Consider the following 144,179-nt stretch of genomic DNA (forward strand, 5'->3'; position numbering starts at 1 on the left):
CCGGTCCTCAGCGCTGTAACGCCTACTTTTAGTAGCGATGGGCTTGCAGCCAGGTACCAGATTTTTAAAAAGGGATGGTGTCGTGATCTTCAGGGTGGATAGATTGCACGCGGGGCGCTTTGGGCAATTTGGAGGCTGCGGCTGGTTCCCTACTGCCAGTGAAGGGAGTGGCCCACCGTACTGTAGGATCACACTCCTCATGTGGGCCATAAAGTTTAGTCCGAGGAGAATTGGCGCGCAAAGGTGAGGTAGCACAAGGAGCCTGTATTGCTCGTAAACTGTGCCCTGTACCTCAAGAGTTACCATACATCGTCCTTGGATCGGTACAGACCGGGACTGTGATGCCATGGAAATTGTCTGCTTGGCAGGGAGAACCCGGAGTCCACACCTTTTAGCAGTTTCAGGGTGTATGAAACTTTCGGTGCTCCCACTGTCAAACAGACAATTCACAGTTCTGCCACTAACCTTTACCTCCATCATGGAATGTTCCAGTCTGTAATGCCTGGTCTGATCCAGAGAGATCGACGCCACCGTTGGCCCCTGGGCGTCACTGCATGCTGCCGATGTGGATGCTGAGGACCCCTGCTGGTCGCTCCTAGTCGTCGTGGACCATGATGGCCGCCCCCATGAATCGCATGTGGCCGAGGGCTCCAAGCGCAGCGACTCCTGGTGGTCTTCCTCCTCCTCTGTCTGCCACGATGGCGCCGTCCTGAGATCGCACGTGGTCGGACCTCGTGGGTACTGCAGCGCCGAAAGAGATGGTCTCCGTTCTGGAGGGTTACATGCTGCACTGCCGTTTTTAGGTTTGGACCTGCAGACTTTGCCGTAGTGGCCTTTTTTACCGCACTGGCTGCAGATTGCCGTTCTTGCCGGACACTGTTGCCGTGGATGCTTGGCCCCACCGCAAAAATAGCATCGCTGGCCACCTGGAGCTGCCGCCGTCGTCGAATCGATCTGGGAGCGCGGGTTCGCGGGGCGAGGAGGGAGCAGAGCTTGCTCCAACCACGTTGACTGCACGTGGTCCTCGGGGTACAGCGCCAAGCTCTTCGACGCCGCCTCCAACCTCACGGCCATCCCCATTGCCTGGGTCAAGTTGAGTTTCCCCTTTTCTAATAATTTAAGTCTGATGTACGAGGACCCTACCCCTGCTACGAACGCGTCTCGGGCGAGGTCTTGCATGTACTGCTCGGCGGAGACATCCTTACAGTCACAACCCCTGGCAAGCTGCAGGAGTTCATTGGCGTAGTCTTCTATGGTCTCGCCCGACTGCCGACGTCGTGTAGCGAGGAGATAACGAGCGTGAATCTCGTTGGGTGGCGTAATGTACCTATTCTTTAGGAGCTCGACGGCACCCTGGTAAGTGGAAGCTGCACGAATGGCTAGGTAAATCGTGTCGCTTACCCTTGCGTGGAGGACCTGGAGTCTATCACTGTCTGTAGTGATAGCTACCGAGGCTGCCAGGTAGTCCTCGAAGCACTTCCACCAATGTTCGAACGTGTTAGCTGCACCGACCGCACGTGGGTCCAGTGTCAGACGATCCGGTTTTAGGATCTGTTCCATATTCTCAGTTAATGTATTAAATTGATGCACCTCAATGAGCACCCGGAAACAAGGCTTTAGAACTGAAGGCTTTAATACATTAACAATGAAACTACTAACACAAATTCACCCGTTCAGACTGAAGGGGTCCTGCCGGAGCAGGGGGTCTTATACCCTGCCACCGGAGGCGGGACCCCACTGGAGTGTGCCACGATAACACTTAGGACAGGTAAACACCCTAACCCAACAACATAGTACAACCCCCATAACAACAACACCCTAGCCCAACAGTAACACAATAACAACCCCAGTGGTGAACCAACGATGGTTCACCACACCTTCATATTATACTGCTGCTTCATCCCATTGGATCTGCCAAAATGGATCACTACACACTTATCCGGGTTGAAGTCCATCTGCCACTTCTCCGCCCAGTCTTGCATTCTATCTATGTCTCGCTGCAACTTCTGACATCCCTCCAAACTATCCACAACACCACCTACCTTGGTGTCGTCAGCAAACTTACCAACCCATCCCTCCACTTCCTCATCCAGGTCATTTATGAAAATGACAAACAGCAAGGGTCCCAGAACAGATCCCTGGGGCACTCCACTGGTCACTGACCTCCATGCAGAGAAAGACCCCTCCACAGCCACTCTCTGCCTTCTGCAGGCAAGCCAGTTCTGGATCCACAAGGCAACAGCCCCTTGGATCCCATGCCCTCTCACTTTCTCAAGAAGTCTTGCATGGGGGACCTTATCGAACGCCTTGCTGAAGTCCATATAGACCACATCCACCGCTCTTCCTTCGTCAATGTGTTTGGTCACATTTTCAAAGAACTCAACCAGGCTCGTAAGGCACGACCTGCCCTTGACAAAGCCGTGCTGACTACTTTTGATCATACTAAACTTCTCTAGATGATCATAAATCCTGTCTCTCAGGATCCTCTCCATCAACTTACCAACCACTGAGGTTAGACTCACCGGTCGGTAATTTCCCGGGCTGTCCCTGTTCCCTTTCTTGAATATAGGGACCACATCTGCAATTCTCCAGTCCTCCGGAACCTCTCCCGTCTCCATCGACGATGCAAAGATCATCGCCAAAGGCAGCAGGCAAGCCCATTAGCAGCGAAAGTCTTTAGGGGGAACCTTATGTTGTGTCAGAGAGGAAGGGGCGTTTGAATTCTTTTGATTCCATGTTACAAGCGCAGACAGTACAAATACGAGCTTAAATAATGACTGTTCGTGTAAAAAGTGGATATTAAGCATTTTTGGCAACCGATAGAGGCCTTAAACATAATAAGGTGTTATAATAAGATAAATAGTAATTGATTATTTCCACTTGTTGGCAAGATGATAATACGTTTTTTAAAAATCACAAAAATAATGGGGAGGTTAGAAAAGCTATTCACAGAGAAGTGGTTTTAAAGCACCTTGGCCGGTGTTACTGTGTTAAAGGCGCTGTATGAATGCAGTTGTTGATGATCGATTTTGTTGTGCCCCGCCCCCCCCCCCCCCCAAATGTTAAAGCAGAGTGCACAGATTATTTTTTTAAAAAGAGAATTAGAATATGAAATACGAATATTAAACTTCCTCGGAGGGGGCAGAACAGTGGGATGGACAGAAGAAAAACACTGGTGCAGAACTGATGGGCACAGTGAGAGGTCTCACAACACCAGGTTAAAGTCCAACAGGTTTATTTGGAATCACAAGCTTTCGGAGCTGCTCCACCATTAGCTAGTGGAGGGACTCACCTGATGAAGGAGCAGCGCTCCGAAAGCTTGCGATTCTAAATAAACTGTTGGACTTTAACCTGGTGTTGTGAGGCTTCTTACTGTGCCCACCCTTGTCCAACGCCGGCATCTCCACATCAGAACTGATGGGTTCACTTGTTAAACTTGGAAGGAGAAGGGGTCACAGGTTTACTCGGTGCCACCAAATAAGAGAATTACATTTTATTAAAGGAACGCCACTAATCAACCCCAGATCATACACTAAATTGAACAGTTTGAATGATTTCCTGCATCTACCACACAGTGCAGTGTCCCTGCAGTAGCCAGCGGCTGGGAAGGCTGGTGCCATGTAGATGACAGGCTGCCGCTTTGTACTTGCTGTAACTCGCTGCCGGAGTGCCGGCTCTAACTTGACTGGAGAGGCGGAGTCTGGCTCAGTGAATGAATCTCTCCCAGCCCGCCTCGCACACAGAAAGCTACGAGGAAAGTTACAGGCAAGCCTGCCCCGTCCCGTCCCGTCCCACAGCCTTTTGTTTTCCCCAGCAATCAATAATAATGTGGCTAACTCTTTGTGCTTTAAGGGTCGTGACCCTCTTGATGCCGGTTTCTTCTTCGGCGCAACTGACTGGGTCGCGGGGAAAGGGTGAGTGAAAGTTTGGCTGGACTTCATTTAAAGGGGAATCCCTCCGACTGTAAACTGGGCACAAACTGTGGGCTGGGGAAAGCGGCTGGGTCTGAAAGACATGCACTGAGCGTATTTTTAAAACCAAAATGCTGTGATACCTGACTTCTTCCCGAATACAAGTAAAGTTGGAAAAATCCAAATGGGTCCCTTAATTCCTTTGCATGCGGTCTGCCTCCCTCCCCCCTCTACTTCCTGGAGAATGGTTGCTTTGCTCCAATAAGATCAGTGTGGAGCAGGTATGGTACATATTGTACTGAAATCTGATTCTCTGCTTCACAGACAAGGACTGTACTTTATTAACTAGGATGCAGTCCTTTATTTTCTGCCTGTTTACAGCACGTTAGTTTTGCAGAGTTTAATTTCTCTGCGTGCTGATTACTTTCAACACTAACCAATGTTAAATATGAAGGCAGCCTCGCCTTTGCTACATTAAAAAAAATACATTTCCTACCGAATTGAAATTTCGTCAGTCAGATTTAGAAATTCTATTCAAACAGCTTTTGTTCGGATGGTCCCTCTTTGAAGTTTGTTGAATAAACCTGTTCATAGGTGTACTGCAGAATGTTACCAGCAGTGCATACAATGCAGCTTTGTCATTAATTATGAATGGACAGCCTTTATTATTCTGCTTCCATTGCCAAGTGTGGGAATGGTAAAGCTTTCTGCATTTCTATTCTCAAATGGAGTTTGCCAGTGCTGCCAGCAACATTTCGAACCAGTTTTAAGAAATAACTGATTTAGTGTGCATGTTTTAGTTATTTTTTAAAATAAAGTTTAAAGTTTATTTATTAGCGTCATAAGTAGGCTTCGGTTAGCACTGCAATAAAGTTACTGCGAAAACCCCCTAGTTGCTACACTCTGGCGCCTGTTTGGGTACACTGAGGAAGAATTTAGCATGGCCAATGCATCTAACCAGCACATCTTTCGGACTGTGGGAAGAAACCGGAGCATCCGGAGGAAACCCACACAGACACAGGGAGAAGGTGCAGATTCCGCACAGACAGTGACCTAAGCCAGGAATCGAACTCAGATCTCTGGCGCTGTGAGGCAGCAGTGCTAATCACTATGCCACCGTGCTGCCCTGTGGCGTGGTAGATTCAGTAGATTTTGTTCTTGAGAAAAAGATGGCTGCTATAGTGCAATCCTTGTATAGGATTGCTTTAACTAAGTGATCGCATGTATGGGTAAAATTGTAAACATCTTTTTAAAATTGTAAACACATCTCACGGGCGGCACGGTAGCACAGTGGTTAGCACTGCTGCCTCACAGGGTCCTGGGTTCGATTCCCGGCTTGGGCCACTGTCTGTGTGGAGTTTGCACGTTCTCCCCGTGTTTGCGTGGGTTTCCTCTGGGTGCTCCGGTTTCCTCCCACAGTCTAAAGATGTGCGGGTTAGGTTGATTGGCCATGCTAAATTGACCGTAGTATCGGGTGGATTAGCAGGGTAAATATTTGGGGTTATGGGGATAGGGTGGGATTGTTGTCGGTGCAGACTCGATGGGCTGAATGGTCTCCTTCTGTACTGTAGGGATTCTATGATCTTAAGTACAGTTAAATATTGCACTTTTCTGACTCAAGATCTCCAGTATAAAATGAACATAACAATAAGAACCTGCTCTCCTTTAATTGTTGTGCTTCGTCCTAACCAAGGGAATGGATGGCTGAGTTTTGTTTATTTTTTTAAAGGGCAGATTGATAGATTATTTTTATCATCCCTAACGATATTGATATTGTCTCCGAACCTCTTCCAGTCTTACAATCAATAACAACTTTCATTTATATAGCACCTTTGATTTCCCAAGCTGCTTCCAGAACTAGAGGTCACAATCTAAAAATAAGGGGTAAGCCAATCAGGATTGAAATGAGGAAGAACTTCTTCACTCAGAGAGTTGTGAACCTGTGGAATTCTCTACCATGGAAAGCTATTGGGGCCCATTCATTAGATATGTTCAAGAGGGAGCTGGACATGGCCCTTGTGGCTAAAGGGATCAAGGGGAATGGAGAGAAAGGAGGAGTGGGATTCTGAAAGTGCATGGTCATATTGAATGATGATGTAGGCTCGAAGAGCTAAATGGCCTGCTCCTGCACCTATTTTCTATGTTTCTATGTTTCCTAAAGCATTACCAAACAACATTTAACACTGACTATATAAGCCAAATCTGGCCTCCTGCCCTGAGGCTCATGACTCCAACATTAGCTGCTGACTCGGCCCTTATGCTCTGCGATTCCCTCCTTGAACTTTCTCCCCTCCTTTAAAATGCTCTTTAAAACCTTTTTGCCTTCATATCACCTAATGTGGTCCAATGTTAAATTTTGTTTGGTAAGTTACAGTGTAAACTTACAGAAATGAAAGGTGATGGTTGATTGATTCTATACGAACAACTTCCAGATTGTAGGGGATAAAGTCAACTGACTGCAATTAGTGTGAAACTATTCAAAAGACATCTAAACATGGTGTCGCTTACTATTGGAAGAAATTAATGTTAATACAAGAAAGTAAACTAGTTGCATTGTTCATGGAGTATAAACTTTTATTGACTTTATAAACTTTAATATGCATGCTGGTTAGATGCATGCTTTTCTGTTCAGTTTTCCAGGGAATAAAGGGACATGGGAATAGAGCTGCCCTATGGGATTAGGACAGCAGCTCATGGAGGATCAATACCAACATAGACTGGCCTGATTGAAAGGCCTATTTGGATGCTGTAATTTCTCTGTAATTTGAATGGAACAGAATGCTCACTGTTTATGTGGTGAGTCTGGAATGTATCCCCGACATAAGAAGAACTTAACAATTCACAATTACTGCAGGCTGAAAGTGAGTTGTGTACTTCCCTAACATTAGGGATGAAGTTTGTACTGAACTGTCCAGTAATGAACATTGGTAGTACAAAAATAAGTACAATTCCCTCACATTTTCTTTTAAATTTGTCTCTGGAATTAGTAGAGCAAAAAGTTTGTAATTTTACTTCATGCTTTTTACTATAAAAATTGCATTTTGCTGATACTGTGTTGCCGTGGCCACGCTACAATTTCTATTGGATGTTAAAGGATAAAGTCCACCTGCACCCTGTCAACATTGTGCAACATGTAGTCTTATCCTGAAATGTAATCCAATCCATCACACAAACCAGCCTCCCATTCACTGACACTGTCTACACTTCCTGTTGCCTTGGCAAAGCTGCCAGCATAATTAAGGACCCCACGCACCCCGGACATTCTCTCATTCACCTTCTTCCTACTTCATGCTTTCTGCTGGAAGACACATTTCCTACATTGCTTTTGATTTGATTTATTATTGTCATGTGTATTAGTATACAGTGAAAAGCATTGTTTCTTGCGCGCTATGCAGACAAAGCATACCGTTCATAGAGAAGGAAACGAGAGAGTGCAGAATGTAGTGTTACAGTCATAGCTAGGGTGTAGAGAAAGATCAGCTTAATGCAAGGTAGGTCCATTCAAAAGTCTGATGGCAGCAGGGAAGAAGCTGTTCTTGAGTCGGTTGGGATGTGACCTCAGACTTTTGTATCTTTTTCCCGACGGAAGAAGGTGAAAGAGAGAATGTCTGGGGTGCATGGGGTCCTTAATTATGCTGGCTGCTTTGCCGAGGCAGCAGGAAGTGTAGACAGTGTCAGTGAATGGGAGGCTGGTTTGTGTGATGGATTGGATTACATTTCAGGATAAGACTACATGTTGCACAATGTTGACAGGGTGCAGGTGGGCTTTATCCTTTAACATCCAATAGAAATTGTAGCGTGGCCACGGCAACACAGTATCAGCAAAATGCAATATTTATAGTAAAAACTCCCTCCCTAACGGCATTGTGGATCAACCCACAGCACAGCATTTCAAAAAGGCAGCTCACCACCGTCTTCTCAAGGGCAACTAGGGATGGGCAATAAATGCTGGCCGACCAGTGGCGCCCATGTCCCACGATTGAATAAAAAAAACTACCTCACACAATATATGTGAAAGTATTTCATGTATATATTTACTTCATAAGTTAGTGCAAAACTTTACAACCTTTCTTCCACCAAAGTTTGAAATTCCGGCATGAATTTTTCAGACACAATGTATCTTAGTATAGCTTCCATGTTTTTGACTTGCAGTTACAACCAATACTTTAATATCAAGAGTGATTGCTAAGAATCATGACTCAGTGAAACATGCCAGATCTGTCCCCACTTGTCAACGTGAATGTGGTTCAATGATGATCACCCTTTTCATCATGTGCCCAGTCGGAGTTATTAATTATTAGTCAGGTGTCTTTTCTTCTGTTGCAACGAAAACAGAAAAAGCTGGAAAATCTCAGCAGGTTTGACAGCATCTGTGGAGAGAGAATAGAGCCAATGTTTCGAGTCTGGATGACTCTTCGTCAGATCTGTCAGACCTGCTGAGATTTTCCAGCATTTCCTGTTTTTGTTTCAGATTCCAACATCCGCAGTAATTTGCTTTTATTTTTTCTGCTAGTTTGGAGCAGGTATTCAGATTGGTAAGTGTATCCATAATGACAGGGTTCCACCATTCATAATGCTCCTGGCTGATTATCCAACTTAGTAACGTGTTCCTGCTTTCCCTCCCGGAATATCCTTTGGTCCCTTAGCTTCAAGAGCTATATCTAACTCCTTGTTGAAAACATACCGGGGGCGATTCTCCCAACAAAATTCTAAGTGTCGAATTCGCGTTAAAACTGGAGTCAATCCCACTGTTTTTTTCAGTGGGATTTTCAAAATGAATCTCCCACACTCTGTGCAACACTGCTCTAGCGTGAATCACGATGAAAATCTGTGGGCAGGGCCTATTCCCACTGGAGAGGCTGGCAGCATAACGCTGAGCGGGCCACTGCGTATACGCTGATCTGTCAAATTGGAGATCGGCGCATGTTCAATAGCCCTCACTGCCGGCCTCCCGATCGTTGGCCAGATTAATCGCTGGCCAACACAGCTACCCTGCATCACTGGCCTGCTGGACGTCTCTGGGCCAGCCCCGACAATCCCCACCCTCCCAGTCTGCCTCGATCTCCCCCTCCCCCTCTCCACCCCGGCAGCCCCGATCTCCGGAATCCCCCGACCCCCCACCCCAGCCTCGATCACTGTCCACCCTCCCTCTGTCACTGATCCCAAGTGCAGAGTGACGATGGAACCTTTGCTCCTCTGGCCCCTTCTCCTTGGCACTTTCTGATGCCCGGTTGGCAGTGCCAAGATGCCCCTTGGGCATTGACACTTTGCCCCTTAGGCAGTTTCAGGGGGCCAAGCTTGCAATGCCCAAGGGCACCCCTCCTTACTTCTGACCTCCTGGGGGGCCTCCATGGCCTCCCTTCACTCCAGCGGGGCTGGGCTGCCAGCTCCCCATTAGTGGGGAGCTGTTGTAAACCCCGCTGGAGTGAAACATTCCTGGTGGGCGAGGGAAGGGCGGGGGAGGTGGCAGAGACTTCAGTTCCGGGCTTGCTAATGATATTAAAATGAAGATTTAAATATTTTAATCAGCTCTGTGCCAATTTCCAGTGCGGAGCTGACGACACTGGAAATCCAGCGACCAGAAACGTGCAGAGAAGCGCAGAGGGCTCAGAGAATCGCCCCCACCAAAAGTTCAGTTTTGACAGAAACCTTTGTGTCAATATATTCTTCTTTATCTGAAATCCTGTACTGGTTTTTAAAAGTACATGATATTGTGATATTGACCAGTTGTGCTTCAGGTGATAACGTGTGGCTGGGATAATTAGATTTCCTTGATATATTTACTGAATATAATTTATTTCAATTTGCATAGCAACCAAAGATAAAAGACAGTGGCTTACTAAATTCAGTGAGGAATTCTAAAAGAAATGAGAGAATGGTGAGACCGAATCTCTCTACCACACGGGGTGGTTGAGGCGAATGATTTAGGTCGGTGGTTCCCAACCAGTGTGCCGTTACACACTGGTTTGCCGTGAAGATGCCCTCAAGTGTGCCAAGAAAAAAAATTCAAAATGATCCAAAGTTTATGGGACTAAACTAAAATTAATCTTTGTCTTCAGCTATGTGTTGACATCTCCAAATCCTGACAAATTTTGGGCCTCCCGTGTATGCGCTGGCTGGGAAAGAGCCACAAATGCATGAACAAAGAACAAAGAAAATTACAGCACAGGAACAGGCCCTTCGGCCCTCCAAGCCTGCACCGGCCATGCTGCCCGACTTAACTAAAACCCCCTACGCTTCTGGGAACCATATCCCTCTATTCCCATCTCATTCATGTACTTGTCAAGACGCTCCTTAAAAGTTACTACCGTATCTGCTTCCACTACCTCCCCCGACAACGTGTTCCAGGCACCCACCACTCTCTGTGTAAAAAATCTGCCTCGTACATCTCTTTTAAAACTTGCCCCTCGCACCTTAAACCTATGCCCCCTAGTAATTGACTCTTCCACCCTGGGAAAAAGCTTCTGACTATCCACTCTGTCCATGCCTCTCATAATCTGTAGACTTCTATCAGGTCTCCCCTCAACCTCCGTCGCTCCAGTGAGAACAAACCAAGTTTCTCCAACCTCTCCTCATAGCTAATGCTACCAACATCCTGGTAAATCTTTTCTGTATCTACTCCAAAGCCTCCACATCCTTCTGGTAGTGTGGCAACCAGAATTGAACACTATATTCCAAGTGCAGCCTCACTCAGGTTCTATAAAGCGTCAACATGGCTTGCCAATTTTTAAACTCAATACCCCGGCCGATGAAGGCAAGCATGCTGTATGCCTTCTTGACTACCTTCTCCACTTGCATTGCCACTTTCAGTGACCTGTGTATCTGTACACCCAGATCCCTTTGCCTATCAATCCTCCTAAGGGTTCTGCCATTTACTGTATATTTCCTATCTGTATTAGACCTTCCAAAATGCATTACCTCACATTTGTCTGGATTAAACTCCATCTGCCATCTCTCTGCCCAAGTCTCCAACTAATCTATATCCTGCTGTATCCTCTGATGGTCCTCATTGCTATCTGCAAATCCACCAACCTTTGTGTCGTCCGCAAACTTACTAATCAATCCAGTTACATTTTCCTCCAAATCATTTATTTATATATTACAAACAGCAAAGGTCCCAGCACTGATCCCTGAGGATCGCCACTTGTCACAGCCGTCCATTCAGAAATGCACCCTTCCACTGCTACCCTCTGTCTGTACAAAACTCTGGTGCGGCCGCATTTGGAGTATTGCGTACAGTTCTGGTTGCCGCATTATAGGAAAGATGTGGAAGTGTTGGAAAGCGTGCAGAGGAGATTTACCAGGATGTTGCCTGGTATGGTGGGAAAATCGTATGAGGAAAGGCTGAGGGGCTTGAGGTTGTTTTCGTTAGAGAGAAGAAGGTTAAGAGGTGACTTAATAGAGGCATACAAGATGATCAGAGGATTAGATAGGGTGGATAGTGAGAGCCTTTTTCCTCGGATGGTGATGGCTAGCATGAGGGGACATAGCTTTAAATTGAGGGGTGAGAGATATAGGACAGATGTTAGAGATAGGTTCTTTACTCAGAGAGTGGTAAGGGCGTGGAATGCCCTGCCTGCAGCAGTAGTGGACTCGTCAACATTAAGAGCATTCAAATGGTTATTGGATAAACATATGGATGATATTGGAATAGTGTAGATTAGGGGGGCTTTAGATTGGTTCCACTGGTCTGCGCAACATCGAGGGCCGAAGGGCCCGTACTGCGCTGTAATGTTCTATGTTCTATGTTCTTCTTTCATTGAGCCAATTTTGTATCCACCTTGCCAGCTCACCTCTGATCCCATGCGACTTCACCTTCTGCACCAGTCTGCCATGCGGGACCTTGTCAAAGGCCTTACTGAAATCCATGCAGGCCACATCCACTGCCCTACCCTCATCAATCATCTTCGTCACTTCCTCGAAAAACTCAATCAAGTTCATGAGACACGACCTCCCCTTCACAAAACCATGTTGCCTCTCACTAATACGTCCACTTATTTCCAAGTCGGAATAAATCCTCATAGAATCATAGAATCATAGAAACCCTACAGCACAGAAAGAGGCCATTCGGCCCATCGAGTCTGCATCGACCACAATCCCACCCAGGCCCTACCCCCATACACCTACATATTTTACCCACTAATCCCTCTAACCTACGCATCTAAGGACACTAAGGGCAATTTTTAGCATGGCCAATCAACCTAACCCGCACATCTTTGGACTGTGGGAGGAAACCGGAGCACCCGGAGGAAACCCACACAGACACGAGGAGAATGTGCAAACTCCACACAGACAGTGACCCAAGCCGGGAATCGAACCCAGGTCCCTGGAGCTGTGAAGCAGCAGTGCTAACCACTGTGCTACCGTGCCGCCCAAATCTCGAAGAATCCTCTCCAATAATTTCCCTACCACTGATGTAAGGCTGGAGTGTGGCATTTTACAGTATGTTCTGTTAGTAAGCCTTGTCCTTATGAACAGCTCAATTTATTTCTTACCCTGTAAATTACTAGATGTCTGAGCTGATCGAGGTACAATCAGGACAGCCTTGTTACAACAGGGATCAATAGCATCTTAACCAATGAGATTTAAAGATTGAGGAATAAATAGAGGTAGGGCTGAGAATGAAGGTGAATACAATGTCAACTCAGGTGCAGAAACAGGTCTCACAACACCAGGTTAAAGTCCAACAGGTTTATTTGGTATCACGAGCTTTCGGAGCACTGTCCCCTTCATCAAGTGAGCAGCGTTCCGAAAGCTCATGATACCAAATAAACCTGTTGGGCTTTAACCTGGTGTTGTGAGACTTCTTACTGTGCCCACCCCAGTCCAACGCCGGCATCTCCACATGACAGGTACAGAAAGGAAAGGATGATTTTACAAAAAGGACGATGAGACAAAGTAAAACAAATAAAGATTTCTATTTTTACTATCTCCAACAATGATTCACAATCTGAATGAGCAAGACTTCACCTTTTAATTGATTTTGTAGACGGGAGATGTACACCTGCAGTCACTAACCATTGTCACAGTGTTAATGGTTACTCGACTTAACTTTCTGTATTTTCCTGGAGTCTACAACTTCCTTCCATACCATTAGCCACGTTACTAATTTTCCAATCAGTTGCAACCTTCTTCATCAAGCCCCTTGCAAGTCAGTCATTAAAACATACAGGAAAAGCAAGGGCCTGGGTACTTAGCCCTGTGGAACCCCACCGGAAACAGCAACCGTTACACTTCATCCACTGAACCAATTGTAGTTCCAGCTTCCCATTTGTCCTTGGATCCAATGTCTTCATTCTTTTCTGATCAGTCTACCATATGGGACCTAGTCAAAAGCCTTGCTAAGATCCATGTAGACTACATTAAATGTGTTATTTTCATTGACTCATTTTACCACCTCAAAATACTCAATCACGTTAGTCAGACATGATCTTTCCTTAACAAATTAATGTTCACTGTCTTAACTAATCCAATAAGAAGTCTCATAACACCAGGTTAAAGTCCAACAGATTTATTTGGTAGCATGAGCTTTCGGAGCCTTGTCCCTTCATCGGGTGATTGGAGGATTGAGTTCACAAACAGGGCATATATAGACACAAACTCAATTTACAAGATAATGGTTGGAATGTGAGTGTTAACAGGTAATCAAATCTTTACAGGTGTAGACAATGCAAGTGGAGAGAGGGTTAAGCACGGGTTAAAGAGGTGTGAATTGTCTCAAGCCAGGACAGTTAGTGAGATTTTGCAAGTCCAGGCAAGTCGTGGGGGTTACAGATAGTGTGACATGAACCCAAGATCCCGGCAGAGGCCGTCCTCATGTGTGCGGAATTTGGCTATCAGTTTCTGCTCGGTGATTCTGCGTTGTCATGTGTCTTGAAGGCTGCCTTGGAGAACGCTTACCCAAAGATCAGAGGCTGATCTGATCTGTGCCTATCCAAGTCCAACACCGGCATCTCCACATCTTAACTTATCCATGCTTTTCTAAATGACAAATTGTACTGTCCTTTAAAATTTTTTTAACAATTTGCCCAACAACAAGATTAGACTGAATGGATTATAATTATTTATTCTATCCCTTTGTCCCTTTTTAATCAACAATGCAACATCAGCAGGCCTCCAATACTCTGGCACCACACCTCTAGCCGGAGAAGATTGGAAAATGATGGTCAGAATCTCCACAATTTCCTCCCTTAGTTCTCTTAGCAGCCGACAATAAATTTAATCTGGACCTGACAACTTTCAATGTTGCTGCACCTCTTAATGTTTCCACTCTCACTATGTTTATCTCATCCTGAAAGGATGAATCTAAATTGGCTAAATTGTGCCTTATTTCTCATAACTTGGATGGATCTGTGTAATTTTGTACAATGTTGGGTAGATGCCAGTGCTATAGGTGTACTGGAGCATTTAGGAGGGCAGCTAGTTCTTGTGATAAAGTCTTGAGTGCTATAGCTAGAATGTTGTCAGGACTGGTTGCATTTGCTGTGTTCATTACTTCCTGCTATTTCTAAATGTCATTTGGGAGTAATCAAATTGACACTGATATTCACGTTGAGGAACTTGGGAGGAGACCATGTTGGATTATCCACTTGGCACTTTGGATAAAGCCAGCTGAAAATGCAATATTTAAAATGGAAGAACCTTCATTTTATTTGTCCTGTATAGTTTTATGTATACAACAAGCTTACGTTATTTTCAGTCAGTGCTGTTTGGTTCTCTTTCATAAATAAGTACTTTCTTTCTCCCCCCGCCACCCCGCTGCCATATGTATGTTCAGGTGCTTTCTCAGACATTACCCCTACCCATGCAATATTCACTGTAGTCAAATGACAAGCTTCCATTCAGAGGCCAGATTGAGTTACTTATAGAGTATATGCTAACAGCACAGCTTTTAGCAATGGCATAGGATTTGTAAAGTAGCTGTGGTCTTTTAATTTTGGTGATATGCTGGTCACTGGCATTTATAAATTGTGATCACAGTCATTTTAATTCAGATATATTTCAAAAATAGAAATGCTGATTTCTTCAAATGAGAAGGGTTGCATTTACTTCCTTTTGAAAATTAAATGGGTAGTGTCTTGACTTGCAGATAAAAGCTAATATCCAGTAATGATTTCATTCCAATCCCCCAAGGAAGTCACCTCCTGAATCTTGCAGGTGTCTAACCCTGGCCCCTCTTCCTTATGTACAAGCTTCAATGGCATCATCTGCAGGAAGAAGTTTAACAACACCAGGTTAAAGTCCAACAAGTTTATTTGGTAGCAAAAGCCTGTTTGGTAGCAAAATAAACCTTTTGGACTTTAACCTGGTGTTGTTAAACTTCTTACTGTGTTTACCCCAGTCCAACGCCGGCATCTCCACATCATGATCATCTGCAGGCACATGATCTACTTCATATCTGAGATACGCTGCCCGTCTCTATCTTATCATCACTTCCCTTGACTGTGAAACCAACTCTCTGTTCCCAGATTGTCTCTGTGATATTATTAATTTTGTCTAAATGAACATCTGGAATTAAATGAAAAAAGTGTTGGAAACACTGAGTAAGCCAGACAACATCTGTGCAGCGAGGAAGGTCAGCTTAATGATTTAGGTCAGTGATTTTTGGTCATAGAACTGGAATGTTAACTCTTCCTTCCTCTTCCCCCAATGTTGCCTGATTTGCTAAGTGTTTCCAACAATTTCTGTCTCTTTTTTTTCTCTACTTTGTTGCTTTTTGAACATCTGGAGGCCATCATTTTTGATCCCTACTTCAAACTCCGTTCCCTGGTTACAGGCCTCCAGCTGATCGTGACTGTGAAACCCAGCATCTTGTTTCAACTAGAGCTAAGTTTCAAATCCCACATCTTATCCACCAGCAAGATGCTTACTTGCAGCTCTGCACCATTGCCTGTCTCTGCCCCTCCCTCTTCCTTAGCATCGCTCTGGTCTTTATCCACGCTTTTGTCATCTTCAGACATTAACTTGCTAATTCCATTCTTACTGGCCTCCCATCCACCATCCTCCAGAAACTCAACTGACTGTATCCTGTATAGATATCTGTCCCTCATTCGTCACCTTCTCCTTCCCACCCTGCCACCCCACCACCATGCAACTTAAATTTCTGAGCTTCATCTTCAAATCATTTTATGTGCTAGCCCCACCATTTCTTTTTGCAACCTCCTTAAGCATAAATGTCCATCAGTTATTTGTGGTCTTCTGCCACCCTGCCCTTTTGTCCCACCATTGGTGACAGAACTTTCAGCTTCTAAAGAACAAAGGAACAGGCCCTTCAGCCCTCTAATCCCATGCCGAACTTGATGGCCTAACTACTCGCTGGGATTTCTCCCTAAACCCTTCCCTGAAGCTATACTACAGGGGGTAGTGCTGTACAGTTGGAGATGCAGTCTCTCAGACAAGAGATTAAACTGAGGCCCCCCTCTGTCCTCCTAGGTCTACACCACAGATCCTGCCCTGCTGCCCCATGTGCCCAAAATCTGTGTTGAGAATCAGTCTGTTCGGTCACATGAAGACGGCAGCAGAAACCTGAGATGCTGAGTAGACATCATCCCTGAAGGACTGCTGACAGTGAGGACAACACCACAGATCCTGTGACATTATTCAAGGAGAGCTGAGACGTTCTCCTGGAAGTTTGATTAACATTTATTCCTCGACCATTATCACTAAAACAGCTATATGGCCATTTATTTAATTGCTGTTTGTTGGACCTCGCTGTGTGTCAATTGGCTGCCAGGGTTCCCATTGATTGCACTTTGGAAGTACTTATTCGGGTAGAAATGCCTTGCTTGTGAAATGCAGTACATATAAAAACTTCCTTTTGGTAAAAATATACTTTATTCATTTAATATCTGAAAGAGACATTATAAAACATTTCAGATTGTCATAACAAGGAAATGTAATGACATTCACATTTTCTCCTAGGACAAAGATGCACTCAGATGCTTCAATTCAGAAATGAGGACATTACAAACATTTCAATATTTTAATTACAGAGAATACAATTCTGTTCAACTATATACATTGATCATGTTGCACTTTGTGGTGCTTCAGTACAGTTGCATACAGTTAGGGTTAAGCACACAGCCCGAGGGGTTTTACCCGGTCACCAGCCCCTCGATGTACACTGGTTGGAAGGCTTTACACAGTGGTCTTTCACCCTTGCGCCTTGGCGGCGGCTGCCCCAAGCTTGAGGGCGTCCCTCAGCATGTAGTCCTGCACCTTGGAATGTGCCAGCAACACTCGGTTGAGGACAATTCTTTGCACTGGAAAATCAACAAGTTTTGGGCCGACCAAAGAGTGTCTTTCACTGAGTTGATGGCCCTCCAGCAGCAGTTGATGTTAGTCTCGGTGTGCGTCCCTGGAAACAGTCCTTAGAGCACAGAGGCCTGCGTCACGGAGCTGCTTGGAATGAACCTTGACAAATACCATTGCATTTCTCTCCAGACTGTCTTTGAAAGGGCACATTCCACAAGGGACTGCAGAACCATCTTTTCTACCCTCCCCCCCACCCATCCCTCATCCTCCAGAGCTACTTCAAGGGCAGCAGGCGGTGGTGCAGAAACTTTGGGCCCGCATGAAGGATCTGACAGGGAGTGTCCTTCTCACCACCGGCCAAGCTAGGTCTTGGTACATGTTTGAAAGTGTTGGTGATGTGGTGTTCTGTCAAATGACTCCTGATAGTCTGCTCAGGGAACCATCTGACAGGATCCACCAACTCCTTTTACCCGTAGGGCCTTAAGGATGTTACGTGCTGACCACTTCCTTATGGACTTATGTTCGCTGTACATATAAATACTGAATAGATGCAGGTCCACTCTGTCTAATCAATATACATAGTGAGGTGCTGATATTGAAAAATGGATTTCTCTTCTCCCTGTTTCAGTCACAGGATAAGCAACCCTTCCCCAGAATCTGACTTGCTAACAAAAAACAGCAACTGCTATCAACCTAATTTCTTTCAGAGAACTTTTCCCAGCCTCAGCTCTGTAACCCTGAACATTTCTTCCCAAAGTACACAAGCTATGTAAACGGAATTGTTCTGGTAGATTAATTAGTTCAGCTTCTCCTTCCTAATAATTAAAATCCTCTGTTGTGGACTATTCCTCCTTGGATGTTACAAGCTGTGTCTCTGTCCACTTCTAGTCTACCAACCCTTTTTTCCTGCTGTTTAGCTTGTTATATTGTTTGCTTTGTTACATTTTTCCATTATAAGCTGCTGTGTCCATATTTCTAATGGAAACTGCTTATATAGACATGCCACTATAAATGATATGGTCCTGCTACTGATGGGCTGTAGGTCCTTGTTGTGTTTCCAACTTTCTTAGCCTGTACTGCTGAGAGTTCATGCAGCCAGCAACTCTGCTTCCCATAAATTATACTAATGACTAGAAAACAATGTAAATTCAATACAAATGAGGGCAGAATGATTTCAAAATGGGATGTTACTTATGCTTGCATAATTTAATTGGCATTCAAAAGATCACAAGTTAAAGATTTGTTTTGATGAAGGACCATGTGATGGAAGAATAATTCCATTGTGTTTCAAATCCTAAAATATTTCTGTGCTGTATCCTTTTATGTGAATGAAATGGAGGCCAAGGCACTGGGAAGTTTGAAATGGAAACTGTGAATTCTACTTCTGACGATACGCCCACATCCATCATGTGAGGGCCTGAGCATATCAATGCACAACCTGTTATCTGGGTCTATCCACTGAAATGCAAAGGGGGTTTCTGCTACTTTTGTTTGCGTTTGTCAATAAACACTTGACATGTCATAACATTCAAGGCTATGGGCCAAGAGCTGGTAGATGGGATTAGGTGGGAGTTCAGGTGTTTCTTGTGTGTCGGTACAGACTAGATGGGCTGAAGGGCCTTTTTTACACCGTATGATTCCAAGCAATCCTCATGAGGTTCAAGATTATCCAGGCTATCAGTGTTTGTGAAATGTTCACATGCAAGGTTACCTCTGTTGCAGGTGATGCGTAAGGTTGCTTGGGGTCAAAGGACACTAATGTTTGTCAAAGAGTCAAAAGCCACTGCCTGAAATATATAATTGGTGTAAAACCTTTTTTTTAAAACCACAATTGAGAATCAGCGGCTTCTTTACAGAAATTCACTTCATGAAGAATTATCTTTAGGTGTGAGAAACTGACTGGACTGGGTATAGTTATTTACCTTACTGTCACCTATCTGCTCCTGATTTTACTCAGTTCAACCTTATTTCATGGCAGTGTATTAATTTAGAATTCCCTGGAACAAAGGTGCATACTTACATGAAAAAAATTCAACAGAAAAATTTTCAGCAGAAAATAAACATTTAAGAACAGCAAACACATTCTTACTTTTATGTCAAATAAGCTCTGCTAAGTATTGTATTGGCATTTTAGCTTTTAATTTAACTTGCCTCTGCTTGCACTTCCTTAGTTAAAAAAAGATTGATTAGTAGTTTTGGCATTATGTATTTGATCTGTTGGGATTGGTTGCCTACCTGGCCTTGAGAGGTTAGGAGTGTACAGTGGGAACCCCATGCCATTTCTGATGCGTGTACCAATAAGGGTAGATTGTTAAACTCGAACACACTATTCTCAGTCATTTTGTGTTTCAGGCCGAGATTCAGCCAGGAAGTTCATTGCTTCCTACCTTTTTCAATGAATGTGGATAGAGTTTGGGTTGAAGAAATTCCTTTCTAATAGTTTTGTGAAAGCTCTCTTGTGCTGCATTACCTACCTATTAAGAATGTTGCTATATAGAATTACTCCTCAAACTGCTTTTGAACAGCCTGTTCAAGTATCATTCCAATCCCTCCCTCGCCCCAGGACACAAACGAAAAGTTTTTTTTTTAACTGCATGCCAGCTGGCTTGTAAAGAAATCAGTATTCAAAGAAAAATAAAGACAACCAAAATCTAGAAACGAACACATTGTTTTAAAAAATTCATATTTGATGAATGACCTGTTTTACCAGGTGATGGATGTGGCCACATGCTGTTAGGCCCTGGCAGTGGAACATTAACATCAAGGAATTATCCTGGAACCTACCCAAACCATACCTGGTGTGAGTGGCAAATCCAAGTGCCCGAAGGAAAGAAAATCTTCCTGAAATTTGGAGACTTAGATTTGCAGCAGTGCATCTCTGATTACCTCAAAATCTTCAAAAGAACGTCTTCATCAGTGACTGAATATGGTAAGTTCATCACTAATTGTTCAAATCCAATAAATGACAAGCCAAACCTCAAGCGGTTGATCCAAAGGTACTAATCAATTTGTCTGCGCTGAGGAGCAATTACTTGCAAATTAAGTCTGGAAAAGATGAGCAGAAATGGAATGAAGAGTTTAGTGGGATTTTATTTTAATTAAATAGTTAACTAACATAAACTGTGCTTTGAAACAGGGATGCCCAGACCAAGGTGAAACTTGTTGTAGTTCAGTACTTTCTCCAACACCTGTCGTTGTGTTCATTGCTAGACTACAGCTTCCAGCAGCCGATCAAAGCCTTTATGAACCAATGTGTTTTTATCCAGTACCGTGAGCCTGTTAACATGCACAAGTTTAGATGTTGGTATCTAATCTATACCCCTCAAAATCTTTAAGACCCTGAGGGGTATTGACAAGGTGAATGTGGAAAGGATGCTTTCTCTTACTGGAGAGTCTAGAACCACGGATCACCATGTAAAAATAAGGGGTTAAAAGAAAATTACTGTGGATGCTGCAATCTGAAACCAAAAGAGAAAATGCTGGAAAATCTCAGCAGGTCTGGCAGCCTCTGTGAGGAGAGAAAAGAGCTGATGTTTTGAGTCCAGATGACCCTTTGTCAAAGTTTTGACAGAGTCATCTGGATGTGAGTCGTCAGCTCTTTTCTCGCCTCAAAAATAAGGGGCTGCTGATTTAAGGTGGAGATGAGAGAATTATTTTCTCAGAGAGGGTTATGAGTCTCTGGAACTCTCTTCCTCAAAAGGCAGTGGAAGCAGAGTCTTTGAATGTTTTTGAATGTCTGAATATTTTTAATGCATAACTAGATGGATTCTTGAAAGGTTATCGGGGGTGGGCAGGAATATAGGGTCGAGGTTTCAGATTAGCCATGATCCTATCAAATAGCAGAGCTGGCTGGAGGGGCCTACTCCTGCTCCTAATTTGTATGTTTGTATGTGTTGTGCATTGGATAATATGTGAGATGTCCACCACATCCTGCCATTACCCTTAAAAGATGTAAAGTAACATGGCCTTGATCCATCCATTCAATTAAAATTACTTAGTTAAATTTAATCACAGGTGAAAAATACAAAAGCAAAAATAAACAGCAAATTATTTAGAACAAAGAACAATACAGCACAGGAACAGGTCCTTCGGCCCTCCAAGCCCGTGCCGCTCCTTGGTCCAAACTAGACCATTCTTTTGTATCCCTCCATTCCTACTCCGTTTATGTGGCTATTTAGTACAATGATCAAACTTGTACAGTACTTCAGCTAATGATATTATATGACTGTCTTGTAGTTCTTTTTAATAAATTCACAAAAATACAGTCTTTGCTCCCAGAAAGTGGTGGAGGCAGAAAAAGGAGTTGCTGGGTCCTGAGTGGATTGATTAAAAAGCTCTGCCTTGGTGCTCTGGGACTGTCTCCTCCTCACCCCCCCTACACAATCCCATACCTCATCCATGCTAACCCATGCCATATCATAACCCCCACCCGCTCCTAATGGCTCCTTCATGCCCTTCATATCAACTTATGCCTGTGTTTCAATCCACATGGCCCCTTATGCCCTCCATGCCAACTTATGCCCCTCTACCTACTTCCATGGCCCCTTGTAATCTCCATACCAGCCTTGGCCCCCCTACCCAACCCATGGCTTGTTATAGTCCCATTGCCAACTTAGTGCCTACTCATGGCAACCCTTGACCATGGTTGCCATGGTCTCTGGAACACTCGTCCTCAAAAGGCAGTGGAAGCAGAGTCCACTCCTGCCCCACGCATCCCCGTGGACCCATGTGGCCCCAGTACCATTTGTGGAGGGTGACTGTGAAGGATGGGTGTGCAATAGGGTAAGGGTGAGTGTTGGCTGCTGAGATGGAGATTTGAGGAGGAGCCCAGAGAGAAAGGACTTTATGTAAACAGTAAGATGTGTCAGTCAGAGAAGTGCTGTGCGAGAGAATGCTAGGGAGATCAGAGAGTGATGACTGGCATCTGAAATTGGTATAAAACTGTTCATACCTGATCTAATGAGGTTATTATGCCCTTTCCGACACTGTCCAGGTCCTGGGTGCCACAATCCTTCTGCTCAAATCCTCCATTACTTCTATGTCTGTTTCATCAATGTGCATGGCATCTTCCTTCCATTCTGATCCTCACTGCCTCTAGAATGACGTTTAGGGAGGAGTCTGAGAACCAAGGAAGGTGGTGGGAGAAAACTTCCTTCCATTTATTTTACATCATACTCAATGTTTCCTCCAACTATTCCAATTCCTGCTGAGATCCATTTTAGTAGAGATCCTTTATTGATAAAAGTACGAGTCATCATCCTGCCTGCAGTCTATGCTAGAACCCAGAAGTGGAAAGCTAAAGCCATGGCTAAGTTCAAGGGCCACGGCAAAGCTCGCTTCAATTGCAAATGAGTTCCCAACCCAGAACCAGCTTCCCTGCTAGTATGTTTATATAAAATTCTGTCCATTATTTGTGACTATTTTCTAGGGGATGTTGTTTCCCCTAGTTGTTAAGTGACATATGTTTTTTTTAATTCATTCATGGGACATGGGCATCGCTGGCTGGCCAGCATTTATTGCCCACCCCTCGTTGCCCTTGAGAAGGTGGTGGTGAGCCACCTTCTTGAATTGCTGCAGTCCATGTGCTGTGCGTTGACTCAGAATGCCATTAGGGAGGGAATTCCAGGATTTTGACCGAGTGACTGTGAAGGAACGGCGATATATTTCCAAGACGGTGATTGGCTTGCAGGGGAACTTGCATGGTGGTGGTGTTCCCATGTATCTGCTGTCCTTGTCCTTCTAGAAGTGGTCGTTGGTTTGAAAGGTGCTGTCTAATGATCTTTGGTGAATTTCTGCAGTGCATCTTGTAGATAGTACACACTGCTGCTACTGAGCGTCGGTGCTGGAGGGAGTGGATTTTTGTAGATTTGATGCCAACCAAGTGGACTGCTTTGTCCTGTGGTGTTAAGCTTCTTGAGTCTTGTTGGAGCTGCACCCATCCAGGCAAGTGGATCCATCAAGTATTCCATCACACTCCTGACTTGTGCCTTGTAGATGGTGGATAGGCTTTGGGAAGTCAGGAGGTGAGTTACTTGCCACAGTATTCCGAACCTCAGACCTGCTCTTGTAGCCACATAACTGTGGTGAATCCAGTTGAGTTTCTGGTCAATGGTAACTCCAAGGATGTTGACAGTGGGGATTCAGTGATGGTAACACGTTGGAATTTCAAGGGGCGGTGGTCAGAGTGTCTCTTATTGATGGTCATTGCCTGGCATTTGTGTGGCGCGAATGTTACTTGCCACTTGCCAGCCCAAGCCTGGATATTGTCCAGATCTTGTTGCATTTGAACATGGACTGCTTCAGTACCTGAGGAGTCGCGAATGGTGCTGAACATTGTGCATTCATCGGCGAACATCCCCACTTCTTTCTTATGACAGAAGGAAGGTCATTGATGAAGCAGCTGAAGATTGTTGGGCCTGGAACACTATCCTGATGTAATTGCTGGGCCTCTGACGGAAATCTTTGTCTCTTCGTTGGACACAGGTGAGGTCCCTGAGGATTGGAGGATAGCGAATGTGGTTCCGTTATTTAAGAAGGGTAGCAGGGATAACCCGGGTAATTATAGGCCAGTGAGCTTGACGTCCGTGGTAGGGAAGTTGTTGGAGAGGATTCTGAGAGACAGGATGTATGCACATTTAGAACGGAACAATCTCATTAGTGACAGACAGCGTGGTTTTGTAAGAGGGAGGTCGTGCCTTACAAATTTGGTGGAGTTTTTTGAGGAAGTGACAAAAACGGTTAATGAAGGAAGGGCCGTGGATGTCGTCTATATGGATTTCAGAAAGGCATTTGACAAAGTCCCTCATGGCAGGTTGGTTAAGAAGGTTAAAGCTCATGGGATACAAGGAGAGGTGGCTAGATGGCTAGAGAACTGGCTTGGCCACAGGAGACAGAGGGTAGCAGTCAAAGGGTCTTTTTCCGGCTAGAGGTCTGTGACCAGTGGTGTTCCGCAGGGCTCTGTACTGGGACCTCTGCTATTTGTGATATATATAAATGATTTGGAAGAAGGTGTAACTGGTGTTATCAGCAAGTTTGCGGATGACACGAAGATGGCTGGACTTGCGGATAGCGATGAACATTGTCAGACAATACAGCAGGATAGAGATATAGATAGGCTGGAAAATTGGGCGGAGAAATGGCAGATGGAATTTAATCCGGATAAATGCGAAGTGATGCATTTTGGAAGAACTAATGTAGTGGGGAGTTATACAATAAATGGCAGAGCCATCAAGAGTATAGAAACACAGACGGACCTAGGTGTGCAAGTCCACAAATCCTTGAAGGTGGCAGCACAGGTGGAGAAGGTGGTGAAGAAGGCATATGGTATGCTTGCCTTAATAGGACGGGGTATAGAGTATAAAAGCTGGAGTCTGATTTTGCAGCTGTATAGAACGCTGGTTAGGCCACATTTGGAGTACTGCGTCCAGTTCTGGTCGCCGCACTACCAGAAGGACGTGGAGGCATTAGAGAGAGTACAGAGAAGGTTTACCAGGATGTTGCCTGGTATGGAGGGTCTTAGCTATGAGGAGAGATTGGGTAAACTGGGCTTGTTCTCCCTGGCAAAACGGAGAATGAGGGGAGACCTAATAGAGGTGCACAAAATTATGAAGGGTATAGATAGGGTGAACAGTGGGAAGCTTTTTCCCAGGTCAGAGGTGACGATCACAAGGGGTCACGGGCTCAAGGTGAGAGGGGCGAGGTATAACTCAGATATCAGAGGGACGTTTTTTACACAGAGAGTGGTGGGGGCCTGGAATGCGCTGCCAAGTAGGGTGGTGGAGGCAGACACACTGGCATCGTTTAAGACTTACCTGGATAGTCACATGAGCAGTCTGGGAATGGAGGGATACAAACGAATGGTCTAGTTGGACCAAGGAGCGGCACAGGCTTGGAGGGCCGAAGGGCCTGTTTCCTGTGCTGTACTGTTCTTTGTTCTTGTTGTTCTGAGGGACTCCTGCCGAAATGTCCTGGAGTTGAGATAACTGACCCTCCATAACCGCAACCATTTTCCTATGTACCAGATATGACTTCAACCAATGGAGAGTTTGCCCTCTGATACCCATTGATTCCAGTTTTGCTCGGGCTCTTTGATGACACACTCAGTTGAATGTGGCCTTGATGTCAAGGATTGTCACTCTCACCTGACCTCTGGAATTCAGCTCTTTTGTCCATGTTTGAGCCAAGGCTGTAATGAGGTCAGGAGCTGAGTGACCCTGGCGAAACCCAAACTGGGCGTCACTGAGCAGGTTATTGCTGAGCAGGTGCTGCTTGATAGCACTGTTGATGACCCCTTCCATCACTTTACTGATGATCGAGAGTAGACTGATTGGGCAGTAATTGGCCGGGTTGGATTTTTCTTGCTTTTTGTGTACAGGACATATCTGGGCAATTTTCCACGTTGTTGGGTAGATACCAGTGTTGTAACTGTACTGGAAGAGCTTGGCTAGGGGAGCGGCAAGTTCAGGAGCACAAGTCTTCAGTACAATTGCCAGAATGTTATCAGAGCCCATTGCCTTTGCAATATCCAGTGCCTCCAACCGTTTCTTGATATCGAATTGGCTGGAGACTGGCATTTGAGATATTGGGGACCACTGGAGGAGGCTGAGATGGATCATCCACTCGGCACTTCTGGCTGAAGATTGCTGCTAATACTTCAGCCTTATCTTTTGCACCGATGTGCTGGGTTCCTCCATCATTTATGATGGAGATATTTGTGGAGCCTCCTCCTCCAGTGAGTTGTTTAATTGTCCACCACCATTCACGACTGGATGTGGAAGGACTGCAGAACTTAGATCTGACTAAAAACAGGTAAAATGCTATATTGGCCAATGTATGTGTGCGTGTGAATGAGTATAGTCTTTTTATGAAGGAAAGATGTAATCACTAATCTGTTTTGCTTCTTTTCCAGGCTAGCAGTTACATTTGAGTTCTTACTTTTTAACTTGTTGAGTAAGCAAATTTAGGAATAAAATAGTTCCTGCTCCTCCAAAAATCTCTATTCCTATTCATGCTTTTACATATATTCCTCTAAAGGAGCTCTCTTCTTGATTTTACTATTTTTTCTCAAATTACAGGTAAATTTATTTGTATCAGTTTTCACCCTAGAGAGCAAGTGATTGTAGTTCATCTAGTTTCAAATGGGAGCACACCGAATGAAATCTGTCCGATTGAGTTCAATAAGCAGTAATTATATGACTCATTCTTTACAGGATGTGAATGAGAGTTTGGCAAATTGGCCTGACTCTTACCACCCACTTCAATTCAGTCAATACTGTACCTGTTATTCCCCCCACCTCCCACTGCACAGCCAATATTTGTCAACCTGCAATTTTCTGCATTTTCAAATGAATGAGCGGAAAATAATGAAACGGCTATGTCCAAATCCGATACAAGAGCAAAGTGCCACAGTTGCTGGAAATCTGAAGTAAAAACTGGAAACATTCAAGTCTGGCAACATCTGTGGTGAGAGAAACCGAGTTAACGTTTCAGGTCGGTGTCACTTCGTCACAACTGAAAGTCTCCCTTTTTAATGTTAATTCTTACACTGTGGATGTCATTAACAAGACTGACATTTATTATCCATCTCCAATTACCCTGAAAAGGTAGTGCTTGACCCTCAGAGATCATGACACCTACCAAACTTGCCAAGCTTGGTAGGCTTGGCAAGTCTACCAAGCCTGCATCCTCTACTGTCGTGAGACCTGGACATGTTATGATTGATTCTATAACTTGATTTTGTGTCTCTGTGCCCTGTTTGAGAGCACATTTCCACTCCATCTGACGAAGGAGCAGCGCTCCGAAAGCTAATGGTATTTGCTACCAAATAAACCTGTTGGACTTTAACCTGGTGTTGTTAAAACTCTTACATTATATGATCAGCAGGAGAAAAGGCTGAAAGTTTTCACCTTCATTGTCTCAGACAGATGTTCGGCATCTCTTGGCAGGACAGGGTCATAAACTCAGAGGTTCTGGAGCATGCTAATTCCATCAGCATACTCTCATTGCTAAGTGGCACAGTGGTTAGCACTGCTGACTCACAGCAGCAGGGACCCGGGTTCGATTCCTGGCTTGGGTCACTGTCTGTGCAGAGGCTGCGCGTTCGCCCCATGTCTGCATGGGTTTCCTCCGGGTGCTCTGGTTTCCTTCCACGGTCCAAAGGACATGCTGGTTAGGTGCATTGGCCATGCTAGATTCTCCCTCAGTGTACCCGAACAGGCGCCAGAGTATGGCGACTTGGAGATTTTCACAGTAACTTCATTGCCGGGTTAATGTAAGCCTACTTGTGACACGAATAAATGAACTTTAAACCTTAGTCCTGGCTAAATAAGGCTTGGGATGGGTGGTAGTATTGTTTAGGTGCTCAGTCAATTTCTAACATCTGGATGTGCTCTATGTAATTTAATTTAATCGTTCATGTAAGCCTACTTGTGACACTAATAAATAAAATCTTTTTAAAAAAACTTAAAGCTAACAATGTCTGTGCTGGCTCAGCCATGTTCATCAGATAGATGACAGCCGTATACCCAAAACCTTCTGTATGGTGACTTAGCCACAAGATCACAACCTACTGGGTGTCTATATCTCCACTACAAGAATTACTGCAAGCAAGGCATGCAGATAGTGGATAATGACACTGATGACTGGGAGACAGTCGGTGATGGCCGTGATCTTTGGAAGCTGATGGTTTGGAAGAGCTTTGAAAGAGATGAGCAGAAACAGAAAGCTCAGTTGGCTAAGAAGAGCACCCAGAGAAAACAGAGGCCTGTGAATCGTGCACCTGAATTCAAAAGAAATTAGGATGCTCTTTCCATATTTTCTCCATATTTACCTCCATTCAGTCTTCAGCGAAGACAGGATTTCCTGGAATCGAAGAACTTTTACAATTTTGATTTGATTTATTATTGTCACATGTATTAACATACAGTGAAAAGTATTGTTTCTTGCGCGCTATACAGACAAAACATACCGTTCATAGAGAAGGAAATGTGAGAGTGCAGAACGTAGTGTTACAGTCATAACTAGGGTGGAGAGAAAGATCAACTTAATGCAAGGCAAGTCCATTCAAAAGTCTGACAGCAGCAGGGAAGAAGCTGTTCTTGTGTCAGTTGGTACGTGACCTCAGACTTTTGTATCTTTTTCCTGAAGGAAGTGAGACAGAAGGTCCCCACTTGCAACCATTAGACTCCTACTAGAAAGCTGATTTGATTTGACATTTGGGTCTTTCTGTGGTTGAGGGAAACCTGCTGATACTTGTGTAGGCTCACACAAAAAGCATAAGCTTTTATGTCACTTGCTGGCACCTATGGAATTGTACACCAAAATTCAGCCCCTCAAGCAGTACAACTGTATTTCTGTTCTTTTTCTCAAAATATCACTTTTAGGAAGTTATTTTTTGCTTTTGTGTAATTGAAAGGAAAGCCTGGTGGTAGTGATTAATTTAGTCATAGCCCCAAAATGGTTGTTGTAATCAAATGATCATGACATTAAAAGGTTTCAATCCCGTGACGATCGGCAGGGCTGTGTTTGGACCTTGAGCTGAGCACTGCTCAACTGGTTGAGCTGATGCTGATGCTGAATAGCTGAAATGTCTAATTACACTAAACTGTAAATGAACTTTGAGAAATTTGGCGTGCGTCGTATTCAGGATGTTTGATCACGTAGCCATGGAAAGATCATGTACGATTCATGCTGAAGGCCAAAAAGTTTAATAACAGTTGGAGACAGAAGGAGGGAGAAAAAAGGTATACACAGTTAAACCAGATGGACTGGGCAGTCCAATCTATTAGGGTAGTGAGGGAAGAGGGATGGAATGCTGAGGCTGAACTGTTGCTGTGGATCACTGGCAATTCATTCTGAAAACAAAGGGAGTTAGTTTAAAGACTATTTACTGCTCAGGAACAGGAGCAGGGAAGCAGCAAGTTTGATATTATTGCAAAACTCTACTGAGAGAAGAAGGTAAAGTCAAAGGTAGTCTATGTTAAATCAAAACAGTAGATAGGCCCTGAGCAAAGTTTGTTTGGCTCAGTGATGAAATTGTTCGAAAAGGCGTATGTAGCCTGTATGTATTTCTATTATTTACTTGTTCGGAAGGAGGATGCTGGATCAAGTCCTATTGTGGTGATGCTTGCTTCAGAGGTTTATCTGTTCTCTTTGACAAGATCCCATATGGAAGGCTGGTCACAAAGATTAGAGCCCATGGGATCCAAGGCAAGTTGGCAAATTAGATCCAAAATTGGCTTGTTAATAGGAGGGAAAAGGGTGATGCCGGAGGGTTGCCTTTAGGATTGGAAGCCTGTGACCAGCGGTGTACCACAAGGATTGATGCTGGGACTCTTGCTGTTATATACATTCATGACTTGGATGTGAATGTAGAAGGTATAATTAGTAAGTTTGCAGATGATACAAAAATTGCTGGTGTTGCTGATAGTGAGGACGATAGACTTAAGCTACAGACTGACAGCTGGTAAATTGGGCAGAGTAATGGCAGATGGAATTTAATCCTGATAAGTGTGAAGTGATGCATTTTGGGAGGTCCAATATGGATTGGATATACACAGTGAATGTTAAGTCCCTAGGGAATATTGAGGAACAAAGGAACCTTGGTGTACAAGTTCATAGATCCCTTAAGGTGCCAGCAGAGCTAGATAGGATGGTGAAGAAGGCATATGAACGCTTGTCTTCATTAGCTGGGACATAGAATATGCAGGGAGGTCTTGGTACAACTTTATAAAACATTGGTTAGGCCACAGACGGAGTATTGTATGCCATTCTAGTCACCACACATATGGGAAGAATGTGATTGCACTGGAGAGGGCGCAGAGGAGATTCACCAGGATTTTGCCTGGGATGGAAAGTTTCAGCTATGAGGAGAGACTTAATATGCTGGGTTTGTTTTCCCTGGAGCAGAGGAGGCTGAGGGGGAATCAGACAGATGTATTCAAAATTATCAGAAGCATATGTAGATCGTAAGAATCTTTTCCCCATGGCAGAGGTGACTAAGACCAAAGAGCAGAAGAATATGGTGAGGAGTAAGTGGTTTAGAGGGGAGCTGAGGAAAATATATTTCACCCAGAGGGAAATATGGAACACGCTGCCTGAGGGGGTGGTGGAGACAAGTACTCTTGCAACATTTAAGACACTTGGAATACTGTGTGCAATTCTCGTCACCCTATTATAGAAAGGATATTATTAAACTAGAAAGAGTGCAGAAAAGATTTACTAGAACGCTACCGGGACTTGATGGATTGAGTTATGAGGAGAGGCTGAATAGACTGGGACTTTTTTCTCTGGAGCGTAGGAGGCCGAGGGGTGACCTTATAGAGGTCTATAAAATAATGACGGGCATAGAAAAGGTAGATAGTCAATATCTTTTCCCAAAGGTAGGGGAGTCTAAAACTAGAGGGCATAGGTTTAAGATGAGAGGGGAGAGATACAAAAGTGTCCAGAGGGGCAATTTTTTCACACAGAGGGTGGTGAGTGTCTGGAACAAGCTGCCAGAGGTAGTAGTAGAGGCGGGTACAATTTTGTCTTTTAAAAAGCATTTAGATAGTTACATGGGTACGATGGTATAGAGGGATATGGGCCACATGCGGGCAATTGGGATTAGTTTAGGGGTTTTTAAAAAAAAAGGACGGCATGGACAAGTTGGGCCGAAGGGCCTGTTTCCATGCTGTAAACCTCTATGATTCTATGATTCTAAGCATCTGGACAAGCACTTAAATCGGCATGGCATAGTAGGCTATGGGCCAAGTATTGGTAAATGGGATTACTATAGATTGGTATTGGATGGTCAATATAGACATGGTGGGCTGAAGGGCTGTTTCTGTGCTGTATGACTCACAACTGAAATATCAACCTTAATTGTTTCATATTCTGCATTGACTTTTGAATGATTGGTAAAACTAACAGTGAACAGAAAAGCTTACATTTTATATGGCACTTTTTATGACACAGTAAGAGTTTTAACAACACCAGGTTAAAGTCCAACAGGTTTATTTGGTAGCAAATACCATTAGCTTTCTGAGCGCTGCTCCTTCGTCAGATGGAGTGGAAATTTCCACTCCATCTGACGAAGGAGCAGCGCTCCGAAAGCTAATGGTATTTGCTACCAAATAAACCTGTTGGACTTTAACCTGGTGTTGTTAAAACTCTTACTGTGTTCACCCCAGTCCAAAGCCGGCATCTCCACATCATGACTTTTTATGACCCCAGGTCAGTTCAAAGTGCTTTACAATTAATAAAATACTTCTAAAGTGTAGCCTCTTTAACAACATCAGAAAACACCTCAGAAAACACTGCATGAGCAGATAATCTGTCTTTAGTGATGTTGATTAAGGGATAAATATTGGCTCGGACATTGGCAAGAATTTCCTTGCACTACAAACTAATGGCTTGGGGTCTTTTTCACTCACCTGAAAGGGCAGACAGGGCCTTAGTTTAATGTTTCATTTGAGAGATGGCACTCTTGACAGTGCAGCCCTGCATCAGTACTGCACTGGAGTGTCAGCCTAGATTTATGTGGTCAAGTATCTGAAATGGGATGAAATGTGGAAAACTACAGGTATCCTGTCCATATAACAATGAATTCCCATGGTCATGCTATTAGTATCTAGATATTTGATACTGAAAATAAATCCCTGTATATAAGGAACCCACTTAAACTGAGAATGTCTAGTGTAAATCTAAAACCTGAAACATTCCGCCACCCGTACTCAGAGGTTTATGTTTCCATTAAGCCCTGGGTTGCTACATTAAGTAAGAAGTCTCACAACACCAGGTTAAAGTCCAACAGGTTTATTTGGTAGCAAATACCATAAGCTTTCGGAGCGCTGCCCCTTCGTCAGATGGAGTGAAAACCTGTTCTCCAACAGTGCACAGAGACACAGAAATCAAGTTACAGAATACTAATTAGAATGCAAATCTCTACAGCCAGCCAGGTCTTAAAGGTACAGATAATGTGGGTGGAGGGAACATTAAACACAGGTTAAAGAGATGTGTATTGTCTCCAGACAGAACAGCTGGTGAGATTCTGCAAGATATGGGGGAAAGCTGTGGGGATTACTGATAATGTGACATAAATCCAACATCCCGGTTTAGGCCGTCCTCATGTGTGCGGAACTTGGCTATCAGTTTCTGCTCAGCGACTCTGCGCTGTTGTGTGTCGTGAAGATTTTCACTCCATCTGACGAAGGGGCAGCGCTCCGAAAGCTTATGGTATTTGCTACCAAATAAACCTGTTGGACTTCAACCTGGTGTTGTGAGACTTCTTACTGTGCTTACCCCAGTCCAACACTGGCATCTCCACATCTTGCTACATTAAAACAGCTGATTGAAAACTATCGAGTCTGTTATGTGTTGCTAAATCTCTTCTTTTCCTTTTTGGTTTACCATGAAGTATTTTAGAGTTTTAGCAATGCTATTTAAGCTTTTTAAACTGTCACTGCCATTAATGAGAGAGAAAAATAACAGTGCATTTAATACAACAGATATGGAACAAGGCCCCTTAGATGCTAGTATCTTATCAAAGCTGTAAAAGTTAACTTACAGTTTAACACAACTGGCTGCCCTCAGGTTTTGGTAAGTAAGGATTTGATGCCCACAGGTGCATGGTTACAACAGGCAGCTCTGCAACTCCCATTCAAAATCAACTGGGATACTTTCATTCCCACTAATTCAAACTTTCTAATTATGTTGATGGCTAGTCTTTGGAATCAGCAAACAAGGTTTGTGTGCGTGTGCGCATGTGTGTGTGTGTATTATATAATAACCAAAGGACTAAATGGAGGAATGATGGAGGAAAGCTGTTCAAAAAACATTTTCGGAACTCTGCAATGTTTAGAATATGGAACTGGCTTTGTGGCATTTTGGGATCATTCTAGATATTAACTATTTGCCATAATGTTAAATAAACTACATTATTTGTTCCACTTACAATCCTGAGCATGTAAACTTTCAAAAGCTCGATTTGACCAAATTGTAGGTTAATATTTTAAATGTGCACCTTTGTAGAAAGATGAGGCCTTTTGTAAAAATGATTTTCTTCTCTCAAAGACTTTTGTACTTTTTAAATGATTCTGCCACTGCTGCAAAATTAATGCAGTAGAACACACTAATATTTTGCAGTTGAGGCTTATAAATAGTGGAGTCTTCCATCTTGTAAGATTATGGCCTGTGCCAAGCTTAAAAACACAATAATTAAACGGCATGAAAGGGGGGTTAAAGTAGATTCTGTACCAAATTTCAAAAGGGAATTGAATAAATATTACCCTCTCAAGGGCAATTAGACATGGGCAATAAAAGCAGGCCTAACCAGTGAAGCCCACGTCCCTTGAATTAATTTTAAAAATATATATGAAGGGGGGAAATTTGCAGAGCAACGTGGAAAGAGCAGGGGAGTGGGACTAATTTGCTAACTTTTCCAAAGAGCTGATATTGTCACGATGGATCAAACGGCCTCCTTCCACATTGAAGCGTGCTGTGATTGTGTAACTTTGTCATTTTAGGCAGGATATTAGATTGTCAATTGAATTAAATATTGTAAAATTCCATAAATAGTGCACTAAGTAAGATTGGTTTGGGATCTTTAGAACCGATTAATGACCTTATCTTTGCTGTCAGCACCAAAGGAAGAGCATTTGTCATCATCTTGCTAATGGCTGCCCTTTGAGTTTCTGCATGTTTCTCACATAATTTCCCTCTAATCTTCTACTTTCTCCAATGCAGCACCCTCTACAGGGGATATATGGCATTGTGAGCAGAACAAGAATCAGAGAGTTTCTTGAACCAATCAGATTATAGAATGCTCACAGAGACGAAGAGGGCAGAATTTTCATTGCGGGGTTAGGGACCCTGATGTCGGAAACATTTCCCAGTCCCAAACCCACACAGCATCAGTGCAGTGACTTGGAATGATATCTAAAGTGGCAGCTACTAATTGGCACAAAGGAATTCGCCACCCAAATAAGGAGCGTCGGGTGCAATCAGGCGACAGGAGCCAGACGCAGAGGGATCATTTAAAAGACATACATGAGCTGTGACTGAGCTTGCCATTGCTTTTGCAAATGGATGTGCAGGTGCAGCAGAGATTCCAGTGGTGCATTTTGTTCTGATATCTCCCCTGAGGCCATGATCGAAGCTATGGCAGCATTGGGAGCTGTACTCTTACCTACATCTGATGATGTAAAGATAGGTAGGAAGGTAAGTTGTGAATATAACGGGCCTGCAAAGGGATATAAACAGGTTAAGTGCGTAAGCAAAGGTTTGGCATTTGGAGTATAATATGGGAAGACGTGAACTTGTCCATTTTGGCAGAAAATATAGAAAAACAGCATATTAGTTAAGTGGGGAGGGAGAGATTGCAGAACACTGAGGTGCACAGTTATCTGGGTGTCCTAGCACATGAATCACAAAAGTCAGTATGCAGCTACCGCAAGTGATTAGGAAGGCAGGTGGAGTGTTGTTGTTTATTGCAAAGTGAATGGAATATAAAAGTAGAGATGTTTTGCTACAGCTGTATAGGGCACTGGTGAGGCCACATCTGGAGTACTGTGAAGCTTCGGTCTCTTCTTTAAGAATGATATAATTGCATTAAAAACAGTTCAGAGAAGGTTCATTCGGCTCATTCCTGGAATGAGGAGATTATTTTGTGAGAAGATTTTAGACTATTTCATTCAATTGGACAGATTGGGCTGTTTCCAAATGTAGGTCAAGTTATTTTTTTTCTAAACAAAAGAGGAAAGTCCACAAACATACGCAATAGAATGTAGAGCCAGAAAACACCAAATATACTTTTGTTTTATGTTGTTCTAAACACTGGAGTTTAGAAGAATGAGATGTGATCTTATTGAATCATGTACGAGCTCTGACGAAGGGTCATCCAGGCTCGAAACATTGGTTCTATTCTCTCCCCACAGATGCTGTCAGACTTGCTGAGATTTTCCAGCATTTTCTGTTTTTGTCTCAGATTCCAGCATCTGCAGTAATTTGCTTTTATCTAAGGGAATCAAAGGGTACTGGGGGTTGGCAGGATAATGGAGTTGAGGCCACAATCAGATCAGCCATGATCCTATTGAATATTGGAGTAAGCTCAAGGGGCCGAATGGCCTACTCTCACTCCTGCACCTAATTTCTGTATCGGAATTCCCAGAAGCATTGTGGAAACATGGGCACGCAAAGGAGGAGCCAATATAGCCCTTGTGCTCCACAGTGTCTGAGTTCTGTGTGCGTGAGTTCCTCCACTGAAAGAGTAGCCAACCTCATGGAAAGTCACATACGGCACCACTCTGAAGTGGAGGCAGGGGCAGTACACTGAAATGCACAAAGAGTCAGGCTCCTGGTAACATTGACCTCTGAGTGTAGCTGATGACTCATAGATCTTTGGATTAGATGCCTAGCTGTGTCCCAGCTGGTGGCCTCTTCCAGCATGCAGCATTTATCATTTAAATTGGGTACGTACCCATGAAGGTGGGGCCATGAAAAGGCTGAGGCAATCAAAGAGAATAATGTGGTCACCCTTCGGAGTCCACCAGCATCACCTCCGGCATCCTTGGTCTATTTGACTGAGGAACCTTCCAAACAGGAAGGCCCTTGTGACAGTGGCTACCCCTGCAATGGCACCAGTGCAGCAGCTTATAGGCACCTCCACAATGAGGACAAAACCATGGTTATTTTGGTTGTGAGCAGAGACAAGCAAGAGGCACCCTCAAGCTCAGCCTCAGCCATGGGGCAGCACTGCTTAGGAGTGATCATGATTCAAGGTGTTGCATTGTTAGATACACTTTCTGGGTCATTTGGGTGATGTTCTTTCAGTTTGCGTATTAATCATGCTATCCACTATAATGTTAATGATTATTATACTAAGGAGCAGACTTATCATCACTTGATGTCAATAAAACGATTGATGGAAATGAGTGATGGTTGTTATTGAGGATACTGTTGGCAGTGGAGCCCTGAGTTTTGTACTGTAAGGATGGCAATGTGATTAATCAGAGGTATGTGGTTAGTGGGTAATTTTTCTCCTTGGGGAAGGTTAATGGCAGAGCCGTCTGTAATAAGATCTTAGAGCCAATCAAATGACTGATTATTGAATTAGTGTGGCCCTTGTGGCCCTGCCAATTTTCACGAGCCAAATTTCTAAAGGTGATCAGCAAAACAAATAAAACATCCGTTTGTTCACTGCCAGCAGCTACGGACTTTAAACGTTCAATTTATGACCAAGATAATAAAACATTTGACTTGCTGGATAATGGCCTTAACTATGCTGCAATAATAAAGGTGAGGTCAACGGCACTCACCATTATTACAGGTTAAATTGGACAACAATTTCTGGAGGCAGTGTGATGGAAACTGATGCAGGTAGCCAATTAGGTCATTAAGGGTCCAATTAAGACATCTTCTATGCCGAATTGAATTTTCCAGACAGCAAGCGGGTCACATAGAGCAGCCAAACCAATGTTAAATGAGGTGGGGGCGGGGGGGAGAGTGGTGGAGACATGTTTCATCACATTGAGGAAATCAAACCCCTGTACCCGTCATGGCTGCTGGCTGTTCAGTGGCATCCCTCCACGATCACAGCAGGCAGCTGAGGCCTTTATTAAATTGTGTTTTTTTTAAATCTCTCTCTTGACAACGGTGGCTTCCTTATTGGAAAGTCAATCTGCTGATGTGTCATATGCTAGTGGGCCTCTTATTGGCGCACCAGCCTTGAGAGCATGTCTGCCGTCTCAAATTAGACAAAAAAACTTGCTCTCTGGGCACTAATTGGTCAATCCAACCAAATTAGATGTTGGAGCTGCTGTTCCCAACACAGGCGGAATGTAACGGCCACCCTCTGCCAGTGGGACTTTCCGGTCAGGTCCCATATAAGTAAATGGACATTTGAATGGCTCGCCAACTTTACTGGCCTGTCCTGCCGCAATGGGGCTGGAAAATTTCACCGATGATGAGCCTATACGTCGGGTCCAGCTCCTGATGTCTGGCAGGTGCAGTTATACTCTGAAATCCAGAAGTTGTTGTCAGAAACACCACCTTCATGGGTACGTACCCAATTTAAATGATAAATACCTTCTGAGAGAAAAACAGTACTGATCATAATGTGGAAACCTGTTTAAAAAATAAGCATATGTCAATATATCGCTTCTCGGCCTTTTGGCTAAGACCAAGTGTAGTATGGACAGGTTGCACTTGGTTGAGGTCATTAGGTTACATTTAAGCTTCATTTGAAGCAATTTTTAAAAGCAGCATCTCGGCCTTTTGGCTAAGATGCAAATGAGATCAAGCCTTGGAGGAGGTGAGTCTGCACCTACTCCAATCAGCTTGGCTCATGTAGATCAGGCCCAAGACAGGAGTGGAGGCCCTGTCTTGTCAGCTTGGATCGGAAATGTCTCAACTTGTTGAGACTCTGAATTGGACTTGATTTGATTGAATTGGAAAAGTATTAAAAAATATATCAATATGAAAGATCAGCTCGTATTTATCACACACTTTATCGTATCTGCAAAATATCTTCAGACTGCTTTTTTGATGTGTAATGACTGTTTATGTATGCAAATAATAAATGAAAATGTAAATTGGGACTAACCTTCATGCTAAGTGTCATTTAAGAACTTTGTATTTATCTATAGGTACTTACTGTGGAAACTTAAACTCGATCTCCAGAGAAATCCATACAGACAGCAATGAAATAAGCATTCAATTTAAAAGTGGCTCCCACATATCAGGACGTGGCTTCTTGCTATCATACACCACTAGCAACCACCCAGGTAAGGCATTACAAACTGAGAGGCTTATCTCGATTCTAACAAGGTTTTATTTTTTTTAAAACACAAGTATTTTAATTAGATCTGCAATGAAAGGCAAGCAACTGGACGCTGGTCTTTTCCACAGATAAAATATACTTGTTTATACATCAAAATTACACACTAGTGATTAAGTACGTTCGATCATTGGATAAAAGCAAATTACTGCGGATGCTGGAATCTGAAACCAAAAGAGAAAATGCTGGAAAATCTCAGCAGGTCTGGCAGCATCTGTGAGGAGAGAAAAGAGCTGACGTTTTGAGTCCAGATGACCTTTGTCAAAGCTGCTTGTTTTGTACCCAAATGGTGCCTGTTCGGGTACACTGATGGAGAATTTAGCATGGCCAATGCACCTAACCAGCACGTCTTTTGGACTTGTGGGAGGAAACTGGAGCACCCGGGAAAAACCCACTCAGACACAGGGAGAGCGTGCAGACTCCACGCCGACAGAGACCCAAGCTGGGAATCAAACCTGGTGCCAGTACCAGTTAGGAATGTGATAAAATACTCTCTGCTTGCCTGGATGAGTGCAGCTCGAACAACACTCAAGAAGCTTCACATCATCCAAGACAAAGCTTGATTGGCACCCCATCCACAAACATTTACTCTCTCCAACACTGACGGACTGTGGCAGCAGAGTGTACCATTTACAAGATGCACTTGCAGGAACTCACCAAGGCTCCATTGGCAGCACCTTCAAAACCCACAACCACTACTATCTAGAAGGACAAGGGTGGCAGACACATGGCAACAACACCACCTGGATGTTCCCCTACAAGCCACTCACCATCCTGACTTGGAAATGTATTGCTCGTCCTTCACTGTCGCTGCGTCAAAATCCTGGAACCCCCTTCCTAATAGCACTGCGGGTGTACCTACAGCACTGTTGGTGTACCTACATCACATAGAAGATCATGGTTCACCACCACCTTTTCAAGGAAAATTAGAGATCAGCAGTTAATACCAAGCATACAAAAACAAATTTATGAAAGATTTTCTATTTCTTATACGTATACATTTATTATAATTAAAATGTTCTTTTATTCAATTTGTATTTCCAAATCTCACTGTTTTACTTCAGCACTTAAAGACTGGAAAACACTACTGGAATGTTCCCGTCACACCCGCCACGGGAATTGTAGTGGGGTGGACCATGCAAAGGTCCATTGACCTCGAGCGGGATTTTTCAGTTTTGGGCGAGCGCGGCCGGAAAATCCCACTCCATGTGTCGGCAGATATGAAACTTCAGTAGCTGGTATTCGTAACAAGATTTCATTGTTAAATCCCTATCAGTTACCAAATGATTGTGTTGGAAAGGATTCACTCCAGAGACCTTGGGTCCACTGATGGTAATGGCTAATAATGCTGTAGGTGTGATCATATTTAAGGCAAACCCTAAAAATGGGCAATAAATTATGTACCAGTATTCTGGTCAAAAGTGATGTTCCATCACTTACCAGTCATATGTGTAGTTACCTCAGCCCAGCTTCTTTTCTGTTTTTAAAATAATGTAGACAGTCTCTGTTTAAAAAAGGAAATAGACAAAAGGCGGGTAACTACAGGCCGGTTAGCTTAATGTCTGTAGTTGGGAAAATGCTGGAATCCATCATTAAAGAAATAGCAGGCCATCTGGATAAGAATGGTTCGGTTAAGCAGACGCGGCATGGATTTATGAGGGGAAAGTCGTGCTTAACGAACTTGTTGGATTTTTATGAAGATGTGACTAGTGCGGTTGACGGAGGGGAACCGGTGGATGCGGTGTTTTTGGATTTCCAAAAGGCGTTTGATAAGGTGCCTCACAAAAGGTTGCTGAAGAAGATTGGGTCACACGGAGTTGGGGGTAGGGTGTTAGCGTAGATTGGGGATTGGCTATCCGACAGGAAGCAGAGAGTCGGAATAAATGGGTGCTTTTCTGGTTGGCGGATGGTAACTAGTGGCGTGCCGCAGGGATCGGTACTGGGGCCTCAACTATTTACCATTTATACAGACGATCTGGAGGAGGGGACTGAGTGTAGGGTAACAAAGTTTGCAGACGACACAAAGATAAGTGGAAAAGTGAATCGTGTGGAGGGCGTAGAAGGTCTGCAGAGAGATTTGGACAGGCTGAGTGAGTGGGCGAGGATCTGGCAGATTGAGTATAACGTTGACAAATGCGAGGTTATTCACTTTGGAGGAAATAATAGCAAATTGGATTATTATCTAAATGGAAAAAAATTACAACATGCTACTGTGCAAAAGGACCTGGGGGTCCTTGTGCATGAGACGCAAAAACCCAGTCTGCAGGTGCAACAGGTGATCAAGAAGGCAAATGGGATGTTGGCCTATATCGCAAGGGGGATAGAATATAAAAGCAGAGATGTCTTGCTGCATCTGTATAGGGCATTGGTGAGGCCGCAGCTGGAATACTGTGTGCAGTATTGGTCCCCTTATTTGCGGAAGGATATATTGGCCTTGGAGGGAGTGCAGAGAAGGTTCACCAGGTTGATACCAGAGACGAGGGGTGTTGATTATGAGGAGAGACTGAGCAGATTGGGTTTGTACTCGTTGGAATTTAGAAGGCTGAGGGGGGATCTTATAGAGACCTATAAGATAATGAAGGGGCTGGATATGGTAGAGGTGGAGAGATTCTTTCCACTTAGAAAGGAAGCTAGAACTAGAGGGCACAGCCTCAAAATAAAGGGGGGTCAGTTTAGGACAGAGTTGAGGAGGAACTTCTTCTCTCAGAGGGTGGTGAATCTCTGGAATTCTCTGCCTACTGAAGTGGTGGAGGCTACCTCGTTGAATATGTTTAAATCACGGATAGATGGATTCCTGATCGGTAAGGGAATTAGGGGTTATAGGGATCAGGCGGGTAAGTGGAACTGATCCACTTCAGATCAGCCATGATCTTATTGAATGGCGGGGCAGGCTCGAGGGGCTAGATGGCCTACTCCTGCTCCTATTTCTTATGTTTTTATGTTCTCATGAAATATAAATCATATTGAACACTAAAATTTGAATATTATTGTGTTCGATACTTTTCAGCCTATTTCATTTTGTGCAGGGTCACATGTTTAGTACATGGTGGGAGATACAGGACGGATATCAGAGGTAGGTTCTTTACGCAGAGAGTAGTTGGGGTGTGGAATGGACTGCCTGCAGTGATAGTGGAGTCAGACACTTTAGAAACATTTAAGCGGTTATTGGACAGGCACATGGAGCACACCAGGATGATAGGGAGTGGGATAGCTTGATCTTGGTTTCAGATAAAGCTCGGCACAACATCGTGGGCCGAAGGGCCTGTTCTGTGCTGTACTGTTCTATGTTCTATGTTCTACATTCATAGATAAATGGATGGAATCACCAATGTAATCAGCAACACAATAGTAGAATTCCCTCGTTCCATGTAATAAAATAAAATGTGACTTAAACTGGTCTCAATTATACGTTAAGAATTGTAGATTTATAAATGGCAATCTTGCTTATTGTTGACATTTGGTGAATCCTTCCCTTTTAAGGTCTGCATAGCTGCAATGCATTTAGCTTTTTAATGTATATTAATCTTGATTTTTATTTTGTACAGATTTAATTACATGTCTGGATAAAGGAAACCATTACAATGAGCCACAGTTCAGGTAAGGCTTTAAAATCAACTGAATCTTCTGAATGGAGACATTTTCCGTACAATATTTTGTAGTGTTGATAGGACTAAAAGTTAATGAGCATCAGGTTGTGTCAATTATTTTCAGCATAATCAAACAAAAGTGACCAAAACAGTGCACTAAATCGCAGAAAGAAGCATAAATCACATCAGTACAATTTTTTCCATGTTTCCATGATTTTCTGCGCCAGTTTAAGAAACATTGGACACAATTTCTACCTTGATATGGGGGCAGGAACTGAGGCAGACAGATGGGTCGTGGTGTGCCAGTTTTTTGGCACCAATGCTTTCCCCGAACCAGTTTGCCAGTTAAGGCACAGAATGGCTACCCACCCGAACTTGTTGAGCTTGCAGTGCCAACTTAGGATCAATTGTAAGAGGCTGATAGAAACATTCCAGTTGGCCTGCCAGGGTACCCTCCCCTTGGCATCAGGAGTGCTGCAGCTGCCAGGAAGTGGTAAACCAGTGGCAGACCAAGGGGTCAGCATTTCAAGATACCTCTGAGTCATTCCATGTTTATTCGGCCGTCGCCACGGTTGCAGATCCCTCCCCACAGTGGTAGCCTGACAACCATGATCATTTTTTGCTTTCAAATTTTTTTCATGGCTGAGAGGGTGCCTCAAAGTGGAAGTGACCTCTCCCTCCCTCACCTCCAAAGGCAGGCCATTGCCCCTTTGGTGCTGCAGGGTCTCCTATTGGCTTTCCAGCTTTGAGATCCCGGCCACCCCCTGTGGAGTGTGCTTGCTGTTCAGGTGACCGTTTCCAATGCATTGTGGGGTCAGGAGCCATATTTGATCCCAACATTGCGGGCCTGACTCAAACCACCAAATCCTGCCCACTCAGTGAGGCTGTGTTTTTCCATACAAGAGTGGCCACGCCCCAGATCAAATGAATCACTGTTTTGAGTTTCAACTAATTGAATGCATTTGCAGAGGAGGATCTTAAAATTAAGCTTTCTTTGAAGGTGCAAGGGCACTAATGGGTCCATTGATTTTTTGAAATTTACTGTACACCAATGTAACTAGTAAATCTTCCGTATAGTTTTTTAAAGCCATTGTCAGTTTTTTTAAAATCAGGTTACACAGAAAGTGCTGATTACAGGAAAGAGCACAGTAATTAAAATGCTAGGTTTTTGTGATCAGTGTCATTTTCATCTGTATTAAAGCTGCATCAGGTATTCACACTTGAATTTTACATTTAAAATTTTCCTTGGTATATTTTTACTTTAAAAAAAAAACATCCAAAAACACAACTTGATTGTGCTGGCTCATTTTAGGGGTGGGTTCTTCTGGCCAGCCAGCTCTGATCATGAATCACAATGGCTCAGAGAATCAAGCATTGACACAAAAATGGGTTTTGCGCTGGGTGCCAAACACCTCATGATGCTTCCACTCCACTGGTGGCCCAGTCTCAGAACAGTGGGGCTGGCCAGCGAGTTACTCGCTTTGAGCTCATTAGTATATTTCAGGTGGGGGAATCCCACCTGATAGACGCCACCAGTGCCAGCGGGAAGCCCTCCAGGTTACCCACTGGTGTGGGCACATAGCCACGATTTTGCCAGCTCGCCCTGCCCATTGATGGGCGGAGCAAGCGGTAAAATCACACAGGAGCCGAGAAATCAGGATTGTGCCCGATTTCTCGGCTCTCACGATCTTCCCAGCACTGGATTCCAAGCGGTCAGCCTCTCACCCATTTCCAGTGAAAGATTAAATAATTTATTTAAATATATACAAATGTGAATTTGCATGTGTTTGGTGAGCCTGGCGCTCAGTCATCTAGGGTCACTTGCCTTTATGGCCTCGCTGCGAGAGGTTCTCTCCAGCGAGGAAAACATCTGCTCCCCATGAACAGGGAACAACCGTGTTGCTCTCGCTGGTAGAACTGGAGGCCATTGAGGCCAACCTGGGAGGACGAGGGCAAAGGGGATGCCCATTGGTCAGTGCCAGCCTGGCACCTTAGCAATGCCTACTATGCAGTGGACAGTGCCAGGGAACTGGCCCTATGGGGGCACGGCCCAAAGGGATGGGGCATGAAGGCGCGGGCTTATGGGAGTGGGACCTGAAGGGACTATGGGGGCGAGGCTTGGAGGGGGCAGGGCCTTGAGGGGACATCCTGATTGGGCAGGGAAGGAGGTGGACCGCTGCTGCTCTGCAGCTGCGATCAGTGAGGGAATGTGGGGCCTGCTGCCGCTCTGCAGCTGTGATCGGGGTGGGGCCTGGGTGGAGGGGGGCAGCGGGGTCAATTATTTTCAGGCAGTGTGGGGCCCGCGAATGGCCGCGGACCCCCACAATAGCTGGAGGGTGGGGGGAATTGGTTCAGGCTGGCTGCAACAGCAGAGGTCTGCCAGCTCACTCTCTCTCCGTCAGGCTTCTGCTGTTGGAAACATAAAGGTCTGCACATGCGCAATAGCTCCCTCTGCTGCTGGCTGGCGAATTAAGTCCCACCCACTGCCTCTAGTAGCTAGAAACAGTCTAGCCCCATTTTTATCTTGCACTATGTGCACAAGATTGGGATTAAAAACTCACCCAAAAAATGGATCTGCAACTCTCCCATTTTCACACTAGCTGGACACTTCGCATTTGTCTCGTAAAATTCTGCCTGAGTCACAATTCAGGAGAATCGCGGCCTATGTTTGAGTGGAAGCTTGAGATAAAGTATGCTTCTCCAAAATGAAAACAGTTTTAAGTGTAATTGATCACTGACTACCCAAAGCAGAAACTCACAGGGCTGTATTTACAGTTGTGGGTCCTAATCCTGCTGTCAGGAGGAAATGTGGATTGGGAACTCACACATGGTATTGGGACCCACAGGGTGATTTCCAAAGCAGTGGCGAGTTAAATGATCGCCTTCGGGAGTCACATCCAGTTAAGGCAAGGCGTGTCTAATGGGAGGCCTTACAGCGCTGACACTTCAGCACTCACACTGTTGAAAGTGGAAACTGCAGAAACTGTGGGAGATGGAGGGTGCCTCAACATGGAAGAGCCTTCTAAACACTTATTAAAAACTTCCACAATGCGCCGTGCGATTGCAACCGTCATCATCTAACAATCATGGCTATGGGTGGGTGGGATGGGGAGCAAGGTGATGGCTGTTGAAAATAGTAGATGGAGTGCTGGCCCCCTGGTTTGCTGCTGGGAGACTGCCTCCATGCATTGGCCAGGATTTGGCCCCATTGGAGAACCAGACTGCAGTTGCTGATTACGCGCTGATGTTAATTGGTGGATTAAAAGGCTTAATTGTCTACATCGAGCCAGGCTCTTCCAAATGGCCCTGTGGTGGGAACATGTCAGTAAACCAGCATTTCAGCCAGCGGCAGCACATTGTCAGCCTGTCTGCCTCCATCCCGCCTACACGGCCATTTATAAGTTCAGCACTTAGTCTGTGTCTTTAATGATTGTCATTATGGATAAAGAGTCACTATTCAACATTGCCTTTAAGGTTCCATGTTAGGAGAATAACGCTCAAGTTTATTGACCACAAGGTTTGTGTAGCTTCAGTAATAGGTAGAGTAAAACCATATGATAATGATGTGTGGGAGAGGAAATGGATGCGCAGAGTACTAATTTGTGGTGTGAGTGGAAACTAGCACAGTATCCACTGTACATGGTTGTATGTCTTTCTGTGGCTCCTGTCAATCAAGTGCATCAAATGCTGGGCTTTATCAATCGAGGCATTGAGTACAAAAGGAAGGGAAGCATATAAAACATAGGTTTGGCCTCAACTGTAGCATTGCATCAAGTTCTGGGCACCACACTTTAGGAAGGATATGAAGGCATTAGAGAAAGTACAGAAAAGATTAATGGAAATTGTTCCAGGGATGAGGGACTTCAGTTACATGGATAGATTGGAGAAGTTGGGGTTGTTCTCCTTGGAGGAGAGAAGGAACAAAGGAGTTTTGACAGATTTATAGAAAATCGTGAGGGGTCTGGACAGAGTTGAGATGGACAAGCTGCTCCCATTGTTGGAATGATTGCAAAGCAGAGGGCACAGATTTAAGGTAATTGGCAAAAGAAGCAACAGCAAAAAGGGGAAAATATTTTTGACATCGTGAGTGGTTAGGATTTGGAATGCACTACCTGAGTGCATGGTGGAGGCAACGTCAAATGATGCTGGGGAATCGGATCATTATCTGTAAAGGAAGAAAATGAGGGAAAAGAGCAGGGGAGGTAGCACAATCAGCATAGACACACTGGACAGAATGGCCTCCTTCTGTGCTGCAACCATTCTAAAAGTCCTCAAAAATAATCATGCTAGACTTCAGCCTTTATTGTTTCCCTCTTATTATTCAATCCTGGCCCACTGATTTCCACTTCAGTTAAGAACTCTAAACAGAAACACCTAAACATGGCTGGAATGTTACCACTGTTCACACCGGCACGATTTTCCCATCCTGCTGCAGTGAATGGTTCTCCAACCTCGCTGCAGTGGCAACGATGAGAGAAACAATTGTACTGAAGTAAAAAGAAAAAATGCTGGAAATACCCAGCAGCTCTGACTATCTCTGGGGAGGGTGTAAGAGTTAACATTTCAGGTTGGTAAGGTCACATCCATCGAGTTTGGCAAAGCTCTATTAGAATTCTCAGAAAAATTGACCTTCCTCTCAAAAATTCCCAGCAATATACTTCAGAATAATTATACTTTATCACGCATTTCTAATCTGATTGCAGTACTTATCTTGGAATGATTAGGAAATTGCAATCACTATTGTAAAGCAAGTTTTTCCTCTCACTTCTCTTTGAATTGGGAAAATGAAAGAGTTGACATGATGTTTTCACCATTCGTTGTAATTTAATCCAGTTGATGAGACACTTTGGATTAGATCATTATTCGGTTATACAGTTATTGATTTCAAACTCCACACTATGATTTGAGAGTATAATCTAAGATAACACTTTGAGTGCAGCATGCTGGACGAAGACTGCATTGTCTAAAGCAGCAACGATGAGAGAAACAATTATACTGAAGTAAAAAGAAAAAATGCTGGAAATACCCAGCAGCTCTGACTATCTCTGGGGAGGATGTAAGAGTTAACATTTCAGGTTGGTAACCTTTCATCAGAACTGCAAGAAAGTAGAAATGTAACAGTTTATAAGTAAGTGCAGATCCAAAGGAAAAGGATGGAGCGGGGAGGAAAGAATGAAGGAGAAGGTCTGTGATAGGGTGGAGGGAAGGAGTGATTCAATGGCAAAAGGGGAGGAGCTGGTAATGAGGGAATGAAAGAGATACAAGATGGATCCAGAGGAGACCAGCAGAACCATCCCCAGCATCTGCTCTCTGAAAAAATGGGAACAATGATTGTGACGTGAAGTTGTTCAACTCCACATTGAGTTCCAAAGGCTGCAAAGTGCCTCATTGAAAGGTGAAGTGTTGTCCTTCAAGTTTGAGTTGGGCTTCATTGGAGCAGTGAAGGAGGCAAAGTCAGGAGGGAAGGAGAATTAAGGCGGCAAGTGACCCGAAGCTCAGAGTCACATCTGTGGACTATAATGAGGTGTTTGGAAAAACGGCCACCCAACCTACAATTAATCGCCCAAGTGTAGAGATAATCACATGCTGAGCAGTGAATGCAATATGTTAAATTGTACGAAGTACAAGTAAATTGCAGTTTCACTGTTTTTGGGACTGGATGGTGGAAATGGAAGAGGGGAAGGGAAGGTGTTGCATTTCTTTTGCTTGCATAGGGCGATGCTGTGAGCGGGTTTGGAAATGATGAAGAAGTTGGTGATGAGTCATGGAGGGAATAATCCCTTTAAAATGCTGAAAAGGTGTGAAAGATGCATTTAGGGTTTCCGTAACTCTCCTGGAATGGCCAAGAGTCTCCCGAGATCGGCATCAGTCTCCCAGTGGCAGTTGAAAGCAATCGGCAGATTTTAAAAGTTATGTACTTGAGAATGTGATGACATAAAATGTAAACCAAAATTGACATGCATTTGGACTGTACTCATGAACATCATTGCCTGCTATTTCTACCAACTGACTTGAGGAAGTAAATAGAACGAGTACTGCTGCTAGAAAAGTTACATCAGTCAGCGGTAGGTTGAAAGTTATAGAGATGAATTTAGTCTGAGCTGATTTTTTAAAAATGAAACCAGTGTGCGAATTGGTGAGAATTTATACAGGAAGTTTTCCTCTCTTGCGCTCCCTTGGAACCTGCTCAGGCCACACCACCGGCTTCCTGTCACATCACTTCCATTGACATCTTCCAGAAAATGGGAATATGTTCAGCCGGAGTGTACGACCTTAGCCCCACTATTGGCATCACACTGGAAATGGCAGGCCGGTAGGGTGAAAGGTGAGGGCAAGGGATTGGGCTGCTTTTCTGAACATCTCATTATAGTCCACAGATGTGGCTCTGAGCTTCGGGTCACTTGCCACCTTAATTCTCCGTCCCTCCCAACTTTGCCTCCTTCACTGCTCCAATGAAGCCCAATTCAAACTTGCTATATCATAGGTCTGGAAGGGTGGGGAAAGAAAAAGAGAGATTCAGGAAATTGGATAAACATAATCAAGAATCGTATCAACCAGTGGGATGGAATTCTCAGTAGAGGCAAAAGGAAGTAACTTGACAAACATTAATATGGAAGGTAGCATTTTCTGATTCCATGCGATGGAAAAATTGGGAGAATACCACAAAGTCCTTAAGGAAGTGAAATGCGAGGAAATGCAATCAAGGTAACTGTGGGAGTCAGTGGTCTTATAGTGAATATTGGTAGAAATTCCCCAGAAATTAAGATAGAGAAATTGAGGACAGGAAGAGTCAAAGAATTGTTATGAACCCAGTTGGCAATATTACTAGGTGGGAAGATTCCTGAATGGAACCCAGGCTCAAACGATTGTAACTATTACGTTTTTAGAAAATATGGAGGAATAGAGTCACAGGGTCGCTAATTCATTTTTAACTGCAAGAATAAAATTTTTAAACATAAAGCTTGACTATAGTACAATACTCCTTTACTCTTTCCCAATATGTATAGTTTTCAAAGATAGCACCCCATTCTGAAAGCAAATGGCCATTGGCACTCACCCGATCTTCTGTGGATTTCTCTCACAATCCCCCCCAGATGATTGTCACATGAGAGTTTCCTGACCCCCACTCCCAAAAAGACTTTAAAATCTTCTTTCAAACAATGCTTTCTATCGGCTGTTTGCATTAAAAAATCCATTCCAGGTTTTCCGCCTATCCTGTCAAAATAAGCTTCTGCTTGATTTTTTAACAAGGAATCCAGCCCCAGGTTTTCCACCTCTCCTATCAAGCTTCTTTTATCTTAAATAGCAACATGCATCCAAAATTCTATATAAACTCAGGTACTCAGTCCCCAGCAGACTATTATTGCTTTAAGCGCTGGAAATAAGTACACCAAACTTTATGACTACTTCAGACATGCGGCTTGTCTGTAACCAAACTCATCAGCTCTTCTTTTCCCAGGTCTGACTTTAACATCCATAAGCACTACCCTATTCCCAAGGACAGTTCTTCTTTGATCCTTTTCACTTCAATATTCCTGGAGCTTCTTTTCCATTCCCTGGTTTCTGGAATTAACAGTCCTTTAGTTCCCCTGGAGCTTGCTTTTGTGCACCTTACTCCATCGTATGGCTTTCGTGCTTGCAGCAGAGCTGTGATAGCTGCTTTCTCCCTTACTACCCAACTCCAACTGCTAATGATTTCAGTTAAAACTACACTCCAAAAGTCTCCCTCCCCTAAAGGTCCACCTGGTTACTAAGCAACAGCTTTTCCCTTCTCCAAGCTTGTTTACTTTTCATGCTGTAGCCCTCTCTAAGCACAGTAGAAGCACAGTTTGGATTGAAACCAAAACCCCATGTGCAAACACTTTTGTCTAACATGAATTTAACTATAGGTTTATCCTTCCATACACAGAAACACTAAATTAAACCCACTTAACTCTATTGGGTGAATTCTACCGTCCCGCCTGCCGCGGGAATTTGAGCAGGTGAGGGGTGGACCATGGAAAGGTCTGTCACCTCAGGCGGGATTTTCCAGTTTCAGGTGAGTGAGGCTGGAAAATCCCGCCCTATATCTTATTGCTAATATTCAACAATACAAATATAAATCCTTTAAAACTACCTCTGCTTCCCTGATGGAATCACTCATAAATGTTGAAGCATTGCTTTTCTGTTCGGTCAATTTTTTTTGTGAATGTTCTAACATGGTGTCCAGCATTCCTCCTTCAATCGCCAGAACAAATTAACTAGTTTACGTGGAGAAAATTTAAAATTTGCTTTATGGACAAGGATTCTATATTCACCTACATAAGTTCACTGCAGTTAAAAATTAATCAATTTTACAGGAAGTACATTGCGATATCGGGGAACCGAGACAAGGTGCATTAGAAATGCCAATCACTTTTACCTCTTTAAAGATGTGTTTTCTCATAGAAAGATATTTACCAAACTCTTAAAAGCAGATTGTTGTTCCTCAGCTTTTTCCATAACCTTCCAACCTGAGATACCTCAAGGATGAAAACACAGCCAAGTGCTGTACACATAGACAAATTAATTTGAAATTCAAGGGCTCTTTTAGGCTGTTCAAATCCTTTTGTTACATTTTCTGACAAATTTTATGAGTAATTATTGCCCTTGAGATGACAGAAAGTTGGAAGGTCGTCTATAGTAATTGGCCTTTTGTGGCTGATGATCTTTTTAATACAGATGGAGAGTCAAGTGTTATGTTATATTGGAATTTTGATGATTCTCCTGATTTATTACACTTACACTTTAGAAGAATGCTGAATTCATTTGATATTTTTCATTTTGTTTTAGCAAGAATTGTCCTGCTGGTTGCAAAGCTGTGATAGGAGATGTCTCTGGTGATTTTTTTCAAGGATACAGGCATGTGAGTAAAAAACAAGAGTAAATGGTTCTTTTTGTCCTCTAACAATTCCTTCATGGCTGTTTGAGAGTGTGGGTACTCTATCCAAAGAATCAACTTTTCTAACACAACACCAACTTACATTTCAACGTAGTAAAACATTCCGAAGTGCTTCATTGAGCCACTTAAGAGGTTTAAGATTGGTCATCGCGGTAAGTTTCAAACTGTAATTCCAGTGCTTAGAGTCATGGTAGCTGAAGGTAAGGCACTCGGGCTGCACGAGAAGCCAGAATGAAAGGTGTCCAGGGATCTTGGATGGTTATAAGGAGAGAGGAGATTCCAGAGATCTGGAGGGTTGAGGTCATGGAAGGATTTAAAAACAAGGATAAGAATTTTAAATTTGAGCGTTGCCAGACCAGGAGCCAGTGTCGGGAGAAAACAGGGGTGGTGGGTCTTGGTGTGGCGTAGAGACGAGCAGCAGAGTTTTGGATACATTCAAGTTTATGGAGGATGGAAGAGGGGAGGTCAGCCAGCATTGGAGCATTGGAATAGCCAAATCTAAAGGAAACAAAGGCAGGGCTGAGGATTTCAGCAGTAATTAGACTATTCTTCATGCAGAAGGTTGTTGGAAAATTGAATCCTAAGCCACAGCTTATGATTCAAGCAAAGATCATTGTTAGCCAATGCTTTCTGCAGTCTCGTACTTTAACAGCTGGCAGAAAATGAGAAGACTAATTAATGTTTGTGGTTCAACAGTATTTTGTATTAATGGAGTTGGCCAGAAGATGTGTCAGAGGCTGCCATTTCCTGGCTTTTCCGAACTGTGCCTCGTTATTCCTAGAAACTAATATTTGTAGTGATTTTATGGGTTAAATGCTAACCAGGACACCAGGAGATTACTCCCTTGCTCTTAATCAACCATACAATCATTTAGTCCACCTGAGCGGGCACATAGTATCTTGGTTTAATGCTTAATCCAAATGCCAGCATTCCCCCTGTGCTTTATTGGAGGGCAGCCTTTATTAAGGGCTCAAAACTCCAGAGTGGAGCCTGGATCTACAATCTTCAAATGTGGGGGTGTCACCACTGAGTCAAAACCAATTCCGAAAGAGAAAATGGTCTTTCTCTTTTCTTGAATCTCTCTTTAACCTTCTCTACTCCCATGGAAATAGTCCCCAAGTCTCGAGGAAAAATCAAAAGGTATGAATAGGGATGGGAAACCCATGATTGTAAAATACCTATTTACCCTTTGAGCATGAAATAAGCAATTTATTAGCACATTCAGGTTACCCATTTGACCAACTTGTAATTTTGTTTTTTTAGACATCGGCCCTTTGCAAAGCTGCCATTCATGCTGGTGTAATATTGGATGAACTGGGTGGCAAGATAGATATTGTTCAGCATAAAGGTCTGAGTCGTTACGAAGGTATCCTGGCAAATGGTGTTTTGTCAAAAGAGTAGGTAACAAGTTTCCTTTGTCTTACTTCAAGTACAGATTCGCTATTTGAAATATAGAGATTTTTGCTGCCATAACAAATGTAGACTAACTTGAAATGCTAACTTTCTCTCTCCTCTGCTGAAAGGCAACATGAAAGCCAAATATTGTTGTTGAAAAGTCAATCAAATTTAGCACTTTCTCTCATAGAATTTATTCAGACATTTGGGGAAAACATTGTTTGCAAAGCACGGCTTAAAGCAGAACTATGCCGATATATGTTGATACCCCAGGGGCAGACAGTCCTGCAGGCTCATTTCTGATAAGGCTTTCTCGTTGATATTGAGCATCACATTGCTGTGCGGGTAGCTGCCTGTGGTGCCATCTGCCCCTGGGAAATCACTAAAGTCAGCATTACCCTGCTTGAAGTAGCGCTAAATGAACAAATCTTTCCCTTGTTGTCTTGAAAGAACAGGGCACACAATGCAGCATTTAATCTGCATTTCCTTCCTGTGTTGGCATAGATTAAGTGCTGAAATCTGTAGGAGGGTTTGAAGCTACCAGAGAGTAAGTGGCACTAAGCCAAACTGCCCCTTGGGATAAAAGCTATTCATGCCCATTATTTTTAAATATTTCAGTTCAAAATATATTGTATTGACTTTTATCCTCTTTTTGTTACATTTTCAGTGGATCCCTGTCAGATAAGCGGATTGTGTTTGGCACAAACGGTAAGACGGCATTGTTGTTTTTAAGGTTGTTATGCCTTGGGACTGTCTTTGATTTAGGGTAAAATTGGAGAATGAAGGGGGGGAGTCATGTGTTCAATTCTGAATTCTGCTCACAATAAGCTTGGGTGGCTTGTTTGTTTTATTGGAAGAAGGCACAAGGTGTTCACAACCTTGGACAATGGTAGAGGCATCTGTTATAACTAGGGGTAGGCTGTTAGATCTGCATTTTAGTCCACACGTCCGATGCAAATTCCCGGCTTTTGAACCTGTCTTCTATTAAAGTGGTCCCAAAAATCTGATTTTCACTTCGGGAGTAGCGGGCTACATTAGTACAGTGGAGCCCCGTTGTAACGCGCCCTGATTTAGCGCGAAATCGGATATGACGCGATGAATTATTGGACCCTTTTTTTTACTATTTCCGGTTTAGTAATTTAGCCCGACCCCAATTTAGCGCGACCCCGATAACATTCACGATAACATTTTATGGACCCCAACCATCGCATTACAACGGGGTCCCACTGTAGTTGGGATAGAATCATTGAATCCCTACAGTACAGAAAGAGGCTATTCGGCCCATCGAGTCTGTACCGAACACAATCCCACCAGGCCCCATTCCCATATCCCCACTCATTTAACCTGCTAGTCCCTCTGACACTAGGGTCAATTTAGCATGACCAATCAACCTAACCTAATCTTTGGACTGTGGGAAGAAACCGGAGCACCCGGAGGAAACCCACGCAGACACGAGGAGAATGTGCAAACTCCACACAGACAGTGGCCCAAGCTGGGAATTGAACCCAGGTCCCTCGCGCTGCGAGACAGCAATGCTAACCACTGTGCCACCGTGCCGCCCAATGGGTGACACCAGTGAGTGGTCGGAGGAGGTCTCCGCATAGGTTTGACGACTCAGGCACATATAAAAAGTGGGCCTATGGGATGGCCCATTTGAGGGGTAGAAAGGTAATGGTAAAGTCTGTGTGCTTAAGAGGAAACATCATTCGCATGTTTGGTGAGTAGGAGAAATATTGTCCAACTGTTAGCTGATCTTTGATTAGATAGGACACAGGTTTAAGGTGCTGGGGGGTAGGTACAGAGGAGATGTCAGGGGTAAGTTTTTCACTCAGAGGGTGGTGGGTGAGTGGAATCGGCTGACGTCGGTGGTGGTGGAGGCAAACTCGTTGGGGTCTTTTAAGAGACTTCTGGATGAGTACATGGGATTTAATGGGATTGAGGGCTATAGATAGGCCTAGAGGTAGGGATATGATCAGCGCAACTTGTGGGCCGAAGGGCCTGTTTGTGCTGTGGCTTTCTATGTTCTATAGCCAATGATGGGCTTTCCCTTTCAGAGAATTGCAATCTGAAAGGCTCGCAACACTTTTCGCCCTACATTTATTGTTCGAATGTCACACTGAGGAGCTACTGGGGAAGGGAAGGGTCCAGCTGCCCTTTGCTTCTCAGATCAGGACCTGAATGTTTTGATTGGAGAAATCCAGAAGAGTAGAGCAGTTCTGTACCCTGTTGGCCGGTATAATCCACCAACCACCATAAAGAAGGCCTGGATTCAAATTGCAGCTACGGTGCATGCAGTTTAGCTTACGAGGGGTAGGATTTTTTCAGATGGTGGTGTTTGCTGGAGAGGGCGGGGAGGGGAAAGCAGGCCCTTGAGGGAGGCACCTACCTTCTCACCCAAGATCCAAGCAGGGAGTCCTGCTAGGCTTTCCCCCGCCCCTGATCTCCTCCACCCAGCCTCAAAATTAAGGTCAGCACCCTTAAGTGGCCAATAGTTGGATCAAGATTGGGTATGTCATAAAATTATGGACAGATCTGGGGCAGCAAAGCAACCCAGGGAACGTTACTGGCCATCCTGCCTACAAACCTTCAGTCTAGGAGCACAATAGAAGTAATGAATCATGGCTTACAGGCTGTCTTCAATTCTTTGAGGAGTTAAATGTTAATAACTGAGCATAATCCAGATGTAACACAATCAGATTTTCAGAAAGCCTTTGGCAGATTTTCTCATGCGCAGCTAATAAACAAACTCAAAGCTCATGGAATAGCCAATAGTCTAAATGGAAGACAGGTTAGTGGTGAATGGAAAATGTTGGGTGGGATTCTCCCAAAAAAATTCTAAGTGCTGCATTTGTGTAAAAAGGGAGTAAATCCCGCAGGTTTCTTGAGCGGGATTTTCAAAATGAATCTCCCACAGTCTGTGCATCACAGAATGCCCCAGCGTGAATCACACTGAAAATCAGTGGGCAGGGCCTATTCCCACTGGAGAGGCCAGCAGCATAACGCTGAGCGGGCCACTGTGCATGCACCGATCTGTCATAGCGGAGATCGGTACATGTGCAGTTAGTGGGGAGCTGTTGTAAATCCCACTGGAGTGACTGGAGTGAAACACTCCTGGCAGAGGGGGAGGCGGGAGAGGCTAGGACTGAAATCTCTGAGCCCGCTAATGAGATTTAAATGACAATTTAAATAACTTATTCAGCTCCACGCCAATTTCTGGCGTGGAGCTGACAACGCCGGTAATCCAGCCGCCGGAGATGCACGGAGGCTGTGGCAGCCGACGGGAAGCCTGCGAAACAGCCTCTATTTATGTCTCCCGGCCCACTGCACTGCTAGAACAGTGCAGCGGGCTGGGAGAATTGCCCCCATTATACTTGAGAAAAGGGACCCATTGGACTTCCATAAGTCTTTGCAGAAACCTAATCACAGTATTTATGAATGATACGCAACTGGGAACTTATAATAATAACTGATGGTGATGCAAAGCCTTGAGAGCAGACAATGCAGAAAAAAGGAAATGACTCCCTCAAGACTGGAGAGACACGAGAACACTATTGTGCTTAGCTTGGTAGATATTTTTCCACGTGGGTTAAGACAAGAAGTTGCTTATAAGGAATAGCTAATTGTAAATGAGATTTACCATCCGCTGACAAATCAACTGCGCAGTTCTGCTTTCTTGCATAGCATCTATTTCCATCAGTTCCATCAGTAAAGGAACAATTTCAGTTTTCAACATTCCTTTCCCAAATTTTTGTTTGTTGATTCTGTGAGGTCTCATTCTTTACCAGCTACACAGGTTGTTTTTCCGTTTTGACCTTCAGGTCTCATAGTCATAGAATCATAGAGTCTTTTAGCATGGAAAGAGGCCCTTTGGTCCATCGTATCTGTGCCAGTCATCAAGCACCTATCAATCCTAAGCCCATTTTAGGGACTTGGTCCATAGCCTTGTATGCTATGGCATTTCAAATGCTCATCTAAATACTTTTTAAATGTTGTTAGGGTTCCCGCCTCTACCATCCTTTCAGGCAGTGAGTTCCAGATTCCCACCACCCTCTGGGTGAAAGCATTTTTCCTCATACCTAATATAAACCTCCTGCCCCTTAACTTAAATCACTGCCCCCTGGTTATTGACCCCTCTGATAAGAGGAACGGTTCCTTCCTATCCACCCTATATATGCCCCTCATAATTTTATACACCTCAATCAGGTCCCCCCTCAGCCTTCTCTGCTCCAAGGTAACAACCCCTGCCTATCTAGTCTCTCTTAATAGCTGAAACGTTCCAGCCCAGGCAACATCCTGGTGAATCTCCTCCACACCTTCTCTAGTGGAGTCTGCGTCAAAAAGTTGTGGCTTGAAGCTAGATCTAGTGGTCTGGATTTTTAATCAGCATTATTTTACTACCATGGCTATCATTGCCAAGCCCTCAAAAGTGAAGATATCCTTGACTTTCCTCAGGTTGTAATCAACCATTGGGAATGGAATTGGGACACATTGCAGAACATCAGATCAATGCCACCTCATTCTGGCAATGGACAGATGAAAATGGTCAAGTTATCAGTTGGTCACCGGACAAAGCAAGACTGAATGTTCCAGGGCCTGGATGGGCTGCTGCTGAAGGCAATAGCCAGCAATGGCTTCAAATAGATTTGCGAGAGAGGAAATACCTCACAGGTTAGTTATACACCAACTATTTTTAATTATATACCACTAGGCGTTCAATAAATATTTTTATATTTTTATGATTATTTCTGTTTAAAAGGCACATTGGTTCAAATGTGGTTGGTGAAAGGAATATATCTTTATAGCATTACTGTCAATTATTCTTTTCTTCATGCTAACAAGGTGTTAAGATTAAGTTGAAACTTGCTGAATGTAAACAACTGCGCTCCAAAAGTTAACGAATAAAGATGCTGCTTATGTGGTGATATAATAGCTGCACTCACACACATATTTCTGACCTTTCATAGCAATCAAATTTTGCTCAAGTCTGGAATAAATATCATCATTTGTTTATTGAATATTGCAAATAAAATCTTTCGAAAGTGTCACACTAAAATTAGATCGAATGAAATCCCATTGTCTGCTATTTTAACTGCAGCATTACTTGATTTAAAATAGATTGAACCCTTAAATTAGCAGATGCAGAAATTTAATCTGAACATGTTGAGTGCTTACAATGCTCAAAGATTTGATTTGATTTATTATTGTCACATGTAATAATATACAGTGAAAAGTATTGTTTCTTGCACGTTATACAGACAAAACAAACCATTCATAGAGAAAGAAAGGAGAGAGCGCAGAATGTAGTGTTACAGGATGTAGAGAAAACCTGAATTTCAAGTATATATATATTATTGGCATTTACCAGTACCATTATGTAACCAGTTTCTGCTCTTGTCAAGTCATGATAGAATATAATAGTATCCTTGCTGTTCTTACTAGAAATCAAAAACTAGAAAGGCATACACTCGAGTTGGTGTGGTGGCTGGAGTCAAAGTGTTTTTTTTAAGGCCAGTTTTGAAAGGCTTCCCCCCTCCCCCCCAACACAATGGAGCATAGATCGGAGGATTAGGTTCAAAAATCAACATATTCCATGTGTGGTTTTCCTGATTTTTCCATTTGTTATTGCCAAATCACTGATTTGCACCAGGATAAGAAGTCTCACAAACTGCAAAACATTTAAAGGCATTAATAAAAATTCAGCATTGGGGTATTGTTAGGAAGAGTTTTATTCTATACCACCGGTAGGAGCTGATATTTATGAAATGTTTTGATGCTGATCTTGGACAGTAACACAGAGATGATCGATACTTACTGGCCATTGGAGATTTGACAGTATGGAAAGATGACTCTGGGCAGTGATGAGGAAGTGCTTTAAATTAGCGAAGTAAATGCAAGGAAAACATTCCTTCTGCTATGCAAATAGATAAAGGGCAATTCTGGAAGGAATAAAATGATTTGCATCATAAAAAATAGTACATCATGTGAGGTATTTGGAATTTTTTACATGTACAACAGGGTAAGAGGGTCTGGGGAAGGAAGAATAACTTCTATTACTGGCCCCTGGCATGGTTTTTTTTTAAATGATAGATACATTTAGAAGAATGAGAGGCGACCTTATTGAGACATATAGAATTCTCAGGGGATTTGACTGGTAGATTCTGAGAGGTTGTTTCCCCTTGTGAGACAATCTAGGATGGGCGGGCATAATCTCAGAAAAACAGCGAGGTTATGTTGCAGCTGTATAAGGTGCTGGTGGGGCCACACCTGGAGTATTGTGTACAGTTTTGTCAGGTACTTACCTTTCAGTACAATTTCACTTGTGTAATACTCTTCACTTCATTCAGTCACGCAATATGTTGCTTCAATGAATTTGCTGCATTGCAATAATACAGTAATAGTTTATGAGTGGCACAGTGGTTAGCACTGCTGCCTCAGTGCCAGGGACCTGGGTTCAATTCCGACCTTGGGTTACTGGCTGTGCGGAGTCTGCACGTTCTCCCCGTGTCTGCATGGGTTTCCTCCGGGTGCTCAGGTTTCCTCCCAAAGATATGTGGGGTAGGTTGATCGGCCATGCAAAATTTTCTCTTAGTGTCAGGGGATTAGCAAGTTAATTATGTGGGGGTTACAGGGATAGGGCCTGGGTGGAATTGTTGTTGGTGCAGACTCGATGGGCCAAATGGCCTCCTTCTGCACTGTAGTGATTCTATGATTCTAATAGATAAATACAAAGCACAAAATCCAGTTCCTATACAATTGGTGATATGAGTTTGTTTTTACTCTTACACTGCAGATCATATTGTCATTTAAATAAATGGTTATTCTGTAAACACGCTACCTTTAGGAGTTATGTTCTCCTTCTACACCAAACATTTCGTAGTGGCTGAATCACAATCAAATACAGGCATTAGACAACAGCGCATTACGTGTAATGCATCCGGCATGTTTGCATTTAGTGGCAGCTTCACAGCAATGCTAACATTGCTCAGAGGCCAATAACAGAGGTTACCCTTCCTTGCCACATCCTCTTACCCTGGTATGTACTAAAAGAAAATCCAATTCAGCCCCCCACTCAACTCCATTGAGAGCCTAAAGGAAGCCACATCTGATTGGAGAATCCACTTTTATTTAGAGTATTGTTAATGATGAAATTGCTGCAATATTCTCAGAATGTTGCCTGAAACATCAACATTTTTTTCATTTCTTTACAAATGTTGCCTTTCATGGTGAATCCTTCCAGCACTTTTATTAATGTTTCCTGGATAACCTCTCAGAAATTAATCTTGGTAAAATGTTAATCCTTGTAATGTTGTTATTTTAGACAATGTTTTAGAATTTAAATTGACCATCAGATTATTTTCTCCCAACCTCCCTTCCCAAATGATGTGCAGCATGCACTGTGCAAAAAATGCTGACACTTGTACGTTGGAACAGATGTATAATGGTTTAATTTGAATTTGAGCCAAATATAGAACAGAATGTGAACAGTATGAAGAAAATATGGTTGACTTGGAACTGAGTAGCTGTATGCTAATCATGCATCATGTTCAGAATTGGGTCTTTGAGTAGAGAAGGTCAAGGGTGTGATTGGTGACTATTTCATTACTGTATTTTGTTTGAAATCTGAGGATAATTCTTTATGCAACATGACTCCATTGTAAGTTTTCTAATTAATGCAATATTAAATATTAAGAAAAAGCCATTCACATTTTTCTTTCTTCTCTCCTAAATCACATAACCCAGTGGATCCTTAATGAAGAGAAGGAGTAGGTTATTCAGCCCTTTCGAACCTGATCCACCATTCAGTGAGATCATGACTGATTTTCTACTTGAGCACCATTTTCCTACGTTATCCTTTGATGTTTTTAATATGTAGAACCCCATCAATCTCAGTTTCGAACATACTCAACAACTGAGCTTCCACAAGGGGCATAGATAGACAGACAGAAAGAAACCTTTCCCCTTGATGGAGGGATCAATGATTAGGGAGCATAGATTTAAAGTAAGGGCAGGAGGTTTAGAGGGAATGTGAGAAAAAACCTTTTCATCCAGAGGGTGGTGGGAGTCTCGAACTCCCTGCCTGAAATGATGGTGGAGGTAGAGATCCTCATAATATTTAAGTAAGCATTTAGATATGCACTTGCAATGCCAAGCCGTACATAGCTATGGACCAAGTGTTGGAAAATAGGATTAGGATAGTTGGGTGGTTTGTCTTTGACTGGCACAGACTCAATGAGCGGAAGGATTTTTTTCTGTGCTGTTGACCTCTCTGACTCTATAACCCCTGGGGGCAGAGAATTCCAAAGATTCACCACCATGTGAGTGAAGAAATTCCCCCTCATCTCAGTCCTAAATGGCCTCCGCCAAAGAATGTGCAAGACACCAATATATTTATACAAAAAGTAACTGTCAAAGAAACTAGTCTGTTTATATGGTTTTGTAATCTCTTCAGGAATCATAACCACAGGTTCCACACTTCCACGGTTTCTCTTTTACGTAGAGACTTATAAGGTGTCCTACAGCAAAGATGGTAAAAAATGGAAGGTATACAAAGAAAGCAACAACAATGTTGAACGGGTAAGTTTTACAGCAGTTCAGCAATTTCAATTGGATCATAGCTGTCCATTGTTTAAGTTAAGGCATTTTGCTTGAGGTTATCTCAAAAACCACTTTCGTAAATCTATATTTGCACTAATAAACTGATGAATATCATGTATTTTATTATTAAATTTTCAAATACTAAATTGTTATAAGCAAGCTGGTCATTTCCTTTGTGTTCCAAAGCTATAGCTGTCAATGTTTCATGTCCAGTGATAAAGGGGCTATGTGTAGGGCATTTTTAAAATGTTTTATGCTCTCAGAAGGTAACACAATAAATGCTCATTGCAGATATTTGAGGGCAACACTGATTACTGTCAATTGACCCGCAATAACTTCATCCCTGCCATCGTTGCACGTTACATTCGCGTAATTCCACAAAGCTGGAGTCAGAGAATAGCCATAAAAGTGGAGTTAATAGGATGCCGGCAAGTACGATGTGAGTACATCTGGATTCAAATTATAAAGTCCTAATGTGAAGGGCACATTAGTACGAAATCAAACTCATCTTCAACCAAAACCAATCAGTGCATAATGATGGGGAATTTCTAATTATATTTCCAGTTAATTAATCTTTTAGCACTATACCTTTGTACAATAATCATGAATCTTCTGTGTCAATGTTCTTTTGACTGAATGATCTGATCCTCAGAGACACTAGAAAGGAAGAATTTGCATTTATGATGGTGTCTTTCACAACCTTGGGATGTCCCAGAGCCAAATGACTTATACTCTATTTCTCATTTCACTGAAGGATTCTGCAGAGCTTTTCCTTTAAGGAAACTGCAAGTTACTTCCACATTATTAAGGATGAGAGATTGAAATAATAAAAGGTTAAAATCACACTTATTTTGTGTTATGAACATAGGGATCTTCTTGAGCAGTAGAGCAAAGCAGGCGACCACCAACCGAGAGCCTTTTTTGATAATTCCGCCCAATTATCTTTGCTAGGGAAGTATTGTGATACAATGCTGTACATGTTCACACACAGTCTAAAAGTGTGTCGTAGCCTATTGAATAGTTTTGAAATATACTGTAATGTAATTGAAATGGCAGCCAATTTACCAAAAAGCAAGGTACCACAAACAGCAGATATAAATGATCACATAATCTAATTTACCAGTGTAGATAAAGGGTTAAGTATTTGCCAAGAAACCCAAAGAATTCTTCCTCTGCTCTTCTTCAAGTAGTGTCATAGAATCTTCCAGGCAAAATTCAGAAGGCAAGGTCAACACGGGTTCTGATCAAGGGTGGACCAAAAGAAGAGATGGCATTTGAAACTTTTTGGTGGATCCCTCATAAAACATATATTAAATGATAATGGTGAAGCCATCAAAGTATGTCTGAATATTATTTTCAGTTTGCCACATTTGAGACCAATGGAAGTCTGGACACAGACGGATACTTTGCATCGGAACAGTTGACTGCACAAATTAGTCACTACTTTGATTTTTTTTTACTTGAGGGACCTTGGTCCAGGAACATGGAAATTTGAATAAAATCCACTAATAACCGTGAGCATAAAAAAAGTGATGGAACCTATGTTATAACTGCTCATGTTTAGCTGGAAAATATTGACCTTCACAGGAAGGTTCTATCATACAACTTGGTGGCTACTATTGGCTACATGTTGCTTTAATGCATAATTTCATCACTTGTAAGGAAAACAGTCGTCAAAAGCTACTTTAGGAACACAGGAGCAGGAGCCAATCAAGCCTGCTCTGCCATTTAGTACAATCATGGCAGATCATCCACTTCAATGCCTTTTCCCCATAATATCCCATATCTCTTTATGTCACTGGAATTTAAAAATCTGTCGATCTCTGCTTTAAACATGCTCAATGACTGAGTTTCCACTGCCCCCTGAGGTAGAGAATTCCAAAGATTCACAACCCACTGAGTGAAACAGTTTCTCTTCTCTCAGTCCTAAGTGCCATTCCCCTTATTTTGAAATTGTGCCCCCTAGTTCTAGACTCTCCAACCAAGGGAAACATCTTACCTGCATTTACCCTGTCTATCCCTTTAAGTATTTTGTAGGTTTCAATGCGATCACCTCCAATTCTTCAAAACTCTAGAGAATACAGGCCCAGTTTCTCAATCTTTCTCCATAGGACAGTCCTGCCATCCCCAGAAATCTGGTGAAACTTTGTTGCACACCCTCTATGGCAATAATTTCCTTTTTAAGGTAAGGGAGCCAAAACTTCACACGTTACTCCAGGTATCGTGGAATAATAACAAATGGGATTACTATCTCAATGGAAACAAATTAAAACATGCTACCGTGCAAAGGGACCTGGGGGTCCTTGTGCATGAGACGCAAAAGCCCAGTCTGCAGGTACAACAGGTGATCAAGAAGGCAAATGGGATGTTGGCCTATATCGCGAGGGGGATAGAATATAAAAGCAGGGATGTCTTGATGCACCTGTACAGGGCATTGGTGAGGCCGCAGCTGGAATACTGTGTGCAGTATTGGTCCCCTTATATGAGGAAGGATATATTGGCATTGGAGGGAGTGCAGAGAAGGTTCACCAGGTTGATACCGGAGATGAGGGGTTTGGATTATGAGGAGAGGCTGAGGAGATTGGGTTTGTACTCGTTGGAGTTTAGAAGGATGAGGGGGGATCTTATGGAGACTTATAAGATAATGCGGGGGCTGGATAGGGTGGAGGCGGAGAGATTCTTTCCACTTAGTAAGGAAGTTAAAACTAGAGGACACAGCCTCAAAATAAAGGGGGGTCGGTTTAAGACAGAGTTGAGGAGGAACTTCTTCTCCCAGAGGGTGGTGAATCTCTGGAATTCTCTGCCCACTGAGGTGGTGGAGGCTACCTCGCTGAATATGTTTAAAGCGCGGATGGATGGATTCCTGAGCGGTAAGGGAATTAAGGGTTATGGGGATCAGGCGGGTAAGTGGTACTGATCCACGTCAGATCAGCCATGATCTTATTGAATGGCGGGGCAGGCTCGAGGGGCTAGATGGCCTACTCCTGCTCCTATTTCTTATGTTCTTATGTTCTTATGTATCGTCTAATAACCAATGTTCTTTACAATTGAAGCAAGACTTTGCTACTCCTGTACTCAAATCCTCTTATAATAAAGGATAACATTCCACTAGCCTTCCTAATTGCTTGCTGCACCTGCATGTTAACTTTCAGTGACTTGTTGATGATCACACTAGGTTCCTTTCTAACCTCACATTTTTCAACATTATTATCCATCTGCCATGTCCTTGCCCACTCACTAAGTCTGTCTAAACCCTCTTGAAGCTGCTTTGCATCTTCCTCATAATGCACATTTCCACATAGCTTTATGTCATCCGTGAACTTGGAAATATTACATTTGGTCCCCACATCCAAATCACTGATATTGTGAATAGCTGAGGCCCAAATACTGATCCTTGTGGTAACCGACTAGCCACAGCCTGTCAACATGAGAATGACCCATTTATTTCTACTCATTGATTTCTGCTTGTTAACCAATCCGCATTCCATGCTAGGATATTACCTCTTATCCCATATGTTTTAATTTTGCTAACCAACCTCTCTTGGGGGACTTTATCACAGGTTAAAATCCAAGTATACTGTGTCGACTATCTCCCCTTTATTAGTTCTGTTATAAAATCCTCAAAAAACTTCAACAGTTTGTCAAATATGATTTCTTATTCATAGATAATAATGATCTGATTGAGCATAATCAACATGGATTTAAGTCTTCATTTAATATTTCCTTTATAATGGATTCCAGCATTTTCCCCACTGCTAATGTAAGGCTAACAGGTCTATAGTTCCCTGTTTTCTCTTTCCCTCCCTTCTTAAATAGTGGGGTTACATTTGCTTCCAATCTGCAGGAACCATTCCAGAATCTATAGAATTTTGGAAGATGCATGCACTATCTTTATGGCAACCTCTTTCAACACTGGAATGTAGAATATCAGGTCCCAGGAACTTACCAACCTTCAGTCTCAATAAGTTCCCCAATATAATCTTCTACTAATACTAATTTCCTTCAGTTCCCCATTTTCCCTAGTCTCTTGGATCTCTAATTTTGGGATATTTATGTAGAAATGAGGAGCAGGCCTTTTGGCCCTTCAAGCCTGCTCCACCATTCAATATGATCATGGCTGATTATCTATCTCAATACCATATACCCACTTTTCCACTCCTCTTCCCCCCCCCCCCCCCCCCCCATATCCTGGGATGCCCTTAAATCTAAAAAAATCATCTAGTTCTTGAATACATTCAGTGACTTGACCTCCACAGCCTTCTGTGGTAGAGAATTCCACAGGTTCACTACCCTTTGAGTGAAGATGTTTTTCCTCATCTCAGTCTTAAATGGTCATACTGCGACCCCTTGTTGTAGATTCCCCAACCAGGTAAAATATTCTCTCTGCATCTAGTCTGTCCAGTCCTGTTAGAATTTTATACGTTTCAATATGATCTCTTCTCACTCTTCACTCTAGTGAATACAGGCCCAGTCGAACCAATCGCTCCTCATTGGACAGTCCCGCCAACCCAGCTATCAGCTTAGTGAACTCTGCTGCACTCCCTCTATGGCAAGCATTGCTTTTCTTAGGTGAGGAGACCAAAATTGCACGCAATTTTCCAGATGCCGTCTCACCAAGACCCCTGTATAACTGCAGTAAGACATCCCTCATTGCAATTAAAAAATTCCACAATTTGCTTTTGCGATCTGAAATCCTCCCTTAGTAACGTATTGATTCTTTCCCTTATTATCAGTGCAACACCACCTCCTTTCCCTTTTTGTCTGTCATTCCTAAATGTCAAATATCCTTGAATATTCAATTCCCAGTCCTGATCACCCAATAGCCGTGTTTGGCAATTAGATCATACCCGTTTACCTCTCTTTGTGCCTTTAAATCATCTACCTTTGTGAATGCTGCCTGCATTCAGGTGGCGTGCCCTTAATTTCGTCTTTTTAACATTCATGTGCACTCTAAACCTAGTTGATGTTCACCTTCATTTCTCTTGCCTTTTCATTTCGCTTGCTACTTTTCTACTTCCTGTTACCAGTTTTACTTCCTTCCAATTTGATCTACCCCTCAGGTTCCCATCTCACTGACAAGCCAGTTTAAACCCTTCCCAGCAGCACGAGCAAATCTCCCTGGGAAGACATTAGTCCGTCCTGGTCCTGTTGAGATGTAACCATCTGGCCCAGAACTGGTCCCAATCCCTCAGAAATCTGATGCAAATGCCTCAGAAATCTGATGCCCACTCTTTGCTACATGATATCTTTGACCCTGGCATCAGGGAGGCAACACACCATTCTAGAGTCACGTTTATAGCCGCAGAAACGTTTGTCTGATCCCCTATCACTATTGCCCTTCCACTCTTCTTCCTCCCCTCCTGTGCAGCTGGGGCATCCATGATATCACAGACTTTATATTCAGTTTTGTTTTACAGATTTTCCTGTGACTCATAAACAAAGAGGAGAGTATCTGAAAGTTGTCAAAAGTCACCTTCACAGTAAAGTCCTATTTCAAATTTGTTCTGATAGTGGCAAGTTTTGTCAAAATGTATGAATGTCTGCTTGTTGGACACTTTATTGGTCATACTTTTTAAAGGACTTCCTGATTAGTAGTTGTCCTGTTCCTGCACTTTATTTTTGCCATGAATGTTCTCATAAGAAAACGTAGCAACAGTTTTGCACACCACCCTGGAATACTTGAAGAATTTTACAGCCAGAAACAGCTAACTACACTGCTGCAGATGCCAGGTGCACTGACATCATTGCAACTCCTTTCTGGTTTCACAATGTTCCAGTGGTTTTCTCTTGCCTTCTCACATGCTTTAGATACCCGATTCTAATTAGAGACCTATTGAAATCAGTACTCGAATAGTACACTGACGATAATATCAATTAGTCTTTCACTGAATAACTTCACTGCATGGTGTCAGTAAAGAATTCCTGGTCTAAGATGTGACAAACCTGACAGTCTAGCTGCTTTTTGTGTTTTTTGATAAACGGTGTAGTTGAAAAAGATGTAGAGCTAAAGTGTCGCCCAAACAGGGACTTGAACCCTGGACCTTCAGATTAAAAGTCTGATGCTCTACCGACTGAGCTATTGCATGCTCTGAATCAGAAACCCTGATAAAAATTCTATACCACCCACCCACCAAGTTGCCCCCCCCCACCCCGAGTTGTCTCTGCCACCCCTCCCATTGTCTCTGCTCCCCCCCCCCCCCCCCTCCCTCCCTCCACCCCCGACACACAGTTGTTCAGCACCCTCAAACTCACCTTAGCATTAGTGTTTGGATGACTGGGGTTTTTCAAAAATCTGATGAGTAAAAAATTCACTGGGTTCACTTTTCACTAAATGGGTAGTAATAGATTCCCTGCCCAGCTTACAACCCCAACAGATGGACTTTTCTTTACATTGAAGATTACATCATGTGTAAAGCTGACAGCCAACCCACTGTCATTATCGCACATGTGCTGGGAATAGTTAACATTGACGCCACTGTGTCCAAATTAGTATTCACAGATTCTCAAGTGAGGTTTGCTCTGATGCTGCTTTTATTATCGAGTGCCTTGCCAAATAACTAATTTCAGTAAAAGAATCCAGGTAAAATACTATTTCTATATTTAACGATGATGAATGGATTCAAAGTTTATTGAAATCTTCTCTGGTGGAATTAATTGATCTGTGTCAAAATGTACTTACAGTAGCAATGATACTGGTGGGGACACAGTAATAGGCAACTTAAATATTAATATGCACAAAGCTGAAAGAACAGACATCCAACCCTAAGATCCTGAAGTAAGTCCGCACATAATGTACCACTGTGTCCACCAAGTGCCTTTCGACTAATGACAGACCTAGATTTTACCTCTGAGTATTAATGAGGAGAGCTCTAAATAAAGTAAAAATATCTCTATCAGTTATGTGATTATCTATTGTTTCAGTGTAACAGATATGTGGTTTTGCCCATCCTGATCGCAACAGATGTGATATAATCCTTGCAGGGAAAAGTGACCTGCATTTGCTTACTGAGAAATAATACTGTTAAATATGTATTATATGTAAAGACAAATGATTTTGCATTTTTCCAGCATTTACAGGTATTAAACAAAAATCTATTCGGCATATTGATATATTGGAAAAAGAAAATATGAACAATACAGACCCTATAATTAAAAAGGATATAAATTGTGGTAAGATATTATTATAATCACTTGTTATGCTAACTTAATCAAATTAAATAACAGCTGTCCAGGGATTTATGCTTGAATAAGAGAGTTTCTGACATAAATACAGTTCCCCTGTATAGAAAGTCATTTTACTGTTTAAAATTAGAGACTATAGCCCTGAAATTCTGCCATAGTCCTACCAGTCTCCTGTGATAACTCCAAGGGATGACACAGAACCCGAAGGTTAACAGTGCAAGCAGATTTCATCCAATTTTCCAAGGCATTTTGCACGTATCCCATCAGAGTTATAGCAGACAGACTGGTAGAACCTCAGCAAAATCAGGGCCCAGAAATTATTTCACTGTTGCATCAACTAAAATTAACAATTTTGGGGGGTTTAAAATATATAGAACTAATGGCAATTGATCCAGTTGGAGATGTTTTGGTAGAGAGATGCTGCTGGTTTGATTTCTATGTGAAGGACACTTGCAGGTAACCCTTGCTTCAGCAAGAGAACTTTTTTGTGTGTTAATTCAGGGGAAAGAGGCTCCAATCACAAGATCCATTCTGCTGGAAGGAATTATGTAATTCACCTATTTTTCTTCTCTCTTAATTCAGGAATAAGACTCGTAGCTATTGTGGTTCCAATTGTACTTTCTGTAGTCCTCATGTTATTGGGAATTTGCATTTTCAAGAGTTTAAGAAAGTAAGTTAATAATAAAAGAATTCACATTTTCAAGAGTTTAAGACAGTAACTTGTAAATTTTAGTAGATGTTTTTCTGTAACTTCGTAAATTAACTGAAGGGGGTTACTGTATAATGAGCAAACAATTTTTTTAAAAAAAGAAAAATACATTTCTGTGGATATACATACATACATTTCCATAAGTGGCACAATGGTTAGCACTGCTGCCTCACAGCTCCAGGGACCTGGGTTCAATTCCCGGCTTGGGTCACTGTCTGTGTGGAGTCTGCACATTCTCCCTGTGTCTGCGTGGGTTTCCTCCTGGTGCTCCGGTTTCCTCCCACAGTCCAAAGATGTGCGGGTTAGGTTGATTGGCCATGCTAAATTGCCCCTTAGTGTCCGAGGATGCGTAGGCTAGATGTATTAGCGGGGTAAATATGTGGAGTTACGGGAATAGGGCCTGGGTGGGATTGTTGTTGGTGCAGACTCGATGGGCTGAATGGCCTCATTCTGTACTGTAGGGATTCTATGATCTATGATTCTATCTAAATTGTCTGAATGTTCTAGCTGCTACTCAGTTTTTTCTGCTTTTCCCAGTCCCCAAGGAAGTAGTTTTCATATTTTCTTTAGTGGGTTATTATTTTAACAATGGGCAAGTCCATTTTAAAATGTCCTATCTTGATAAAAGCTCTTCGGGACAGCACGTTGTCATTTTAAAGATCTAGGCAGCTCGTTAACCTGGACCTAAGTCATCTTTATTTTTGTGGGGTAATAAAGACACAAATAATTGACTGTTGCTATTCTGCAGTTAGACGTCCTACAAAATAGGACGTAGTAGCTGAGTTGTGCCCTTAAGATGTCTCGGCATGTAAAAAGCATGCATTTTCATAGTCAGCTGTTGCACTAGATTTTCAACATTCTAATGATCACTTTCATCTTGCAGAAAGACAACAGAAGATTGTATTGGCACTCCCAGTCAAAAAACAGGTGAGAAAGAAAGAATTGCACTTGCATTGCCTCTGGACATCCCAAAACACTTTACACCCAGTCACTTTGAAGTGTAGTCATAGTTGTGATGACAGAAACATGGCAACCAAGTTGCATACAGCAAGGTCCAAAGAATCTGTTTGTAATGATGTTGGTTGAGGGTTAAGTATTGGCCAGGACGTCAGGAGAACTCATCTTCACTTCAAAATATTGTCATGGGATCTTTTACATTGTCTGAGGAGGCAATAGAGACTTTGGTTGAAGGTTTCATGCAAAAGATGACAGTGTAGCACTTCCACAGTACTGCACTGGAATGTCGGTCAGATTTTATGCTCGTGTTCCTGAACAGGGAATTGAATACGCAATCATATGACATATGATGTGACGATGTTGCCACTGAGTTAAGTAATTTAAGCTGTAGTGAACCACAAATCTGCATTGTTATAAATGTTAACATTAGCCAGTAGCATGGACTTAGTTATAAAATTGCTGTTAGCATATTTCACAGAGAAAATACTTTCATTTTCCCTGAAAGATCTGCTTAATATTTGGAAGCAATTAAAATAATTGTTGCTCAGATTCTCTGACGCTAACATTCACCATTCACATTTCTGGGAAGCCACAAATAAGAAACCACTTCAGCGCAGATTATAAATCTAAAATAAAGGAGATATTGGGGTGTGGGGAAGATGCAAATATAAGGCTAAGTAGAAGATTTTAAACAAGAGTAAGCAGCAGAGATTAAAAATACAAGGGCAGTTTGGTTAGCTGTAACTTGCACATTTATGTTTAAGTTCTGAGTATGCAGATTGTCATCTCAGCCATAGAATCCCTACAGTGCAGAACGAGGCCATTTGCCCTATCGCATCTGCACCGACTCTCTGACAGAGGATCTTACCCAGGCCCTATCCCCGTAACCCCACATATTTACCCCGCTAATTCCCATGTACATCACTAAGGGGCAATTTAGCATGGCCAATCCAGCTAACCTGCACATCTTTGAACTGTGGGAGGAAACTGGAGCAGCTGGAGGAAACCCACACAGACACGGGGAGGACTTGCAAACTTCACATAAACAGTCACCTAAGACCGGAATTGAACCCGCGTCCCTGGAGCTGCGAGGCTGCAGTGCTTATAGTATCAGAGGAACATGTTGCATCCGGACACCTCTTGCAGCTAGGACAGAAAGTAATCAAAAGCTACCATAAGTATGATGTGCAGACCTTTGAAAGGAGTGATGCATAGTAAAACAAGAAATGTTCTGCATTTTTACCATTAGGAAGGAAGTAACTGGCTTTTTGCTTATCTTTGGAATAATGTAATGATTAGGAATAATTTACATATGTTCCCATTTACCTTATTTAGTATTCAATACTGCTCAACACGTCAAAAAGCTGTACAACATTTTGGAATTTTCTTCTGTTGTTCCCTGATATGTTTTGGGGCCTGTTATATCAGTGACAAATCTATTCAATTTACAGTATACATTAAGTTATTTCGGCATGAATTGACCTTGCTGCTGGCAGGATGTGTAAATGTGTCTTGGTACAGCTTGGCTGCCTGTGTCCTTGCCAAGTGGAAATATAAAGTTGTCTACATGTTGAGGACTGCGTTTGTGGTCTGCCATTCCTTTAGTTAAAAAAATCTGCACTTTTTTTTGTGGGTTGGATGGGGTGTCATCGGGTTTATAAGAATTTTGTGCAATTAGGCACTGGGATAATTTTATAAAATTGTTTCTGGATTTGACATTCCTTGACTCTCAAAGATTTGAGGTTATGGGGGTCAGACAGGAAAGTGGAGTTGAGACCACAACCAGTTCAACCATGATCTTATCAAATGGCACAGCAGGTACAAAGGGCCAATTGGATGAGTCCTGCTTCTAAGTCCTATGTTTCATTGAAATATTATTTATATGATTTATTGCAGGTTGCTGGGAACAATTCAAACAGCCTTTCAAAAGATACCAATCAACTGAATTTACCATTAGTTACAGCCATGAAAAGGAGGTCTTGCAGAAACTTGATGTTGTCAGAAGCGATTCGTCAGGTAAAAGGAAATATTGTGAATTCACATATCCTGAGAATCATTTATATGCTTAAACTTATATCACATTTGAAAGACGTTGCCTCAAGAAACTGTGGTAGAGCAATTAATATTGTGATTTTACCATTAATCGCCTCTAAAAGTATTATTAGAAGTGATATTGCACAGTTGCTACTTGCATGTTTTAAACGTGGTTATGTTCTCTTTGAAGTTTGCTAAGTTCTTACATTTAGAACCTAGGAAATCTAATCTTGCATCAAGATTTTGTGTGCTTCTTACCACATAATGCTGAAATTTGAGAGTGATCCCAAAATTTCTATATTACTTTTGTTACATAAAAATTAGTCACACAATGTACTGAATTCCTTTCTTGGAAAGTCCCACAAAATAACCATTAAAACATCTCTAAAATCTATTTGGGTATTGTCTTACAATGTCGGGTAGTGAAAGAAGATTAAAGTTATAACTGACATGTTTATCTGTCCTTTATTTTGAAGATTACCAGCCATCTGTAATGGCTAGAACAGTAAGAGTGGCAAGAAAGGGCTCTACATTTAAACCAATAGACACAGAAGACGATGATGGAACTGTTCGAAGGGATTCTCTGAGCCATTACGTCGTCCCGCTTGTTGTAAACCAACACGAATATGCGGAACCTTTAACTAATCAGGAACCAGTATATGCAACACCAATTATTGAAAAAGTGCAGCACCTTAGTAATCCTACGAGTAAGAAACCATGTACAAAAGAAACTTTTGTAGCAGTGACCTGTTTAACAAAAATACCTTTGTTTTCTCAAGTGACTAGTTCTCACCTTGAACACAATATTCCTAATGGTAATGGATTACATCCAAGTAGCATATTTTATCAAATACCACAAGGTATTATCAACAATTCAAAGAATGGCAAGGCAGAATATGATCAGCCAGCCAGCAACAGCACCTTGATCGTTGGCGGATTTTCTAGTAATTGAGTTTTGTTTTACCATCGTCAGCGAAAAGAATCTGGCATCCAAAAAGATCCCTAAAGCTGTGAACAGATAATTCAACACTTTACTCATCATCATGGAATAAGAATAAACCGCAGGCATAGCACCAACGTGGAGTATTTGGGGAAGATGTGGCAGTTGCATGCACACCTGGCCTCAGTTTCGCCAAACTATTGCAAGACTGAAATTTTAATTCTGGCATTATGTAAATGTAACATGCTTAGACTCGTTAACTGGCAAATGTTTCAAAAATGTACAAAATTGCACACATTTTTATGTCCCATACCTTAATTGGTATAAATATGCTGCTTTAAACACAATGTGCAATTGATATGCGAGATGCTCTTAATAGCAGATTTTAGATGTGGATTTCTTTTCTAATCATAGCACATTATAAGAATTTTAACTTTTAAAAAATAGTTAGTAATTTTTAACTATCCTTTGCTGTTAAAGGGTGAAATATTACGATGTAAAACCTTTTGTTGTTGCATAAGAATTTTTCAATTTTATTATCATTGGTAACTGGAAAGAAGAGTTTTTGAAGTTTGCTTTGCTTTTATAATGTGTGCGCTGATATAGTTTATTGTCACAATTTGTTGCTGGCTCATTGGATTACCTGTGGACGTTAGTGATTTGTAAACATGCAGAAGGTATACATTTTGCTTTTCTCTTGGTTGTTAATTGCTTATTTAATAGCCAATTGTTCAATACCAATGACTGTATATAGCATTCTTACTGTATTGTTTAAATTTGACAGATTTAACTTCTCTCAAAATAACAGCTGTTTTCAAAAGAGTGGCCAGTGGTTAGCGCTGCTGCCTCACAGCGCCAGGGACCCGGATTTGATTCCAGCCTTGGGTGACTGTGTTGAGTTTGCACATTCTCCCCATGTCTGCATGGGTTTCCTAGTGTTCCGGTTTCCTCCCACAGTCCAAAGATGTGCAGATTAGGTGGATTGGCTATGCTAAACTGCCCCTTATGGTGTAAGTTAGGGGGATGAGCAGGGTAAATATGTGGGGTTGTTGGGATAGGGTAGGGGTGGGCTTGGGTCAGAAAGTTCTATCAGAGTCGGAGCAGAATTAAGGGGCTGAATGGCCTCCTTCTGCACTGCAGGTTTTCTATGAACTTGCAAATGTGAAATTTAGTTTTGCTCCAGGTTTAACAGAGTCTATTATTGCTGAACTCAAACTTTAAGTGGTTATTGACTATTGTGATGTTATTCTGTAACAATGCTAAGGGTGCTGAAGAATATGTTTCTAACTATGGTATAAGCTAGTGGTATTTCATATCTTTAAAAAGTTCTATACAAGTTGTATTTATTGATCTTCATTTAAATTTTTAAAAACATTTTCCAATCCTGTCATTCTGCCAAGTCCTGCAAAAATAGTGTTCCAATGTTGCCAATAGCTCAATGGTGCTTTGCTAGAGTGCTGTTTTCCTGTGTATGCCTAGATAGTGTTCAAAGGCTTTGGAGCATTCTAAATGCGTCTGATCCTATTTACATTGTCTGTCCACTTACTTTACAATAGGATAATTAGGAAGGTGCATCCTAGTTTATTTTTCTTCTCCCCCCTCCCTTTCCAGGCTACAAGTATAAATAAATATATATTTAAATTATGCTTCTTGTGCAGGCTGACAGCTTTCATATCCTATAATTGTACAACTCAGTAGAAAATAGTTTATTAATGTCTGCATAATTTTGAAGGTTTTCACTGGCATTCCTATTCATGGAAAAAAAGGTAACTCAAGGCAATTCAAAATTAAACAGGTTTTTAAGAGAAATGTAAAGATCATATAGCTATCACGCTAATTAATATACTTGTTTTAATAACTGACACAAACCATGAATTTTCCAATAACTTTGCAATTCAAGTGTAGTTGGACTCAGTAAAGGGGTACTGTATTTAAATAATGCTGGGATAAAATTCCACTTATGGCGAAGGGCATCTGGTACTTTGCCCAGCCTATATGAATGTAGATCATGAGTTATCAGGCAATTCAACTGGAGTTTTTGGAGGAGATATGAGAGGTGAAGTGATGCCCTTAAGGGTAACATAGTAAATGAGGGTTACCTGGCTTGAGGGACCAATTGGGACTAAGAGTGGGTAATCACCCCAGGAGGTGGAGACTCTACTCTGGGCAGAAGACATCTAGAAGATGGGTAGAAGACACATAGGTACTGGGGCAACTGGTGAGCTGCTTCAGGGCAGGCAGCAAGGGGATGCTGCTGGCTTCTGTACGATTTTTCGTTATTCATTGTGTTCCTGACAAAGTGTGCATCATTAGATTTGGCGACAGGAATGGGATGGATTATGATGACGCAGCATCTGACCCGACACCTGTGAGTATCCAGTTTTAGTCAAAGTCTGGAGAAGCAATACTCAGCCAGATGCCTGTCTTTGGGTGAATGGACCCATTTCAGATTTTAAGAAAGTGCCAGACCCTGAGGGACAGATGCGGACTGAGCTTGGATTGGCTAGTACAGTCAGAAAGTTATTTCTGACAAAGCATACCGTTCATGGAGAAAGAAACGAGAGAGTGCAGAATGTAGTGTTACAGTCATGGCTAGGGTGTAGAGAAAGATCAACTTAATGCAAGGTAAGTCCATTCAAAAGTCTGACAGCAGCAGGGAAGAAGCTGTTCTTGAGTCGATTGGTACATGACCTCAGACTTTTGTATCTTTTTCCCGACGGAAGAAGGTAGAAGAGAGAATGTCCGGGGTGCGTGGGGTCCTTAATTATGCTGGCTGCTTTGCCGAGGCAGCAGGAATGTAGACAGAGTCAATGGATGGGAGGCTGGTTTGCGTGATGGATTGGGCTACATTCATGATCTTTTGTATTTCTTTGCAGTCTTGGGCAAAGCAGGAGCCATACCAAGCTGTGATACAACCAGAAAGAATGCTTTCTATGGTGCATCTGTAAAAGTTGGTGAGAGTCATTGCTGACATGCCAAATTTCCTTAGTCTTCTGAGAAAGTAGAGGCGTTGGTGGACTTTTTTAACTATAGTGTCGGCATGGGGGGACCAGGACAGGTTGTTGGTGATCTGGACACCTAAAAAATTAAAGCTCTCAACCCTTCCTACTTCGTCCCCGTTGATGTAGCCAGGGCCATGTTCTCCTTTATGCTTCCTGAAGTCAATGACGATCTCCTTCGTTTTGTTGACATTGAGGGAGAGATTATTGTTGCTAAACCAATTCACCAGATTCTCTATCTTATTCTCGTACTCTGTCTCGTCATTGTTTGAGACCTGACCCACTACGGTGATGTCGTCAGCAAATTTGAAAATCGAATTGGAAGGGAATTTGACCACACAGTCATAGGTATATAAGGAGTATAGTAGGGGGCTGAGAACACAGCCTTGTGGGGCACCGGTGTTGAGGATGATCGCGGAGGAGGTGTTGTTGCCTATCCTTACTGATTGTGGTCTGTGAGTTAGGAAGTTCAGGATCCAGTCGCAGAGGGAGGTGCCGAGGCCCAGGCCATGGAGTTTGGAGATGAGTTTCGTGGGAATAATTGTGTTGAAGGCTGAGCTGTAGTCAATAAGTAGCAGTCTGACATAGGTGTCTTTGTTATTTAGATGATCCAGGTTTGAGTGCAGGGCCAAGGAGGTGGCGTCTGCTGTGGACCTGTTGTGACGATAGACAAACTGTAGTGGATCCAGATAGTCCAGAAGGCTGGAATTGATTCGTGCCATGACTAACCTTTCGAAGCACTTCATAATGATGGATGTCAGAGCCACCGGCCGATAGTCATCAAGGCACGCTGCTTGGTTTTTCTTAGGTATCGGGATATTGGTCGACTTCTTGAAGCAGATAGGGACCGCAGATTGTTGTAAAGAAAGGTTAAAGATGTCTGCGAATACCCCCACCAGCTGACCCATGCAGGGTCTGAGCGCTCGTCCAGGTACCCCATCTGCGCCAGGTGCCAGGTTGACCTTCAAGAAAGCTGCTCTGACATCTGCAATGGTGACCCCAGATACAGGTTCATCCAGGGCTTCCAGGATGGGGGGCATGTTCTCGCTGACCTCTTGCTCAAAATGGGCTTAGAATGCATTGAGCTCATCAGGGAGGGGTGCGTTGGAGCTGGCGATTTTACATGCTTCATCTTGTAGCCTGTTATGTCTTGTAGAGCTTGCCATAGTCGGCGGGGGTCAGTGTGGCTAGCCTGGGACTCTAGCTTGGTCTGGTACTGTCTTTTGGCATCTTTGATGAATCTCCTTAGATCCTATCTGGCTTTCTTGTATAGGTTAGTGTCGCCTGACTTGAACGCTTCAGACCTGGACTTCAGCAAGCAGTGGATATCCCTGTTCATCCATGGTTTCCAGTTGGGGAAAACACGGATTTGCTTCTTTGACACACAGCCTTCTACACACCTACTAATGAACTCAATTACTGTTATGACGTATTCATTCAGGCTGGTCGCAGAGTTTTAAAATACTGACCAGTCCACTGACTCCAAGCAGCCCCATGGGAGCTGCTCAGACCAACATTGCATGACTTTCTTTGGTGGATTCTCCTGCTTCAGTTTTTGCTTGTAAGGTGGGAGCAGGAGCACAGCCTTGTGGTCTGATTTGCCAAAGAATGGGCGGGCGATAGAGCAGTAGGCATGCTTAATATTTGTGTAGCCGTGGTTTAGGATGTTTGGCCCTCTGGTGGAACAGGAGACGTATTGGTGGTAACTTGAAAAATATAGAGAAAAAAAGTTGAGAAAATATCCCTCAGAAGCAAGAGCTGTGATTTTGTGTTTAAGAAAAAGTGGAACTTAATTCAAAAAAAGAGTTGCTGCAAAGTTTTATTTCAGAGAAGGGAGCACAGAGGGCAGTGTTTTTAGTGAAAAAGAAAAATGCCCCAAGGAAATGCAGGACCTGTCCCAAAGGTGCAGGGAAATTAAGAAGCTGAGATTGCTGAGCTCCTGATGGCAGCAGAGCCTGCGGAGGTTCTAAGCAGCGGTCCCTGCACTGAGGGGTTGCGAGCAGTGAAGAGGGTGCGGCAGGTAGTTAACTACCAGGGACCATAGTTTGATTCTAGCCTTGGGCATCTATGTGGGTTTTACATGTTCTCCCCATGTCTGCATGTTTCCTCCAGATGCTCTGGTTTCCTGTTGTACCCAGTGGACATGGAGCGACGGATTATTCACCGGAGTCGAGAGACGCTTCAGCAGTCCGTGTTGCCATCAAGAAATACTTTTGAACCTGTAACCCCACTGAAGTATCTGATTGACCTTTTACAGATGAACTGATGTCTCTGTGGAAACAAATTGTAATGAACTACCTGTGCCGGACCTGCCGCCTGATGGGCTGGACAAGCCGATAAGATTGCGCGAGAGACGAAAAATTAGGTTCACGCCCGATTTCTCACCTCTCTCAATCATACTGGTCCTGGGTTCCTGGCGAGATTAGCCTCGTGCCCAGGAAGGATGCGAGGCTGATTATAATCTTTAAAGCCATGGTAATGTGGATTTAAATATTATTAGTGAGCCCAGGAAGCTATTGTCCGAGCTCGCTTGTCTTAGTGTCCTTTCCAGTGAAAGTCCTCACCAGCGAGGATTACATATGGTCCCCATCAGTGGCGACTTGACATGATGGCCTTGCCAGTAGGACCAGAGGCCACTGAGGCACCAAGGGTGGCCAGGTTCGAAGGAGCAGCGCTCCTTTGGCATGGCCATAATGGGGGTGGGCTTTAAGGGGAGCGGGGGGGGGGGGGGAGGCTGCACACTCCAACAGGAATTGGATAGTGGGCTGGGGTGGGGGGAGCTGTGCACTCTGCAACTGATGATCAGCCAGGGCGGGCCAGGCCAGGCCAGGGGTGAGGTGATCGGCCAAAGGGGCTACTGATCGAGTGGGGGGAGGATGGGGAGAATAGTCTCTCTATTCTGTTGCACAGAACAGAGAGATCTGTGCATGAGCAATAGCGCCCTCTGTGTTCAGCCAGCTTTCTGGTGAGCTTCGGCCCTGTCCCCTCCCTTACTGGCAGGAAATAGATTGTGTAGGTGCACAAAGTAGCATAAGATTGCATTTTCAAACTCTCCCAAAAAATGGATCCGAAACTGTCCCGTTTTCATGCACGTTCGGCATAGAACTTTTTTGATAAGATCGCCCCCTTGATTTATAATTGTCCAGCTCTTGTGTATGTTTAGTTGGTGTTTAGAACTGAATAACTTAATTCCTTTATACAATCTTCAATAATTAAGGGGATGGATGAGGTGATTGTCTCTTTAAAGACAATACAGAAGAAGAGGAACACCTGGCATGAGGGACCAATTGGGACTGAGTGGATTATCTTCCCTAGGGGGGTCAAGTCCTATCTTGAGTAGGAGATATGTAGGGACTGGAGCAGCCAGCCTCTATACAGCTTTTCCTTACTAATATATACCCTTTGTGTTTCTGAATATGCATCATTACAAGAAGCAAGGGAAATATTGCAGAGTTTGACTTACACATGCTTGTTTCCTAGTGGGGTGCACAAGGTCACAAGTAGGACCAGGAACTTCCATCATTGTCTTTTTGATCGTTCAGGCTAATTTAGGTCCTATAATTGCTAATCTAGTTGTGAACAGCCGAGCAGCCATAACATTGAATAGACCTCCAGCTGTCTCCATATCATAGCAAAAATAACTTATCTACAACCCATTGAATGAAATAAAAGATCCTCTATAGATGCATGTTATGTCCTCAGACCTCCCAAAGACCTCACAGCCAATTAAGTACATTTGACATGTAATCAAACACCACAATCGCATGAGATAAAAAGCCAGTTGATTTGTTGTGATGCCATTGATTGAAGGTTGAGTTCGACATCAAGAGCTGATCCAATAATGCTACAGGATTCTCTTTCCATCGGATGGTCTCTGTTTAACATCTCATCAGACAGATAGCACCTTAGTACTAAAATGAAGTGTGGCTGTGCAGAGGTCTTGGGGTGGGGTTTTAACATACAATTTTCTGATTCCGAGGTAAGTTACTACCATTGTGCTAGGCTAACATTTTTTCAGTGGACAAATTAAAAAATTACAAATGTGGTATCCGAGGATGTTCTTGGCTCAATTTTGTAGCACAATAACTTTTGAGGCACATGGTTCCTGGTTCAAACTTTAGCCCTATATTTAGAAAACATGGTGTAAGTGGACACTTCAGTATAATATTGAAGCAGTACTTTGTCAGAGGGGACTGCCTTTCATAAAATGTGTTGATCTCTTAAACTTAAGAGGCCGTAACAGATTTGTACCATAAAGGACAGAGAGCTCTCATGGTGTAATCAACATTCAATATTTAGTCAGAGTCATTGAGGTTTACAGCATAGAAACAGGCTCTTCGGACCAACTTTTTTTTGAGGAAGTGACAAAAATGGTTGATGAAGGAAGGGCCGTGGATGTCGTCTATATGGATTTCAGAAAGGCATTTGACAAAGTGCCTCATGGCAGGTTGGTTAAGAAGGTTAAGGCTCATGGGATACAAGGAGAAGTGGCTAGATGGGTAGAAAACTGGCTTGGCCACTGGAGACAGAGGGTAGCAGTCGAAGGGTCTTTTTCCAGCTGGAGGTATGTGACCAGTGGTGTTTTAACAACACCAGGTTAAAGTCCAACAGGTTTATTTGGTAACCTGTTGTTGTTAAAACTCTTACTGTGTTCACCCCAGTCCAACGCCGGCATCTCCACTCCAGTGGTGTTCCGCAGGGCTCTGTACTGGGACCTCTGTTATTTGTGATATATATATAAATGATTTTGAAGAAGGTGTAACTGGTGTTATCAGCAAGTTTGCGGATGACATGAAGATGGCTGGACATGTGGATAGTGATGAACATTGTCGGACAATACAGCAGGATATAGATAGGCTGGAAAATTGGGCGGAGAAATGGCAGATGGAATTTAATCCAGATAAATGCGAAGTGATGCATTTTGGAAGAACTAATGTAGGGGGGAGTTATACAATAAATGGCAGAGCCATCAAGAGTATAGAAACACAGAGGGACCTAGGTGTGCAAGTCCACAAATCCTTGAAGGTGGCAGCACAGGTGGAGAAGGTGGTGAAGAAGGCATATGGTACGCTTGCCTTTATAGGACGGGGTATAGAGTATAAAAGCTGGAGTCTGATGTTGCAGCTGTATAGAACGCTGGTTAGGCCACATTTGGAGCACTGCGTCCAGTTCCGGTCGCTGCACTACCAGAAGGATGTGGAGGCTTTAGAGAGAGTGCAGAGAAGGTTTTACAGGATGTTGCCTGGTATGGAGGGTCTTAGCTATGAGGAGAGATTGGGTAAACTGGGCTTGTTCTCCCTGGAAAGACGGAGAATGAGGAGAGACCTAATAGAGGTGTACAAAATTATGAAGGGTATAGATAGGGTGAACAGTGGGAAGCTTTTTCCCAGGTCGGAGGTGACGATCATGAGGGGTCACGGGCTCGAGGGACAAGGTATAACTCATATTAGAGGGATGTTTTTTACACAGAGTGGTGGGGACCTGGAATGTGCTGCCAAGTAGGGTGGTGGAGGCAGACACGCTGGCATCGTTTAAGACTTACTTGGATAGTCACATGAGCAGTCTGGGAATGGAGGGATACAAACGAATGGTCTAGTTGGACCAATGAGCGGCACAGGCTTGGAGGGCCGAAGGGCCTGTTTCCTGTACTGTATTGTTCTTTGTCCATGCCGCCCCTTTTTTTTTTTACACCCTTAAGCTAGTCCCAATTGCTCACGTTTGGCCCATATCCCTCTATACCCATGTAACGCTTTTAAAAAGATAAAATTGTACCTGCCTCTACTACTACCTCTGGCAGCTTGTTCCAGACACTCATCATATCTCTCCCCTCTCACCTTAAACCTACGCCCTCTAGTTTTAGACTCCCCTACCTTTGGGAAAAGATCTTGACGATCTAGCTGATCTATGCCCCTTATTATTTTATAGATCTCTATAAAATCACCCTTAAGCCTCCTACGCTCCAGGGAAAAAGGTCCCAGTCTATCCAGCCTCTCCAAATGCCTTCTTCACCACTCTGTCCACCTGTGACTCCACTTTCAAGGAGCTATGAAGCTGTACCCCTAGATCTCTTTGTTCTATAACTCTCCCCAACGCCCTACCATTAACTGAGTACCAAAATGCATTACCTCGCGTTTATCTAAATTAAACTCCATCTGCCATTCGTCAGCCCACCGGCCCAATTGATCAAGGTCCCATTGCAATCCTAGATCACTTTCACTGTCCATTATGCCGCCAATCTTGGTGTCACCTGCAAACTTACTAACCATGCCGACTAAATTCTCATCCAAATCATTAATATAAATGACAAATAACAGTGGACCCAGCACCGGTCCCTGCGGCACACCGCTGGTCACTGGCCTCCAGTTTGAAAAACAACTCTCCACAACCAACTTCTGTCTTCAAGTCAATTTTGTATCCATTTGGCTACCTCACCCTGGATCCTGTAAGATTTCACCTTATGCAACAACCTACCATGCGGTACCTTGTCAAATACTTAATGGTAATTATATGTAATTGAGGCTCGCTAAACATAAATGATTTCTTCTTCCTCATCTTTTGCCTAACATATTCCACTTCTCTTACACTCTAAGAGATCCAGCTGTACTGTGTCCTCCCATTGCCTGCATAAAACTGTCCTGACCCATGATAGTAAATGTTTCGAGGCAGAATTTTCCATGGTTCATTCTCCTAGAGAAACTGTAAACAACTGTTTGTGTCATTATTGAGTTTTTAATTAGAAGAATTTGTTTGAATCAGGTTTGACTACTAAATCCATTAAGACTTGGATATGCTGTATGTCAATCATATTCCATCACAATAATTCAATTGGAAAACAACAGGTTCCAGGTTTGTCAATAACAAAGAAGGAATATTGACTCACTGTCTCCCATCTATCTTGTATTGTCTGGAGGAGTCCATTCTATTGTCACTAATTGACTGCATCCAGCTATACGCAAACAGGTGCATAGAAACGATATACATTCTCTGATGCTTTTGCAGTATTTAGAAATTGGTTAAAATGGCAAGCTGTTTAATATAGGATATTCATATTGAAGCATGAGTGGAAGGAACAGAATGTTAGTCACAGCCTGTGAAATTGTCCTGGATATTGCTTTACATGAGCCCTTAAGAAAACTCACTTTTGGCATTCAGAGTTGTTAATGTCTTTACCGAAAATCTTAATCTTGACAAAATGCCCTAGCTCCAAGTTCAGCCCAAATAGTGAAAGTCCTGCCCCCAAAATCTAGGCTCACATCTCTAAATGAAACAAAGGAAATGGAACTTTCTGTTTATAATTACACTGCTTTGAAACTCATATGGTTTCTCAGTAATCCAAAAAAGCAAAGGTTAGCAGAATATATTCAAAATTAACACTGAATGCAACTGGGGAATATTCCATGCTGAAGGAAGCTTCCACAAACAATGCAATGCCAACAGAAGACGTATAATTATTACAATTTTAATTTTGTTTTTAGTATTTCTAAAACAACTTCACATGGTGAACTGCCTTTCAAATTTAATGATTTGTAATTCTAGCAAATCCTTACTTGTTTCAAATGCAAAAAATGGAGGAAAAAAGTAAAATATAAAAGTTCCCCTCATTTGGTACCAAATCTGGTATGCAAAATGGAAAACGGGTCTACACTCGAGTACCATTCACAAGCTTCCCTCACCTAGATGTGCATAATTAAACTTAACACAAATAACTCCAATGGTCCCCACTTTTGTCTTCCAATGAATCTTTATGGACAAAACCTGCTTCACATTTAAAGAAAAACTTTTATACAAAGGCATTTTTTTAAAACACATTTGTTATTACATATTAATTTTACTGGCTGCAATGTTTCCTTTCTGCTCGTACCAGTATTCATAAAAGATATTTAATCTCAATGTACAGGTGTATATATTATATGTATTTTTATTCATAAACATCATAACAGCCATCTCCCACTAGGGAAAAGAAATATAGAGGGAGAAAGTGAGTATTACCAGATATCCCTGAAATTTATTCAGCCACTTAAAGGTCAAGTGTAGTCATTTTGAGAATTTGATCATAGCTTTTGACCGGCATTTTATAATTTTAATATACTCAGTAAGATAGGTTGTGTGATCTAGTTATAAAGTACAGTTGCAAATGCTGGCCATTGAGGAAACCAATTTTCTAATTGACATAGATTTTGCAGAAATGTAGCTTCCCTGTCATCATATATTCCAGTGGGGAAGTTGTATCAGAATAATACATGGGAGACGGTTCAATTTTCAGAATGAAAAACTATTGGCTTATACGGAGGAATATATTTTCATATACATGACACTTAAAAAAACAAAGCCATTTTAACTATTAAGACAACAATATACAGAGCCATCCATCCTTCATTCTCTAGTGACATTTGAACTGGAACACACAGATGCAAAATATTTCATATACATTTCTTAGGTGTGTCTGTAACATCTTGGAATCAGAACCCATATTTCAGATAGTTTTAGTGTGATTCCCTGGACATGCACTTGTTTGCACCATCACTATTACAAATTTGTATTGTGCTTTGAGTCATTAGCAAAATATTAGCTATCATCTCCTGTTCATAACACCCATTCCTTTTTATGGGTTAAGTTATTTTGTACTGATACAAAGCAGTTTCAGCTTTGCATTAACATTAAATTTGTGGTGCACTCAGATGTGTTGCTTAAATTGTATTTGGCATTTCCAGCAGGTAGTCTTCAATCAGAGCAATAAAAAATACCTGGGAGCTTTTTACTAGTGATAAAAGTGTTGTCAGCGTCAAACCAACATTAAACTTTAACTCTCCTTTAACAAAGCTGCGCAGTGCTTTGATGTTGCTGATCATAGAGTGAAGAGAGAATGTTAATGTAAATCTGGTCTACTAGCTCCACACTGTTGTGAACAGGAACTGGCACTTGCAGTATCTCAATATCCCTATAGTCGTGTAATTTTCTTGGGCATAACATTGGTCAGAAAATCTGAAATGGGAGAACTGAATGATCAACGTTAGCAATGTTATAATTTGCTTAAAAGCTAAATGGTTTCTAACTGATGAAATAAATAAATGAGGTTAAAGTCTTTAAAGTTAATATAAAAATCATCAGAATATTCCCATATGTTATTTGTATTGTACTTCACAGTGTAATTAGATGTTTCCTGTATAAATTCACATTTGCAATTGTTCAGCTTTAACTGTCAGCCATATACTTCCACATCCCTTGTTTGCCTTCATGGGTATGAAAAATTCAATTTGCTTTTTCATAATCTTGAGAAAATCACTTTTTCATTTACTTTGGCATAGTTAAGTTTTCTTAATTGTACTCTGGTGCTAAAGTACAAAAAAAAGCAATGGTATTATCCAGGTGCAGTTAAGACTTCCCAATGCACAAGGAAATGAATATAAGCCATAAATATATGAGTGTTAAACAAATGTAAAACAATACATTAAACACTTTATAACAAGTGAATATGATGAAATAAATTAACAGATCTTGTTTCCCCACTGTTTCATTAACATAGCCAGAATGCTGTGCTGAAAGAAAGACAAGAGGCATAAATCTCCTAACTATAGAAAATCATAAACTGAACAGAATCTAGCAGTTATTTAAAAGAATATTCAAGCACATTATGTAGTGGAACATTGAGATGAGAAGTTTTCCAGACAGATGCGTAAGAATGCCATCGATCTGATTATTATCATGGACATTGTGAAATCAGATGTATAAGGTATTTAAAATAGAGCAAACTTGATACATCAAATACTCTCTATGCATTATATTTGAATGCTTTGTAACAAGGCGATTTGCATTTCTGCAGATGCACAACAAATTTATTACCCCACAAGTTCTGAGTATACATGTATTTACAGGTAACTTATCTATTGATGAAAGATGAAAAACCTATAAAGAACATGGCTTTGCTTAGAGTCATATTCTGTTGATGCTTCAAAAGCAATGGAGAATCAAAGATACTTAAAAGATAAACCATCAAGGATAATAAACAAATGATGTATTATTGAAGAAAATTCCTTTCCAGTTGCTTTAGCAAGCAACTAAGCCCAAATGGCAGTGTGTAACCGCAGCATTCAACATATTTGTAGACAAGTCATTTACAGTATAACTTTAAAGCCATGAAAGGGGATGGGGGGGTGCATAAAAATAAGCATTCACCATAAACTGTAACTTTATAAATAGTTAAAAATCCAATAAAGATGTATGTACAATACAGAGTTGCTTATACAAAAATGGCAAGGAAACCACTGGTGCTGCTGAGAACTTACACTATAAAAAGTGAAGCATTTGTTTCATTATAATATATACAGAGTGTGAATTCTATTGTGTAAATATAGAAAAAAAACAGGACAAGCAAATATACCTTTCTTGGGAGTTGTGTGTTCAGAAAATGACCTTTTGTTAGATGGAAAATAAGTTATCAATTTGAAATGCTAATTCTGTTTCTCTCTCCACAAATGTTGCCTAACCCAAGTATTTCCAGCATTTTCTGTTTTCATTTCTGCTGTAATACTGTGAAGTTCTCCACGATCATCTAAATTGTCATTAACTGAAAATAATCCTTTAGCATATTCACATAAGTTTGATATTGGGTGTCGAAATTTTGGTGGAAATTTGAGATTCATGCCATGCCTACACTATTTGAACAACGAGGATTTATGAGCTATGTTGAATTGGCACAGTGTATCAAGTGATCAATGCGTAGAGACCAGTACATACAACATGCTTCCCTTCCAAAGCTGCAAAGCACCTAAAGTGGTACTATATTGAATATACCAACATCACCTTAACTTTACGATGTTCCATTTTATACCCTTTTCAGAATAACCTAATAATTACAAATAGTGCATTTCAATTCTGGTTTGGATATACATAGGAACTGAGTACTTGCAACAATGCAACTCTGTCAAGGTATCTTTAAATAATTATTACTACTGGATTAGGTAATGTACTTTAACAGGAAGTTAGTCATCCAATGAGATGCAGTTATGCAACCTAATAATCTACATCTCATTAGCTCATTATTTCTGTATCATAAAGTTTAAACACAAGATATCACACTTTTACTATTTGTAGATATTAAACTAATATGTCAATTCCTATCTAGATTAACAGCAACATTTAATGCAATGCGATTATATTCTTTATGGAGAAGGCTAAGGGTCAGGGCAACCTATTGTATCTTGAGGAAATGCAGTTAACAGTTTTGCATATATGAACAATGAAAACAAAATGCAATGTCATCAATTTTCTCCAAAGGACAAAGGTTCACTTTAGAAGCAACATCAGATTAACAGTATCAGGATGAAAGTGCTTCTTGTGCAGATATTATGCACAAACGAACCTTAAAGGGAAAGTGCAACGGGCAGTCTGAAAACATCCCAAAAGACACTATTTAATTTTAACTATTAAGCTAGCACCTAATATATGTTGTCTCCTTGTCTCCCTCTAGTTTCAAAGCTTCAGTTAGCTGTAATCTCAGAACATGTTAACCATCAACCAAATTTCCTTAAAATGGTAAATAATACAAAATCAAAATATTTTCATACATGCAGAACTGTTAATAATGCAGCTCTATGGTATATTTGAACTCCTTAGCCACAGAACATAATCATGGTGATCCCTAATAGACATTATTTTCAGTACAGGTGTACACAATTGATCACATTCACACGATGTTTCTTCTGTATTGCCAGTCAAGTGCAGAAATATCACGTTAATGTTCAAGTAACATAGGGATAATTTAAGATGAGCACTCTGCACAATCTTTTTGTTTGGGTGTTGCATCTTCTGAAGCTGTTTCACTGCTCGTTCCTGCATCCCCATTTAAGATGGCATCTAGAACCGGTTTCTGTTCTGTCACTTTAAAAAAAAAAAATCAGCATTAATAGCTTATTCAAAAAATGCATGCAAGTGCTATAGATTCTTCAGAATTTGTGCTTGTGGCAATTATTAACCCTGCGAAAAAAAATTTGTATCACTGAATCACATAGTATGAAGAAGCATATTTTCAGCAACATTCAAGGGTCAAGTCAATTTGGACATTGCTTAGACAACTGGCAACAATTGTAACAGTATACACTTGCCCTATCGCATGGGGAATGTATATATATTTTAGCAGGCAGAAATAGAAAGAAATTTCTAAAACATAACATTTAGTGAAAAAGAGATGAAAGAGGATTCACCCAACAATCCAGTTGGTAATGGCAGTGTAATATACCACACAGACCAAAAAAGTCCCAGTCTGTATTCAGTAAGGTACATATCAGCTGCACAACATTGTGCCAATGATGGCTTCAGTTCACCAAGATAGAGGAGAAAAATCAACCAGGCTTCTTACTGCTGTATGTGTAAACATTAGATATGGGTAGGACATCGCTTAACTGTTCATGTACTAGCTTGCTAACACTCAGTCTACACTCATACAGGAAAATCACTCCTTTGGGCACGATATCGGATGCGGGAGGCTCCAGAACAACCACACTATTTTCTTTACTCAGTCTTAAAGTATAGCTTAAAAGCAAAATTCTGCAGATGCTGGAATCTGATATAAAAACAGAAAATGCTGGAAAATCTCAACAGATCTGACAACATCTGTGGGGAGAGAATAGAGCCAGTCAGACCTGCTGAGATTTTCCAGCATTTTCAGTTTTTGTTTCAAATTCCAGCATCTGCAGTATTTTATTTTTAAGCTATACTTTAAGTCTGAGTAAAGGTAATAGTGTGGTTGTTCTGGAGCTTGTCAGCTTTGGCTCAGTAGTAGAATCCTCACCTCTAAACCCAGAAGGTCAGGGGCTTGGGTTCAAGTCCCAGTTCAGAGACAGAGGGGGCACAATTTAGTATCAAGGGAATGCAGTCTTTCAGCTGGGATATTAAACTGAGAACACAGTCAATTTTCAGGTGGAAATGACACTATTTGAAGTGCAAGTGGGGGATTCTCTCAGACTCCTTGCCAATATTCATTCCTCAACCAACATTACCAAAACAGATTGTCTGATTAAAAATCACACTGCAGTTTATGGGATCTTATTGTGCAACAATTGATGCCATGTTCTGCAATATGCATTAACTGCGCATCATTGGTTGTAAAGTGCTTTGAAATGTCCTGATGGTGTGAAAGGTTCTATATAAATTCTATGGTATTCTTTGTGAGGTATTTAACATCTTGGGAGTGCCTCAGTATCATTCAAGTCGATAATGTTCACATTTCTACCTGCTAGGGGCTTGGCATCACCACTTCCATCATTTCTGCCGACAGCTGCATTTCTACTTTCCTCCAGTTCATCAAGATACAAGCGATAACGATGCCCAGTCTCATCCTCATAATCCACATTTTCATCATCAGAGTCTATCTCTGGAGCAACATACACCACTTCAAACTCGATCTCTCCTCTCTTTAAAAAAGAACAAAGTTGTGCTTTCAGAATACACAAATATTCCACAATAGCACACCAAAAAGGTTCTGGTAATTTTCTACTCCCGACAACAGTTATAGAAGCATATGAGCATTCTTACATTTGAAAAATGGTGTGCATAGACTATATATTTTAAAAATACTCATGTGAACATGTTGTAAATATTTATATTCATCTTGCCAAGAAGCTATGTAGAGTTTAGTTGGAATCAACACAGAAAATGCGCAAAGCAGGTTTCTCAGCATTAGTCCAGTAAGACGACAGATTAAAATTGCCCTTTGTCAAAATTGTAAAGTGGTAGAGGTACATGTCAGAATTGGACAGGGGCAGCACCCCCACACATTTTTAGCAAGCAGATAGTTGCCTACATAGGTGTAATTACCTGCTGGGAGAGAATAGTAACAGCTTCTTTGTGTTTGGCATCTCTTAAATTGATTCCATTAACAGCTAGTATGGCATCTCCAACATGCAGGCCACCACATCGCTCAGCAGGTTGGTCCGAGTGGATTTCTGATATTAGAATGGGAACTCCGTGCTCCTTGCCACCCTGTATGAAAGTTAAAAAGTAGTCACATTTAGTTGACATCTGGACAGTGCACTTCTTTATTTCTAATCCCACAAATTACTCCATCACATGGTATATACAAGACTATGTAATAACTCCTGCTCAAACATGTTAAACTCTTAAGTTCTACTTGTAAATTTTTGTCAGAGTTGTGACATCTAGCTGTGAAACATGTTTTTACTGCATTTCCCAGGTCATAAAGTTTAGACTTTTCAATCATTGGAATGCTTGTAGTTTTGAATTGTCACAATGGAACAACTGGATGCATTTTAGAAATGCAACAAAAGAATTGCACAAAAAATTTGAATAGTAGGAATTAATTTTTATCATGGGGTGAAAGTGTCACTGGCACGGCTGGCATTTACTGAGAATTACTAAGTGCCTTTGAGACGGTGGCGGTGAACTGCCTTCTTGAACTGCTGCAGTCCATACGGTGTAGATACATTCACAGTGCTGTTAGGAAGAGTGTTCCAGGATTTTGACCTAGCAACAGTGTAGAAATGGTAATATATTTCAAATTCAGAATGATGAGTGACTTGGAGGGGAACTTGCAGGTGGTTGTGTTCCCATGCACCTGCTGCCCTTGTCCTTCTAGGTGATAGAGGTTATGGGTTTGGAAGGTGCTTTTGAAAGAGGTTTGGCAATTTGATGCGGTGTATCTTGTGTATGGTACACACTGCTGCCAGTGCACCAGTGGTGGAGTGAGTGAATGTTTAAAGTGGCGGATGGGGTGCTGATCAGGGAGGTTACTTGGCCCTAGGGAAGGTGTCAAGGTCATCGAGTGTTATTGGAGCAGCATCCATCCAGACAAGTAGACAGTATTCCATCCTGATTTGTGCCTTTTTGATGGTGGATGAGCTTTGGAGAGTCAGGAGGGGAGTTACTTTCTGCAAAGGTCTCAGCCTCTGATCTTTTCTTGTACCTACGGAATTTACGTTTCTGGTCCAGTTCAGTTTCTGGTCAATGGTATCCCCCAAGGTGTAAAGTTTGTAAACATCTTTGAGGCCATAACATTTACTTTTTAAAGATAGGTAGCTCCGTTTTAACAGAATACATTGTCCATTACTTTATGAACATTTTCTTCCCTTATTAAAAACATTTGACAAGGTGTGAATAATATCTCTTGACATGCATATATCTCAATGCATGCATAATATTAGGAAATGCAACATCATAGTTCAGAGGGAATCTTTACCTCATAATTCATCCATTTCAGTAAACCATTTAATCTGCATTTTTGCAGTTTTGAATAAAGTTGGGATAAGGGACTGCATATTGTATTAACAGGAAGTACAGGGAAAATCTCAGCAAGTCTGACAGCATTTGTGGAGAAAGAAACAAGAGTTAAATGTTTCAAGTTCAATACGACTCTTCTTCATAACTGAAGATAGAAACGTGATGGGTTTCATGCTGCTGACAAAAAAGGGGACAGTCAGATGGAACTAAAAAGGTCAGGGATAGGTTACAGATTAGGGAGCTTAAAGGGCAAAGATGTCATGGAATAAAAGGCAAAGGAAGTGATAATAGTTCAGATAAAGAAATAAGACATTAGTCGAGAGCGAGTGTTAATAGCAGAATAAAGGACCGTTCTGTGAAAGCAAAAAAAAACATGAAAACAAGATACAGACTAGCACCTGACAAAAAACAGTTCAAAATGGAGGAGAGTTCACACATCGGTTTGTTGCAGTGTTCAGTGATGTCCAATACAAGCAAGAGGAATAGGCACGTTACAGCCTTCTGGACTCAAGACTGAGTTCAATAACTTCAGACTGTGAATTTATCCTCCATTTTGAGTTGTGTTTTATTTTTGCCAAGTGCTAGTCTGTATCTTGTTTTCATGCTTCTGCTTTAACAGAACTGTCCTTTATTCTGCCATTAACTCTTAGCCTGGTGTCTTGTTTCTCTATCACAACCATTACCACTCCCTTTGTGTTGTGCTCTATGACATCATTTTTAATTTAACCTCCCCAGCCTCTAACTTATTCCTGACCTTGTTTTTTGTTCTACTTTATTCCCACCCCAAACACTTTTACAACAGCATGAAAATCATCACATTTCAACTTTTCCAGTTGTTCTGGTTTTGATTTTAAATTTCCAGCATTCACAATATTTTGCTTTTATTTTACTGCACACTGCATTCTCAGGACAGCATTAAAGCCCTTGATAAAGGTGCAACTTCCTCCAGTTAAATACTTGTAAACTTGTTGTCATTGTCTTTGGCTCCCAGCCACACCTTTATGCCATTGCTTTAGAGTTCATGAATCTCCCAAATTGCTACTTTGAAATTAGTCCGGGGGTGCAAAGCCTCAGTCATCTTATTTAAGTTTGAGCAGGGTTCTGTTTTTTGGGGGCGGCACAGTGGTTAGTACTGCTGCCTCACAGCGCCAAGGATCCGGGTTCGATTCCCAGCTTGGGTCACTGTGCGGAGTTTGCATGTTTTCCCCGTGACTGCATAGGTTTGCTCCGGGTGCTCCAGTTTCCACCCAAACTCCAAAGATGTGCAGGTTAGGTGGATTGGCCGTGCTAAATTACCCCTCAGTGTCAGTAGGACTAGTTAGGGTAAATGCATGGGGTTATGGGGATAGGGCCTGGGTGGGATTGTGGTTGGTGCAGACTTGATGGGCTGAATGTCCTCCTTCTGCACTAAGATTCTATGATTGCTAACTCCTAACCTATTTCAACCTCCAGAATGTTCCTTGCCTCTGTTCCCAAATCTCTGCTGCTGCCACCACCAAGTCCAATTTCCATTATTTCAAGATGCAACTTGTTGAATGTGCTGAGCTGCCCTCCATTTCCCCTGCAAACTACTTATCTAAATTGTAAACCATAACTTGCCCGTGCCTCCCCCTTCATTGCCCAACAACTTCATCCTCCCCAAACTTCAGTAACTTGTTGTACCCAAGTGGATCTACTTAATCATCCTTGTTCAAATCCCTCATGTCCTCATCCATCCTCCTATTTCACCAGTGTCTCCTGCTGTATATACCTGCATTCTTCAAATATTGAAGAATTTCTCATTCCCTTCTTCTCGTACACAATCACCATTAGCTATTTAGTTCCTATGGAATTCTGGATTTCATGACAAACCCATTCATTTCACCACCATCCTACTTTCAAAAGCTTCCTTAAAATCCTTTCCTTCAAATTGCCTTTGCATCCTCTCCATAGTCTCTGATCTTGCTTAGTATATACTTCATGGAATAGTGCTGAGATGCTATCCTCTACTTATGTGTTTAATAGATGTAAATTGTTGTGTTAGCCAACGTATATTGTCCTATAAGCTACGGTACCAAAGCAAACAATAATTGGCAAATCACAACATAAATTTTTCAATACAACTTGACTTTTTAAACCAAACAAAGTTGTGCGCAGCATCAATGTTAGCTTGAGTGAGATTAAAGGTCAGAGGTACATTCTATTTACAAATGTAACCATAGTTCATACTTGTAGTTTCAATATACTTATATTGAAACAAGGGATTCTAAGTTTTTTAACAGTATGCACACCATAAACCTCTTTCATGCTTAACTAAGTATTCTCATTAGTTTGTATATATCTCAATCTGTGGACAGCAGATACTACTATCCAACAACAAAGCAATTGTTCCAAGAATAGCCATTTACAGACTTTCAGCACATGAAATTTCAACAATTCCACGGGAAACTGAGAAGCTTGTGCTTTGCAACTCATAATCTAAAGGTTTGTGAGCCTCATGTGTCCCACAGGTGACTATTTGAATGCCAGATGCAATTAGGGCGATGACTCCTCCTACACTGTTTTCTACAATCAATAACGGCCTACCATTTAAACATCTGAATAAAATGCATCAGCTTCAGAGTAAATCTTGAGACACCACATACTATTGCTCACAGAGCCAGCATGTATTACAAGATCCAGGACATGCTGCAAATCAGTTTCTTTCCAATGAGATCGAGGGAAAATTTGCCTTTTACAATATCTGCCATTTAGGCTTCCCCAAATTAATCCAAATGAAGTTTCTATATCAAATCAATAGTATAAAAAAACAGCATCTCTCTGTTCTATCCAGACTGGCTAAAGGACTGGTCCAGGAGGGAGGGCTTTATTTTCATAGACCAATGGGAGGTTTTCAGGAGAGGATGGCACCTGTACAAGAGGGAGGGGTCACAACTAAGTTGGAAGGGCACAAATATCCTGGCTGGGAGCTTTGCTAGTGCAGTTCGGGGGGGTTTAAACTAGTATGGCAGGGGGGTGGGGATCAAACTATTAGGTCTATAAGTGTGGTGGCTGGGGACGAGCTTGGGGCTGGGACAAGGCTGGCAAAGAAGAAGAGCACTCTGGGGGAGGACGACCTCACTGAGCCTGGGGGTCTGGAGTGCTTATACTTCAATGCAAGGAGCGTAGCAGGTAAAACAGACGAACTTGGGGCCTTAATGCGCACGAGGAATTTGGATGTGGTTGCGGTGACAGAGACTTGGTTGAAAGAGGGACAGGACTGGCAGCTGAATATTCCAGGGTACAAGTGTTTTAGGCGAGACAGAGGAGGGGCCAAAAGAGGTGGGGGAGTAGCGGTATTGGTTGGAGAGCATCTTACAGCGGTGCAGAGGGAGGACAATTCGGAGGAGTCGTGTAGCGAGTCACTCTGGGTGGAGCTTAGAAACAGGAAAGGCGCAGTCACTATGTTGGGGGTGTACTACAGGCCCCCCAACAGCCCAAGGGAAGTGGAAGAATGGATATGTCAGGAGATACTGGATAGGTGCAGGAAATATAGGGTTGTTGTAGTTGGAGACTTCAATTTCCCTGGTATAGACTGGAAATCGCTGAGGGCAGGGACTCTGGATGGGGAGGAATTTGTAAAATGTGTACAGGAGGGTTCGTTGGAACAATATGTGGACAGCCCGACTAGAGAGGGGGCTATACTGGACCTGGTACTGGGGAATGAGCCCGGTCAGGTCTTCAAAGTTTTGGTTGGGGAACATGTGGCAAATAGTGACCACAATTCTGTTAGCTTTAGGATAGTGATGGAAAAGGATGAGTGGTGTCCCAAGGGTAAGGTGTTGGATTGGGGGAAGGCTAACTTTATTGGGATCAGGCAGAAATTGGCAGCTCTTGATTGGGAGAGGCTGTTTGAGGGTAAATCCACATCTGGTATGTGGCAGTCTTTTAAGGAACGGTTGTTAGGGCTACAGGACAAGCATGTGCCTGTAAAAAAGGATAGGAAGGGTAGGATTAGAGAACCGTGGATAACCAGGGAAATTGAGGGACTGGTCAAAAGGAAAAGAGAGGCGTATGTTAGGTCCAAGCAGCTAAAAACGGAGGGAGCTCTGGAGGAGTACAATGAAAGTAGGAAAATACTCAAACGGGGAATTAGAAGAGCAAAAAGGGGTCACGAAATGTTCTTGGCAGACAGGATTAAGGAGAATCCCAAGACATTTTATTCATACGTTAGGAACAAAAGGGTTGTTAGGGAAAAAATCGGACCTCTCAGGGACAAAAGTGGGGACTTATGCTTGGAGCCCAAAGAAGTAGGGGAGATCCTAAATGAATACTTTGCGTCGGTATTCACAAAGGAGAGGGATGTGTTGACTGGGAGTGTCTCGGAGGGGAGTGTTGAACCGTTGGAGAAAATCTCCATTACAAAGGAGGAAGTGTTAGGTTTGTTAGAGAATATAAAGACTGACAAATCCCCAGGGCCTGATGGAATCTATCCAAGGCTGCTCAGGGAGACGAGAGGTGAAATCGCTGGGCCTCTGACGCAAATCTTTGTCTCGTCACTGGACACAGGTGAGGTCCCAGAGGATTGGAGGATAGCCAATGTGGTCCCGTTATTTAAGAAGGGTAGGAAGGATAACCCGGGTAATTATAGGCCGGTGAGCTTGACGTCCGTGGTGGGGAAGTTGTTGGAGAAGATTCTTAGAGATAGGATGTATGCGCATTTAGAAAGGAATAAACTCATTAACGATAGTCAACATGGTTTTGTGAGAGGGAGGTCATGCCTCACTAACCTGGTGGTGTTTTTTGAAGAAGTGACCAAAATGGTTGACGAAGGAAGGGCCGTGGATGTTGTCTATATGGACTTTAGTAAAGCGTTTGACAAAGTCCCTCATGGTAGGCTAGTGAAAAAGGTTGGATCCCATGGGATAAAGGGGGAGGTGGCTAGATGGGTGGAGAACTGGCTTGGTCATAGAAGACAGAGGGTGGTAGTGGAAGGGTCTTTTTCCGGCTGGAGGCCTGTGACTAGTGGTGTACCGCAGGGCTCTGTATTGGGACCTCTGTTGTTTGTGATTTATATAAATGATCTGGAAGAAGGAGTAACTGGGGTGATCAGCAAGTTTGCGGACGACACAAAACTGGCAGGACTTGCAGATAGTGAGGAACATTGTCAGAGGCTACAGAAGGATATAGATAGGCTGGAAATTTGGGCAAGGAAATGGCAGATGGAGTTCAATCCTGATAAATGCGAAGTGATGCATTTTGGTGGGAATAATGTAGGGAGGAGCTACACGATAAATGGAAGAACCATAAAGGGTGTAGAGACGCAGAGGGACCTGGGTGTGCAAGTCCACAGATCTTTGAAGGTGACGTCACAGGTGGAGAAGGTGGTGAAGAAGGCATATGGCATGCTTGCCTTTATAGGACGGGGCATAGAGTATAAGAGTTGGGGTCTGATGTTGCAGATGTATAGAACGTTGGTTCGGCCGCATTTGGAATACTGCGTCCAGTTCTGGTCGCCACACTACCAGAAGGACGTGGAGGCTTTGGAGAGAGTACAGAGGAGGTTTACCAGGATGTTGCCTGGTATGGAGGGGCTTGGTTATGAGGAGAGATTGGAGAAACTGGGGTTGTTCTCCTTGGAAAGACGGAGGATGAGGGGAGATTTAATAGAGGTGTATAAAATTATGAAAGGCATAGATAGGGTGAACGGTGGGAAGCTTTTCCCCGGGTCGGTGGTGACGTTCACGAGGGGTCATAGGTTCAAGGTGAAGGGGGGGAGGTTTAACACAGATATCAGAAGGACATATTTCACACAGAGGGTCGTGGGGGCCTGGAATGTGTTGCCGGGCAAGGTGGTGGAGGCGGACACACTGGGAACGTTTAAGACTTATCTAGACAGCTATATGAACGGAGTGGGAATGGAGGGATACAAAAGAGTGGTCTAGTTTGGACCAGGGAGCGGCGCGGGCTAATTGTTCCTTGTTTCTCGTTTCAAGGCTTCATTCTATGATCATCTTGCTGGTGCCAGTACAGAGCGAGACTGCGGATAGTTGGGAACCTGTCTCGGGGGCAGGGAATTCATATAAGTGTTCGTGGAAGTGGAAATGACTAGGGTTGGGAAGCATTTTCCGATCAGGGCCATTGTGATCTCCTGGACTCGTTTCGATCGCCACAGGGGGTCGGAGAGGAATTTCCCAGAATTCTTTTCCCCATATTGGCCCTGGGGTTTTTCACTCTGGGTTTTCGCCTCTCCCTGGAGATCACATGGTCTGGAATGGGGGGGTGGGGGTGAGTTAATAGGTTGTAATGAACAAAGCATCGTAGCTGTGAGGGACAGCTCGGTGGATAGGATATTGGTATGTAGATAGGCTGGAAAATTGGGCGGGGATCCTGGATTCAGGATTCAATCCTGGACCGGGGAGCAGCGCGGGCTTGGAGGGCCGAAGGGCCTGTTCCTGTGCTGTATTGTTCTTTGTTCGATGCTTTCCTGTGCTCAAATCAGATAGCTGTATAAATGTCTGAAAATAAATGTTAAAGCAGACTCACTGTAATCGATATGCCAAGTCCTTCATGATCCTCTTTGACCAACAATACTTTCCGAATTGGCCCAACACCTTGGTTCTTCCTTATGATGTCTGGGTCCTAATTCAGGATGGAAAAAAATAAATTTTTAAACATGAAAATCAAAATATGCTCTCAATATTAATCATTCTTAGCAGAAGACTGTAGAAAAAAAATGCTTAACACTTTCTTGCCAAATAAAAAGTGAATGAATTGGATTTTTTATCTAATGTTGACAAATGATTTATAATAGTCCACTGAAGCATTAAGAACATAAGGCTCTAGTGAAATCTAATCTTCTTACAATCAATGATAAATTAGCAACTGAACTCAAACAGTCTAACAGGATAATCAGTAAAAACTTGGGAGTCCGATTTAAGTTAAGAATGCAACAATATTATTAGAATATTCAGAATTCAGAATATTCAGAATTCTTATTATTCAAAAATTCCAGCTCTGCCAGAGGTGATATATACTGCTGCTTATCCCCGGTATCATTCTATTAACTCTCTTTTTCATCCACTTGAAGGCCTTGATATTGTGGTGCTCACAATTGAATACAATGCTGCTTTTCTGCATGAATTACTTTTAAGTACGTGAAATCTAATTAGAGCTGTAGTAATTCATTAGAAATGATTTAGAACTTACAGGAATCATTCAGCCCATCTGCTGAACCTGTCTATCTTAATACTAATTTCCCTGTTTTCTTCTATATCCTCTCTTTTCAAATACTTGGTCAATCCATCTTTGAACGATTGTCACAATATCAACAACTTGTGGTCAAACATCCCATGTTCTAACAACCCTGATTTTTAAAAAGACACAACTTCCTTGTTCATTCTTCCAGTGACAATTCTGAGTAATTGTTCTTTCGTAACCAAGAGAAAATGCTTAGGAAACATTAATCAGACCCTCCCTTCAGTATTCTCTATTGCAGACAAATAAAAGTCTCAGCTATACAGACCTTTCATCATGACTACAACTTCTCATTCTAATATAATTCTAATGAATCTTGGCTGTGCCCTTACCACGGCTCCAATATCCTTCCTATAATGGAGATGCTCAGAACCAAACACAATACTCCAACTATGGTCTATTTAATGTTGGCAACAATTTCAACAATAGTTCCTTGCTTTTATATTGAATGTCAATGTCCTGATGAATAAAACCCAGAATCCCAGTTAACTTTTTTTTTAACCCTTTCAATCTAAACCCTTACTTTTAAAGATCCATGTATCTGTACCTAATAAACCTCTGTTCAGGGCCTTACCATTCAAGCTATACTTCCATTCATTGATTATTTTCCAAAATATACCGATCTGTATTGAACTGCATTTGCCAAGCCTGTTAATTTGTTTGCATCCCCCTAAAATATCTTGTGTTATTTCTCAAGTGTTTTTCATTTTTCCTAATTTATCATATGGGCCTTAAAGGTTTGTCTTAAAGGGATAGATTACATAGGATGTTTTCATGCAAAAAAGAATCCATGTGCGGAATGCTCTACTGCAAGGTGAACAAGAAAAGCTAATCCTATTAGCATACAGTACTAGGGCTAGGGCACACATTTAAAAGTTTTGGGCAAGAAATGCAGGAGGCAATGTGAGAAAAGAAAATGACTTGTATTTATATAATGCTCTTCACAACCACTGGATATCTCAAAGTGCTTTAGATAATTATTGATTGTTTAAAAACTTCCCCACCATTGATGTTAAGCTAGCTGGCATGTAGTTGCTGAGCTTATCCTTATCCCCTGTTCAATATTTGGAATTCTCTAGTCGGCTGACACCACCCCTGTATTCAAAGAGGATTAGAAGAGTATGGCCAATGCCTCGGCAATTTCTACCCTTACTTTATTCAGTATCCTCCAATGCAGCTGATCCAGTCCTGGTGACATATCAACTTTAAATACATTCAATCTTCATAATATCTCCCCTTTATCAATGTTTAGCTAACCCAGTGACTGAACGACCTCCTCTTTCACTGCGAACTTAGCAGCATCTTCTCACTTGGTTAAGATAGTCGCAATTAATTATTTAGTGCCTCAGTCGTACCCTCTGCCTCCATGCATAAATCCCTAATTGCACAGCTCTAGGGGATTTTCATTAATTGGAAAGCTTTTCATTAACACACAATATTATCTTTTACCGGAAAATTGAAAATTTTAGTTCTACTTACATGCCCAGGCGGCGTGGGCAGAGGTCGTTTAGGGTCATTGCGTCCTCGACATGCCCTAATAACAGTTTTATGTCTGTGAAGATGTATTTCTGCTTCCAGCTGATTCCAGAGTTTATCATGAGCAGGTCCTTTCATGTCTCGACCCAAAAGTTGGATTTGTTGCACTCTGCACAAAAATATTAGAAAGGTTGATGTCTTTGCTCTTAAACATGTCAACAAATGTAAGACTGTTTGCTTGCTGAACCAGTGCCTGACCGAGTTAAAACTCCTTTCCATCTGAATAGGAATATCAAATGTACCATGAAATCAAAACAGGAAATGTTGAAAATGCACAGTGAACATTTATGACAGAACAACAGGCAGGTATTTCAGGTGTGAGCATTTCACCTTTAGATGCTGAACACTGAGTTGTCAACATTTTCTGTTTATATTTCTCATTTCAGACTCTACATAAAATGCACCACATGGATTGTGTGTGTTTGTGTATACATAGATGTGAATTGAGATCAATTGAAACTCTATATATAAAACATACATTACTCATCAATGAAAAAGAATATGCATTCCGCTTCTCTTCAGCGCAAATTGTGACAATTTCCCTTTAACCCCTTAAAATGCTATTGTATAACTGCATCACAGCTTCAAACAGTAAAGCTAAATTATTTCACTTGTTTAATTAGTTACATAATAGAGATATTAAAACAATGTTTGAAATCCCCAACTTGTTTTCTATTGGAAATGTTTTAATAGTCATCAAGAATGATCACTCACCTGCCAGCCAGCTCCTTATCCAGGTATTTAGCAGCCAGCCTCGCACCATATACCTCAGCTTGTAGAACTGCTATATGACGACGTAAGGCATCATTCTCCTTTCTGAGCAGTTTTACATCAGCTTCTAGCTTTGCTTCCTTCACTTTTTCTTTCTTATTTGATTCTAATTCTTTTTCCTTTCCAGAAAATGTAGACATTAGTTACCAACATAGATAATTGGCCCAATTAGAATATAGTGTTCTTTGCAGTCACAAGCATTGCCAATATTGTGATGCCTCTTCACTTAACAATATGAAACCCAAAATCTAAAGGCGGCTTAGGTTGACTTTGGCCCAAGCCACCAACAAACTGTTCTGGTAGAGGACTCAAATGAGAAGGAAAATTGTATTTTACAAGACTGTAATACCAATAGGTAAAGCACAGCTTCAAACTTGGAAAGAGAATTTAGCAATACTAAACTATAAACAATAAATGTCACTCCATTTTGCTTGATAATCCCTCAATCTGTGAAAAAGCTAAAAAAAAAACATATGGAAGTATGCAGGAATTGGTGCAATACATAATTTACTTTTACATAATTATCTTAAGCATCATAAATCTAGTGGCTGTTATAACCATCACATGCTGCTCTTAAGACAAAAAATATTCATTGCACTTGAAAGCATTTATAAAGATTATCTTCGTTCTGAGAAATGGCACAAGGAAGAAAAGTGTAATGAAATTTTCTTAATGCCAACATTACTATGAAATGCAGAATGTGTTTTTTTTAAAACAGATGTTATATCTAGATTAAAACCTCTGAAAATGTATAATACCTTTTATTAAAATGCCTGAAGTTAAAAACATTAATCTGACCAAAATTAGCAGAAATGTCAGTTTTCTTAGGCTGAGCAAATTATTTTTAAAACTTGTTCTAATCTATCATTGTTGTGCACAGTAATAAAAATAATCAAGGTTTGACATTTATGAAAGTAACGTGCTCTCAGCCAACAGTCAAACCAGTGTTTCGGTCCAAAAATATATTTTCTTGTGTGACTTATAATGAAAGAGTAAAACTGATAGAAGGCAGTGACAGTTGTCAGTCAATCCACAAATAAACACTTACCATGTCATCCAATGAAAGGACAGACTTGGGACAGGAAAGAGAAAGGAGTTAGAGAGATAGCAGACCCATAAATACATTTAAAAGGAGAAATCAGTGAATTTTGTCCAAAAGCAGAGCAGGGCTAATATTCCAATATTAATGGCTGTCTGATTCCACTGGATGGTTACTTTAGTGAATGAAGAAACACTAGGTTAAACAAACAATGGGGCGGCACAGCGGTTAGCACCGCTGCCTCACAGCGCCAGGGATCCGGGTTCGATTCCCGGCTTGGGTCATTGTGTGGAGTTTGCACGTTCCCTCCGTGTCTGTGTGGGTTTCCTCCGGGTGCTCCGGTTTCCTCCCACAATCTGAAAGACATGCTTGGTTAGGTGCACTGGCCATGCTAAATTCTCCCTCAGTGTACCTGAACTAGGTGCCAGAGTGTGGCGACTAGGGGATTTTCACAGTAACTTCATTGCAGTTAATATAAGCTTGTGACTAATAAATAAACTTGAACTTTTTTAATTTGCATATCCAAAATAAAATACACTAATGGGCCAAATAAAGTGAAGAAAATTGCACAGTACAGCTTTTGAAAGTTATTCACAGAGAGTGCTGCTCAGAGAAAAGCTGAAAGACTACAAAATTGTAGCCCACCTCAGATGTGCGACAGATGACAGGACACCAACCACTGCCAGGTAAGGTAGCAAGTAGGCTGTTTAAATACTATATACCTGCCTTTCAGGCCTTGGGAAACACACATGATGAAGGAAGATGGGACTGTTTCAAGAAAAGCTGAGTGCATTTACAGTGCAGTCTGTGGCCTGGTGGAGCAGGAGTGTTTCCTCCCACGCTATCAAGTTTAACTTCTTCCCTGTCAGAATCATTCCACCACTATACACTTACTCCTCCAGGTATTAGTGACCCCTGCCCTTGGCCCAGAGTGCCACAAATGTTCCCAACAACACAGCTGCAGTCTTACTACTTGCTTCTTGGGGGCGTAGTCCCCTCCAGAGCATTTCCTGCTCAGCAGACAGCCAAGTCTGCCAATCAGGTCAGCTTCAGGGCAGGAAATCTGCCTGTGGGTTAAAACTCCACAACATGCAGAGAACCTGGAATTCCAGAACATAGCTCTGCCCCACTACCGAGCTCGCGGGATGCTCCTCTATCAATAGCAAGGCCACTGACACAGGGTTTCTACATAAGAGTCTAAACAGGCAATTCAAGAAGACTGCATCATGGAAGATTATAGGGACAGCATTTGATTTTATTTCATTCATTTCATTGGATAGAATGTCATGGCAATTTCCAAGTTGCACAGGTTCCATATGGGAGCATCTGATTTCAGAGCGACTCATTATGATTCTTGGCTGAGAAATCGGCAGCAGTATAGCACAACAATGTCTCTCAGTTATCTGGGAAAGTGGGTATGGGAGGAAGAAAGATCAATCACATTTTCAACTGTTTATCATTATTCATCAGTCTCTTGCTGATTATGTGCATGCGCCAGCGCATAGGGATGGCATCACTTTCTAGGCTCAAAATGACAAATATAACAATTAGAGTGAAATATCAAATGAGGGGCTGAAAAAAAAACACCAGGGAACTGATCTTCCAAAATAATCACCGTCTCTGGGAGAAATAGTTGAACACATTTTCCGGCCCTTTGAATTTCGTGACTAGTTAGATTGAAGAGAATTGACTTGAAGAAGTTATTTACCTTGAAATAAATGCATCCTAAATAACGCTCAACTAAACATTACTCATTAATTCAAAACTAAAACTTTGTTGCTGGTTTCAATTTTTAGCTAAGACATACCAGCTTAGCCTTGATTGAGCTGGAGTCAACATTCTGCCCGGTTTTGGCATGTAGCTGCAGTTGGACTGCATGAAGCTGGAGGAGCTGATCATGGACTTCTTTTTCTAGCACGACTTTCTCAGCCTGGGTATTGATCAACTCTGACTTCAGGTCCAGCAGCTGAGCCTAGAGAGCAAAATGAAAAGCAAATGGTTAACAGCTGAAAACAATATGAGCAATGTAAAGATCACATTTTTCATTTTACACAAGGATTGTATTTTAGGGTTTAATTTTTTTTTACACATAATAAATACACACAGAATATGTACACTAGATTCTATGTCCCTCATCAAATATATGGAACCGGATATACCCAAGTCTTGTCTTCAGGGGTAAAAGTTTTCTTCAGCACTTCAGGAACTCAACCAATTTAAACAAAGACAACTTTATAGAAATAACCACTGTACCCTTAATTGTCTGTGGTATACTTCTGCAGTGCAGGAGGCCTTGTAGCACAGCTGGTAGCTCCCCGGCCTCTAGTCAGAGCTCTGGGTTAGGGCTGGATGGCCAAGGAAGGGGTTTCATAACACAGTCAACAGGTTGAGTATCAAGCTGCAAAATCCTTCCAACATACCAATGGCAGGCTGTAAGAGCGGGAGAGACCCCTGGTCAGCAATGATTGAAGCGTAGTGACAGACTAGTGAGCCGTTCCAGGAAAAACTAGCTATAAAAACAGATGAAAGTCTGCCTTGTGCACCACTAGGTGTGGAAAGAGAAACAACAACAAACAATTCTTCAGCAGCAAAAGATACTCAATCTATGGGGAAGTGCATACACTTGATGATTTGGTCAAGTTAAATTTATATGCCCAGCTTATGGTAATATTTTTAATTTATTCTTTCTTTCAGACACAATGATTTAATAATAATGTTCTGCATAATCAAATCACAGCAACATTAAGTATGCAAACAACCAAGAAGAATTTTTTTTATATGCAGTAAAATATTTCCCTTGTAGCTCAAACAATAAACAGGAAATAAGTAACTTTCTACAGTGTGAAGCACTGCACTATACTGTAAACGTAGGAACATATGACGTGACCATGTTTGACATTCTGGGCAGTTTGCCAAACAGGTTATATCCAACTCATAGCATTAACTGCACTACCACATCCTGAAGACTCTCAAATTTCACTGCCATCTACCCTTGTGTCAGGGTACATTTGAGCAATGTTTTTTAGCATAATTTGTAATTTTTGATATGCCTCGTCTATTCATCTACTCTCAGGGTGGGTGATTTTCTGTGTTACATGCATTGGCTTTCACCTTGGTATTTTAGTTTAAGAAAAGGTTGTAACAAACCCCATGTGGTCATTGCCAAAGGACTAAATATTTCACACTAAAGTAGTGGACAGGCTTTGGGGAGTCAGATGATGAGTTACTCACCACAGAATTCCCAGTCAGGTTGTAGTCACTCAACTTATGTGGTTAGTCCAGTTAAGTTTCTAGGTATGGTGGGGGATTCAGCAACGGTAATCCCGTTGACGGTCAAGGGTACAAGGTTACGCTCTTGTTGGAGATAGTATTATATGGCACTTGTGGGGTGAGAATGTTACTTGCTGCTCATCAGTCCAAGCCTGAATTTTGTTATTTGCATTACTGCAGGTAAGCACATTCTCCTTTATTATCTGAGGAATTATGGATGGAATTGAATACTATACAATCATCAGCAAATATCCCCACTTTTGACCTTAAGATGGTTGGACCTAGGACAATGCCCTGAGAAACTACTTCGATGATATCCCGGGCCTGAGATCCCCCAGTAGGCACAACCATCTTCCTTTGTGCGAGGTATGTTTCCAGCAACTGGCATGTTTTCCCGGTGATTCCCACTGACTGCAATTTTATGAAGGTTCCCTTGATGCCATAACTGGTAAACTACTGCCTTGATGTCAAGGGTGGTCACGCTCAGCTCACCTCTAGAATTCAGCTCCTGTCCATGTTTAGATCAAGGCTGAAGCTGAATGGTCCTGGAGGAACCCAAACTGAGCCCAAAACCTTTTCCATGAGAAGATTGTTTGCAAGTGCAGCTTGATAGCACTGCTGAAGACCCTTCATCACTTTGCTGATATTTGAGTGTACTGATGGGATGGAAATTTCCACATTAGATTTATCTGACTTTTGTGGGTGGGACAAACAAACAATTTTCCACCTTGTTGGACTGATGTACTGGAACAGCTTGGGCTGTTGACAGATTTTACAGCTGAATAACTTGCTAACCCAATTGAGACTCATAAGGAGACAACCACAAAGAATTGTTGCCATTCCAAATAGGGGTGGCAGGTTTTCTTCCCTGAATCAGTTGGTTTATGACAATTTTCACAGTCACTTTTCCTGGTGCATTTCACAAATTATCAGATTTATTGAACTGGGTTTTACAACTTGCTATAGTGGGAATTGAACTTGCAGCTTCTGGGAAGTCCCATATCATAGCCATTACACTACCATACCTTAAATAGAAAATGCTATGAATACTCAGCTAATCTGGCAGCATCTGCGGAGAAGGTGACAAGAGTTAACAATTCAGGTCTGTGATCTTTAAGAATTGTTCTGATGAAAGGTCAATGCCTGAAACATTAATTATTTCTCTCTCCATGGATGCGGCCAGATTTGTTGAGTATTTCCAGCCATTTTTGTTTTTATTTTCAGATTTCAGCATCCACAGTATTTTGCTTTCATTGTTTGCCAATACTCACATGCAAGATGCTAACATCATGATATTTAGAATCATAAAATAACTACATTAGTGCAGAAGGAAGCCATTCAGTCCATCGAGCCTGCACCGACAACAATCCCACCCATGCCCTATATATTCCCTGAACCCCACGTATTCACCCATTAATCCCCCTGACACCAAGGGGCAATTTAGCACGGCCAATCAACCTAACCCACACATCTTTGGAGTGTGGGAAGAAACTGGAGCACATGGAGGAAACCAACACAGATACAGGGAGAACGTGCAAATTCCACACAGTCACCCGAGGCTGGCATTGAACCCGGGTCCCTGGCATTGTGAGGCAGCAGAGCTAACTACTGTGCCACCAACATCACAAGGTCACTGCAGACTCAAGTCATGTTGTTCATTATAATAGTACCAACAATAAATATGCAGCTGCTATTGGAACAATGCATTTAGTGGCTGCAGGAAGATTAGTGACGGTCAGAAAACCCCACATCTTCCAGTTTTGAAGTAATTTTGCATAAAAGCTGCAAATCAGGTCTAAAAATAAATTAATTAAAACACACAAAAGTCTCTGGAAGGAGAATGGTATTCGATTTAAAAGGTTAATCTTAAGGAATTTATACATGTAAAATCTGCAATAGTAGACCAAAGCAAATTATTTTCAAGGGCTTGAACTGACAAAAAATGCTTCAGCCTTTGAAGTGTTCCTCATAAGATGAATCTTTTCCTTTTACAAAAAGATTACATTTAATAGATGCACCAGTGCTGTTTAAGAACTATTGGATTTGCTTATCATCACATGCTGTGCAACAGTCTGCTGCAATTAGCCCACTTAAAATAACTGATTGTGCATTTCCACACACGACATACATGTCTATCACTGCAACAGATGGAGCATCTTCCCACGTTACATCATTTTGGGATCAGTCATAATGGGCAAGGTGCCATTTAGACTTCTACTTACATTAAGAATGGTTGCCTGGGTGGGATTGTGGTCGGTGTAGACTTGATGGGCCGAATGGCCTCCTTCTGCACTGTAGGGTTTCTACGCTTCTATGATTACTCACAAATCACCTAAGCTCCAAATTTAGAAGAGATCTATATTTTTCTCTTTCTCCTCTACAAATAAAATACTATGACCTGGATCAGGATTTCCGTAGAAGCAGGGGATAAATAAGGCCAGTTTGAAAAGGTTACTCCACTTACTGAAAGAGCCTAGTCGATAATAACCTGATCCGAAGTATGCGTGGATTAGATTTTTCACACAAAATATTTCACAAAAGCAACATAGTGTTTAATGGTCAGACAGTTATGACAGTGAATCACTGGATCAAGTATGATTCCCAATCCGAGTCAAATTAGCCGACCACAGCCAGGGCAGCTATTGAGTTGTTACTCTACTGCTCTCTCTACTATACCAAGGATTTGCTGAACATTCTATTCTTGAACCCAAGAGCCAAAAATCCTTGAAAGTGACTCAGTATTGTGACGATACTGAGCCTTTAAGAAATGTATTTTAATCACATTTCTTTGCAGGTCTTTTTTAAGGAGTTCCTTTGCAAGGTTTTATTGTTGCCGTCATGTCTGTAGCCGGTATCCTCTAATTGTTAGTGAAGCAATATAACGGACATCTTGTTTATTTTTAATCTGGCCTAATGCAGTGCCTGGGGTTTTATGACCCTTTTGAAATTGCTGGGTGGAGCATGTTTGACAGGTCAGGTGCTGCCTGGGAACAGTTTTTTTTTCCCCCCCACAGAAAAATCTACGGCTTTAGTTTCATTTTGCTCAGATGCTGTTTGGATGCGAGACAGAAAGCAGTGGCTGTTGTTTTCCCCCTCTCTCTGGAGTCGAAAATTCTGCTGTCTGTGAGTTGCTGTTAGAAGCTACTGGGAAAAGGCAGCATGTTCCTGCCTCTCTCTCTCCCCAGAGGGGTGCTGAAAGTCCCAGGGCTGGGAAGCCTCAGAGTTTTAATTCAACAGCCACAGGACCAATTCACAGCAGATGTTAAAAAGCTGCAAAATCCAGCAACACGTGAGCCTACTCACTTTATGTGCCAAGTCTGGAAAGAGGTGTTGTTTGACTTGGAACATCATTGTTAGCTGTTAAGGTTTATACAATATCATGGTTGTGCTTTGTAATTGGGAGAAGTCATGCTAATTTATCTTATTATATTTTAACTCTGATAAAAGTTTCCGAGTGGGTCACTTGAATCATACCTGGAGTGAAACACCTTATGCTCACCCGTGCCAAATTCAAAGGTAAAAACTTAGGATCTAGGCTATCTTCATAAAACACCTTGGAGTTTCTGGTCTGGATCATAACAGTATGGAAACTGGATATAAATGGTTGCTCTGACACAGTTTGCATAAGGGAGGCCAACACACATAAGAACATTTTCAAAAATCAACAGCACCATTAACACGCTCATCTAATCAAGATGACTACTGTAAGAAACCCAATGGCGGAAAACAATAATTTCAATGATTCAGCTGGAGTGGTGGGGGAGGTGAGGTTCCAAATTATTGGGGCGGCAGTGGTGGTGAAAGGACAGCCATCATGCTGAAAAACACCAGTTTTTTTTTACCTGACGTATTAGACAGAGAACGATGCATGGAATTATTGCAATGTGGGCAGAAACAAAATGATGAGATTTTTAAAATTGTACTGAACATAGATTCTGAGATGCCATGATTACTTAAAAGGCTTACCAGTTACAGCTCTGGTTCATACAAGCTCATGTTCCAGATTTATACTGGATTGATTCATTAAACTAGACAAAAGAAATTGCAGGCAAGGAGTTTTGCCTGAGGAATACCAGATTTATAGCTTTATTCCCTCTTATACCTCCCACATTTCACACTATGAAATCTGCAAAGATTACCAAGCATAACTGCTTACCTTGAAATAGAAAATGCAAACAAATGACATTTTAAGATCTCTTTGATGATTTTGTGTGACAGCTCAAATGTTCTGAGAGCTTATGGACCCTCACCCGCCCATCTATAAACCATGTCTGGGCAATAGAAATATAGAAAACAAAAGCCGAAGTAGGGCATTCAGCCCTTCAAGCCTGCTCCGCCATCCATTATCATGGCTGGTCATCAAATTCAATATCCTGATCCAGCCTTCCTTCAGTATCATTACACCCTCTGGAATAGGCTTAGCATGGCAAAACCACAAATATAAAAGTGATGAAATTATTTATGTTTAAAAATGAGTACATGCACATTTATCCATCACATAATTGCTATCTAGTGTCCGTCATTGCTGCCCCTGTAAATGTGACAAATGGCCTGTGGTTAGTTCCATTTTTCAGAATGTCACTTTTGAACTTCAGGAGGTTGCTCCAGAAAAGAAAATACAAAATATTACTTCCTGAGTTGTCTCCTACCAGCCATCTTAAGTCCTAAATTAAGACAAATATGTAATAACTAAAGGATGCACTCACCCTCTACAAGTTTATTATTAATAGAATCATAGAATCCTGCAGTACAGAAGGCGGCCATTCGGCCCATCGAGTCTGCATAGACCACAATCCCACCCTAACCCCATGCATTTACCCTAGCCAGTCCTCCTGACACTAAGACGTAATTTAGCATGGCCAATCAACCTAACCCGCACATCTTAAGAACACAAGAACTAGGAGCATGAGTAGGCCATCTAGCCCCTCGAGCCTACTCCGCCATTCAATAAGATCATGGCTGATGTTTTCGTGGACTTAACTCCACTTACCCGTCCGCTCACCATAACCCTTAATTCCTTTACTATTCAAAAATGTATCTATCCTTGCCTTAAAAACATTCAATGAGGTAGCCTCAACTGCTTCACTGGGTAGGGAATTCCACAGATTCACAACTGTGTGTGAAGAAGTTCCTCCTCAACTCAGTCCTAAATCTGCTTCCCCCTATTTTGAGGCCATGCCCCCTAGTTCTAGTTTCACCTGCCAGTGAAAACAACTTCCCTGCTTCTATCTTATCTATTCCCTTCATAATCTTATATGTTTCTATAAGATCTCCCCTCATTCTTCTGAATTCGAATGAGTAAAGTCCCAGTCTACTCAGTCTCTCCTCATAAGCCAATCCTCTCAACTCCGGAATCAACCTAGTGAATCTCCTCTGCACCCTCTCCGGTGCCAGTATATCCTTTCTCAAGTAAAGAGACCAAAACTGTACACAGTACTCCAGGTGTGGCCTCACCAGCACCTTAAACAGCTGCTAAATAACCTTGCTGTTTTTCAACTCCATCCCTCTAGCAATGAAGGACAAAATTCCATTTGCCATTGTGACAACTCCACTGGTCAATTAAAAGACAAATGCAAAAGGCTTTTTAAATAGTACAGAAGGTGCAGTTTATCAAAAGTTTAAATGAGTCTGTCGGTTAATTGTGGGGTGTTTGAACAACCGCTTTTAACGTTAAAGGTCTCTAACAGGACCATAACAATTGCATTTCGAATTCCATTTGGACAATAGCATTCTGCTACGTGTGAGCACACACCAGCTCTACGATACAGTTTCTTACTGAGGTGCAAGGCTGCAGAGAATGTCTTTTTTCCCTCCAATTAGTTTTATCCGTCTGGGAAGAGCTATCTATTGCAGTTATTGTCTCTAATCATTTCAGTCTATCTATGATAAAAGTTAAAGGTGTGGTACAACAGTAAGCTAAAAGGTATATTACAATTGATTCTTAGTGTGACAAGAGTTTTACATTGAACACGATATCAGCACAAGTCAAAGGATGGTTCTCCAAGTTGTTCATGGGTGTAGACCGGCCTGCTCTACAGGTTTAGCAGGTAGTTAGAATAACGATCACATTTCCACCCGATATCCACTTAGGAATAACAATATTAGTAAGCTCACACTACCCACTCTTTAAAAACAATTGTCCTTTTCTTACTGCCTTTCTCTTCTTGACAGCACACATGATTTCCTGCAGCATAGTTGCACTTTGCAGAGATTCAAAGTGGCCATGATTGATCACCATCTTATCTACTGGGGCAGCGCACTGCAGGTTATCTTGTCCTCATCTAACATTTGTGCTTCAGCATAGCTTGCAGGCAACAATCAGCCCTGGGGCAATTTTCCCCTTCCTCACTGAGGACCAGGCAAGTCTAAAAGATCAGCACAGAATCACATCTGGAACTTCCTTGATTATCTTGTTGAGTTACTCAGTGAAGGAACTTCTTGCAACACCGGTGGAGCACAATCTATCCCAGGAAATTTCAAGCGAATTTCATTTAATATGCTTGATCACAGCTCCCTGCTGAAATTGAGCTTTTCTTTTCTGTTTCCACATTGAGGGGAAGAGAAGAATGAAGTTTTCCAGGTGTTGAAAATCACAGTACTTCAAAAATTTATTCGACTATTTATTTCCAATATTAGAGCATAGAACATTACAGCGCAGTACAGGCCCTTCGGCCCTCGATGTTGCGCCGACCAGTGAAACCAATCTAAAGCCCCTCTAATCTACACTATTCCAATATCATCCATATGTTTATCCAATAACCATTTGAATGCTCTTAATGTTGACGAGTCCACTACTGCTGCAGGCAGGGCATTCCACGCCCTTACTACTCTCGGAGTAAAGAACCTACCTCTAACATCTGTCCTATATCTATCACCCCTCAATTTAAAGCTATGTCCCCTCGTGTTAGCCATCATCATCCGAGGAAAAAGGCTCTCACTATCCAACCTATCTATTCCTCTGATCATCTTGTAAGCCTCTATTAAGTCACCTCTTAACCTTCTTCTCTCTAACGAAAACAACCTCAAGTCCCTCAGCCTTTCCTCATACGATTTTCCCACCATACCAGGCAACATCCTGGTAAATCTCCTCTGCACCCTTTCCAACACTTCCACATCCTTCCTATAATGCGGCGACCAGAACTGTACGCAATACTCCAAGTGCGGCCGCACCAGAGTTTTGTACAGTTGCAACATGACCTCCTAGCTCCGAAACTCAATCCCTCTGCCAATAAAAGCTAACAGACCATACGCCTTCTTAACAATCCTATCAACCTGGGTGCCAACTTTCAGGGATCTATGCACATGGACACCCAGATCCCTCTGTTCATCCACACTACCAAGTATCTTACCATTAGCCCAGTACTCTGTATTCTTGTTACTCCTTCCAAAGTGAATCACTTCGCACTTTTCCGCATTAAACTCCATTTGCCACCTCTCAACCCAGCTCTGCAGCTTATCTATGTCCCTCTGTAACCTGCCACTTCCCTCCGCACTGTCTACAACTCCACCGACTTTAGTGTCATCCGCAAATTTTATACTTTAACAAAATGATAAGGACACTTAAGTATTTTCTACAAATTACAGCTAGGCACACAGCTGCTGATGGACTATTCAACCTACTAAAACACTAAGAAGTGCAGGCTACAAAAAAGAACATTAGTGAGTGTTGCTGGCAATGCCACCATTTATTGCACATTGCTAATTGCCCTTTAGAACGATGTTGCGTTTAAAGTTTATTTGTTAGTGTCACAAGTAGGCTTACATTAATACTGCAATGAAGTTACTGTGAAAATCCCCTTGTTGGCACATTCCGGCGCCTGTTCAGGTAACTGAGGGAGAATTTAGCATGGCCAATGCACCTAACCAGCACATCTTTAGCACTGTGGGAGGAAACTGGAGCACCCGAAGGAAACCCACGCAGACATGGGGAGAACATGCAGACTCCACACAGACAGTGACCCAAGCCGGGAATCAAACCCCGATCCCTGGTGCTGTAAGGCAGCAGTGCTAACCACTGTGCCACCATGCTGCCGGTGAACTGCCTTCATGAACCACTGCAATCTGTATGGTATAGACACTCTCACAGAGCTGCTAGTGTGTGTTTCAGGAATTTGGCCTAGCGACAAAGAAGGAATGGTAATATAGTTCCAAGTCAGGATGGTGTATGTGCTTACATACGTACATACAAATTAGGAGCCTGCTTCGCCATTCAATAAGATCATGGCTGGTCTGTCTGTGACCTCAACTTACCATTCCGCCTACCCCAAAAAACCTTTGACTCCCTTGTTAGTCAAGAATCTATCACTGCCTTAAAAATATTAATTGACCCTGCTCCACCACTCTCTGGGAAGAGAGTTCCAAAGATTCAACAAATCTCAAAAAAATTCTCATCTCCATCTTGAATTGGAGGCCCTTTTTTTTTAAAACTATATCCCTTTCAACATACACTTTTTCAAGTCCCCTCAAAGTCTTATACGTTCCAATTAGATCACCTCTCAATCTTCTAAACTTCAATGGAAACAGGCTCTGCCTGTCTAATTTTTCCTTGCAAGATAACTCTCATTCCAAGAACCAGTTGAGTGAATTGCTGCTAATGCATTGATACCCTTTCTTAAATAACGAGACCAAAACTGTACACAGTATTCTAGATGTGGCCTCACCAACAGATACAAGTGTAGCAAAATATCCCGACTTTTATATTTCATTACCCTTGCAATAAATGAGAACATTATATTTGCCTTCCTAATCACTTGCCCTAACTACGTGTTAACTTTTCCTGATTCATATACTAGTACACCAAGATGCTTCTGTGCCTCTAGAGTTTTGCAATCTCTAATAAAATACTGCTTTCCAATTTTTCCTACCAACGTGGACAAGTTCTGAAAATCTAAGAACACCACATCCATCGGTTCCCCATTATCTACATTGCTTGTTATTTCCTCAAAGAACTCCAATAAATTAGTCAAATATGATTTCCCTTTTACAAAACCATCTTTACTATACTAGATTGCACCAAGATGTCCTATGTGCCCCGCTATAACTTCCAACTATAATAGATTGCAGCAACTTCTCTGCGGCAGATGTTCAACTAATTGGTCTATAGTTTCCTTCTTTCCAACCCTTTCCTTTCTTGAAAAGAGTCAAATTCACTATTTACCACTTCTCTCAGAACTGGTACCAGTGCCCTATGAATCGAAACCCATTTTTCCATTCTTCCTGACTTCTACTTAACTCTAATCTGATTTACCCTACGCCAATTTGCTCATGGCTCAGGTAGTAATTCAGAGATTACTACCTTTAAGATTCTGCTTTTTAATTTAGCCCTTGGCTGCTCCTATTCACTCAGCAGAACCTTCTTCTAATTCTGCCTATGTCATTCGCACCTTCATTGACCATGACCACTGGGCCTCCTCCTACCACTGCAAGTTCCTCTCCTCTGGTGACCATGAAACCACTTGTCAATTGTGGTTAAACTCCACCTGGTTCACTAATGACCTTTAGGGAAGGAAATCTGCCATCCTTACCTGGTCTGGCTTATGTGTGACTCTAGACACACAGCAATGTGGTTGACTCTTAAATGCCATCTGAAATGGCCTACCAAGACACTCAGCTGTATCAAACCATTACAAAGTCTATAAAAAGGAATGAAACTGGACAGATCACCACGCATCGATGAAGGTAAAAGCTAAAGTTTATTTATTAGTCACAAGTAGACTTACAGTCACACTGCAGTGAAGTTACTGTGAAAATCCCCTAGTTGCCACTCTCCGGCGCCTGTTCGGGTACACTGAGGGAGAATTTAGCATGGCCAATTCACCGTACCTGCACATCTTTGGTCTGCAGGAGGAAACCGGAGCACCCGGAGGAAACCCACGCAGACACAGGGAGAATGTGCAAACTCCACACAGACAGTAACCCAAGCTGGGAATCGAACCCAGGTCCCCGGCGCTGTGAGGCAGCAGTGCTAACCACTGTGCGTACCAGAAACAACAATGGCAAATCCTGTTGGCCTTGCAAAGTCTTCCTTACTAATATTTGGGGATCTTGTGGCAAAATTGGGAAAGCTGTCCATGACTCGTCAATAACAGTCTGATATAGTCGTACTCACCGAATCATTACAAAGTTCTAGACACCACCATCATCATCCCTGGGTCTGACTTGTCGACAAGGCAGATCCACCAGGGGTAGCGGCATATTTATTATACAGTCGAGAAGGAGTCGTCCTGGGAGTTCTCAATATTAACTCTGGACCTCATGTAGTCTCACCGCATCAAGTCATACTTGGGTAAGGAAACCTCCTGCTGATTACTACTTAGTACCCCATCTCAACTGATGAATCAGTACTTCTCCTTGTTGAACACCATTTGGAGGAAGCACTCAGAATGGCTAGAGCACAGAATGTACTCTAGGTGAGGGACTTCAATATCAATCACCAAGAACGTCTCCTTCACACCACTACTGACTGAGCTGGCCAAGTCCTAAAGGGTATAGCTGTTGGACTGGTTCTGCGGCAAGGGAACCAACAAGAGGGAAAAACCTATTTGATCTCGTCCTCACCAATCCCCAGTCACAGATGCATCTGTCCATGACAATACTGGTAGCAGTGATCACCGCACAGTCCTTGTGGAGACAAAGGCCTGTCTTCACATTGAGAATAACCTCCATTGTTGTGTTGCACTATCACAGTACTAAATGGGATTGTCTTCAAACAAATCTAGCAATTCAAAACTGAGCAACTATGACCTAACAGCAGCAGCAAAATTGTAAACAACTACAGTCTGTAACCTCATGGCCCAGCATATTCCCCACTCTAACATTACCATCAAGCAAGGAGATCAACCCTGGTCCAATGAAGCATGCGGGAGGACATACCAGGAGTAGCAAGCACCACATAAAGCAGAAGAGGTGTCAACCTGATGAAGCAACAGCACAGGAATATTTGCATGCCAAACAGTGAAAGCAGCATGCAATGGACAGAGCTCAGTGATCCCACAACCAACAGATCTGTCCTAAGCACTGCAGTTCTGCCACATCTAATCACGAGTGTGGTGGTCAAATAAAAACTAACTGGAAGAGAAGGCTCCACAAATAATCCCATTTTCAATGATGGGGGGACCTAGCACGTCAGTGAAAAAAGACAAGCCTGTGGCATTTTCAACAATCCTCAACCAGAAGTTTTTCCATTTCTGTTTCCACTGGAGGGCCCTAACATCACAGATTCTAGTCCTCAGCCAATTCTATTCACTCCACATGATATCAAGAAACAGCTGAAGGCACTGAATACTGTAAAGACCCTAACAACATTCCGGAAATTGTACTGATTGTGTTTAGTACATTAGTAGAGAATTGTATCCTATTATAGACCAGCTTCAACCAACTGCATGCCTCGAATCTTAATTTCTGTACAATTGTTTAAGAATGATACCCTGCCACTCAACTGCTAATTGTAAAGGGCCATACAAGCCAGCAGTTGGATCACTGGTGTGCAGGTGCAATTTCAGGAATCTTCATGAATAAACATGATATTTCTTGATTTCAGTTTCTAAAATTCTATTTTCAACTGTTTCTGGAAATGTCCAAAATATGTCTTTAGTTGGGTCCCAAAGCCTCTGAAAATAAGTGTCACCTCATCTACTCAACACCACCACTGAACTGTAGTTTGAAGAGCTATTAAACTTGTGACCGGATTCAGGGAAAAAAAAAATCACAACTATTAATAATGTTTATCAAGTGTTTCTGGTTTCCTTCAGGTCAAACAAACATCATCAATCACCTTTATTATATTGTTTTATTTATTATATTGTTCAGGAGGGACAGGGAAGGAGGCAAAAGAGGTGGGGGAGTGGCACTGTTGATCAGGGATAGTGTCACAGCTGTAGAAAAGATGGATGCCACAGAAGGATTGTCTACGGAATCTCTGTGGGTGGAGGTTAGGAACAGGAAGGGGTTAACTTTACTGGGTGTTTTCTATAGGCCGCCCAATAGTAGCAGAGATATGGAGGAGCAGATTGGGAAGCAGATTCTGGAGAGATGTGATAATAACAGGGTGGTCGTGATGGGAGATTTTAATTTCCCAAATATCAATTGGAATATCCCTAGGGTAAGGGGTTTAGATGGAGAGGAGTTTGTTAGGTGTGTTCAGTAGAGCTTCCTGACACAGTATGTGGATAAGCCTACAAGAGGAGAGGCTGTGCTTGATTTGATATTAGGGAATGAACCTGGGCAGGTGTCAGATCTATCAGTGGGAGAGCATTTTGGGGATAGTGATCATAACTCTATCTCTTTTACACTAGCACTGGAGAGAGATAAGATCAGTCAAGCTAGGAAAGTGTTTATCTGGAGTAAGGGCAACTATGATGCTATTAGGCAGGAAATTAGAGGCATAAATTGGAAGGAGGTTTTCTCAGGGAAATGTACGGAAGAAATGTGACAAATTTTCAAGGAAAATTTGTCTGGAGCTCTGCACGGCAATGTTCCGGTGCGACAGGGGAGTTATGGTAGGTTACAGGAACCGTGGTGCACGAAAGCTGTAACGGATTTAGTCAGGAAGAAAAGAAAAACCTACAAAAGGTTCAGGGAGCTAGGTAATGTTAGAAATCTAGAAAAGTATACGACTAGTAGGAAGGAACTAAAGAGGGAAATTAGAAGAGCCAGGAGGGGACATGAGAAGGCCTTGGCAGACAGGATAAAGGAAAACCCCAAGGCATTCTACAAGTATGTGAAGAACAAGAGGATAAGATGTGAAGGAGTAGGTCCTATCAAATGTGACGGTGGGAAAGTCTGTACTGAACCGGTTGAAATAGCAGAGGTACTCAATGAATACTTTGCTTCAGTATTCACAGTGGAAAAGGATCTTGGTAGTTGCAGTGCAGACTTGCAGTGGACTGGGAAGATTGAGCATGTGGGCATTAAGAAAGAGGATGTGTTGGAGCTGTTGAAAAGCATCAAGTTAGATAAATCGCCGGGACCAGATGGGATGTACCCCAGGTTACTGTGGGAGGCGAGGGAAGAGATTGCTGATCCTCTGGCGATGATCTTTGCATCGTCAATGGAGACGGGAGAGGTTCCGGAGGATGGGGGATGTGGTTCCGTTATTCAAGAAAGGGAGAAGAGATAGCCCAGGAAATTATAGACCGGTGAGTCTAACTTCAGTGGTAGGTAAGTTGATGGAGAAGATCCTGAGAGGCAGGATTTATGAACATTTGGAAAGGAATAGTATGATCAGAAGTAGCCAGCACGGCTTTGTCCGAGGCAGATCATGCCTTACCTTACGAGTCTGATTGAGTTTTTTTGAAGATGTGACTAGACACTTAGATGGGGGAAGAGCGGTAGATGTGGTTTATATGGATTTCAGTAAGGCGTTTGATAAGGTGCCCCATGCAAGGCTTATGGAGAAAGTGAAGGGTCATGGGATACAAGGGGACGTTGCTTTGTGGATTCAGAACTGGCTTGCCCACAGAAGGCAAAGAGTGGTTGTAGATAGGTATTTTTCAGAGTGAAGGACGGTCATCAGTGGGGGGCCCCTGGAATCTGTTCTGGGACCCTTGCTCTTTGTGATTTTTATAAATGACCTGGATGAGGAAGTGGAAGGATGGGTTGGCAAGTTTGCTGATGATACAAAGGTTGGAGGTGTTGTGGATAGTGTAGAGGGATGTCAGCAGTTGCAATGAGGCATAGACAAAATGCAAGACTGGGCAGAGAAGTGGCAGGTGGACTTCAACCCAGATAAGTGTGTGGTGGTTCATTTTGGCAGGTCGAATAGGATGGAAGAATATAATATTAAGGGTAAGACGCTTGGCAGTGTGGAAGAACAGAGGGATCTTGGGGTCTGGGTTCATAGGACGCTCAAAGCAGCGTCGCAGGTAGAGGCTGTGGTTAAGAAGGCGTATGGAATACTGGCCTTCATCAATAGAGGAATTAAGTTTAGAAATCGGGAGATAATGCTGCAGCTGTATAGGACCCTGGTCAGACCCCACCTGGAGTACTGTGCCCAGTTCTGGTCGCCTCATTACAGAAAGGATGTGGAAGCCATAGAACAGGTGCAGAGGAGATTTATGAAGATGTTGCCGGGATTAAGTGGTATGCCTTATGAGGATAGGTTGAGAGAGCTAGGTCTATTCTCCTCGGAGAGGCGAAGGATGAGAGGTGACCTGATAGAGGTGTACAAGATGTTGAAAGGTATTGATAGAGTGGATTCTCAGAGGCTTTTACCCAGGGCTGAAATGGTTGTCATGAGAGGCCACAGGTTTAGGGTGCTGGGGAGTAGGTAAGTTTTTCACTTAGAGGATGGTGGGTGCATGGAATCGGCTGCCGGTAGTGGTGGTGGAAGCGGATTCGATTGAGTCTTTTAAGAGACTTTTGGATAGGTTCATGGAGGTTAGTAAGATAGAAGGTTATAGATGAGCCTAGAAGGTAAGGAAATTGTTTGGCGCAACTTGTGGGCCGAAGGGCCTGTTTGTGCTGTAGCTTTTCTATGTTCTATGTTCTATATGTTCAATGGCAGCACTCTCAAACTCAGAACCTTCTGGCTCCAAGGTAAGTCTTACTTGCGAGTGAAATACAAAATCTAGATTGACATTCTACAGTGCAGTACAAAGGGATTGCTGCACTGTCAGAGGTGCCATCTTTTGGATGGAATGGATGCAAAAGATCCTATGACATTACTTTGAAGAGGTGTTGTGGCCATTATTTATGCCTGAATCGACTTCGCTAAGATTGTCAGACCATTATCACATTGCTTTTTGGTGGGACCTTGCTGTGTGCAAACTGGTTGCCACATTTCTTATATTGGTGGCTATTCTGCAAAAATACTTTTTGTTAAGTTATTAAGCGCTTTGCAATATCTAAAAGTTCTGAAAGGTAGTTTATAAATGCAAATTATTTATCTTCCTTTATTGTATCCATATTACTATTACTTGGTTGCCTGCTCCCCAATAGTGATACAAAAGTTACAAAATAAAGAAAATCAATTCTAAAATATTAAAATTAGACAAGTAGAATAGGTGATCAATTTATGTATTGACAAGCAACTTAAATTAAATTCAATTAGTCTTAAACTAAAAGATTACAGGTTTTCTGATCATTTACCTCTTTGCTATTTGTGGGACCTTTCTGCATGTAAAATGGCTGGGAACATAGGAACAGGAGAAAGTCATTTAGCCCCTCAAATCTGTTCTGCAGGCATCAAAGGCATCATCACTGACTTGACCTAATTTCATCTACCTGTCATTCCCTCATACCCAGTGATATCTTTGCTTAACAAAAATCTATCAATCTCAGATTTAAAAATTACAATTGATCTTACATTAATTGCCACTTGCAGAAGAAGGTTACAAACTCCTACCATCCTTTGTAGGTACAAGTGTTTCCCGATTTTACTCCTGAAAGGACTGATCCTAATATTTAGGCGCTCTACCCTGCACGTTCCCCCCAATATCTTGAATACATCAATCATCATGCATTATCTTCTCAATTCCAGGAACTACAACTAATGTTTGTATAATCCATAACGTAATCCTTGGAGTCAGGAATATGTTGATAAATCTCTGATGTACTCCCGCCAAGGCCAACATAACACTTTTAAAATGTGGTGCCCAGAATTGTTTACAGTACTGTGGTTGTGATCTAACCAGGGTTTTGTACCCCCTTGTACTTGAATCCTCTAGGTATAAAGGTCAGCATCCCATTAGGCTTTTTGATCTTTAATAATCTATGTATATGGAGACCCAGGTTTCTTTGGAGCGCCACTGTTTCTCGCTTTCACCATTTAGAAAGTACTCTATGCCATCCTTTCCAGGTCTAAAGTGGATTACCTCACATTTGCAGACACTGAAATCCGTTCGCCACAGTTTTGTCCATTTTTATGCTTCCATCTACACTACTTACAATACTGCCTATCTTTCTATCATTAGCAAATGTTGTCATCTAGCCTTGCACCCCATCATAAATATGATAAATGGTTGAGGTCCCAACATGGATGCTGCTGGTTACACCTTACCAATTAGAGAATGTGCCCATTATCCCTATTCTCTGTCACTTGCCAATCAGCCAATTTCATAACCAGGAATTTGTTTTCAATTCCAAGAAGTTCGCTGTCTCTTATTACGATGGACTTTATCAAATGCCTTATGAAGTCCATGCAAATACCACCTACAGATATTCATTCCCCTGTCCGCTACTTTAGTCACCTTTTCAAACAATTCCATCAGGTTCATCATACCTGGCCAACCCTTTTCAAATCCATGCTGGCTCTCTCTGATCAGCTGAAAATCTTCTAAGTTTTCAGTCACTCTACTGTCAGTTATAGACTCCAGTAACTTATCAACACATGTGCTAGGCTAACTAGTCTGTAATTTTCTGCTTTCCCCCTCTCATTTTATAGAATAGCAGAATGGCATGCACAACCTTCCAATTTAAAGGAATTGTTTCCAGATCTAGAGAATATTCAAATCCTTTCTAGCCACATGAGGTGTCAAGAGGACTGGACAACACCTAATGTGGTACTATTTTTCAAGAAGGTTAGTAGGGATAAACTAGGTAATTAAAGGCCAATGAGTCTAACATCAGTGGTGGGGAAATTATTAGAAGAAGTTCTGAGGGACAGAATTAATCTCCACTTGGAGAGGCAAGGATTAATCAAGGATAGTCAGCATGGCTTTGTCAGGAGTGGGGAGATCATGTCTAACAAATTTGATTGAATTTTTCAAACAGATGACTAGGTATGTAGGTAAAGGCAGTGCAGTTGATGTAGTCCACATGGAATTCAGTAAGGCTTTTAACAAAGTCCAGCATGGGAGATTGTTCAAGAAGGTAATAGCCCATGGAATCCAAGACAATTCGGCAAATTAGATCCAAAATTTACTTAGTGGCACGAAGCAAAGTTGACGGTCGAAGATTGTTTTTGTGAATGAAAGCCTATGTCCAGTGGTGTACCGCAGGGATTGATGCTGGGTCCCTTGCTTTTTGTAATACATTAATGATCTAGACATGAAAATAGTAGGTATGTGGTCAGCAAGTTCGCAGGTGACATGAAAATTGGTGGTGTGGTAAATAGCAAGGAGGAAAGCCTTAGATTACAGGACAATACAGACAAGCTGGTCAGATGGGCAGAACAGTGGCAAATGGAATTTAACCCTGAAAAGTGTGAAGTGATGCATTTTGGGAGGACTAATACACAACGGAATACACAATGAACAGTAGGATGCTAGTAAATACAGTGGACCAGAGGGATCTTGGGGTGCATTTCCATAGATCCCTGAGGAGAACAGGGCAGATAGATAAGGTGTTAAGACTGCATATAGGATATTTACCTTTCTTAGCCAAAGAATAGTACATAAGAGCAAGGAGGTTATGATGGAACTGTATAAAACATTCATTAGGCCACAGCTAAAGTATTGTGTGCAGTTCTGGTCACCACACCATGAGGAGGATGTGACTGCACTAAAGGGGGTGCAGAGGAGATTTACCAGGAAACTGTCTGGGCTGCAGTGTTTCAGCTGTAAAGGGAAGCTGCTTAGGCTGGAGTTGTTTACCTTGGAGCAGAGAAGGCTGAGGGGGGACCTGATCGAGGTGTATAAAATTATGAGGAACATAGACAAGATAGATAAGGAGGAACTTTCCCCTTAGTAGAGCGGTCAATAACCAGGGGGCATAAATTTAGAGTAAAGGGCTAGAGATTTAGAATGGATTGGAGGAACAACATTTTCATCCAGAAGGTGAAGGGAATCTGGAATTCGGCCTGAAACAGTAGCAGAGGCTGGTACCCTCACAACATTTAAGAAGAATTTAGATGAGCACCTGAAATGCCATGTGCCATAGCATACAAAGCTTTGGGCCAAGTGCTGGAAAATGGGATTAGAATAGATAGGTGCTTGATGACTGGGCAGACAAAACGGGCCAAAAGGCCTATTTTTGTGCTATAAAACTCCATGACTCCAACTTTGGAAGATTATAGTCAGCATCAGCAATATTCTCACCTACTTCCTTTAAAACCATCTGATTCTAAGGATTTAAACTTTACTTCCTTTAAAACCCTCTGGTTCTAGGGATTTCTCACTGCTTAGAGGAGTTATTTCCTTCATTACTGTTATTTTGCTTACATTCAATTATATGATGTCTCTTACTACATCTTTAGTCATCTATGGCTGCTTGTTGGCAAGTGTTTGCATTTTAGAGGTATAATCTGTGCCTATAATATATCACATTAAATATTTTGTGGACACCCAATGACCTTAGAATCATAGAATCCCTACAGTGCAGGAGGCCATTTGGCCCATCGAGTCTGCACCAAACACAATCCCACCCAGGCCCAATCCCCATAACCCCATGCATTTACCCTACCCAGACCCCTGACACTAACGGGCAATTTAGCATGGCCAATCCACCTAACCTGCACATCTTTGAACCATGGGAGCACTTGTTATTTACAGTGGAGAATCTCTCCCTTAGCTCCATTAAGCAGTTGAGATATTGCAGAAGTTCTCATTAGATGATACAAAACCAAATATTTGCCCTCACCAACTAACAACCCCCCAAATCAGGGGCTGAACCAATGCAGGGTCTCTGCTGAGAAACTATCAATATATTGCCCCTGATAGAGGCTGATCTGGTGGTGTCCCTATTAAGGTATTAACATCAATATATTGACCATCAGCCAGGGGCTGATCCAATACATGGTCTCTATCCACAAAGTTAGGTGAAATCACTCTCCCACCTCCAGTTTATGGTTGATCTGGAAGACAGTCTGCGCCTTGTGGCAGAGCTGTGCGAAGCAAGAGCTGAGCGCCGTCATCTTCTGGCGGCCCTCGTAGGTGATCTCGGACTGGTCGGGGTCGATCTCCCCCAGCAGCAGGTCCACATCCACAAAGGCCTTGTCAAACTCCTTCTCCAGCACCTCCAGCCAGCGGAACATGGAGGGGCCTGCCACCGCACTGGCCGCCGGAGCCCCGGCCGAGGAGGCCATGGTTAGTGTGGCTGGCGGTTGGTGAGTGCAGCCTGCGGCCCTAAATCTGCCCCCGGCTCTCCTCTCTCTCCGCCCGGCGCCGCCTCCAGTTCCGGTTGTCAAGGAGCCGTCGCTCGATTACTCCCGCCTGCCACAACGGTAACAGCCCAGAGAGCCGAACGGGGAGTGAGCGAGCGGTTACCATGGAAAAAGGGGCGTGACCCCCAAATAGCGTCAAAAACCCCGCCCACAACAGTCATATCCCTTCCACAACCCACCTGTCAATCACAACCTCAACAACAACTCAGATGTGTCTAACACCTTTCACATAATGAAACATCCCAAGGCATTTCACAGGAGTATTATAAAAACAAAAATTATATTATAACTTTATTATATTTATTATTATAATAATAAATTATAAAAATATTATAAAACCACACTGAATCACATAAGGAGATATTAGGTTTGACTTGATTTGTTATTGTCACATGCATTGGGATACAGTGAAAAGTATTGTTTCTTGCACACTTTCCAGACAAAGCATACCATTCATAAAGTACATAGGGGAGAAGGGAAGGAAAGGGTGTAGAATATAGTGTTACGGTCATAGCTAGGATGTAGAGATAACTGCACGGTCAAAGAAGTAGGTTTTAAGAAGGTCATAAAGGAGTGAAGCAAGATCGTGAGGCAGAGAGCTGTAGGGAGAGAATTCCAGAGCTTGGGGCCCAGGCAACTGAAGGCACAAGCTACCAATAGTGGAGCAATCAAAATTGAAGCTGCTCATAATGCCAGAACTAGAGGTGAACAGATATCATTGAGGATTGTGGAGCTGGAGGAGATCACACGGAGAGGAAAGGTTCTGGAGAGATTTGAAAACAAGGATGAGATTTTTTTTTAAAGTGGAGGCATCACTTTACTGAGAGCTACCGTGGGTCAGTCAGCACAGGCGTGAAAGCTGAACAGGACTCGATACAGCAGTTTTGGATAACTTCAGGTTTACAAAGGGTAGAATGTGGGAGGTCAGCCAGGAAAAGCTTGTAATTGTCAAGTAACATAGACATGAAGGAGCTGAGACACAGACAAAATTGGGTGATGTTAGAGATTGAAATAGGCAGTCATGAAACTGAATATAGGTGCCCATCAAGGTGTCAAATATGACATGAAGCTTGAGTACAGTCTGGTTTAGTCTGTGCCCAGGAAAGTGATGAAGGGTATGGAATTTGGAGCAATGACTGAACACTGTTTTAGTCTCAATTTTTATTTGGAGGAAATTTTTCCTCATTTAATATTGTGGCAGCAGTAGGCCATTCGGTATGTCAAACCTGCTCCGAAAATGTGACTAAGAAGACGTGTGGATTTGAACCAGAATCCTATTGATCTGTAGTTAAACACTCTGCCATTGAACTACACCCTCCCAGTCAGAATGGACTGGTTGTTGGATAAGAAACTTGATAATTTTACAACAGTGGACAATCCGCACAAGGTTAGGCTCTGATTTAAGAAGGTTCACGCACACAAAAAAGACCAGTTTGATTCTTTGAAATTAGTCCATGATAAGGCTTATTTGAATGACATATCTTACTCCTGGGAGGACGTTGCTGTGCTGTTAAGCTGTCATTCACAAGGTGATTTACCATGTGGCAAGTGAGGGAGAGTTCTGAATATTGTTTAAAAGGATCAATGTTGAAAAGGAGAAATATGACAGGGTCAGGGGAGACTGGGCTTAGATAAGAGAGGATACCAACTCTGAGGGCTAATCAGCCTCTTTCTGTGTTGTAATTTGATCATCAAGGAAACCTTTCCTTCTTATAGTCCAAGTGCAAGGAGTGGTTAACAAACATTGTTGTTGCACTGAATTTAAACTGATAAGTCCTGTGAGAAGTGTCCAATCCACTGATCCCACTGCCTCTTTTGCAGCCAAATGGTTTCATTCAGATTGGTCTGTGGCTGGACAGTTTTGCCATGTTAAGTCCAAGTACAGACTGCATCTAATTGATGCTTTGGGTTTCAATTTGTTACCCTCACCCAGAGTCAGGGTACAGAAAGATAGGGAAATAGACCGATATTTATATACAATAGCGGCTAAATTTAATTAATATTTAATTTCAAATTATGAAATGCATGTGATTGTATAACATTATTTTGAAGTGGATAATTAATAGCATTATGAATGTTTCCTATTGAAGTGTTTCTCTCTCCATTAATTCACATAACTAGATGTCGGTTCCTCTGATCTGGAAACAATAGTTTTTCAACAATCTGCCTAACAATTATCCTACTTGCATTACGTTGTTTACTGGATGAATTACAAGTTGTTTTGCACAAAATCAGCATATGCTTGCTTTGGAATAAAGGATATTAAGCTCAAACCAGACTGAAATAACTAATATATTTATTCATAAATAAAACAAAAATATGCTGTGCAATACTACAGCAAATAGTGAAGGCAAAAATATTTTAAAAAACATATAACAAAGAAAGCCCATTATTAGCCATATATCTTCAAAAGAAATAAAATAGGCCCAAATCAGGCCATCAGATGGCATTAATTCCGGTTGAGTTTCATATTACACTGAAGTGTTAAACCATAAAGATTAGGACTTAGGAGAATGGAAGATTGATGTAATATTGATTCCTAAACAAATTACAATCTATACAATATATCAGGATCTTTGTTTCTAACTTTTACTGAGAATGTATTTGTGAAAAGAGTGAACAAATTACATAAGGTGGGTGAGCTTGCAGCATGGGTTGGTACCTGGGATTTCGATGTTGTGGCCATCTCGGAGACATGGATAGAGCAGGGACAGGAATGGTTGTTGCAGGTTCCAGGGTTTAGATGTTTCAGTAAGTGCAGGGAAGGTGGTAAAAAGGGGGGAGGTGTGGCATTGTTAGTCAAGGACAGTATTACGGTGGCAGAAAGGACATTTGATGAGGACTCGTCTACTGAGGTAGTTTGGGCCGAGGTTAGAAACAGGAAAGGAGAGGTCACCCTGTTGGGAGTTTTTTATAGACCTCCAAAAAGTTCCAGAGGTGTAGAGGAAAAGATTGCAAAGATGATTCTGGATAGGAGCGAAAGTAACAGGGTAGTTGTTATGGGGGACTTTAACTTTACAAATATTAACTGGAAAAGCTATAGTTCGAGTACTTTAGAGGGATCAGTTTTTGTCCAATGTGTGCAGGAAGGCTTCCTGACACAGTATGTAGATAGACCAACAAGAGACGAGGCCACATTGGATTTGGTACTGGGTAATGAACCAGGCCAGGTGTTAGATTTGGAGGTAGGTGAGCACTTTGGTGATAGTGACCACAATTCGATTACATTTATCTTAGCAATGGAAAGGGATAGGTATATACCGAAGGGCAAGAGTTATAGCTGGGGGAAAGGAAATTATGATGCGATTAGATGAGATTTAGGTGGCATAGGTTGGGGAAGGAAACTGCAGGGGATGGGCACAATTGTAATGTGGAGCTTGTTCAAGGAACAGCTACGACGCGCCCTTGATAAATATGTACCTGTCAGGCAGGGAGGAAGCAGTCGTGTGAGGGAACCGTTGTTTACTAAAGAGGTTGAATCTCTTGTGAAGAGGAAGAAGGAGACTTATGTTAAGATGAGATGTGAAGGCTCAGTTAGGGCGCTTGAGAGTTACAAGTTAGCCAGGAAGGACCTGAAGAAAGAGTTAAGAAAAGCCAGGAGGGGACATGAGAAGTCTTTGGCAGGTAGGATCAAGGAAAACCCTAAAGCTTTCTATAGGTATGTCAGGAGTAAAAGAATGACTAGGGTAAGATTAGGGCCAGTCAAGGACAGTAGTGGGAAGTTGTGCGTGGAGTCTGAAGAGATAGGAGGGGCACTAAACGAATATTTTTCGTCGGTATTCACACAGGAGAGGGACAGTGTTGTCGAGGGGAGTACTGAGATGCAGGCTGTTGGACTGGACGGGATTGAGATTCATAAGGAGGAGGTGTTAGCAATTCTGGAAAGGGTAAAAATAGATAAGTCCCCTGGGCCGGATGGGATTTATCCTAGGATTCTCTGGGAGGCTAGAGAGGAGATTGCAGAGCCTTTGGCTTGGATCTTTGTGTCATCATTGTCTACAGGAACAGTGCCAGAAGACTGGAGGATAGCAAATGTTGTCCCCTTGTTCAAGAAGGGGAGTAGGGACAACCCTGGTAATTATGGACCGGTGAGCCTTACTTCTGTTGTGGGCAAAGTTTTGGAAAGGATTATAAGAGATAGGATTTATAATCATCTAGAAAGGAATAATTTGATTAGGGATAGTCAGCATGGTTTTGTGAAGGGTAGGTCGTGCCTCACAAACCTTATTGAGTTTTTTGAGAAGGTGACCAAAGAGGTGGATGAGGGTAAAGCGGTTGATGTGGTGTATATGGATTTCAGCAAAGCGTTTGATAAGGTTCCCCATGGTAAGCTATTGCAGAAAATACGGACACATGGGATTGAGGGTGATTTAGTGGTTTGGAACAGGAATTGGCTAGCTGTAAGAAAACAGAGGGTGGTGGTTGATGGGAAATATTCATCCTGGAGTTCAGTTACTAGTGGTGTACCGCAAGGATCTGTTTTGGGGCCACTGCTGTTTGTCATTTTTATAAATGACCTGGATGAGGGCATAGAAGGATGGGTTAGTAAATTTGCGGATGACACTAAAGTCGGTGGAGTTGTAGACAGTGCGGAGGGAAGTGGCAGGTTACAGAGGGACATAGATAAGCTGCAGAGCTGGGTTGAGAGGTGGCAAATGGAGTTTAATGCGGAAAAGTGTGAGGTGATTCACTTTGGAAGGAGTAACAGGAATACAGAGTACTGGGCTAATGGTAAGATACTTGGTAGTGTGGATGAACAGAGGGATCTGGGTGTCCATGTGCATAGATCCCTGAAAGTTGGCACTCAGGTTGATAGGGTTGTTAAGAAGGCATACGGTGTGTTAGCTTTTATTGGTAGAGGGATTGAGTTTCGGAGCCATGAGGTCATGCTGCAACTGTACAAAACTCTGGTGCGGCCGCACTTGGAGTATTGCGTACAGTTCTGGTCGCCGCATTATAGGAAAGATGTGGCAGCGTTGGAAAGGGTGCAGAGGAGATTTACCAGGATGTTGCCTGGTATGGTGGGACGATCATATGAGGAAAGGCTGAGGGACTTGAGGTTGTTTTCATGAGAGAAGAAGGTTAAAAGGTGACTTAATAGAGGCATACAAGATGATCAGAGGATTAGATAGGGTGGATAGTGAGAGCCTTTTTCCTCGGATGGTGATGGCTAACATGAGAGGACATAGCTTTAAATTGAGGGGTGATAGATATAGGACAGATGTTAGAGGTAGGTTCTTTACTCCGAGAGTAGTAAGGGCGTGGAATGCCCTGCCTGCAGCAGTAGTGGACTCGTCAACATTAAGAGCATTCAAATGGTTATTGGATAAACATATGGATGATATTGGAATAGTGTAGATTAGAGGGGCTTTAGATTGGTTTCACTGGTCGGCGCAACATCGAGGGCCGAAGGGCCTGTACTGCGCGGTAATGTTCTATATATTCTTCTCTTTCCTACTCCAACAGAAAGATATTGGAACATAGGAACATAGGAAATAAAAGCTGGAGTCAGCCATTTGGCTCCTCCAGCCAAATCCGCCATTCAATATGATCATCGCTGATCTTCTACCTCAATGCTACTTTCCCACACTATCCCTATAACCCCTTGATATCTTCAATGTCTAGAAATCTATCAATCTTTATAGAACATAGAACATAGAAAAGCTACAGCACAAACAGGCCCTTCGGCCCACAAGTTGCGCCGAACATGTCCCTACCTACTAGGCTTACCTATAACCCTCTATCTTACTAACTTCCATGAACTGATCCAAAAGTCTCTTAAAAGACCCTATCGAATCCGCCTCCACCACCACTACCGGCAGCCGATTCCACGCACCCACCACCCTCTGAGTGAAAAACTTACCGCTAACATCTCCTCTGTACCTACTCCCCAGCACCCTAATCCTGTGACCTCTTGTGGCAACCATTTCAGCCCTGGGTAAAAGCCTCTGAGAATCCACTCTGTCAATACCTCTCAACATCTTATACACTTCTATCAGGTCACCTCTCATCCTTCGCCTCTCCAAGGAGAAAAGACCGAGCTCTCTCAACCTATCCTCATAAGGCATGCCACCTAATCCAGGCAACATCCTTGTAAATCTCCTCTGCACTCTTTCTATAGCTTCCACATCCTTTCTGTAATGAGGCAACCAGAACTGGGCACAGTACTCCAGGTGGGGTCTGACCAAGGTTCTATACAGCTGCAGCATTATCTCCCGATTTCTAAACTCAATTCCTCTCTTGATGAAGGCCAGTATTCCATATGCCTTCTTAACCACAGCCTCTACCTGCGACGCTGCTTTGAGCGTCCTATGAACCCAGACTCCAAGATCCTTCTGATCTTCCACACTGCCAAGCGTCTTACCCTTAATATTATATTCTTTCATCCTATTCGACCTGCCAAAATGAACCACCACACACTTATCTGGGTTGAAGTCCATCTGCCACTTCTCCGCCCAGTCTTGCATCTTATCTATGTCTCGTTGCAACTGCTGACATCCCTCTACACTATCCACAACACCACCACCCTTTCTTGAATATACTCAACGATTGAACCTCCACAGCCCTCTGGGGTACAGAATCTCAAAGATTCACCACCCCCTGAGTGAAGAAAAAGATATACCATATGTTTGAAACAAACAAATTTAAGTGCTATTATTGTTCAGTGTTCGGGTAATCAGTTCAAGAAACCCTTCTTGTTTCATTTGCAATAATGAATTCATCTTATTACTCCCACAATCATAATTAGTTTGCTGAATGAACTGATTTGAGTTTGCTTGGTCTTGCTGGTAGTACAGCACTGCATGGTGGTGCTTCCACCATTCCAGCTCGGAGCAACCATCTTCTGCAACCTCCGGCGAATTAATTCAATGTATATATTATTTATTTGATTAAATTGATAATTGCACAAGCAACATTTTTATTTTAAATCACGGCAACATGGAAAGATTTTTTTTTTTAAAGCAGCACTGGGAAATAAAGAACAACTAAGCTCCCTTCCCCATCCTTTCCGATGCTGTTCTCTTCAGTAACTAAGTGTCCAGAAACTGACACCCAAGTGAAACAAACAGGAGGAACTGGCTGGAGTGAAAAGCAGGAAGGTTTTCGGAGCTGAATTTGATCACAGCGCCTCCTCCCTGCTCGTGGGAAATTATCTTGGACAAAATAGCGATTTAATCCGGTTATGAAGATGATTTGACAACTGCCCGAGCATTAGTTTGTATTGTGGGAACTGGACCTCGCTCTGTCTAATGAGTAAAGAACATGAGAAGCAATCAGGAGAGCTTGTTGCATTTTATTCTCATTTATTTTTTGTTGAGAGGGAGCAGGTAATTTAACCGTGGTCTGCGTGTAAAATGTAATGGGTCGTTTGTTGGTGGTGGTGGTAATTATCTGGGCTGAATCTTGTCCATATTTATTTAGCGCCTTGAGAAAAGGTTACCAAGGGGGCACCCGGATTTGAACCGGGGACCTCTTGATCTGCAGTCAAATGCTCTGCCACTGAGCTATACCCCCTTCCGAAAGCAGCGGCTCCGAATGGCTCCCTAGTCCGTACGCGGAGCGGCCCGGGGCCATTGTTCTCCGGGAGAGACTCGCGGGGCTGAGGCACCGGCGCATCCCCAGCGAGAGGCGGGCAGTGGCTCTGTGCTGAGAGCTGCTGCAGCTCCTGCAATGTGCGGGCTGCTCCCACTTGCACAACTGAGTGCAATAGGTTCTTGTGCCTCTCCGCTCCCCCCCCCCCCCCCACTCATCCCTCTCCCTGCCACCACCCACCCAGAAGAAGCCAACGTGCAACTTAAAACGTTTTTGTGCCCAGGCTTTTGTTAAAAATTAAAGCAGTCCCTCAACTGGCGCTGGCATCGCACTTTCATTTGCCCACACTGGAAGACTGCACTGTAACTAAAAAATGCTGGAAAATCTCAGCAGGTCTGACAGTATCCAAGGAGAGAAAACAGAGCCAACAGGGTGAATTTTACCGCCCGGCCCACCACGGGAATCAGAGTGGGTGAGGAGTGGACCATGGAAAGATCAGTTGACCTCGGGTGGGATTTTCCGGTTTCGGGGCGAGCGCGGCTGGAAAATCCCACCCAACATTTTGAGTCTGGATGACTTCCTCAGAGTTAAAGAGAACTGGAAATAGGTTGAGATTTATACTAAGATAAAAGCAAAATACTGTGGATGCTGGAGTATGAGACAAAAACAGAAAATGCTGGAAAATCTCAGCAGATCTGACAGCATCTGTGGAGAGAGAATACAGCCAACGTTTGGAGTCTGGATGACCCTTTGTCAGAACTTCTACTGTAGTGGGAGGAGCACAGGCGGTACAGTCTGCAGTTGCATGACTCATTCTTGACTGCAGAGCCCAGCTTGCTGGAGAGAACCAAGAAAACCGATTAACCTCTGATTTTACGCAGTCTCTTCAACCTAAAATTGAATCTAAATATGCCGATGGAACAAATCTGTAGCAGTTATGGGACTGCAGCTGAGTTGATATCACAATTCTCATCTAGCTGCTGTTCAGGTGATTTTAGCACAGAAAGGCATTAGCATGGCAACCTTAGTGTGTCGCCTCTTCTTGATTGCCTGTTAAATTAACTCATCAATCAAAACCAAATTAGCCAAAGTGCCACCTTTTTAATGTTATTTAAATTACAACTGTTGTTGTTGTTCGTCCATCGTCGTCGATGAGGACCTCAACACCATTAGTCATTATGAGGCTGGATGCGGTGTGTCTGAAGATGACTGATCAGGCCAATTCGGGCACGGAATGTCCTGGCATATATTGGGCAAACTTGTGTAGGCACTGTAGTAGTTGCGCTGGTGGCTCTGGACTTGCGCAGCTCGCGCTATCCGCTGTAGGGTTGTCCAAAAGCGTGTGCATGTTCCAAGTGCCAATGGTGAGCGGTTTCACCTTGTATTTTATTTTGTTTGTTCGACTGCAAGATGGGATCCCCGCCAGCCGCGGTAAACTGGCCAGGGTGTAGTGAAGCAGGCAATGTTTAGGGCACCTTTTCTAGCCCCTTCCTCATTCTACGGAGGTGAGCAGTGCGTTCCTGAAGAGGGCTGCTCATTCGCCCAGGTAGACGCCGAGTTTCACTGCTGCTTCGGTCAGCAGAAAACAATCATTAGACCTGAGCCGCCTGTGTGCAGGTCCATGACTACAGCTCCCAGTGTATCCACACCTGCTGCTTCGTCGCTCGCCCATCGCCACAGGACTTCAAAGGTTGAACAGGTCGGTGATGATAATGATGATGATGGTGTCGAGACTAGCGCGTGATTTGGATTAAAGTGAGGGAGAGTTGCTCAGCGTCAGCCTCACTCTTCCCAATTCCCATCTGGATCCAGTGGCAAGACAAAAGTCGAGACGGCTGGAGATGGGACTAGGCGCAGTGGGTGACCAGGACGTCTACTGTGTCTTGTCCTGCTCTTCGCGTTCCACGACGCTTGCAGAGACTGCCTTCTTGACTGTTGGACCTTCCATTGGTCTCGTCCGCTCGTTCCGCCGGAGTCTGTCTTCATATGCTGGGATAGACATCTCCCAATCTCACCGAGGGTTGAGACCCATGGGCTACCCTCACCTGGTTTAGCCGGCTTGTCGAAGCCATTGCCCGGGGTGTGGCCGCTGTCGCATGCAAACAGCTACGGGGAGCCAGAGGTGAGAGCTGAGTGCCAGGTGGGGACCAAAGGTGGACAAACAGCCCTAAAAAGGACGCGACATGTTCCCCCAACAGAAGTACTACCCCTCCCTGACATCCCATACACCCCAAAATTACGACTACATAAAAAATGAAGCAGTTTGAAGCAGTTAAGAAAGGCCTCGAGCAGGCAGTCTGCACCTTTCTCTATCAAAAGTAACTGGAAAAAGGGAGCAGGTAGTCAGAGTATGCAACCTCATGGGCTGCATGTTTTCCAGACTTGTTACTGACAATGTTGGCCAGGTGCAGGAGCAGACCCACAATAAGATACTCCCCTCCCTGCCCAGTGCCAGGTATTCAAAGAACAGAAGCACGGGATTAAAGTGCAGGTTGCACTTACAAGACTAACAAAGTAATGCATTTTAGGAGGACTAACAAGGCAAGAGAATATACGATGAATGGTTGGACCCGAGGAAGTACAAAGGATGAGAGGGATCTTGCTGTGTATGTTCATAGATCTCTGAAGACAGCAGGACAGGTAGATAAGTTCGTTAAGAAGGCACATGTGATACATGTCTTTATTAACCGAAGCGTTGAATAAAAACACAGGGAAGTTATGATAGAGCTGTATAAAATACTGGTTAGGCCACAGCTGGAGTACTGTGATTTGATTTGATTTTGATTTGATTTGATTTATTATTGTCACATGTATTAGTATACAATGAAAAGAAACAGACAAAGCATACCATTCATAGAGAAGGAAAAGAGAGAGTGCAGAATGTAGTGTTACAGTCATAGCTAGGGTGTAGAGAAAGATCAACTTAATGCAACGTAGGTCCATTCAAAAGTCTGATGGCAGCCCGGAAGAAGCTGTTCTTGAGTCATTTGGTACGTGACCTCAGACTTTTGTATCTTTTTCCCAATGGAAGAAGGTGGAAGAGAGAATGTCCGGGGTGTGTGGAGTCCCTAATTATGCTGGCTGCTTTGCCGAGGCAGCAGGAAGTTTTGGTTGTCACACTATAGGAAGTGATTGCACTAGAAAAGATGCAGAGGAGATTCACCAGGATGTTGCCTGGGCTGGAGCATTTCAGCTATCAAAAGAAACTGGATAAGCTGGGGTTGTTTTCCTTGGAACAGAAAAGGTTGAGTGGAGACCTGGTTGAGGTGTATAAAATTATGAGGAGCATGGATAGGGTGGATAGGAAGGGACTTCTCCCCTTAGCAGAGGGATCACTAACCAGGGGGCAGAGATTGAAGTGAAGGGGCAAGCAATTTATAGCAGATGTGAGGAAAAACCTTTTTGCCCAGAGGGTGGTGGGAATCAGGAACTCACTGTCTGAAAAGATGGTAGAGGCGGAAACACTCACATTTAAGAAGTATTTAGATGAGCACTTGAAATGTCATAGCATACAAGGCTTTGGGCCAAATGCTGGAAAATAGAATTAAAATAGATAGGTGTTTGATGGCTGGCGTGAACATGCTGGGCCAAAGGGCCTCTTTCCGTACTGTAAAACTCTATGGCTGGAATTTTACCGTCCCTCCCACCACAGGAATCGGGGCGGACCATGGAAAGGTCAGTTGAACTTGGGCAGGATTTTCCAGCTTTGGAGCGAGTGAGGCCGGAAAATCCCACCTTATGACTCTATGACTGTTAAACTCATCCAGATCACAAAAGTTAGAGATAGACTGGGAGTCCATGGATCAACTTAAAAATCTATTTGATGGAACTGTTCCATATAATACTTGCAACCCCAGATCTCCAAATGGAGGAACAATGGAGGGCTCCATGTAGAGAGCCCTCCGCTGGGGGAGCCCGCTTGATGTGAAGACGAAAAACTGCAGTGTTGATGCAAAGCATTTTGCTTCCATTGGCACTGTAATTATAATGTACAGTGCGCCCTGCATCCAGAGTTAAGGACCAACCATACATCAGAGTGAATGGAAAAAACTCCCAGTCTGCTTTGCTTAAAATAAACAGGGTAAGAAGTCTCACAACACCAGGTTAAAGTCCAACAGGTTTATTTGGTAGCAAATACCATAAGCTTTCGGAGCGCTGCCCCTTCGTCAGATGGAGTGGATATCTGTTATCCAACAGTGCACAGACACAGAAATCAAGTTACAGAATACTAATTAGAATGCAAATCTCTACAGCCAGCCAGGTCTTAAAGGTACAGATAATGTGGGTTGAGGGAGCATTCAACACAGGTTAAAGAGATGTGTATTGTCTCCAGACAGAACAGCGAGTGAGATTCTGCAAGATCAGGGGGAAAGCTGTGGGGGTTACTGATAATGTGACATAAATCCAACATCCCGGTTAAGGCCGTCCTCATGTGTGTGGAACTTGGCTATCAGTTTCTGCTCAGCGACTCTGCGCTGTCGTGTGTCGTGAAGGCCGCCTTGGAGAATTGTATCATGTATCAATACGGGCATTCAGCCTTGGATCTTCAGGTAAGCGTTCTCCAAGGCGGCCTTCACGACACACGACAGCGCAGAGTCGCTGAGCAGAAACTGATAGCCAAGTTCCGCACACATGAGGACGGCCTAAACCGGGATGTTGGATTTATGTCACATTATCAGTAACCCCCACAGCTTTCCCCCTGATCTTGCAGAATCTCACTAGCTGTTCTGTCTGGAGACAATACACATCTCTTTAACCTGTGTTGAATGCTCCCTCCACCCACATTATCTGTACCTTTAAGACCTGGCTGGCTGTAGAGATTTGCATTCTAATTAGTATTCTGTAACTTGATTTCTGTGTCTGTGCACTGTTGGATAACAGATATCCACTCCATCTGACGAAGGGGCAGCGCTCCGAAAGCTTATGGTATTTGCTACCAAATAAACCTGTTGGACTTTAACCTGGTGTTGTGAGACTTCTTACTGTGCTTACCCCAGTCCAACGCCGGCATCTCCACATAAAATAAACAGGAACAGGAGAAGGCCATTCAGACCTTTGAGTCTGATATGCCATTCAATGAGCATGATTGCTTCGTACCACAATTCCAGGCATGTTCAGGGGATGTATCATGTTCAAACAGTCACTCAGCATTGCAGACTGCTGGGAGTGGCAATGCCCTGTTGGAGTGTGGTCCAGACTATGGCACCAAGGGCAAGGGACTGTACAGTGGGGAACAGTAAATTGTAAAAAATGAGTTGTTAAAGGAGATTCCATAGTTAGAGGGACCCATGTATCAATACGTCATCCATGTGACCCAGAATTCATGCAAGCCCGTAAAAGATTTGACACTTTTCTTTGAAATATCTCTGCTGCCGATGTTATTCCAATCGGTAAGGTGTTAAAACAGAATTTTCCAATTGCTGTTCTGAGAATTGTGAGAATCTTGAACTTCTCTTCTAGTGGTATTTGCCAGAATCCGCTGTTCAGTTCGAATTGAGAGAATACTGTTATCTCCCTAAATTAGATAAGCTCTCATCTACTGATACCATTGGATGGACTCCTCTTTTCACAGTTTTACTGAGTTGTGTGAGATCAACACATATTCTTATGAAATCATTTGCTTTGGAACCGGTATCATCCCTGAGCACCAACTCACTGTGACACAACCAGAAAGAATGCTTTCTAAGGTGCATCTGTAAAAGTTGCTGAGAGTTGTAGCTGACATGCCAAATTTCCTTAGTCTTATGAGAAAGTAAAGTTTATTTATTAGTCACAAGTAAGGCTTCCATTAACACTGCAATGAAGTTACTGTGAAATTCCCCTAGTCACCACACTTTGGCGCCTGTTCAGGTCAATACACCTAACCAGCAAGTCTTTCAAACTAGAGGCGTTGGTGGATCTCTGCCTTCCGCTAGCTTCACTTAATTCTTTAATCTCTCCTAAGGATGTTACCTCAATGTCTTGTGAATCTTCAACTTCATGGACTCTGGTTCCTTTTAAACTCACTGACTTTTACAGCTCAGCCTTCAAAACCATTATTGTGATGAAACTCATCTCCAAGCTCCGTGGCCTGGGCCTCAGCTCCTCCCTCTGCGTCTGGATCCTGAACTTCCTAACCCACAGACCACAATCAGTAAGGATAGGCAACAACACCTCCTCCATGATCATCTTCAACACCGGTGCACCACAAGGCTGTGTTCTCAGCCCCCTACTATACTCCTTATGACTGTGACTTATGACTGTGTGGCCAAATTCCCCTCCAATTCGATTTTCAAGTTTGCTGATACCACTGTAGTGGGTCGGATCTCAAACAATGATGAGACAGAGTATAGGAATGAGATAGAGAATCTGGTGAACTGGTGCAGCAACAATAATCTCTCCCTCAATGTCAACAAAATGAAGGAGATTGTCGTCAACTTCAGGAAGCGTAGTGGAGAACATGCCCCATGTCTACATCAACGGGAACAAAGTAGAAATGGTCGAAAGCTTCATGTTTATAGGTGTCCAGATCACCAACAACCTGTCCTGGTCCCTTCCATGCCGACACTATAATTAAGAAAGCTCACCAACGCCTCTAGTCTGAAAGAGGTTTTGTCCTGTTCCTCCTGGTCTGTGTAGCATTTTTGAGGATGGTTTAGAACTCTCTTGTTTAACCATTGTTCAGCATCTGAACAAACTGAAACTGCTGCTCCTGTATATACTTTAAAGTGTGTCCTGTGACCTTCTACCAAGATCTCTGCCTTCCACTAGCTTCACTTAATTCTTTAATTTTTCCTAAGGATGTTACCTCAATGTCTTGTGAATCTTCAACTTCATGGACTCTGGTTCCTTTTAAACCTTTTTCTTTTTGAGTGTTCTGCCCGTTTTTTTTCTGTGTGACATTCTGCCTGAAAATGTCCCAATCTTTTGCACCAATGGCATTGTATGTCTTTGGCAGGACAATTCCCATGTCCATGCCATTTTCTTCCACACCTGCAACAGCTAGGCAGGGCTGCCGCCATTAATTGCTTTTTGTGCTGTATGTCTCTCCTTCTCCCTATTTTCCCTCTTTTATATCTGACAAATTCAACTGTATCTGTAACTTTGGGATTCAGGCTGCCTCTCTCTACTCCGAATACGGATTGGTTTTGCCTCATATTCTCAACTTGCTTAATTAATTGAATCGCCTTTGCCAGCATCATGTTATCTCAGAACTGCAAATTATCCTATTCCAACACTTAATAATTTAAAGGCTTCAATTAAAAATCTTCCTTGTATTTTTTTGCTTTCAATGGAAATAGTCTCAATGTCTTAAATCTCTCATAGTGTATGAAGCCTAAACATTTTTGCATTGACAACAATTGATCCATTCTTATCGATCTATTTAACCACCATGTCCCTCTGACCTTTCAGTACCAACAGGAGCTGAATTTGTGAATTGTTCAAGCGCTGTTCCAGTCACCAGGAAGGAAGTGTTTTTGCACTCCCATTGAGCTCACATCAGTAAAGTGTCTGTTTTCTGGCTACAGCAGGGTTTCAGTATAATATATACAGTTTTCCCTGCATATCTGCTGAAGCTCTCATCCACACCTTTGTTTCCTCCAGACTTGATTATTCCAACATATTCCTGGCCAGTTTTCCATCTCCCACCCTCCATAAACTTAAGTTGATCCAATTCTCAGCTGTTTGTATCCTTACTTGGATCAAGTCTCATTCACCCAACCTTGTGTTCACTTACCTACACTGGCTCCTTGTTCAACAACGTCTCACATTTAAAATTCTGAACCATGCAGCCAAATCCCTCCTTGTTCTTGTTCCCCCTTATCTGTTTCACCTTCTCGAGCTCTACAGCTTCCCAAAAACCTTCCAATCCCCTCAGTTCTGGTCTCTTGTGTATCCCTGATTTCCCTGGCTGTCATGCCTTCAGCTGTCGAGATCCTCTGCCCTGGAATTTTCTCCCCTCTCTGCTTTTCTACCTTTCTTTTCCCTCCTCTGAAATGTGCTGTGATACCTTTCTCTTTGACCTAGCTTTTGGTTATTTATCCTAATAGTTGCTTACATGGGTCAGTGTCAGGTTTTGTCTGATAATGCACCTAGGAAGTGCCTTGGGATGTTTTACTATTTTAAAGGCACTTTATAAATGCTGGCGTCAATGTTGTTGAAGATGGGATCCATGCTAAAGTGAGTGATCGGGATTAGAGAGAGTAAAGGTTTTACTGGGGTAAGAACTTCTATGGGAAAGGGAGTAGATCAACCATTGCAAAAGCAATTATGCAGATCTTACAGTGGGAATAACGATGAAATTGTCAGAGTTTACCGTCATTACATCTCTGAAACTGATAGGAACTTCTGAAGTCCACACATATTAGTTAACACGGAAATCAAGAAGTTGCTGAATGTGATTCTACACTTCTTCATAGGGTGCACAGTTGAAGTCCTCACAGACTACAATCAAATCAAAAGCATGGAACTAATAAAACTTGCTCTTTTACGCTATTTGTCTCACTATAAAAATCTTTGATAAAGCTGCACCTTGTTGAATGAGGTGTAACTCAGTTTTTAACATTGTATTATGTTCATAATTACAGCTTAAGTAAAAGCTTCTCCAGTCCTGAAAAACTAATTTTATATTTGTGGAAGATCAAACTTTTCATGATAAAAAATCCACATTTTAAAAAAAATCAAAACTTTTTTTGAGTTTTATTTATATTTCAGCTTCAACCTAAACCCATGTATATTTCACAATGTTATTTTGCTCTGTTTAAAGTGATATTAAAAACTGAAGAAAATCAATGCATTCGCTGTCTGTAAGGATACGACCAGATACAAGATTCAGGAACTACAAGCTGCACTGCAGGAGCTATAAGATGCACTGCAGGAAGTCATCAATGCTCCTTAGACCACACCTTCGAAACCCACGACCATTACCATCTAAACAGGAGGACAAGGGCAGCAGCCACGAGGAAACACCACCATATGCGAGTTTCCCTCCAAGCCAATCATCATTCTGATTTGGAAATGTATCGCCGTTTCTTCACTGGGTCAAAATCTTGGAACTCCCTAACAGCACTATGGATGTACCTATACCAAATGGACTGCAGCGGTTCAAGAAGGCCTCACCACCATCTTCTCATTGGCAATTAGAAATGGGCAATATATGTTGGCCAGTGACACCCACATCCCATTATTGATTTTTTAGAATGATTTTCTGCTTACCCTGTTTGATGCCATCCCTATGTTGTTGGACACCTCAAGATCCCCTTGACTTGATGCCAGATTCAAACTAACTTGGGGAAAGGGGAAATCCATGCCACAGAATGCTAGATCTCTGTGGGAGGTTTTCTTTGAGGTTAGCAGTGAATGCAGTCACTTTGCTACTGACAGCAAACTCTGGGCCAAAAATGTACTGATTGAAAATTGAAAATCTAGAAAGTGTGGAGTTTAAAAGAGCAATTAATTGTAAGTGACTTGAAGGAGACTTTTTCCACTGAAAGAAGCGGTGTTTGGAGGAGTAGGGAAATGTGGATGGTGAGGGAATCAAGCTGGACCTGGGGGACATTGGGAGCAAGAGGCTATATGGGAGAGGTGTCCATTAATATATTTAACAGAATTTGAATACAGGAAGTGCTTTAATGTGTATGGTGAAATTCATCTGATTTTCTTTTACTGCAAAATTCCATTAAATTAATGTAATATTCATCATTCTCATAATGAACGATTCGATATTTTGAGTCACTAAAAGTTAATGAAGTAGTTATTAACAATAAATTCTGAAGAAACAATGTAGTCAAAATATTACAATACATAATCCTTTGAAAATACTGACTTGGCTAAAGTATATGCCCTGCGGCTAATTGCTGGCCACCAAAATGAAGATCAGCATGCTTTCATTGCTAGATACCTTTCTTAGGGCAGACTGCTAATGGAGGAGCTTATACATTATAACTATAGCAAAGTAGTTTCATTATTGTTCCATGCTACAATTCTACATAAATGGAGTCCGAATTTGGAGTCAGCACAATGCCTGATACTATAGGGAAGCATGATCCTCCCTCTCATTTAGTTTGGTTTCATTCAGATTACATTTGATTTCTATTATACAAATTTAGTGATGTAGATTCCGCCTGATTTATTTGTTTGATTTTCAGTTATGATTATAGTATAATGCACAAGAAGAGGACTTGTGAGTCAGTAACTGACCATGATAGTCAAGTATATGGATTTATGGAAGTGTAATGATCATCAGCATTCAGTATCCCTTTTTCCCTAATTCCTAGTATTAAGCAGATTCCAAACTACCCCTTGTAGTTATATGGTGGTATTTTGGGATTTTTCTTTGACAGTTTTAAATCCAGCTAGGGTTAGAAATAAGATGGGTACTTTTCCCTTTAAAATGTAAGGGGCACATTAATTCTCTCTGATCTTAAAGTTTCGAGAACTCACCTGGAGACGCCGGGCCACCTGTGGCAACAAATGTTATTGGGCTTTTGTTTACATCAGCAGGTTCGAAAGGACAGAGAGGGACTGGAATGTAATATGATTGCAACTTTACAAAGTGATGTTATCTCAACTTTACAGCAAAAACAGGCCGGAGACGAAAAAGAAAACCAAATTGAATGCTCCTGTTTGCTGATGGACACCCTACACAATAGACAATTGAGTAATATTGCGACAACGTTCCTATTAGCACTGTGCTTCTTTGCAAATATCAGAACAATATACTATTGTCTGGTATTGGCTTTTCCGTTTGTAACAAAACGTTTACTTACTTTTTAAACCCGATAACATAGTTTTCTGGTATTCTTTTGATCAATGTTTTCCAGCAGAGGAACATGCTCGTTGTACGAGATTCTGATGTTTAAAAAAGATACAAAGACGCTTCTTTACAGAGTGAGATTCTTTCCAGCGAAAGCAGGCTACCTGCCGCATTTATACCGGTTTCTATGATTGTACACTGGTTCATACTTAGTTCTTGAAGAGAAACAAAATGGTATTAATTTATTTTCTCTCCATTTTGGCTTTTCTGATGTTATGCCAAGGCGATTGCCCCAAGAGATGTGTTTGTGACTCTTCTAAATCGGTGCAATGCTACAGAGTTACGACCGTGCCCAAAGCTATTCCAACCGATACTAGAAAGTTATACCTCGGACACAACAACATCAAACAGCTGCGGGTGAGAGAAAGAAGCATAATGAGTTTGTCAGCATCATTTTACCTTAGTTTTTGTTAATAATCGCGTTATTGATTTGCGTTCAATGTCATGTATTTACGTTGCTTTATTTTGTATTGTTTAACTTTAAATTATTTATTGTTTTGTGCTTAGGTGTGTTGGGTTGCAATGCAATAGTTATTTTCATTTCTACGATCGTTTGTCTCTATTACTGAGCAATTACTAAATTTAATCTGCGGATGAATTATAACCCAGTGATGATTTTGTGAATACAGTGAGAAGTCTGAGCGCGTCAGCAAGAGGTGAGGCACTTAAAATGTGTGCAAGATGTAAATACTTTATAATGCGATTTCCCGTAAAATAATAAAATTACAAAAGATGCTGCTCCTGAAATCGCCTTGGACAAGTACAGTCTGCCCTGTAATTGCAGAGCGCGGAGTTTAGAGTTACACTGCTCGTAGATTTTCCGGTTTATATGCCGGAAGCAAACATAAACTAATTTTTTTTGGAATCAGTATTGCATTCTCCTCTTTGCAAAACATAATACAATTCCCTTTGGAGTAGATGGATCGGTAGTTTCTTGAACTGTACCGTACAAAAGCGCTTCTTCATGTTCAGGTGTTGGGACTGGATCAATGAGAGATGGAAGTGTTATCCGAATCCCAATGCTCTTATTATATCATAGTGCGTGTTTTGAAGATTATTAAATACAGGAAACCAAAATTCTACCAAAATAAATCCAATCCTTTAGAGCTTTGATGCATATGCACTCACACAGAAAAGAAAATTGGCCTCATACTGTCTGTCTGTCCACTGACTTTCTATTCATGTTGTTACATTACTTGAATTGCTGCAACAACAAACACTTGGCTAAACTCTGCATCTATTGCCTTTCCTTCGCTTATACAGTCACTTAGAATCATGGAATTTCTCAGCATAGAAAGAGACCATTCAGCCCATCATTCCTGGGCTAGCCACTAAAAAAATTATCAAATTAGTCTCACTCCCTTAGTCTCCCCCACTATTTATTCTGTACTTTTTTCATGTTAGAGGCATAATTACAATCCACATTGATGTTGAGGGTGAATGCAAATGGAGTGTTGGTTGCACAGGAAGGTGGAATCAGAGGACCAGAAATAAAGTGGGAGTAGGATGTATCTAGATTTGTAAACAAAGCTGTGGATTCAATACACTGAGTGACTGGGGGTGTGGAGTTTGGTCAATGGCAGTCAATCAGAATAGGGTTGATGGCGAAATGGCCAGTAATGTTTTGACTACACGAAGAAACATCCAACATCAAGCAAATCAGTCACCTATGAGATCAACAGTGTGCCAGAAGAACAGTTTGTATAATCTGCAGTAACCTTGGGTACAAGGTTATGTTTAGTGAATACAGTTTAAATTATGTGTAGTCTCTATCATCACCTTCATTCTGTTTTACATTATTTTCTAGTTAATAGACAGAAATTTCCCCTCCCCAAGAATTGTATACTCAAATGATGCATGTCTGTCCTTTGCCAGGCACTCCCAAAGTCAGTAACTTTTAAGTTAATGAGGTAATAGATCTGCTCAAATTTCAAATAATACCAAGACCTAATAAATGGGATAAAAGCAAACTACTGTAGATGTTGAAAACTTGAAATAAAAACAGAAAATGCTGGATGAACTCAGCAGGTCTGGCAGCATCAGTGGAGAGAAACAGAGATAATGGTCGGAATGTTATCACCATTCACGCCGGCGGGATTTTCCCATCTTGCTGCAATGAATGGAGATTTCTCCTGATTCGCTGCAGAGAGAGTGTGGTGGGAACAGCAGGTAAGATCATGCCCAATGTTTCAGATCTAAATGATCCTTCTACAGAACTGAAGAAAAGTAGAAATGTATAGAATAGATGCTGCCAGACCAGCTGAGTTTATCCAGCATTTTTTAATATATGGGACTTAGAATTTTGACCCATTAGCACTTGATAAACCCTTTGGCATTTGCCTCTCATCAATGTACTTAGTTACAACAGCAGAATGGATATGTCCCTTGATTATAAAGTAAAATTAATTCAGAAGAAAACTAGCTTCACACAATAAAATATGCATTGTGTGGATAT

General features: G+C 42.3%; 3 protein-coding genes and 2 non-coding genes across 5 annotated transcripts in view; 2 read left to right on the plus strand and 3 right to left on the minus strand.

The window, feature by feature from the left end:
* Positions 1 to 3,741: 3,741 nt before the first annotated feature.
* Positions 3,742 to 73,663, plus strand: dcbld1 (discoidin, CUB and LCCL domain containing 1). Its single transcript, XM_078213702.1, has 15 exons — positions 3,742 to 3,914; positions 19,876 to 20,094; positions 37,787 to 37,924; positions 41,523 to 41,574; positions 50,376 to 50,448; positions 51,748 to 51,881; positions 52,547 to 52,587; positions 56,332 to 56,547; positions 60,329 to 60,453; positions 60,766 to 60,913; positions 67,543 to 67,644; positions 68,239 to 68,326; positions 69,249 to 69,292; positions 71,219 to 71,338; positions 71,833 to 73,663. The coding sequence occupies exons 1-15, from the start codon at positions 3,827 to 3,829 to the stop codon at positions 72,306 to 72,308; spliced, it is 2,064 nt and encodes a 687-aa protein (XP_078069828.1). The 5' UTR covers positions 3,742 to 3,826; the 3' UTR covers positions 72,309 to 73,663.
* On the minus strand, positions 66,488 to 66,561 carry trnak-uuu (transfer RNA lysine (anticodon UUU)). The gene has a single exon. It is a non-coding gene; the product is annotated as a tRNA-Lys (tRNA).
* Positions 73,664 to 85,058: 11,395 nt separating the features above from the next.
* On the minus strand, positions 85,059 to 123,470 carry gopc (golgi-associated PDZ and coiled-coil motif containing). Its single transcript, XM_078212714.1, has 8 exons — positions 123,070 to 123,470; positions 102,895 to 103,059; positions 99,992 to 100,167; positions 99,221 to 99,386; positions 97,031 to 97,126; positions 89,108 to 89,272; positions 88,524 to 88,704; positions 85,059 to 87,172 (listed from the first exon to the last, which is right to left on the minus strand). The coding sequence occupies exons 1-8, from the start codon at positions 123,316 to 123,318 to the stop codon at positions 87,054 to 87,056; spliced, it is 1,317 nt and encodes a 438-aa protein (XP_078068840.1). The 5' UTR covers positions 123,319 to 123,470; the 3' UTR covers positions 85,059 to 87,053.
* Positions 123,471 to 130,839: 7,369 nt separating this feature from the next.
* Positions 130,840 to 130,911, minus strand: trnac-gca (transfer RNA cysteine (anticodon GCA)). Its single transcript has one exon. It is a non-coding gene; the product is annotated as a tRNA-Cys (tRNA).
* An 11,023-nt stretch (positions 130,912 to 141,934) lies between these two features.
* LOC144493976 (nephrocan-like) overlaps positions 141,935 to 144,179 on the plus strand; it is an 8,236-nt gene continuing 5,991 nt past the window's right edge. The window contains exon 1 of the mRNA XM_078213551.1: positions 141,935 to 142,081. Within this exon, the coding sequence (XP_078069677.1) occupies positions 141,935 to 142,081 (147 nt within the window). The remainder of the gene's footprint in view (positions 142,082 to 144,179) is intronic.

This window comes from Mustelus asterias, chromosome 5, assembly GCF_964213995.1.
Source record: "Mustelus asterias chromosome 5, sMusAst1.hap1.1, whole genome shotgun sequence".
NCBI classification, from domain to species: domain Eukaryota; kingdom Metazoa; phylum Chordata; class Chondrichthyes; order Carcharhiniformes; family Triakidae; genus Mustelus; species Mustelus asterias.

Bases quoted from the DNA above. Each gene is read 5' to 3' on its own strand.
- dcbld1 (XM_078213702.1), top strand. From the start codon at position 3,827: ATGTGGCTAACTCTTTGTGCTTTAAGGGTCGTGACCCTCTTGATGCCG. The intron at 52,588-56,331 runs GTAAGACGGCAT...GACTTTCCTCAG, and splicing joins GATTGTGTTTGGCACAAACG to GTTGTAATCAACCATTGGGA. The intron at 60,454-60,765 runs GTAAGTTTTACA...TGCTCATTGCAG, and splicing joins GCAACAACAATGTTGAACGG to ATATTTGAGGGCAACACTGA.
- gopc (XM_078212714.1), bottom strand. From the start codon at position 123,318: ATGGCCTCCTCGGCCGGGGCTCCGGCGGCCAGTGCGGTGGCAGGCCCC. The intron at 99,387-99,991 runs GTGAGTGATCAT...ATTTTTGTGCAG, and splicing joins GATAAGGAGCTGGCTGGCAG to AGTGCAACAAATCCAACTTT. The intron at 87,173-88,523 runs GTAGAAATGTGA...TTTTTTTTAAAG, and splicing joins TGATGCCAAGCCCCTAGCAG to TGACAGAACAGAAACCGGTT.